Here is a 129,161-nt window from a genome sequence, read left to right on the forward strand (position 1 = left end):
AAAGGTCCCACAGTTGACAGTGCATGTCAGAGCAAAAACCAAGTATGAGGTTGAAGAAATTGTCCGTAGAGCTCCGAGCCAGGATTGTGTCGAGGCACAGATGTGAGGAAGGGTACCAAAACATTTATGTAGCATTGAAGGTCCCCAGGAACACATTGGCCTCCATCATTCTAAAAATGGAAGAAGTTTGGAACCACCATGACTCTTCCTGGAGCAATCGGAGGAGAAGGGCCTTGGTCAGGGAGGAGACCAAGAACCATATGGTCATTCTGACAAAGCTCCAGAATTCCTCTATGGAGATGGGAGAACCTTTCAGAAGGACAACCATCTCTGCAGCACTCCATCAATCAGCCCTTTATGGTAGAGTGGCCAGACGGAAGCCACTACTCAGTAAAAGGCACATGACAGCCCGCATGGAGTTTGCCAAAAGTCACCTAAAGGACTCTCAGACCATGAGAAACAAGATTATCTGGTCTGATGACACCAAGATTGAACTCTATGGCTTGAATGCCAAGCGTCATGTCTGGAGGAAACCTGTTACCATCCCTATGGTGAAGCATGGGAGTGGCAGCATCATGCCGTGGGGATGTTTTTCAGCGGCAGGGACAGGGAGACAAGTCCGAATCGAGGGACAGATGAACGAAGCAAATTACAGAGAGATCTTTGATGAAAACCTGCTCCAGAGCGCTCAGGACGTCAGACTGGGGTGAAGGTTCACCTTCCAACAGGACAACGACCCTAAGCCCACAGCCAAGACAACGCAGGAGTGGCTTTGGGACAAGTCTCTGAATGTCCTTGAGTGGCCCAGCCAGAGCCCGGACTTGAACCCGATTGAACATCTCTGGAGAGACGCTCCCCATTCAACCTGACAGAGCTTGAGAGAATCTACAGAGAAGAATTGGAGAAACTCCCCAAATACACGTGTGCCAAGCTTGTAGCATCACACCCAAGAAGACTCGAGGCTGTAATCGCTTCCAAAGATGCTTCAACAAAGTACTGAGTAAAGGCTCTGAATACTTATGTAAATGTGTGATTTAGGTTTTTAATTCTTTATAAATTTAAAAAAAAATCTGCAAACCTGTTTTTGCTTCGTCATTATGGGTTATTGTGTGTGTTTTGATGAGGGGAAAAACGATTTAATCCCTTTTATAATAAGGCTGTAACAAAATGTGGAAAAAGTCAAGGGGCTGAATACATGGAACCCAAATGCACTCGGCCATCGTTCATCCATATACTTATGTGTACATATTCTCATTCACCTCTTTAGATTTGTGTGCATTAGGTAGTTGTTGGGGAATTGTTTGATTACTTGTTAGATATTACTGCACTGTTGGAACTAGAAAAGCAAGCATTTCTCTACACTCGCATCTGCTAACGATGTGTATGTGACCAATGAAATTTGATTTGATTAGATCTGGCAAAAGATAATACAAAGAAAACAACTGCCGTTTTTAATTTAAAAAAATGTTTTACCATCACCTTTGAAATGCACGAGAAAGGCCATAATTCATTATTCCAGCCCAGGCGCAATTTAGATTTTGGCCACTAGATGGCAAAAGTGCATGTGCAACATTTTAGACTGATCCAGTGAACCATTGCATATGTGTTCAAAACGTTGTATTGGTTTATTAATACATTTTCAAATGCATAATTGTGCACTCTCCTCAACCAAAGCATGGTATTATTTCACTGTAATAGCTACTGTAAATTGCACAGCGTGGTTAGATTAACAAGAATTTAAGCTTTCTGCCCATTTCAGATATGTCAATGTCCCGTGAAATGTTTTTGTTACTTTCATCCTCATGCTAATCACATTAGCCAATGTTATCTCAACTGTCCCACGGGGGGGGGGGGGGGGGGACACCGATCCCATAGAGGATGAAACAAAAATCATGTTAAACACTATTCATGCACACAGAGTGAGTCCATGCAACTTATTATGCGACTTGTTAAGCAAATATTTACTCCTGAACTTATTTAGGCTTGCGACAACAAAGGAGTTGAATGTTTATTGACTGAAGACATTTCAACTTTTCATTTTTTTATTAATTTCTTAAAATTCTATAAACATAATTTCACTGACATTATGGGGTATTGTGTAAAACCAGTGTGTATACGACAGGTATTGTGTATAAACCATTTTTAATTCAGGCTGTAACACAACAGAATGTGGAATAAATCCAGGGGGTTGTTAAATATTTATTTGTGGTACTACTTTGAAAAATAATTGTCTCAATTAAACAATTTTTGGGGGGAATTTTCTGGTGATTTTACAGTATTTTCTGACCAAAACTACAACAAAAAAATACTTGTTGCCTTCCCCTGATGTAAACTAAATAAACAAAATCCTAAGCGGGGTCCCCACATTCAGTTTTCAGGGGTGGTTGGTGAGAATTCATTGGCGAGTGAATAACAAACTGATGCAGGCACTAAGATCGCACTCAACGAGCTGTAAAGGCCATAAGAAATCAAGAGAACGCTCACCCAGAAGCGGCACTCCTAGTGGCTGGGACTTTAATGCAGGAAAACTTAAATCAATTTTACCTCATTTCTACCCGCATGTCATGTACAACCAGAGAAAAAAAACTCTAGACCACCTTTACTACACACACAGAGACATGTTCAAAGCCTCCATTTGTCAAATCTGGCCATAATTCTATCCTCCTGATTCCTGCTTACAAGCATAAACTCAAGCAGGTAGTAACAGTGACTCGCTCAATATGGAAGTGGTCTGATGAAGCGGGTTCTAAGCTACAGAACTGTTTTGCTAGCCTGGAAAATGTGTCTGTCTGTCTGCCTGCATATTTATGCGTCAATATCATGTCTGTGGAGGCGGAAGAGAGGAGAAGAGAGAGAGGAGAGAGAGGGAGAGAGAGATGAGAACGGGGAGGGAGGGAAAGAAAGAAAGAGGGAGAGAGAGAAGGGGAAGAGTAAAGGAGGGGGAGAGAGAAAGGAAGAGAGAAGGGGAGAGGGTGAAGGAGGGAGGAGGGAGAAAGAGAGAGATGTGAGGAGAGGAGAGGAGGAGGGATGGGAGAGAGAAAGGGAGAGAATGAGGGAGAGAGAAAGGGGAGAGGGTGAAAGAAGGGGAAGGGAGAGAGAACAGAATGGGGGACAAAGAGAAGGTAAAGAGAAAGAGACAGAGGGAGGCAAGGAGAAGGAAAGAGGAGGGAGGGAGAGAGAGAGACAGGGATGAGGAGAGGGGCGATTAGAGATGACTGTGACTGTGATGTATTGACAACAAGTGTCAATTGGTTGGCATTCAACTTTTCCCATTGAATGCAATGTATTGACATAATCTTCAACAGGTGACAATAATCTTTTCCCATTAAATGCAATGGATTGACACAAGTGTCAACCCTGTGGCAATCATCTTATCTCATTGAATGCAATATATTGACATAATCATCAACTGGTTGACACTTATCTTTTACCATTGATTGCAATGTATTAGCAGAAGGGTAAATTGGTTGACACTCATTTTTTCCCCCTGAATGCAATTTATTGACAAAAGGGTCATTTGTTTGACGCTTTTCTTTTCCCATTGACTGCAATGTATTGACATAAGCTTCAACCCTGTGACACTCATCTTTACCCATTGACTGCAATTTATTGACGTAAGCATCAATTTGTTGACGCTCATCTTTTCCCATTGACACTGCAAAGCCTGCTGGGAGCATGACCTCCGAGTCACTCTTTCTGGGACAAACAGAGAGAAGAAGAGAGAATTTAAAAAACAGAGGACAGGAGGACAGGGAATAGAGAACGTAGATATAGTTTTGGGTGTGATCACACAGCGAGCTACCTCTGTGATTTTACAGGGGTTTTCTTTTCTGCTACTAACTCATAGACTGACAGAGGCCTGCCACACAAACCACACAAACCAATCATACTTTCAACCAAACAACATATCTATGTACTTATGTGCTGGAAAGAACCTGTGGAATCCCCTCAGAACACAGCTCCTCTCATTTTTCTCTGCCATTACACACACGCACGCACACACACACACACACACACACACACACACACACACACACACACACACACACACACACACACACACACACACACACACACACACACACACACACACACACACACACACACACACACACACACACACACACACACACACACACGCACTCACACACACACACACACACACACACACAAATGTTAGAATTTGGAAAATAACCCCCCTCCTTTCTCTCCACTCTGAGATAGCAGGACATGTATAATTGCATTGTGCAACAGTGCGCACCTTAGAGGAAATAATTATCTACACAAAAAGAGCAATTACTAACCTGGCAGAGAGTTGTAGCGGATTTTAATGTGTCTGCCTGTAATATCTGCTCATACACTCCTCTTTGTTTATTTGTCTGGCTGATGGTCTCTTTTGAAGGATACATAACCATAGGGGAGAGGGGGGTAAGTTGAGCCATTTTTTACATTCGCCATCACTCTGTCAAGGGAAATATAGTATTCGTTCTAACAAAGATATTTACATACATTTCAGGATGTTGTAAATAATCTGAATTCAGGTAATCATTTCAGTTTTGAAAACACAGCTTGTCCAAAAAAAGTGATCTCCTTGCACAACCCAGGGTATGGGGTAAGTTGAGCCGCGAGACAGGGTAAGTTAGGCCTCCTACAAATGTCTGTACTGAACTAAATATGACCTTTTTAAAACCATGTGTATCTTTATTTCCTAAACACAATTCAACACAGTCACAATTGCTTTTTTGCATTTGAATCATTTTACAAATCTTTTAACGGAGGCTTAACACGTAACACTTTGTACTTTTTAAAACACTTTTAACATTGGCCAGGCCCTGTTGTTACCTCATATCCCAGCGGTAATGCTCAGCTTGCCATTGGCTCAACTTACCCCAAGGCAAACATTTTGACTATAGTATATCAGCCCACACAGCTACAAGGATGCACTTTCATTTTAGGTTTAGGACCTTAAGCTTATAAAGACCCCAATTAATGTATAGAACAATCATAAATTACCTACTTTGGTTAAGATACAAGCATCATGGAACCTTGAAGACAATAAATTCATTTGACATGGTGAATATCATTTTGGGGATTTAACTTGCTTACCACTTTTTCCATGTGGATTCATTCTTCACAATGATACATTTTGTGTATGGTTTCCTAGAAACAAGGGTGGCTCAACTTACCCCACTCTCCCCTACTTACAAATATCAACCTTTATTATGCCCATATGTAATGGGGTGGTTCAGTGAACCACATTTATGTGTTGAGTAACCTTCACTGATACCTGGGGACTAACACCGTCTTAGAACCTGGTGAACACGGTCTTTGAACCTTTGAACCTGGTAAGTCAGGGTCAATTCCAATCAGTCAGTAACAAACACTTAAAGACATACGACATACTGGCATAAGTCTACAGCAACAGAGTAACTGCTGCAAACATTCATGATGAAAGGGATTGAATTAAAAACTATTGTATGAAATAGTGTTAGAGCACAATATTGGAGGGAATGTATGGTGTTTCTAACCTTACACAAAAGCTTTTTTATAATTCACAAATGACAGACGTCTGCTTCCTTTCAGTAGCTAATCTGCATTTTCTAATAGGTGATGTCATTTCAGTTCATTGAAGAGCTTGAAGAGCTTGTGAATAAACGCTCTCCGATGTAATTAATTTTCATCTGAAACGTCATGACAAAATAATCATTTGAACGATATGGACGCGAGACTCAATGGTTTAGTCATTTGCATTACAAGCGGTGGGTTCTGTGTCACAAGAAAATGAAAAGATGCATTAAGATGCTTCGGGGTGTAAACTGTATCCAAGTCTTTGCCGATTCCGGGACATTGCTCTGTCAGAGAATTAATCACAATCTGCTCCATCCCTCCTTTTGAGAATATAGCCATCTATCAAAGCCTTCACTCATCCTGATCTCTCTCATATCACTCACTATTCGCGCTCACCACTGTGCTACTCTCCTTTAAAACTTCAAAGATTTGAATTTGCTTGATTGTGTGGGGAAATGATTGAAGATCACACTTTTCCATATTCTTTGTGGATATTTACAGGGCACTGTCCAACCTATCCAGTCTAAGTAACAATGAGGAGGATGACAACTTCTTAGAACTGTCAATGTTGCCTGTGCCTCATATACAAGGAGTTCAATGAATTTAGTTTTTCCCCTCTCTGTATCACTCTCAGTTCCACGTAGTACATAGGCTAAAGGGGAATGGGAACAATACAGGCGGCATGGAAGAAGCCACTAAACCAGCGAGATCACACCAGATAGACTTCAGCATTCAACGTTTGTCCGGGTCCCCAGGACGTCGGGAGATGCCTTCAATACAGTCCACTAGAGGCAACTTGAGCATGCATTACCATCTAGTAGGCTCGAGGCTTGCTAGGGCGTTTCGGCACCGAGGATCGGGGGTTCAATCCCAGTGCTAGGCACTCATTAAAAATATTTTCTGTTTTAACCTGATCCCTTACCTTAACTCAGTGGTGCTTAACCTGGGTTTGATCGAGGGGGTTCGGTGGAGGTCAAGACACACATCCGACTCATATGATTCGTGATGACACGCCCTGCTTGGCCATCATTGGCTGCAGCTGATCACGCTACGTCGCTTGGCCTATCTGTGCTGCAGGGAATTTGGTGCGCTCAGTAGTCGACTTGTGACTGTCGTGATGGTACGTCTTGTGATTTCTTTCTAAATATTTTAATCCCTTCATACTTACTATGTCGAGCAAAAAAAGAAAGTGGTCGGATGAATATGTACAATATGGATTCACATGTATAACGGAACGTGATGGGAGTCAGCATCCTAACTGCATGATTTGCAATGCCAAGTTGAGCAATTCTAGTCTAGCACCGGCAAAACTAAGAGAACACTTCCTTAAGCTGCATGGAGATGGAAAATACAAGAACACAACGCTCGCTGAATTCAAGGTGAAGAGAGCCAGATTCGATGAAAAGGCTACTCTGCCTGTTCAAGGCTTTGTACCCATCAACAAACCGATCCTCACAGCATCGTACGAAGTTGCTTACCTGATCGCAAAGCAGGGCAAACCACACACCATTGGTGAAACACTCATAAAACCAGCTGTGTTGAAGATGGCGAAAATATAATGCTGGGAAAAGAGGCTGAAGTTAAGTTATCCCAAATTCCTCTTTCAAATGACACCATCAGCGACAGAATAGAGGACATGAGCAAAGACATCTTGGCTCAAGTAGTTGCAGATCTGATTTCAAGCCCGGCAAAATTCAGCCTTCAACTCGACGAAACCACAGACGTTTCCAATCTAAGCCAGCTTGCTGTATTCGTGCGCTATGTGAAAGACGACGTGAAAAAGGAAGATTTTTTATTTTGTAAGCCTCTTACAACAACAACTAAGGCAGCCGATGTGAAGAAACTTGTGGATGACTTCTTCAAAGACAACAATCTTTCGTGGGATATGGTTTCTGCAGTTTGTTCGGACGGAGCTCCAGTCATGCTGGGAAGAAAGTCTGGTTTTGGTGCGCTAGTGAAAGCCGATGCACCACACATCATTGTTACGCATTGTATTCTGCACAGGCATGCGTTGGCAACAAAAACCTTGCCTCCAAAACTGGCAGAAGTATTACAAATTGTAGTGGAATGCGTGAACTATGTGTGAACTAGTGCTCTGAGGCACCGCATCTTCAGTGAGCTGTGTAAAGAAATGGGCTCTAAATTCGAGGTACTTCTGTACCATTCTAACGTTCGGTGGTTATCCCGGGGACAGGTGCTGAATCGTGTTTTTGCCGTGCGTGTGGAATTAGCCCTGTTTTTGCAAGAGCACCAACATTGTCATGCAGATTGCTTCAAAAATTCTGAGTTCATTCTCATTTTAGCGTACATGGCTGATATCTTCGCAGCTCTCAATCAAAAGATGCAGGGCGGTGGAGTCAACATCATCGAAGCGGAGGAAAACCTGAAGGCTTTTCAAAAAAAGCTACCGTTATGGAAACGACGAACAGAGAACGCTAACTTCGCAAACTTTCCCCTGCTGGACGACTGTGTAAGTAAGATCGAAGATGTATCTGGAATCGGAGTCATTTCTGTACCCGCGGAACTTAAGCAAGCAATTGCCACGCACTTAGATGAGCTTGCAAAGTCTCTCGACGGATACTTCCCTACAAGAGAGTCATATCCAGCATGTGTGAGACAGCCGTTCACGTTTAATGTTGAGACAACAGATGTCAATGATGAATACCTCGATGAAATCATTGAAATTCAGCAGAGCCAGGTTCAACAGCAACTCTTCAGAACAACAACGCTTTCAACGTTTTGGTGTCAACAAATGGTAACGTACCCTGTTATTGCTAAGAAAGCTCTGGAGATTTTCATACCGTTTGCTCCAACATATCTTTGCGAGCAATCCTTTTCGAGGATGCTGGACATAAAAACGAAGAACTTTGTTGAGAAAATGACATGAGAGTGGTACTTGCCAAGGTGAAGCCGCGCATTTCTGAACTGGTCTCTGAAAGGCAACAGCAGAAGTCACACTGATTTGCAGTAAATATTCATTATTATGTTTTTGTTTTTGTGTGAAAATCATGTTTTGATGATTTTGTTCTTTGAACACACGGTGTTGATGTTGATGCACGGTTCATTTTGTGCACCAGTAAAATACACTGCTCAAAAGAATAAAGGGAACACTTAAACAACACAATGTAACTCCAAGTCAATCAAACTTCTGTGAAATCAAACTGTCCACTTAGGAAGCAACACTGATTGACAATAAATTTCACATGCTGTTGTGCAAATGGAATAGACAAAAGGTGGAAATTATAGGCAATTAGAAAGACACCCCCCAAAACAGGAGTGATTCTGCAGGTGGTGACCACAGACCACTTCTCAGTTCCTATGCTTCCTGGCTGATGTTTTGGTCACTTTTGAATGCTGGCGGTGCTCTCACTCTAGTGGTAGCATGGGACGGAGTCTACAACCCACACAAGTGGCTCAGGTAGTGCAGTTCATCCAGGATGGCACATCAATGCGAACTGTGGCAAAAAGGTTTGCTGTGTCTGTCAGCGTAGTGTCCAGAGCATGCAGGCGCTACCAGGAGACAGGCCAGTACATCAGGAGACGTGGAGGAGGCCGTAGGAGGGCAACAACCCAGCAGCAGGACCGCTACCTCCACCTTAGTGCAAGGAGGTGCACTGCCAGAGCCCTGCAAAATGACCTCCAGCAGGCCACAAATGTGCATGTGTCAGCATATGGGCTCACAAGGGGTCTGAGGATCTCATCTCGGTACCTAATGGCAGTCAGGCTACCTCTGGCGAGCACATGGAGGGCTGTGCGGCCCCACAAAGAAATGCCACCCCACACCATGACTGACCCATCGCCAAACCGGTCATGCTGGAGGATGTTGCAGGCAGCAGAACGTTCTCCACGGCGTCTCCAGACTCTGTCACGTCTGTCACATGTGCTCATGTGCTCAGTGTGAACCTGCTTTCATCTGTGAAAAGCACAGGGTGCCAGTGGCGAATTTGCCAATCTTGGTGTTCTCTGGCAAATGCCAAACGTCCTGCACGGTGTTGGGCTGTAAGCACAACCCCCACCTGTGGACGTCGAGCCCTCATACCACCCTCATGGAGTCTGTTTCTGACCGTTTGAGCATACACATGCACATTTGTGGCCTGCTGGAGGTCATTTTGCAGGGCGCTGGCAGTGCACCTCCTTGCACAAAGGCGGAGGTAGCGGTCCTGCTGCTGGGTTGTTGCCCTCCTACGGCCTCCTCCACGTCTCCTGATGTACTGGCCTGTCTCCTGGTAGCGCCTTCATGCTCTGGACACTACGCTGACAGACACAGCAAACCTTTTTGCCACAGCTCGCATTGATGTGCCATCCTGGATGAACTGCACTACCTGAGCCACTTGTGTGGGTTGTAGCCTCCGTCTCATGCTACCACTAGATTGAGAGCACCGCCAGCATTCAAAAGTGACCAAAACATCAGCCAGGAAGCATAGGAACTGAGAAGTGGTCTGTGGTCACCACCTGCAGAATCACTCCTGTTTTGGGGGGTGTCTTGCTAATTGCCTATAATTTCCACCTTTTGTCTATTCCATTTGTACAACAGCATGTGAGATTTATTGTCAATCAGTGTTGCTTCCTAAGTGGACAGTTTGATTTCACAGAAGTGTGATTGACTTGGAGTTACATTGTGTTGTTTAAGTGTTCCCTTTATTTTTTTGAGCAGTGTATATACCTATGTTTTGAATTTGAAAAAATCAGATTTTATTTTTCCAATTAAGAAGGGTTCGGTGAATGCGCAAATGAAACTGGTGGGGTTCAGTACCTCCAACAAGGTTAAGAACCACTGCCTTAACTAGTCAGACTTAATGCCTAAACTCAACCGTCAAGCTTTTTATGCTTAACTGTCAAGTTTTGTCTGTTTTAACAACCTTTCCCCTTACCTACTTTCACTTCACCCATGGACGTTTATCCCCCTGGACAAATGTTGAATTCTGAAGTGACACTGTGAAATCCTGTTGACTAAACAGGCATCTGCCTGCAGCAACGCCAACAACTGGTGCGTGCGTGGAACTGTCCATATGGCCTTGGTGCTGAATCGTATTCCGATCTTGCGGTGCTGTCCATGGTGCTGAATTGTTGTGTAGTGCACGCATGTGTTCCTAGTGCTGAATTGTGGTCCGACCTTCATATATATCACTGTGCATTGCTGTCAATGGTGCTGAAATGTTTAATGAATTTGGAGAACCTACAGGTTAGTGATAGGAACACATTGGCTACACGGAACAGCAGGCTAAGTCATGTTTCAAGACCTTGATGATTCATGGCCTGTGAAATGAAGATGAACATTTTTTATGATCTCATATTAACAGACTTGGAGTACAGTCATCCAAAAAGAACACAACAGCTGACCTCCTCTCTGTATGTCAATGTCTTTAATGCTCTGGGTTAAGTAGGGTCAATTATGTAATATGTTAGCATTGGATCATGAAATAGTCATGGATACATTGTACATGTTAAGTTTACATGTAACTCTTATCATTATCATTATTATTATTTATGATGTGAACTGGTACTTCACTAAATGATGTTGAGTGCAGTGGCAGTCAGTACCGTTTAAGATCAGGGAGGACGATCATTTTTTTATGAGCTTGGCCTTATTTCTATTACAGCATATTGGATGACTCTCATTCATATTCCATTCACTCAGCTTAATGTCACATTGATAGGTTTAGGCCACTACATGATACTCAAACTTTCCCTGTATCCACCATGAGGTTGCTACAACCTAGCCTATGAATGAAAGTTTACAACGTAGGTGCACAGGACGAGAGAAAAATATGAGTATTCAAGGTGAAAGACAGTGACATATTCAGAACTGCCTTGCACGCTCCTGCCTGCATCTAGCTGATCTAGGGTGTAATCATAAGTCCAACAGTAGCAAACGAGAGTTTCTATTGGACAAATTCAGGTATGTTCATCCCCATTTTGTTACGTTTGTTTCCGTTTAAGATTTGTTTTTCAACAGAATCGGCGGAATGAATACACCCCTGTCACACCCAACATAGTTCACTTTCACAGCAGGCACATACAAACAGCATGATCATTTTGCTCATTGTAGAATTCTTTCTCTCATCTACGCCCTCTCCTCCTCTTACCTTTTCCCTTCGCTTGTGGACTTCAGTGCACAACACATCAGCTGACTGTGACCATGCAAAAAAAACTTTCCAAGCCAAATCTTCATATCATAACCTCTAACGGCTACACACAGCCTACATTGCTGTCACCATATTAGCTAATGTCATAGTCAACATTGCTACTATGACTAACACATTAGTAAACCCGCTACAATCGTGCAGTACAGTGTACAGTCAGCAAGCAGTTTAGTAGTTACACCGGGAGGCCCCCGATGCCAATAAACTAATAAAACATTCGCTAGCTAAGTGAAAGTGAAAGAGCAAAAAAATACAATGAAATATAGCTAGCTCTCTCTCTCTCTATCTATCTCTCTCTTGCTTCTCCGTAATTTGTACAGAAATGAATTTGCTCAAAACTGTTCAACTATTGTCTTTCTCTCTCTTTGAGTCAACTACTCACCACATGTTATGTGCTGCAGTGCTAGCTAGCTGTAGCTTAAGCTTTCAGTACTAGTTTCATTCTCTGATTCTTTGATTGGGTGGACAACATGTCAGTTCATGCTGCAAGAGCTCTGATAGGTTGGAGGACGTCCTCCGGAAGTTTTGATAATTACTGTGTAAGTCTATGGAAGGGGACTGGAACCATGAGCCTCCTAGGTTTTGTATTGAAGTCCCAGAAGAGGATGGAAACTAGCTGTCCTCCGGCAACACCTTGGCGCTACCCTACAGAGTGCTGTTGAGGCTACGGTAGACCTTCATTTCAGAACAGTGTGTTTTAATCAATTATTTGGTGACGTGAATATATTTAGTAAAGTCTTACTTATAAAGGATACATTTTTTGTCTCACTATTTTTATTTTTATGAAATTCACTGAGGAGGATGGTCCTCCCCTTCCTCGGAGGAGGAGCCTCCACTGGTTGAGTACCACGTACATCCATCGCATTAAAAGTTTGACCTTTTAACAATGAAAAGCTGACTGTTTTATGGGTAATTTTTTCCATCTGAGCTATGTTCATTTCCAGACATCATTAACCAAAATATGATTTTATCCAAAATAGATATCCCAAAATCTGATTTGTTGATTGCTGAGTATATGTATGCACTGTCTGAGTGCAAATGCTATACGCCTGAGTTATTGTGTCTGTGTGTATGCCTCCATGCCTGCTCCTTCCTAACTGGGTTTGCAGAGGTAAATTGAGTGTATGACTGCATATAATTTACTCGGAGAACAGACCCATTTCCCTCTGCCTGCCTGCTTGGTCAAACTAATTCAATGCAACAGTAGCAGCACAAAATCCATACCAGTACATTTCACCTCAAGAAGGAAACTGGTTGCCTGGTAACCCAACACAGTTGGTTACCCCAACACACCTTAACCACATAACTAACCCCAACATGACTGTGGAGTCTAAGTCAAAATAACAACCAGGCTGGATAACACATAGCCAATGTGGCTAATGCCTGGGATAGCCATCTCATTTGGCCGGTAATGGCAGGACGACACACTGGCTGTCGCTGTGATGAATTCTGCTTATTTGATGTGAATCTCCAGCAGGGTCAGAGTTCACCGTTAGATCAGCCACAGCAGTTAGACCTCAATACTCTGATATGATCCATGCACCATTTCCAAAAGTAACAACCTGGCTTTAATACATAACAATCCCTTCACACACCATTAAACGGGCCTCAGTGTTCATGTCATTATCGATTCTCAAAGGCTACATGGGCTGTGAACGTTCCAGATGCCCTTCAGAGATAACAGTCCACATCAGTCTTATTATGGACTGTGATGCTTAGAGAAGGCTTTCCTCTGTACAATGGTAAATCAACCATAATCATATTCATCTCATCCTACGTTTACACTAACCAAAACGGAGTTTTGGCAATGACATACTTGTCATGTGACAACCTTCACAGCTAGTTGCTTAGGTTAAGTTTCAGTTGAGTTTATTCATGCTGTACATAATGGCAGCTAAGCACCGAATTGCTGTGCACAGTACTACCATAATGTTTTAGCTAATACAGAGATGTAATTACACTATCCTTTAGATGGGACATCAGCCAAAGATTCTGTTGAAAAAACATTGGAGATCTAAGTAGTGAGGTACTTAAAGCTTAGTGCTCCGATTCGTCCTTCCCAGATCTGGTTTGGCATTATTTCAGTATGGCATTAAAAGAGCTGTATATTTCAGCTTGGCCTTAAGAGCAGTATCAAGGTGCACATCAGGAGAGGGGAAGTGACAGAAATGCTGTGATCCTCATTAAAATTCACTGAAGAGACTAAGGTTTAGCAAAACATTATCACTGCTGATGAACTGCGGGTCACAGCAAGGCTGGGGATTTTCCATGCGTTTTGGTCCCGTGTTTGATTTTACAAGCATGTTAACTCTAGATATGGTGTCTCGCTGAGGCAGTAATTATTGGTAATGAGTCTAATTGTGCGGAGTGAGGCTAATGGTTGTGTCTGACTCTACCATATCCTAACAACACTCCCCTGAACCAGTACCATAGTATTATGGTGGTGTAGCAGATGGCTAAGTTACCATCGTTACTGACTTCCTGAGACGTGAAGTAGTGCTGCCCCTGACCGCTAACACATTGGCTTGTAAAGTATGTTCTGGCATGGTGTGGGTTCAAATCCCAGGTCCGCGGGGGCTGGGTTGGACCGTATTATACATAAAGCCATAAGAGTTCCCTACAGGGTTATCTGATTCAAGGCCACTATAACAGGATTGCCCTCTGATAAGAGGGCTGTTGTTCCAGACCATATCAGTACCTTTGAGACATCAACAAACATCTTGGGGTCAGAGACATATACAGTTGAAGTCAGAAGTTTACATACACCTAGCCAAATACATTTAAACTCAGTTTTTCACAATTCCTGACATTTAATCCTAGTAAAAAATTCCCTGTCTTAGGTCAGTTAGGATCACCACTTTATTTTAAGAATGTGAAATGTCAGAATAATAGTAGAGAGAATGATTTACTTCAGCTTTTATTTCTTTCATCACATTCCCAGTGAGTTAGAAGTTTACATACACTAAATTAGTATTTGGTAGCATTGCCTTTGAATTGTTTAATTAACTTGTGTCAAACGTTTTGGGTAGCCTTCCACAAGCTTCCCACAATAAGTTGGGTGAATTTTGGCCCATGCTTCCTGACAGAGCTGGTGTAACTGAATTAGGTTTGTAGGCCTCCTTGCTCGCACATGCTTTTTCAGTTCTGCCCACAATGTTGTATAGGATTGAGGTCAGAGCTTCGTGATGGCCACTCCAATATCTTGACTTCGTTGTCCTTAAGCCATTTTGCCACAACTTTGGAAGTATGCTTGGGGTCATTGTCCATTTGGAAGACCCACTTGCGACCAAGCTTTAAGTTCATGACTGATGTCTTGAGATGTTGCTTCAATATGTCCACATAATTTTCCTTCCTCGTGATGCCATCTATTTTGTGAAGTGCACCAGTCCCTCCTGCAGCAAAGCACCCCCACAACATGATGCTGCCACCCCCATGCTTCACGGTTAGGATGGTGTTCTTCGGCTTGCAAGCCTTCCCCTTTTTCCTCCAAACACAACAATGGCCATTATGGCCAAACAGTTCTATTTTTGTTTCATCAGACCAGAGAACATTTCTCCAAAAAGTACGATCTTTGTCCCCATGTGCAGTTGCAAACCGTAGTCTGGCTTTTTTATGGCGGTTTTGGAGCAGTGGCTACTTCCTTGCTGAGCGGCTTTTCAGGTTATGTCGACATAGGACTCGTTTTACTGTGGATATAGATACTTTTGTATCTGTTTCCTCCAGCATCTTCACAAGGTCCTTTGCTGTTGTTCTGGGATTGATTTGCATTTTTCGCACCAAAGTACAGTCATCTCTAGGAGACAGAACGTGTCTCCTTCTTGAGTGGTATGATGGCTGCGTGGTCCCTTGGTGTTTATAGTTGTGTACAATTGTATGTACAGATGAACGTGGTACCTTCAGGCGTTTGGAAATTGCTCCAAAGGATGAACCAGACTTGTGGATGTCTAAAAATTTGGCTGATTTCTTTTGATTTTCCCAGGATGTCAAGCAAAGAGGCACTGAGTTTGAAGGTAGGCCTTGAAATACATCCACAGGTACACCTCCAATTTACTCAAATTATGTCAGTTACCATATCAGAAACTTCTAAAGCCATGACATAATTTTCTGGAAATGTCCAAGCTGTTCAAAGGCACAGTCAACTTAGTGCATGTAAACTTTTGACCCACTGAAATGATGATACAATGAATTATAAATGAAATAATCTGTCTGTAAACAATTGTTGGAAAAATGATTTGTGTCACGGACAAAGTAGATGTCCTAACCGAGTTGCAAAACTATAGTTTGTTAACAAGAAATTTTTGGAGTAGTTGAAAAACTAGTTTTAATGACTCCAACCTAATTGTATGTAAACCTCGGACTTCAACTGTAGATATGTTATTATATGGCTCTACATGGGGTGTGTCAAGTTCAAAGCATGAAACGCTTGATAGATGTGGCTGGTTAGAGATTCCAGAATTGGGCCTGGTCGCTAATCGACCAATAAACAGCATAAAGGGAGACGCTCCAGCCTCTAACTAATGTTTTTCTCCTGTTCCACTGACCAGAGTGATGCTCTGTTTGCCCTCATCACGCCTCAGCTCAAGTCCTGCCTGCCCATCGACATTATGGACAATTTCCCTTATAGATGTCCCACATTACTCTTGTGGGCAATGAGCCAACTAATAGTCAATGAAGGCATGTCATACAGATAATGGCCTCTCAGGGTATCACCAATAGGCTATTAGATAATACTAATATTACCTAGAACTACAAGACAAATGTCTGCAGATAGCTTCCAAAAGCTGGCGTTTGAGTCACAGCTAGGGCCAAAAGGAATTGTAGTTCAGTCAGTCAATACACTTCTAAGTCGATGGTGTGTATGTGTGTGTGTGTGTGTGTGTGTGTGTGTGTGTGTGTGTGTGATGTAGCAAATTGTCCATTTGCGGTATATCCGATGGGCTCAGGGATATCATTAGTCACAGCGTGCTCCCTCTCATTAAATGGCCCAGTCGCCATGGCAGCCTCACAAAGGCCAGCCCCTCCCCCCAGCACATGGAGAGTGACAGGCCAATTAGAGCAGGGCGCAGTGACATGCAGTCTGCCGTGATTACAGCTCTAAGGAGAGGAGAGCCACGCAGAGGAAAACCACGCACCAGCATGCCTCTCTACAGATCCCTCTGTCTCCCTCCAAACAAGCACAGTGACTGTCGGTGTGCCGGCCAGACCCTGGAGGCTGGAGGTTATGTCTGCTGAGAGAGTAAGCAGGGCACCCTCATCCTTCTATTAACACTCCCCACCTGTCTGCTGCCATCAGGAGAGTTTAGCTAGGTTTCCTGCAGAGAGAGGGAGAGCAGTAATTAACTACAGTACTCAAAACACGCTGTGAACCAGATCCTGTAGGTAAGTGGGTAACTGTCAAATTTTGGGAGAATTGTGGCTTTTGACGATAGAGGCACCAAATTTCACACACAGATAGGGAAAGTCCTTAGAAGTGTTTTAGCTATAGAGGCATGGCAGATTGTTAATATTACCCCCCTGGTGGCCATTTTTCTTTTTCTTTTTAAGGACTTCAGGAGATGTTCCCAGTGGCTCTGTGTTTCACCTGTGAGGTGGCCATTTTGTTGTGTCCATGGAGACAGACGAGGAGAGTGAAAAGACCCCTCGAATCAGACCAATGAGGAGATGATCACAGAGAATATTTCACATAGTCATTCATACTCATGCAGATTTTTCCTCTCACACACTGGACACTATAAAAACCGAAAACAGACACACCTACGCACTGACACGCCCACACATACACAGACAGCAGAGCAGAGGGCAGCTCCTCCGGGGCTATTCTGAAGCAAGCAGCAGAGTTAAACGGCACTTGAAGTTTTTTTTGGTGGGCCACAAAAGAGAAACGAGGAGAAAAGAAAAGAACATTCTGTCGGAGTAGATGGAGCCATTGGTCTCTCTCTCTGCGTACATCTTTGTGTTTCTGGGTAAACGGATCACTGCTTTTTGATAATAAAAGACACAGAAAAATATATATCATTTTCTCCAGGCAATGCTCTGCTCACACTGACCCCAACACAAAGGATGCCGGACAAAAAGCGGGGAATTCATCTTACATTTGTACTGAGTGTTCCTTAAGAATAAAGCTGCATCCATTTGCCAATTCTTCTCTGTTACTCATAAGTAAAGAGGGGTATTATTTTCCCTTTACCCTGAGGACATGGGGGAGGGAGGGGAGATATGGAATGCAGTAACTGAGTAATGAGTTAATAGCTGGTAAATTATCTGTGCGGAGGGAGAGGGAGAAAAGAAACGGAAGTAAAGCTATAAGCAGTGTATTTATTTTCTGATAGTTATCTTTAGTCACACAACATTAACCCCAAAGAATGGGGGGGGGGGGGGGGGGCGCGTAAAAAATAATACACATAAACACTGCACACACTTGGAAATAGAAACACACTTAACCACACACACAAGCGCAAACACATCAACATAAAACAATCTGATACCAGACACAATGGCACCTGTGCTGCTTGTTGTAATTTCTGTCACGACTTGAGGAAAAACATCTTTCTCTCTTTCTCCCCCTCTGTTTGCATCTCTCTCTCTCTCTCTCTCTCTCTCTACCTCTGTATCTCTTTCGCTCTACCTCTGTAGCTCTCTCTCTGCATCTCTCTTCCTGTCTCTCTCTCGCTCTCTCTACCTCTGTATCTCTTTCGCTCTACCTCTGTAGCTCTCTCTCTGCATCTCTCTTCCTGTCTCTCTCTCTCTCTCTTTCGCCGCCTCTCTCTCTGGGCTCTATTTTAACAAACCTAACGCAATTGTAAATATTAGAGCTGGCGGTAGAGTTATAGGTTCAGGGGTGTGTCAGATTTTTTTTCCTATTTTCACAACAGAAACTGTGGGAGCAGTAGCTGGCAGTGGCGCGAAAGGGCTGGATTTTGAAGAATAAACAAGTTGGGGGTGTGTCGACTGTTGGCCCCCCATTGGCCAATCAGAACCTGCTCCATGGTTAAATATGTGGTTGCTTCAAGTTGTGTATTTACAGTCTTTTGTGTATTGCATTGTCATCAACTCCAACTCGAATGTTAGTCCGTTATAGCCTAGTTCGTTAAATAGCCTGCCCCATATTTGCTAAATACTGTATATTGACCAGTGTTCTAATTGAAAGAGAGAGGAGAAAGAGTGGGTTGAAGGGTAAGGGGTGAAGTTGTGACTGTATCAAAGCCACCAGCAGAGAAAAGCTGTTAGCGGGAGCGCACTGTGCCTTAATCGATTGTGAACCGTGCTGCAGAGCACAACCAATCACAAGGGATCCCAGAGACTTCTCTGGGTTAAAGCACTTACACGCTGTCTGCCGCCCGATCAGGGAAAGGAGAGAAGGAGAAGAGTGAAAGAGACAGAGGCAGAAAAAACAAAGAGATGGAGAGAAAGAGGGCGAAGGAGAAGATTTAGGCTCAGCTATTCTATTTGAGTGACCTTGACTTGAGAGAGTCGGTTTGGGTTCCAAGCTCAGATTGTGTGTGTGTGTGTGTGTGTGTGTGTGTGTGTGTGTGTGTGTGTGTGTGTGTGTGTGTGTGTGTGTGTGTGTGTGTGTGTGTGTGTGTGTGTGTGTGTGTGTGTGTGTGTGTGTGTGTATGCATGTTTGCGTGAGTGTGTGGGGGTTTTGTGCAGTCAGCATCAGAATAGTCCAACTCAGAGATTACCTCTGAGAAACCTCATGTCACACTGTCTAAAACCGAACTGGCTGATGAAAGTTCATTACATTGAATTCTAAACATGAAATAAGATAAAGGAGCGATCTGAAACCTACTGAGGCTATTTCTGGGTTGACAACCAATAGGCTATTAATGACAAGCAGCCAGCCTAAGAGCCAGACAGACAGCACTCAAACACAGCTGCAGAGCAGCGCCTTCAAAAACAAGACACTATCTTCTTCTGACACATGCCATTTACATTTCTCTGTCTCGTCCTCTCTATCCTGCTCCTTTCTAGTTGTAAAACCCAACATGGAGGTGGTTCTTCCTGACGGAGTAAAGTTGTGACACTGATGGGAGAAATCCCATTAGTCTTGCTCGACTGGGTTCACCTTTTAGAACCAGCCCAGTATTGTTATGAGCGGGAAAGAAAAGATGGGATGCCAGATTAACACATCAGGCTCTGTGTTGATATTAGGAGAGAAGGCAAAGAGAGAGAGAGAGCTCCATAGGGAGATAGAAGAGGGTTTGAATATCCCCCAATGGCAATGTGATATTCCTGTCATCTCAGAGAGGGTGTAGATTTCAACAAGTAATACCATGTATTGGTATACTGTCACGCACTTAAACAAACATGATTCCTGGTGAATGTAAAAAGCAATAGAGCCACAATAGGCATCTACCATCAATCATGGAGCACACTCAGACAAGTTGGTTGATGCCAACTTGACGATAACACAGGGATAACCCTACCTCTTTGGCGAAGTATGCAGGGTATTTTTTTTTACATGGAATGCCATGCTACGCTGCACCTTCCACAAGGATCTGAAGTGCCATAAAAAAAGGGCCTAATCACAGCTTCAAGTGTGAGTGTGGTTCTGGTCAAGGGTATGCGGTCAATAAGCAGAACTGCCCATTTAAAATGGTTGTCGGTTGTCTAGGAAACAGGTGCAGAAATCAAGGATCTGTATGGTGGCTGGGTAGAGCAGCCTGCGAGGGAGCATTTAGCATCAGCCCTTTAGAACAACAGCAAGGAGACAGAATGAAACATAGTCAAACACAGGAGCCCCCAACATAACAGTCTCTAGCAGAACCACTGCAGCACTGGTAACAAAATCAGACCGTTATAGAGATGTTTATGCTCCACATAAGAGACAGCACTGTAGAATGCAGTTCCTACATTTAAATATATATATCTTTTTTCAAACAAAACTACACTACATTTTATCTCTGGGACCCTGAAGATGACAAATCAGAGCAAGATTACTGAATGTAGGTACATTATTTACCTTCAGAGGTGAATGTATCAAACCAGTTGCCGTGATAAAAGTGTTTTGTTGTTGTGCACTATCCTTAAACAATGGCTTGGTATTTTTGTTGTTGTAATCGCTAGGGATCCCATAGATGTTAAAAATGTTTGATTTTAAAAGTACATTGAAAACTAGATCTCTATTGAAATTATGAGGATAACAGTTCCAGGCTAAAACCTCTTTCTACCAATTCATCTGGTATATACTTCACAACATATAGTACGAGTAACATATGGCTGATCTTTGCTTTTGGGTATTAACATCCGTTTTTGCGCCTCCCGGGTGGCGCAGTGGTCTAGGACACTGCATCGCAGTGCTAACTGCGCCACCAGAGTCTCTGGGTTCGCGCCCAGGCTCTGTCGCAGCCGGCCGCGACCGGGAGGTCCGTGGGGCGACGCACAATTGGCATAGCGTCGTCCGGGGTAGGGAGGGTTTGGCCGGTAGGGATATCCTTGTCTCATCGCGCTCCAGCGACTCCTGTGGCGGGCCGGGCGCAGTGCGCGCCAGCCAAGGGGGCCAGGTACACGGTGTTTCCTCCGACACATTGGTGCGGCTGGCTTCCGGGTTGGAGACGCGCTGTGTTAAGAAGCAGTACGGCTGGTTGGGTTGTGCTTCGGAGGACGCATGGCTTTCGACCTTCGTCTCTCCCGAGCCCGTACGGGAGTTGTAGCGATGAGACAAGGTAGTAATTACTAGCGATTGGATACCACGAAAATTGGGGAGAAAATGGGATAAAAAATAAATAAATAAATAAATAAATAAAATAAAAAATAAAAAATAAAATAAAATAAACATCCGTTTTTGCTATGGGGCCATCAACAACTGTTTTTTAAATTGGAGTCTCAACTTACTGTTGAGAGTTAGAATAGTAGAATTCATGGGTTGCATGTTTCTTCACAATATTGTTTTTTATACGTTCGTTTTGGACTGATGCCCAATTGAGAATTCTGCTCAATGCATGGTCAATGAGTGCTGATGAAGATTTCATCAAAAGTGCATTACAGTGGCTTGGAAATACTATGACATTCAAAAGGAGGCAAATAATTAGTACGGAAACCTTTTGTCATCATTTTTATGTTGCCAGATTGACTTTAGATGCAGTATAACGTTAGCTAGCTAGCTAAGATTGAGGGGAGGCCACCGTATTTTAGCTAGCTAACGTTAGCATTGCTAGCTACTGTATTTCTGGCGAACTTTGCTAGCTAATGACAGCGTTGCCATCTGTCCAAATCTTAGGGCCCCCAAAAGCTAGGGCTGGCTCTAACAGGATGAGCATCAATACTAATGCTCCGACATTGCTTATCCTAATATTTCTTTGTTTCTTAATTCCACTCTTTTACCTTTAGATTTGTGTGTATTGTTAGATACTAATGCACTGTTGGAGCTATAAACACAAGCATTTCATTACACCCGCAATAACATCTGCTAAATATGTGTACGCGACCAATAACATTTGATTTGACTTGGAAGAAGAGGAAGAATACTTTATTGTACATCTTCTTAGAAGTACAAAGACGTTTTCGGAAGTGCTTTGATCGGTCACATAAGAAGCCTTTCTGGAGGCTGTCCATTTGGACTGGCCTCCATTTTGACACTTTTGACATGATGACAAAGCCAACATTTCACAGTATTTTCTGCACAATCCACAATACAAAATAGACTCAAAAACTATATCTGAGCTCTAAATATATGAACTAAATAAAATGTATAGCAATCTTGATCCATGCGATAACATGTTGATGTATTGTGGGTATTTGAAAGACGAGGCGGCTAATAAATCACACAGCCATGACTGGCAACTAAAATGGCTGGAATAAATGTAAGTATGGACCTCGCCCAGGCAGCACTACTGAGAGAGACTATCCACCTGCAGGAAACATCAGCACCCAGTTCCACCTGTTGGGTTACATTAACTACTACTGCCCTCTGGTGTGCAAATAGGAGTGGACTGAGATGTGTACCTGCTGGGATGGTGAACCTCAAGTAAGAATATGGAGAGAGAAAAAACTTTTCAAAGTCATAAGCCTCATGTAAATTAAATAGAATGATAATCTCAGTCATCACTGATAAATTGACAGCGCTCGATATTTTTTTATGTTGAAGAATTACACATGAATACTGTAGCACCAATTCTCCGCCATTAAATTGGAGCTTGAAGCTTCAACTGAATACTAATGAAAGAACAGTTACAACAGAGCAATATTTTCATCCATCAATCACAACTTTCTGGCAGGGCTTTTGAGAGATGTTTTTTGTTTTTATTCTGACACTCACTTCCCTTCTTTAGACGTATTGGCTTCAATGGGGAGACACACGTTCACGATAACGTTTTAGAAACAATAACGTTAGGACCATAACGTTTAAATCTAAAACATGACTGTTTTATGACCCCCTAACTCGTTCATGGGAAAATAGAAAATGGCTGCTCACCCAGGAGGAACTTACATTATATTTACTGTACAGCTGAACTAACAGTTCTTCTATCTGGAAAAGGCTGACATTCCCCTGAGTTTCATGTCCCTGTAGTGACAGGGAGACATGTCAGCACTTCCAGAAATTACCCTGCTGCCTACTCCATCCTCCCCATCCTCTCCCAACCCCGCTCTCACTCACACAGGTCAGCTATCACGAGGACGACAGTGAAACATCCATACTCAGGCCATTGCTAAGACTGTGGCAACGTCCCAGAACAATGTGTACATTTCCACCGACAACCTGGTCCCTCAACCTTCAAGATGACTCTTTTAACAATCTATCACTGGGAAAGAAGTAGGCTTCTGAGAAGCCTCTAGCATTCAACCTGTCTGAGGCTACATCTACTGCTAACACCAGGATGTGTTAGCTAGGATTTATAGTAACACTAATTGCATCCTTGTAGGCTAATGTCTCCCCCTCCTTCTCTCTCACACACACAGACGTACATGAATTGGGTCTTATATTCTCAAGGCAGAAACAGTAGATGAATTGAGTGCTGACGCTGTGCGAGAGATGCAGATGCACTGGGTCCGATCAGATCCTTGTAACTTTACAGAGTGGCGTGTGGTGTGGACGGCTTGCCGTAGCGCTGGTGTTGCTGATCTGTGAAGGGGAGATAGCCCATGGGCATGACATCGACGGGCACGTTTCAAATCCAGTTGTGTCGCCATGATCCCGTCCCAGCCTGGCCTCGCTATCAGAGCAGATAACGTGCTCTAGTAAAGGTTACAATGTAACCGTGACATTTCTGTTGAGACTGAACAATAAGCATTCCTGGGATTCCTGGACTAATACTAAATGTATATAAGGATGTGTGTTCATGTGTGTATTGTGTGTGTGCAAGTGTGTGTGTTGAATTAAATTAAATAGTACATTTTGTACAATGTAAAATGTGTGTGTCAATGGTTACTGTACTCCATAAAAGTCATAATTACTATACAAGACATGTGGGGAATAGTCCATGAAAACCTAAACAGCTGTGCTCTCTGCTACTACAAAAGAAAGCTTATTTGTTCTCTAAAAATAGATTTTTCTCTCAGAGTCATGTTTGGAGGGTCTTCATGTTAATTAAAAGCACAAGGCCAGCTGAATCTCCAAGAAGGAAATCAGAAATATGATAAGACAGACAAAAGTTGACTGAATTGTGTATAGAAGAGGATAGGTATAGAATGATGCAAATATTTTTTTTCTAATCTCTCTCATCTTCTCTCTTCCTCTCTGTCCCTGGTTGGAGCTGGATCCGCTTGTGGGTTGAGATCAATGAGTTCTTTAAAAGACAGAGCATACGTATTATAGGAAGCAGTAGGGATGCTACAGAGCTGTTTACATGTTGGAAGCACATTTGGCAGCGATTATAGCTGTGAGTCCTTCTGAGTAAGCCTCTAAGAACTTTGCACACCTGGATTGTACAATATTTTCCCATTATTCTTTTCAACATTCTTCAAGCTCTGTCAAATTGGTTGTTGAACATTGCTAGACAACCATTTTCAAGTCTTGCCATAGATTTTCAAGCTGATGTAAGCCAAAACTGTAACTCGGCCACTCAGGAACATCCACTGTTTTCTTGGTAAGCAACTCCAGGGTAGATTTGGCCTTGTATTTTTGGTTATTGTCCTGCTGAAAGATGAATTCATCTGTCTGGTGGAAAGCAGTCTGAACCAGGTTTTCCTCTCTGTGCTTAGCTCCATTCCGTTTCTTTTTTATCCTGCAAAACGTCCCAGTCCTTAACAATTACAAGAATATCCATAACATGATGCAGCCACCACTATGCTTGAAAATATGGGGAGTGGTACTCAGTAATGTGTTGTATTAGATTTGCCCCAAACATAACACTTTGCATTCAAGACAAAAAGTTAATTGCTTTGCCACATTTTTTGCATTGTTACTTTAGTGCTTAATTTAGTGACTTGTTTCAAACAGGATGCATGTTTTGGAATATTTTTTATTCTGTACAGGCTTCCTTCTTTTCACTCTGTCAATTAGGTTAGTATTGTAGAGTAACTACAATGTTGTTGATCCATCCTCAGTTTTTTCCTATCACAGCCATTAAACTCTGTAACTGTTTTAAAGTCACCATTGGCCTCATGGTGAAATCCCTGAGCGGTTTCCTTCCTCTCCGGCAACTGAGTTAGGAAGGACGCCTGTATCTTTGTAGTGACTGGGTGTATTGATACACCATCCAAAGTGTAATTAATAACTTCACCATGCTACAAAAGGGATTTCAGTGTCTGCCTTTTAATTTTTGTATGGTTGTGAGGTATTGTTTGTTTTTGACTGCCCACCTGTGTTTGACCTTCTCCTGCGACCACGATTCATGCCTTCTGTGAAGGCGAAATAAACATCTGCAGCGCTCTAGGTGTGAATCTACACCTTTTTCTCCCAGAAACATATTTTTTATAGTTTCTATGTGGAATTTAACACAGTTTCAAAGTATACATAGTTTGTGATTATGTTGAAATTAGATTGATGTAACAACCTGTTAGTCAGGTTACGTCATTTTATTTAAGTTTAACCTGATGACTTTTTGCTAATCTAAATGTGTTTTCCACGTAGATTCTACGTCACAGTAGGTTGACAAATTATGTGGAAACAACATTTATTCAACCAGTGTGTGCCCAGTGGGGTAGATATTGCCATCTAAATGCTCCCAAAATGTGTCAGGTTGATAATAACGTTCAGAAACTGTTTTGAAAAAGAAACACAAAACACTTGGCAATGTCAGTCATCTGACAATTGTTTACATACGTGGCATTTTCAGGCCTATGTGACTGGATAGTGATGGTAAGATATCCACCACTCTATGCTCTTCCAACTTTGTAGTAAATCACAAGCCATTATTATTATTCTTCACTGGCTCCCATCTAAAATCCAATCAGCATTTCCTTATGGTGAGATGACCAGCATGTCAGTCGTTTATATTGTGCCGCCTCCTCTCTTTACAAAAGCATTTCTCTTCTGAGATCCACTACATTACCCAGACTAATATGGAGAAAAATGTTTATTCAAATGAGCTTAGATCAAAATGCAGCAGAAAAATGATCTGCTTACAAAAATAAATTACATTTAAATTAATTACAAAATAAATGACTCTTTGGCTGAACGGCCAAAGGGTTAAACGAAGGCTTAAACTGGAGTTATTTTTTTAAATCATTTATTTACTTATATATGTATTTATTCACGCCATCCATTACTCACCTAGTGTCATCTGTTTGTGTCCATGGAAACCGTGTAATTACATTTTATGGAGAGCAACATTATAATGAGACCTTGTGTGAGCGATTGATTGGTGGTTGCTAAGAAGAGATGGCACATTGTGATCACTTGATTGGCCACTGCTAAGAGGAAAGGCTTTCTATTAGCAATTGATTGGCTGTTGTAATTTTCCACCTGAAGGAGTACCAGCCAGACACCGTAATTGTGTGACTTTAGTTGAAGCCACCTGTGTGTGTGTGTTTCTACAGATTGACATGGACTATTGACGATGAAATAGCTGGTTCCAATCCCTATCACCTCCTCCCTCCCCGAACTAATTGATAAAGACGCCCCAGAACTAGACACAAAAGGAAATGGACACTTACCTTCAAGGCGCCGTTCGACCACGGACGGACATCTGACTCCTCGCTGCGCCTCGACCGCTGTCCCTCTCTGCTGATTGCCTGTGGGTAAACTACTCTGTTACATTGCTCTCTATAGCACTACTAAAGGAGCGTGCTTATTTCTAATGTGTGAGTGTGATTCCAAGTTGTAGAGCAGTACATGCTTTAATTGTGTATTTGTTGTCCTCTGCGTCTACAGAGGACACGGCAGACGCAGCTGTGAGCAGCTATCTACGCTACAACTTGGACTCCCGGCATGGAATCAAATTAAGTCAAATCAAATGTTACTTGTGCGGAATGCAACTGGTGTAGACTCAACCTTGACATGCTTGCAAGCCCTTCCCAACTATGCAGAGTTTAAAAATAAAATGGTAACACGAGAAATACAATATATACAGGAAGTACCAGTACCAGATCAATGTGCAGCGGTACGAGGTCATTTGAGATAGATATGTACATGAAGGCAGGGTTAAAGTGACTAGGCATCCAGATAAATAATGATAAGAGTAAAATAAAGAACAGAATAGCAGCGGCAAATGATGAGTGGAAAAGTGTGTGTAACGTGTTTGTTTTGTGTGTGTGTGCATATGTTGTGTGTATGTTTGGCGTGGGCGTGTCAATATAGTGTGTTTGAGTGTGTATATGGTGTGCATATTTAGTCTATTGAGTGTGCGTAGGGTCAGTGCAAGAGAGTCAGTGCAGATAATCAGGTACCATGCATTTACTATTTAGCAGTCTTATGGCTTGGGGTAGCTCTCGGAGCCTGTTGGTCCGACAGCCGATACTTCGGTACCATTTGCTGGAAGGTAGCAGAGTGAACAGTTTATGGCTTGGGTGGCTGGGGTCATTGGCAATTTTTCAGGCCTGGATGGCAGGGAGCTCGGCCCCTGCCGTGGGCTGTCCGCACCACCCTCTGTAGCGCTTTGCAGTCAAGTGTGGTGCATCACCAAGCGGTGATGAAGCCAGTCAAGATCCTCTTGATGGTGCAGCTGTAGAACTTTTTGAGGATCCGAGGGCCAATGCTAAATCTTTTCAGCCTCCTGAGGGGGAAGAGGCACTGCCGTGCCCTCATCACGACTCTGCGCGGGGGGGGGGGGGGGGGGGGGGGGGCTGTGTTAAGTCCTTAGTGATGTGGACACCAAGGTACTTGAAGTTCTTGACCTACGCCATCAGCCCTGTCGATGTGGATGGGGGCGTGCTCTCCCCTCTTTCTCCTATAGTCCACGATCAGCTACTTGGTCTCACTGACATTGAGGGAGAGGTTGCTGTCCTGGCACCACACTGCTAAGTCTCTGACCTCCTCTCTGTAGGCTGTCTCATCGCCGTCTGTGATAAAGCCTACTACATCATGTCGTCAACAAAACTTGATGATGGTGTTGGAATCGTGCATGGCCACATAGTCGTGGGTGAACAGGGAGTACAGGAGGGGACTAAGCACACACCCCTGAGGAGCCTCCGTGTTGACGGTCAGCGTGGCGGAGTTCTTGTTGACTACCCTCACCACCTGGGGCCGGCTTGGTGATGAGCTTGGAGGGGACTGTTATTGAACGCAGGCGGAGCTGTAGTCTATGACCAGCATTCTCACATAGTTATTTCTCCTCTTGTCCAGGTGGGGAGGGCAGTGTGAAGTGCAATTGAGATTGCATTATCTGTGGATCTGTTGGGGCGGTAAGTGAATTGGAGTGGGTCCAGGGTGTCTGGGATGATGGTGTTGATGTGAGTCATGACCAGCCTTTCAAAGCACTTCATAATTACAGATGTGTGTGCTAATAGTCATTTAGGCAGGTTACCTTGGAGCTCTTGGGAACAGGGACAATGGTGGTCAACTTGAAACATGTTGGGATTACAGACTGGGACAAGGAGAGATTGAAAATGTCTGTGAATACAATTCTCAGCCACAATACGATGAGCGTCAGGGTCGGTGTAATACGGCCCAGTACATCACTGGGGCCAAGCTTCCTGCCATCCAGGATCTCTATACTAGGCGGTGTCAGAGGAAGGCCCAAAATATTGTCAAAGACTCCAGCCACCCACGTCATAGACTGCTTTCTCTTCTACCGCACGGCAAGCGGTACAGGAGTACCAAGTCTAGGTCCAAAAGGCTCCTTAACAGCTTCTACCCCCAAGCCATAAGACTGCTGAACAATGAATCCAAAGGCTACCCGGACAATTTTAATTGACCCCCCCCCCCTCCTCCCACAGTACCCTATGTATATAGCCTCGTTATTGATATTTATGTGTTGTGTTACTTTTTTATTTTGTTTATTTAGTAAATATTTGATTAACTCTTTTCTTAACTGCATTGTTGGTTAATTAATAAGGGCTTGTAAGTAAGCATTTCACAGTAAGGTGACACATACATTTTTATTTGATTTGAATAGGATTCCACCTTCCTCCTAAATTGTCCTTTCGCATGTTTGATGTGTCGTCGGAGGTTGTAGCGGGCTTTTTTGTATCCGTCCATTTTTTTGTATCCGTCCATGTGTCACTTTCCTCGTAAGCGGTAGTATTAGCCCGGCGCGGATATTCATGGTTTTTGGTTTAGATATGTTCTTAGTCACTGGGGGGATGACATTTATGCACTTATTGATGAAGCCTATGACTGTTGGGGTAAACTCCTCAGTGCTATCAAATGAATCCTGGAACATATCCCAGTCTGTACTAAGAAAACAGTCCTGTAGACTTGTGTCTGCTTCGTCCGACCACTTGCATATTGAGCGCGTCACTGGTACTTCCTGTTTGAGCTTTTGTTTCTAAACAGGAAGCAGGAGAATGGAGTCATGGTCAGGTTTGCCAAAGGGAGGATGAGGGAGGGCCTTGTATGCGTTTTTGTGGGTAGAATAAAAGTGGTTGAGAGTTTTAGTGCCCCTAGTGGCGCAGGAGACGTGTTTGTAGAAGTGAGGTAGGACTGTTTTAAGTCTCCCCGCGTTAAAGTCTTCACCCAACAGAAACGCCGATTCTGGGTGGGCAGTTTCTTGCTTGTTTATGGCGCTATACAGTTCATTGAGTGCCAAAGTGGTGTTGGCTTGTGGAAGGATGTAGACATCAGTAATAATTACGGATGAGAACTCTGTTGGTAGATAAAAGGGTCTGCAGCTTACCATGAGATATTCTATATCAGGTGAGCAAAAGTTTGAGATTTTCTTCACTGCAAAGCAGCAAACCAGTTGTTATTTATAAAAAAAATAACAACTTGGGTTGAGCCGAGTGGGGACAGTAGAGCCCATCCATTGACTGCCAAATTAGCCATTGAGTACCATACCAGCCAGTGACTAACGAATCCCTGCTCAGGAAGTAGAGCCATATGAACCCTGCTTGGGTAGAGCTGAACGAATGAACGAACATCAACCAACGCTCTGAGTGAACTAACTGCTGTGTTTAGTTTTTTCCTGTGCTCATAGTATAGCTTATGGTCCTATAGTCCATAGTCTCCTTAAACAGTTCTAACTGGGCACTTAGTAGTTTTAAAACCCTTTACTGCATGCGAATGACCAAAGCACCCTCTGGTGGCCTCATGGGTGGAATGTTATTCTTTATAATTTCATAATCAACTTTTTCATTTTTTACACAGAAAATCCAGTGTTTCTATGTCAAATTGGAGATGAGCAAAAATTGTGGTTTGCGGGCTCAGGTGGAGGTAATGTTGCAAACACAAAGGCTTACATTACAGCACAGCAGCAGGTATACTTTATTTGTACTGTCACGCCCTGACCTTAAAGATCCTTTTTATGTCTCTATTTTGGTTTGGTCAGGGCGTGAGTTGGGGTGGGCATTCTATGTTTTGTGTTCTATGTTTTCTATTTCTGTGTGTTTGGCCGGGTGTGGTTCTCAATCAGAGGCAGCTGTCTATCGTTGTCTCTGATTGAGAACCATACTTAGGTAGCCTTTTCCCACCTGTGTTTTGTGGGTAGTTGTTTTCTGTTTTGTGTCTGCACCAGACAGAACTGTTTTGGTTTCGTTCGTTCTTGTTGTTGTTTTTGTTGTTCAGTGTTCAGTTTTATGAATAAATCATGAACACTTACCACGCTGCGCTTTGGTCCACTTCTTCATGCAACGATGGCCGTTACAGAACTACCCACCACCAAAGGACCAAGCAGCGTGGCCAGGGGGGGCACACGGGACGGTCGCCGGAGCCAAGGATGGAACCAGAGCGAGTCGGGGTGAAATTGGAGGTGAGCGAGGGGAGCGAAGCAGAGACAGTGAAGGAGTTGATGGGGAGATTGGAGGACAGAGCTATGAGAGAGCTGCTGTGTTGGTGCATGGGGCACGACATTCGCCCTACGGAGCGTGTCCTCGAGTTGATGTCACCTGAGTCAGCTCTCCATACTCGTCCTGAGGTGCGTGCTAGCCGTCTGGTGAAGACTGTGCCAGCCCAACGCACCAGGCCTCCTGTGCGCCTCCCCAGCCCTGCACGTCTTGTGCCAGCTTGGCGCTCCAGACCTCCAGTGCGCTGCCACAGCCAGGTGAGTCCTGCGCCGGCTCTAGGCACAGTTTCCCCAGTTCGCCAGGAGAACCCAGTGCGGCCTGTTCCTGCTCACCGCACGTGCCGGGCTAAGGTGGGCATGCAGCCAAGAGGAGCGGTGCAAGTGCTAAGCACCAGAGCTCCAGTGCTCCCCTACAGCCCAGTTCGACCTGTGCCTGCGCTCTGGAGGTGCCGGGCTAGAGTGGGCATTCTGCCTGGAAGAGTGGTGCCAAGGCTAAGCACCAGATCTCCAGTGCTCCCCCACAGCCCAGTGTATCCGGTGCCTCAGCCAGGGAAGAGGCCTCCTGTATGTCTCCCCAGCCTGGTGAGTCCAGCGTCGCCCTCCAGTCCGGAGCCTCCAGCGTCGCCCTCCAGTCCGGAGCCTCCAGCGTCGCCCTCCAGCCCGGAGCCTCCAGCGTCGCCCTCCAGCCCGGAGCCTCCAGCGTCGCCCTCCAGCCCGGAGCCTCCAGCGTTGCCCTCCAGCCCGGAGCCTCCAGCGTCGGCCTCCAGCCCGGAGCCTCCAGCGTCGGCCTCCAGCCCGGAGCCTCCAGAGATGGCCTCCAGCCCGGAGCCTCCAGCGACGCCCTCCAGTCCGGAGCATCCAGAGACGCCCTCCTGTCCGGAGCTGGCAGAGTCGCCCTCCTGTCCGGAGCTGGCAGAGTCGCCCTCCTGTCCGGAGCTGGCAGAATCGCCCTCCTGTCCGGAGCTGCCAGAGTCGCCCTCCTATCCGGAGCTGCCAGAGACACTTAAAATCGTGGTCGGGACCATATTTCAAGGGGGGGGGGGGGGGTGTCACAAATGACACTGACTCTTGCTAAAGTAGACTGTCATTCTGCCTTATATTTATAGCAGGTTTATTATATTACTTATCAGCATGTATTATTTCACCATCAACCCCTAATTTACAAGTGCCTTTCACTCATGTGTGCTGTGTTATGCGATTGCCTTCACTTAACTCCTTACATTCTCACGTGTGAAATTCAATTGAATTGCATGAACTATTTGCTCATTTTGGACGGTGTGCTGTGATTCTACAGATTGCCATGGACTTTGGCCCATGAGCTGGTTCCAATCCCTATCACCTCCTCCCTCCCCGAACTAATTGCTAAACACGCTCCAGAACTAGACACAAAAGGAAATGGACACTTACCTTCAAGGGCGCCGTTCGACCGGGAACCTCTGCAGAGACAGACATCTGACTCCTCGCTGCGCCTCGACCCCTGTCTCTCTCCGCTGATCGCCTGTGGGAAAAAGACTCCATTACAACGCTCTCTATAGAACTCTAAAAGGAAAGTGCTCATTTCAAACGTGTGCTTGTGACTCCCATTGTAGATCAGTACATACTGTAATTGTATGTTTGTTGTCCCCCATGGCTACAGACATGGGGGAAACGCCCAACACAGCTGCGAGAGGCTATCTCCGATACAACACAGCCGGCACGGCTTGGAGTGGGGGAGAAGAGAGCTCAGCAGCTTACCATGGACTACCAAACTAGTCATGGACTACCGTACCAGCCAGAGGTTGTTAACAAATCCCAGCTCGGGAAGAAGAGCCAAATGAACCCTCCTCGGGTAGAGCCAAATGAATGAACGAACCCTGCTGGGGTAGAGCAAAACGAACAAACATCAACCAACTCTCTGTGAGTGAAGCAGCTGCTGTGTTAGTTTTGCCCTGTGTCATAGTGTATGGTCCTAACTCCTAGTCTCCTTAAACATTTCTAACTAGGTACTTAGTAGTTTTAAACAGAACCAATCAAACAAATCATTTTAAAGATATTGTCACTATTGTAAAATCTGAACTTGTAATAAAGAGCTTTGTACCTTGCCTGTCTCTGTGGTTGCTGTGGGATCTTGGAATTCTGCTTTTGACGTGTGTGTGTGTGTGTGTGTGTGTGTGTGTGTGTGTGTGTGTGTGTGTGTGTGTGTGTGTGGTTTTCACTGTGCTCTAATGGGGTCTGGCAGGGTGGAGGGGTTGAACAGAGCTGCTCATCGGAGGATAAGTCACATGTGACAGTCTGTCAGGACACCTCTCATCAGGACACATACTGCAGAGACAGCAAATCCTCAACACACACACACACACACACACACACACACACACACACACACACACACACATATATATACACAACTACATACACAGACAGGCACACACACAAACCCATATGCACACACCTGCACGCAAAGAGATACACAGATGCCTCTCACATCAAACCCCAAAGAGGGCATTCATTTATCTTCATGAATAAAGAAAATGAATATCTTCAAACAGTCTGCATTTAGCCGTTGGGTTGATATGACATGCATAACAGCCGGATAGGATTTGTCTGCCATTCAGAGGGAGTCAGCTGTTAGAGTAACAGCTTTAGTGAAGGGAGCCCTATCTCAAAGAAATAGGACATTGTGACCTGTCCCACAACGCCTCCCCCCCCCTTCACTGTCTCTCTCGCTCTCTAGCTCTCTGTTCTGATGTCATTTACTTACATTTCATGGAGATATGAGATTGGAGTGTCTGTCAGAGAACATGTTGTGTGACAGTCTCCACAACTACCTCAGCCTGTGTCAAGGAAACGTGTATGTCACGTTCCTGACCTGTTTTCCATTGTTTTTGTATGTGTTTAGTTGGTCAGGGCGTGAGTTGGGGTGGGCATTCTATGTTATGTGTTTCTATGTTTGGTTAAATGTGTTGCCTGATATGGTTCTCAATTAGACGCAGGTGTTTGACGTTTTTTTGATTGAGAACCATATTAAGGTAGGCTGTTCTCACTGTTTGTTTGTGGGTGATTGTCTTCCGTGTCTGTGTATGTCGCACCACATGGGACTGTTTCGTTCGTGTATGTAGTCTGTTCCTGTTTGTGCGTTCTTCGTGTTATTATGTAAGTTCGTTTGTTCAGGTCTGTTGACTTCGTTTATTGTTTTGTAGTTTGCTCAAGTATATTTTCGTCTTCGTTATTATTAATAAAATCATCATGTATTCCACCTACGCTGCATTTTGGTCCAATCCTTCTCGCCTCTCCTCATCCGAGGAGGAGGAAAAACAAGATGACCGTTACAGTGTACTATATCAGTGTCCATAGGAACCGGAGTGCTCATAGGTTTTGATTTTGTAAAACAATTACAAATAGTGAATAAGCCTACTGTGCAAATATAGTATCATTTTGAATGACATTCGCACAGATCATTGGAGCCAATGTGGTCACAGTTGGTATACAGTGCAACCACATCAGACAGCTTCTGATTTCCCCTGCCCGCCCATGATGAAGATCAACAATCAATGGACAAAAACATAGACTTGCTCACTTTTATATGGGACAACAAATCTTTGCAGCGATATAGAGGAACATCAGATATCTATGGAGCCTGATCAGAGTCTTGATTCTTTTGAAAGACACGGACAGAGAGTGTGACAAACCGCTTATTATACCAAGAGCCCCCGAGACAATCTCTAGACCAAGCGGCAGTGGAGGGGAGAGGAGGAAAGGGGAGATGTGACCACAGAGAGGTGACAGAGCGAGACACCAAAATGAGCAAACGTGGAGATGAGAGTACCTCCCGGGTGGCGCAGTGGTCTAGGGCACTGCATCGCAGTGCTAGCTGCGCCACCAGAGTCTCTGGGTTCGCACCCAGGCTGGGCTGGGTTCGCGCCCAGGCTCTGTCGCAGCCGGCCGCAACCGGGAGGTCCGTGGGGCGACGCACAATTGGCATAGCGTCGTCCGGGTTAGGGAGGGTTTGGCCGGTAGGGGATATCCTTGTCTCAGTATGTAAAAAAAAAAATGTTATAAAATGTATGCACTCTACTGTAAGTCGCTCTGGATAAGAGCGTCTGCTAAATGACTTAAATGTAAATGTAATGAGAGGATAGAGAGATGGAGAGCCAGGGCCCGGCTCACTGGAACTGGCAGACGGGTTAGTCAGTGGAAGAGAGAGGGCCACTTGTTTGGGGAGCTGTTTGCAGCAGGAACCAGATAAATGTTCACAGTGGCCAGTCATTATAGCTTATCTCCCTATGGGCTGCTCTATTCAGTCTTGGAGGAAGACATGATGAGAAAATATAACAGCCGCAAGTTGCATTGGCATTGTCATTATGACTGTTATAACATGAAGTAGTTCTCGTCTGTTTACCTATTTTTGTGTAATTACACAATATAATGTGTGTTTAAAGTCAGTGGTGTCTAAAAGCACAGTCCTGACGATTCTAAAGGTTCCTAGTTCAGCACAGTATCCATATATGGGAAAGAGATTGTGTGGAATTGGCAGCCTTTGTTTATCTCTCTCCTACTTGGATAAAATACCTCATATCTGTTCCTCATTTCCCCCAATCCAGTCGGCTGTGATAAAGAGGGAAGTGGGACACAGTGGGCCTGATGGGAGTCTGTTTCTCCACTCCGCCCATCCTCCAGGGAGCAAGCCGAATTACAGCCACACCGCTTCGGAGCAGCAGCTATCCGATGAGAATGTCTTACATGTTGCGTGAAAATCAACCAAGGTCATCAGGGTCGTCACATGTTCCTAAAATGAGACTCAGACTGCGGCTGTCGGTGTCGGTTAGTTCAATACAGTGGATAAGCACAAACACGTAGCACTTTAAAACTGAGGCATGAAATTACCCAGACATTGTTGTGGGCCAATTATCTTTAGTAAAGAGCAACTTAACCCACTCTGTGCTATAGTGACCAGTACTAGCTGCAGTACATGTAAAGCCTTGTAAACTCTTGTTTTAGTTGGATTATTCCATACCACCACCTTGTGGTCACAGACCTGCAATAGAATACCCAGAGAATCCTGCCAGGACTCAACCAAACTCTTCCTTTGTTAACAGCTCACATGCTGTGTTAAATGAGAATACAAATAACAATGTTTTTCTAAATGAGAGTGTAGGCACAAGGTATCCAAAATAGATCCACTGTGATGAGAGATTGGGGTGTTACAAGCAGCTGTGCTGAATTGTTTTCAGGCCACATTCTATGGTGGTTTAGATTTAAAAATATTGTACAGATATGCATTACCACGAGAAGATGTTTTGATTTGGGGGTGCACTGGGTGTGGGAAGGGGGAGGATTGGGGTGCTGAGGAGTATTTTTCTTCGCTCATACATGAGTAATACATTTCCTAGTTTGTAAATTAAAAAATAAAACAAATTTGGTTTATTTGTTCAAATACACTGCCGGTCAAAAGTTTTAGAACACCTACTCATTCAAGGGTTTTTCTTCATTTTTACTATTTTCTACATTGTAGAATAATAGTGAAGACATATGAAAACTATGAAATAACACATATGGAATCATGTAGTGACCAAAAAAGTGTTAAACAAATCAAAATACATTTTATATTTGAGATTCTTCAAATAATCACCCTTTGCCTTGATGACAGCTTTGCACACTCTTGGCATTCTCTCAACCAGCTTCATGAGGTAGTCACCTGGAATGCATTTCAATTAACAGGTGTGCCTTGTTAAAAGTTAATTTGTGGAATTTCTTTCCTTCTTAATGCGTTTGAGCCAATCAGTTGTGTTGTTACAAGGTAGGGGGGGTATACAGAAGGCCAAGTCCATATTATGGCAAGAACAGCTCAAATAAGCAAAGAGAAACGACAATCCATTATTACTTTAAGACATGAAGGTCAGTCAATAAGGAACATTTCAAGAACTTTGAAAGTTTATTCAAGTGCAGTGATGAAACTGGCTCTCATGAGGACCGCCACAGGAGTGGAAGACCCAGAGTTACCTCTGCTGCATAGGATAAGTTCATTTGAGTTACCAGACTCAGAAATTGCAGAGGAGACTGTGTGAATCAGGCCTTGACGATCAAATTGCTGCAAAGAAACCACTACTAAAGGACAACAATAAGAAGAAGAGACTTGCTTGGGCCAAGAAACATGGGCAATGGACATTAGACCAGTGGAAATGTGTCCTTTGGTCTGATGAGTCCAAATTGGAGATTTTTGGTTCCAACCGCTGTGTCTTTGTGAGACGCAGAGTAGGTGAACGGATGATCTCTGCATGTGTGGTTCCCACCGTGAAGCATGGAGGAGGAGGTGTGATGGTGTGGGGGAACTTTGCAGGTGACACAGTCATCCCATCTGGTTTGCGCTTAGTGGGACTATCATTTGTTTTTCAACAGGACAATGACCCAACACACCTTCCGGCTGTGTAAGGGCTCTTAGTAGTGGTTTCTTTGCAGCAAGGCAATCATGAAGGCCTGATTCCCGCAGTCTCCTCTGAACGGTTGATGTTGAGATGTGTCTGTTACTGGTGTCCAAACTTTTGACTGGTACTGCATATATATTTTTTTCGATTTATCAGGAAGTGCTGCAGCACCCCTACTTCCTGCGGCTCAGCAGATGTGGCAGTTCACTGAAAATATGCATACATCTTTTATTTAACATAAAAAACATCAACAATGAGGTTAAAGTATCTGGTAGACAATACATTCACCCATAGAGTATCAATCATGAGTACATTGCATCACATTTGAGTCACGTACTGTAGACACTCACAGGGCTCTGGTAAATTGCTGAGTATAATTGTGGCACTCAACAATCACTTTGCCATTAGCTAACAGCTGAAATTGGCAGTCACTTCTCCAGTTGGTGTGGCTCTCCTTAGTTCTAATAGGCTTAACAACTTAAAGCCCCGAAATGAAGCATTATTTTAAGCTTATACACTGATTTTCTGTGAAATGTTTGAAACCAGTATGAATAATCCCAGGTCAAAAGCTGTAATTTAACAAAATGACATATCTACTTTTGTAAAATGGCTGGAAACTATTTTCTAAACAGTCGTGTTGCTTATGCTATCAGTCCATAGACTCCAGCAACATTTTTATTTTCATTGACCTGGCTTTCATCTATCTGAATAAACAGCCCTTATATTTAGCCTCACAATGAAGTGTTTTACCATTTTACTTTCAAGACAACCTGGGCTACAAGTAGAACACCAAACAATTTGACATAAACATTTGCATTCATGAGTTTTATTGACAAAAGTCTGCAGCAGCAGCAAAAAAAAAAATGGATACAAATAAATGGATACGAATGCTGTAAGGATAGAAATGGTTTGCACAGGGGGAAATCAATACCCAACTAGTCAGTGTCAACTGTGTGGAATTTGCTGTGAGCTTTTTACAGTATTATAGACACTATGTCCTGGGATTTCCTATGATATTCTATGTAGAAGAACCCCTTACCTTCTATCGACTCTTGTGTAGCTTGTGAGTGTCATAGAGCAAACCATGTTACCTGTGCGTGTTCGTGATAGCTTTTAACTGTTTCAAACCATTCGGAGTTCACAGACGTTTTTGTAAAAAGACCCGGCCCGGGCACCTTTGGGAATGCGCCCTTGTCTCACAAACACTGCTCTAGCTCAGCCCCCGTTAATCACACAGACTAACGGTGCAGAAGAAATAGATTCATCCAATGGTTAAACTCAGAAGTCTGTAGCTCAAACACAGCGGACTCATTGGGTTAAATGTCAAGGTCAACTGTGAATTATTTCTGGCTTTCACAATGATATACAAATAAACTGTTCATAATATCATATAATAATATCTCATGACCATTTGTCCAAGTTATAATAGTAAGTACTATTATCCCCCCCGGAGGACACAGGTACGGAAGTATCTATATCCACAGTAAAACGAGTCCAATATCAACTTAACCTGAAGGGCCGCTCAGCAAGGAAGAAGCCACTGCTCCAAAACCGCCATAAAAAAAGCCAGACTACGGTTTGCAACTGCACATGGGAACAAAGATCGTACCTTTTGGAGAAATGTCCTCTGGTCTGATGAAACAAACATAGAACTGTTTGGCTATAATGACCATCGTTATGTTAGGAGGAAAAAGGGGGAGGCTTGCAAGCCGAAAAACACCATCCCAACCATGAAGCACAGGGGTGGCAGCATCATGTTGTAGCGGTGCTTTGCTGCAGGAGGGACTGGTACACTTCACAAAATAGATGGCATCATGAGGTAGGAAAATGATGTGGATATATTGAAGCAACATCTCAAGACATCAGTCAGGAACTTAAAGCTTGGTCGCAAATGGGTCTTCCAAATGGACAATGACCTCAAGCATACTTCCAAAGTTGTGGCAAAATGGCTTAAGGACAACAAAGTCAAGGCATTGGAGTGGCTCTGACCTCAATCCCATAGAACATTTGTGGGCAGAACTGAAAAAGCGTGTGCGAGCAAGGAGGCCTACAAACCTGACTCAGTTACACCAGCTCTGTCTGGAGGAATGGGCCAAAATTCACCCCACTTATTGTGGGAAGCTTGTGGAAGGCTACCCGAAACGTTTGACCCAAGTTAAACAATTTAAAGGCAATGCTACCAAATACTAATTGAGTGTATGTAAACTTCTGACCCACTGGGAATGTGATGAAAGAAATAAAAGCTGAAATAAATCATTCTCTCTACTTCTGACATTTCACATTCTTAAAATAAAGTGGTGATCCTAACTGACCTAAGACAGGGAATTTTTACTAGGATTAAATGTCAGGAATTGTTAAAAACTGAGTTTAAACGCATTTGGCTAAGGTGTATGTAAACTTCTGACTTCAACTGTAGTATGTCTTACATAGCACGCACCATCCTTACCTAACAGCAGGGGCTCTCCGCGTCAGCTGGGTTAGGGGACTCCGTGCTATGGAGGTGGGAGGGTGCACATAAATAATCAGCAAATCATGCAAATCATCAAGATATTGGCAGTCTCTTTTTATGTATCCTGCTGGGTCTATGTGATGCCATTCTGTCAGGTGTTGCCTGTACCTGGTCATGTGGTCAGATGTCATGGAACCATAGAAGTTAGAATATCCTGGTAGAAATCTGGGTAGAGGAGACGTTCCACAGCCAGAACAGAGCATCGTTCCTCCTCAACTCTATCTGGGGACACTCCACTGTGTAGTTATCTGTTGTGTTTTTGTAGTCGTTATCACAGGAGGGGAAACCATAAAATAGCCGCATCCCTTTGGGCCTCTCCTGGGCCATTGGAAGTCTCTGCCGGGCATGTAGGTCTGGAGGATCTCAGCGGCAGACCTGAAATGCTCCAGCAGGTTGGCATTCTGTGGCACCCCACCGTTAACTGCCTCTGCTTGGTTGTATCCAGTTTAGTCTTGTAGAAGAAGGTGATGTTGTCCCCCATGAAGCTCCGGTTCTAATTCTTCACTATGCTGAACACTCACAGGTCCAGGTCCACTGCCCATAGCGGGTCTTACACTGGGCTGTAGGCGCATTCCACACAGTGAGGAAGGGCACCTGGGCCAGTGTGGGGAGTGCTTCTGCTTCATGCTCCCTGCCAAGAACAATACTGGCCACAATCACGCATAGAAGAAGTGCCCCCCAGGTAAAATGCACTTTATACCTTCAGAAAAAGAGAACACAAAATGTAATATAGTATTTTGGCAAATTGACATTGTCAGAACATAATGTTCCTGATTCTGGATAGGTTCTTTACTACTCTACTTTTTTTTTTTTTTGTGAAGTCATAGGACTTTGAGTGTGCTCCTCAAAAAGAGGACGACAAACGTATCTCGGAATCACCTTTGCGAATCAAATGGCTAGTGTGAAATGTCAAGCCTAGGAAAGCAAAGTTTCCTGTAGCCTAGTTACCTAGTGTAAATGAGGGGAGGCGCTGTGTATTATATAAATTACTACAAACTATTCCTCTCAGAATGGGTCTATACTTTCTAGAATAAATTCATTAATTAGATAATTAAAATATGCAGGCTGCAGCCGTGAATTTACTTTTAAGCAGACCTGGCTATCTGCAATGTGTCTGAACACATACAACACTTAGGAACTATTGCTGTAGACTTCAAAGGATCACAAATCATTTTGCCTCAAGGCAACCTATAATTATGGAAAGGAGGGCCATTAAAGTTTTATTTGACCCCAAAGCCTATAGCCCACCAATTTGGATGTAAAAACTCAAAACAGTTTTTCAAAAGATAAATACAGTGCATTCGGAAAGTATTCAGACCCCTTGACTTTTCCACAGTTTGATATGTTACAGCCTTATTCTTAAATTGATTTAAAAAAGTATAATTCTCATCAATACACACAATACCCCATTATGACAAAGCAAAAACTGTTTTTTATTTATTACAAAAAAAAAAAAAAAATACCTTCAATTGAATTCAGGTGCATCCTCTTTCCATTGATCATCCTTCAAATGTTTCTACAACTGGAGGCCACCTGTGGTAAATTCAATTGACGACATGATTTGGAAAGGCACATACCTGTCTATCTAAGTTCCCTACAGTTGACAGTACATTTCAGAGCAAAAACCAAGCCATGAGGTCGAAGGAATTGTCCGTAGAGCTCCGAGACAGGATTGTGTGGAGGCACAGATCTGGGGAAGGGTACCAAAAACTTTCTGCAGCATCGAAGGTCTCTAAGAACACAGTGACCTCCATCATTCTTATAAGGAAGAAGTTTGGAACCACCAAGACTCTTCCTAGAGCTGGCCGCCCGGCCAAACTGAGCAGGGGAGATGACCAAGAACCCGATGGTCACGCTGCAGAGCTCCAGAGCTTCCTCTGTGGAGATGGGAGAACCTTCCAGAAGGACAACCATCTCTGCAGCTCTCCACCAATCAGGCCTTTATGCCCAGATGGATGCCACTCCTCAGTAAAAGGCACACGACAGCCCACTTGGAGTTTTCCAAAAGTCACCTAAAGGACTCTCAGACCCTGAGAAACAAGATTCTCTGGTCTGATGAAACCAAGATTGAACTCTTTGGCCTGAATGCCAATCGTTACGTCTAGAGGAAACCTGACACCATCCCTATTGTGAAGCATGGTGGTGGCATCATCATGCTGTGGTGATGTTTTTCAGCAGCAGCAACTGGGAGACTAGTCAGGATCGGGGGAAAGATGAACGGAGCAAAGTACAGAGAGATCCATGATGAAAACCTGCTCCAGAGCACTCAAGACCTCAGACTGGGGAGAAGGTTCACCTTCTAAAAGAACAATGACTTTAAGTACACAGCCAAGACAACGCATGAGTGACTTTGGGACAAGTCTCTGAATGTCCTAGAGTGGCCCAGCCAGAGTCCGGACTTGAATCCGATCGAACATCTCTGGGGAGACCTGAAAATAGCTGTGCAGCAACGCTCCCCATCCAACCCGACAGCGCTTGAGAGGATCTGCAGAGAAGAATGGGAGAAACTCCCCAAATACAGGTGTGCCAAACTTAGCGTCATACCCAAGAAGGCGTGAGGCTGTAATCACTGCCAAAGGTGCTTCAACAAAGTACTGAGTAAAGGGTCTGAATACTTATGTAAATGTGATATTTCATTTTTTTTTGCTTTTTGCTTTGTCATTATGGGGTATTGTGTGTAGATAGTTTTTTTTCTTCATCAATTTAATACATTTTAGAATAAGGCTGTAACATAACAAAATGTGGAAAAAGTCAAGGGGTCTGAATACGTTCCCGAATGCACTGTACATCTGTGGAGATTTGCCCTGAGAGAGTTCCATGAGGATGCACCGTCTTTCTACAATGTTAGGTAATGTGTCTGCTTCCTGGAAACTTGTATTGCTGAAAACTTGAAATAACCTTTGGCTGGCAGCACCCAACAATTATAGGGGGGAAGGGGTAGTCCTTAAGAAACATTTTGTACCAGACAAACCTCTTAAAAGCAGCCACTCTCAAAACTCTCGGCCCACTGCCACTATGTGTACATTGCGATTGTTGAATCGATCAGGAACCGAGGAGAGACAGATAATTGTATAATTAATACAAACACTGATACACAAGTGATCATCAAACTGAGAAATCCATTTGTGGACACTGTACTGTGATAGTATTGGATGATGTTATACAACCGATGGGTCTAATCCTGGATGCTGATTGGTTAAAACCACATTCCAGCCGGTGTCTATTCGACAAGTTACCACTGGTTAAATCTATGATGTTGAAATGTCTCGTTGTTCCATCTCACTGCGCAAACCACTGTCTCATCAAATCAGCCAGGCAATTTACATACTAGGTCTACATCTACACATTATCTCCCATTTCCTTCACACTAGCATTTGGTTTTCAACAACAGAGATTTGTAGTAAACTTGCTGTCAGTCTCCGACATTTGCGACATTATTGAAATTCGATCTCCAGCTGTCCTATGGTAATTAACGTGTAGATAGTTGGGACGAGACAGGCTGGCAGCTTTTCTCAGCCAGTCGAAATCATGAATCAGCATCATTTTTATGGATATATACAAAGAAATGTCAATAGAAAACCAGGAAATACAGCTAGTTTGCTGTCATTCCAGCTTCAGTTTATCGTGATTGTGTTAACTGTGTAGTTGGCTATCTCTTCTGAACAGTGGCCTGGTGAGAGAGCAAATGTCCTATGCCAGGCGAAATCGCACATAATTAGTTCTTTGCTATGGATGTATCCCCCCAACAATCATTAGAAAACAGCTTTAACAAACGTAAATGCAGCCACTTTGCTGATATTCTGGCTACACTGTTTGATGTGACTGTTAGCCAAAGTTGGCTAGCTGGCAAGCAAGGGATAAGAATGATGCCAGAAAGAACGAACGACCAGGCGGCTTGGGAAGCAACCATAGATTTGTGTCGGGACTATATCTCGTGGAAGGATGAAATAGTATGAATAAATTTATCTAAATAACGTTTTTAATTAAAATATGTCAATCATTATTTGAATATGTTGGTAACCCGTTGTATAAAAGTGATAATGTGCTCGAAGCTGGTGTTTGGAGGATATATTGGCACGGTTTGCAGGCCCTTGATGAAACAACACCTGTGCCAATATATCCTCCAAACACCGGCTTCTCTGGCAGTATCACTTAATTACAGCTTTGATTAATTTTGAGTGATTGAAACATTGTACACAGTAAGAGAGACGCACAATTTTGGAACGAAAATAGTAGTCTTGTTTTTGCCATAAAATAACAAAAGCTTTTTAAAAACGTGAAAATACATTACTATAAATATTGAAACCTAAAGATAAAATTGTCAGAGGTCAGGCAATAAGAACTATTTTGTGCTATTCCAAGAATCAAGTGCATCGGCCCCATTTTGGCTCACACATAACACAAAACCGTACATACATCAGAAGCACATCTTGAAAACAACACACATTTCCACACAAAAACATAAACTTTGGGATCATGAGAAAATGACACCTTGAAAGAGGGGGGAAGGGTTGAGAGAGAGAAATTGTGGGAAGGAGACTGAGAAAGAGATCAATGTAAACAAAGTTATTTCCAGCGAGCCCTCCACAAACAACCACATAACTCAGTTCCACATAGATCCACCAACCTTACAGCAATCTGGACCACAGTAAATACATTTGCCCCAAAGTGTATTTATATAATGTTTGCGCATGTGTGTAGATAATGTCATGTGTATACCAGTACACGTTCAATTATTTGAAAGTAGCTGTATGCCTGTGTATGTACTGTTTGCACTCAGAGCAGGAGTGTGATGAGTAGCAGGAGCAAACAGTGCACCCATGATGCCATGATTGGAGCTGCGATGCCTCGTTGTTGTTGGGGGTCTCTCTGGCCACAGCCCTCTCCCAGGTAGCCACTATAGCACTGGCACTGGAACTCCCTCTGAAAACCCAATATGTCGTCTTCCCCAAGCTGACCTTGAACCTTGAGTTTTCCATTTTCCAGGGCCTCTATTCTGTGGGTGCGGGTGCTGAGGTGCAGGTAGGCATCAGTGTCAGGGTGTTTACGCAAGCAGCGTCCAAGGGAATCGCACAGCGTCTGGCTGCATAGCTCTGCTGCCGTGGTAACGTTGAGCAGGTACCGGCCCAGCGGACCCCGCAGGTACTCATTCAGACTAGAGCAACTGGCCTGGAGGGACACACACACACAGAGTTTAAAGGGTGGCTGAACTTCCTGTTTTGGTCTCGTTTCAGATTTAGTTCATTAAGAAATGACTGAATTCAAACGTGAGTTGGTTTCGAGGTGTGGTTTGATGTGGGTGTCTCTTGTGTGTGTTCGCAGGTGGGAAGAGTTAGCCCAATTATTTAGCCAATTAACTTCAGCCAGCTGGTGTGCAACCGTGGCAATTATGGTTTGACTTTGGATAGCCTATCTCCGGAGCTAGCTAGGGACAATATTTGAGACAATATAAATGAGACAATATTTTCATGTTGCACACCTTTTAGTTTTCTCATGAAATGCTTTCAATATTTGAATATGAATTTCTACAATTTATAGTTGTTTTGAGGTTCTGGACCTACTGGAATTTTTACATATTGTCCCATGTAAATTGTGTAATTTACCAATGGTTCCTAACTAGCCCCATAGGGATATCCAAAGTCAACCCAAATTCACCACAGGCATTACGATCGGGTCGCATGCAGCTGCAATCCAAATTGATGATTACTTATGTACCACCAGCTGTGGGCAGGATTGAAACAAACCCAAACTTAATTTACGTTGTGATGCAGTCATGACCACAAGTCCCACAAAACTGTTTTGGACGAGACTGACTTTATGACCAAAATTGTCCTATTTACCCTTTGTAGTCAATTTTGACAGTGGAATAAATGTTTCTGACTCATATCGATGCCACATAGGCTGTTTTCTAAATGAGAAGTCGTTTTTTTGGGGCAGTTGCTCTTTAAAGGTAGATTTACATCAATGTAATTCCTGCGTCTCCTCAGTTTAAATTAAGCTTAAGATCCACTACAAACACTTTCAAATCATAATAACAAATGGGATATGAAGAGGGGCTGCTACAAAAACACAACTGATAATCAAGTGAATGAATGAGTGTGACTGACTATGACTCCGTGACGTGCAGTGAGGTCCTGTGAGTTGGTCATTCAGTGATCACATGTGATTTGTTGTGATTTCATGAGACTTGTGTAATTGCGCGGACACTTGCCTTGCTGCTGGCATAAGCGTGGTCTCCCCAGAGGATGATGCCTGCGGCCCCAAGAGCCACACTCTCCCCGATGGTGGAGACCAGGTCCGTCTGCAGGGAGAATCATTCAAAATCTTGACCAAAGAAGACGTACAGATTCATCACAAAGCACACAGAGTGCACAGTCAGCACAAATCGGACAATGAAAATACAACCAAAATGACACCATGTAGAATTGTTCAGTGTTGTTCAATTGTTGTGTGTGAGTGGGAGGGGGGGGGGGCACTGGACTATATAGACTTTGTGTATGTGACCACCTCTTATCTGCTCACGCCCTCGTAAGGAAATGCACTATGGGGTGTTAGCGGGTAACATGACCAACACCCATCCTGCTCACACATATACACACAAAAGAGAGGGAGTATTTGGGGTATGTGCTGATTAGAGCAGGAAAGGGCTGCAGCCACAGATAAGGACAGAGGGTCATGGTCATGGGTAGAGAGATTGAACTTGATCTGTGAATCAGGGTCTATCAACACAGCACACACAAACACACACACACACAGAGACAGAAAAAAAGAGTGGTTATAAAACACACCCATTGATTAAACAGAGATTATTGCACTCTGATATAGAGCATTATTCTCCTAGAAATAATTCATAGAAATCTCAAAACATTAAGTGAATTGAAATCATCATTCACATCTTGATGAAGATTGTATTAGGGTAGGTTTATAGTCTAGATATCTTTCACATCAATTATTCTTACAACTCCCAGATTTCTTTGCACCATTTTCTTGTTTTAAAAATGGACGGATAGCCAGAAGCACACTCCAATAGTCACACATTGTTTACAAAAGATGTATTTGTGTTTAGTGATTCCGCATGACCATAGGCAGTAGGGATGACCACGTGTTCTCTTGGTAAGTGCATGAACTTCACAATTTTCCTGTACTTTGGGTTGTCAGATAAAATGTATGGAGTAAAAAGTACAATATTTTCTTCAGGAATGTAGTGAAGTAAAAGTAGAAGTTGTCAAAATGTAAATAGTAAGGTAAAGTACAGATACCTCAAAAAACGACTTAAGTAGTACTTTAAAGTATTTTCACTTTAGTACTTTACACCACTGTCAAATGGTCTATAAGTTCTCCTGGTTAGTACTATGTGACGGTCAGAGAAATGTCCCTTCACCTCTGTCAGCAGCTCCAGTACGTTGGCATAGGTGGGCCGGGCGTACACAAAGACAGGACGTGCCAGCCCGTCTCCCCCTGACGCCAGACGCATCCCCTCCTTCACCCGGTTCCGGACAAACTGGCGCCCCGAGGTCGAAGAGCGCAGCACCGTGCCCATGTAGACCGAAGGGAAGAGGGCTGTGCTCTCAGTCCACAGCCATTTGAGCATTTCATTCCGGGCCACCTCCACGTCAGGGCAGCGGCCCGTGTAGTTCTCCAGAGTGTTCTTGTAGTCGTGGTTGTAGCAGTCTGGGAACAAGTAGAACCCCCACAGCTGGTTGGGCCGCAGGCTCTTGGCCAGCCTCAGGGTCTCCAGCATGAACTTCCGGGCTGACATCTCAAACTCCTGCTGGGCCACCTTAGCCACACGCTCTGCGGGCCAGGCTGGGTTCTTCTGGGCCACCAGCTGCCTTGACTGGTTGCGGTACACATTCTTGACGTCCCAGTTGCGGATCCACAGTGGTCTCCACTCCTCCCAGTCAATAACTGCCAGCCCCTTGGCCCCTGCTTCGCGTATGTAATACTGAATACCCTCCGGCATCTTCTCCAGGTGCTGAGTGAGACTGGCAACCTGCGGGAGCCCACCGTTCATGACAGTACCATCATGCTCATTATAATAGGGGTACAACCCCAAGCGGTCCTTGTAAAAGATGGTGAGGTTTTGGCGGACAAAGCCCTTGCTGGGCGACGCCACAATCTGGAACTGCTCCAGCTGAAAGTGAATACCGTGCCGTGGGCTGCAGTCTTCTGTCGGAGCATTCCAGGCCATGACCAGAGGCTTTTGGAGATACAGTGGCCATCTCGTGGGCTTCAGTTCCTCAGCACAGAGGTAGTCCCATTGAAGAGTCACCAACAGCAATACTTTCCAATCAGGCAGTACAGTCCAGGACAACATGACTTTTGTGGTGAATTAATGTATTTTTACACTCTGCTCTCCTGTCCTGGAAAGAGAATTGAGCGAACATCACCATGAATATTTTGATTTCTAATCAATAGATTCAGATATGACAGTAACTTTATATACTCTGGTACTACACCTCTATGACCAGAAAAGTGTCAATATAGGGTGGGCTCACTTTCACCAAACAGGTTCCAGACATACAATAGGTTTATGAACAGTTCAGCTGGTTTAATTCATTCTATCCAGCATGAAAGCCTCTATGAAAAATGCATTAAGATCAAGCATCCTACTCTATATGACAACCCTAGAAACAATACCACTTCTCATGAAGATGATCAACTTAATATTGAGTTCAAGTTATAGGCTACTGAAAGTAATGAGTTTAGTGGGGAAACAGTTTTAGCAGCAGTATACTTGAAGCAGTAGAAGCTTGTGTTGGCACGTTTGATGTGTGTGTGTGTATAACACCCACCTTTTGCCCATGAGTAAGTTTTCATTCGTGGAAAAGGAAATATAAAAACATATCTTACCTTGTACAGCAGAATGAGGAAGCATACCCAAATACTAGAAACCCCTATATTCCAATTAAGCCACGTTTGTCTTTCAAGATGGAGAAAGGTGATTGAAACAAACTTCTCCCAATAACTACCTGGTTAAGTGATCCCTGCAACAATAGGTAAAAACACGGGTACTTCATTTGTCACTGGAATGTATTATTACTGTACTTTACAACTTGAACCGACAGTGAATGTACCGTACCCCCTGTACTGGTGTCAGTTCAGTTGCACCCAACGCCTATTCCTACCCTAGTGGGTTAATTATAAAAAAAAATCCTCCCTAGTGCGAGTCGGGACTACTTCAGGATGTTCCATTCAACATAAAAAAGGGGGGAGTGGCGAAATAAACTGTACCTTGTAGGCGCGTCAAAGTGGTTCTCAATATTGTATTACACCTAAATTATTGTATGAATCTTCGGCTATAGACTAAATATTTAAAATGTTGTTTATTTTCTGTTTTAACTGAATATGCAGTAGTTTGTTTAATTTGTCAGTTATACACTTAGAATGAGTCCGTCCAAAAAGTTTGCTACTAGTCATTGAAAACAGATGAATGTCGCAATATCTAGATGTAGGAGCCGCTGACAGCATAGGGGCAACATACATACTGGGAAATGAAAGGGGATACCTAGTCAGTTGTACAACTGAATGCATTCAACTGAAACGTGTCTTCCGCAATTAACCCAACCCCTCTGAATCAGAGAGGTGCGGGGGTCTGCCTATCGACATGAGCATGCCATGACATGCCCATCCTAAAAAGAAAAGAAAAAACAGTATAAATGAACGTTGTCTTGTCTTCTGTAGTTCAGATTATTACGATTTTTTTTTAAAGCAGTTAAATGACAAGCACAACATTTCAACCAATGTGTTAGGCATATAACTGTTGAATAGATATTTATAAACTATCTATAGACTAATAATGAACAGTTGAAACCCCTTTATAAATCATTTTAAGTAGGCTCCACCATAATGTCAAGTGTTAACAAATAGCCTATAGTTTAACTCAATGTAAGCATGGTATATCTAGGACCAGTAGCATTTCAACTTTGTCCAGACAAAGGCATCTGGCATGCAGACTTCACTGCTCAAGGTACATGATGGCAGCCATTGGCACTGGCACAATGACCCAAACAAGTACCACATGTTGTCATGTTGCCAACGTCATGGATAGATTCAGAGCATGCTGTAGTTGAAAGCTTTGAAATGAATAGTTAGAAGCAAAGGCCAACAAAACATAAGCCTAAAGGGTGCATGTGACGTGGAGGATCTGAGAGCACATAATACACAAAAATCCCTGGAAGTGAGGCCTCATCCTGTGAGGGTCACTCAGTTGACTCTGTTCTGCTGTTCGTTCTCCGAGCTCTACTGACTCACCTGCGTGTGTCTGAATGAGACAGAGATTGTGAATTCCAAGCCACCACCTCGCCCCTGCCAAATCACTCGGAGAGCCCTCCGTTATACATGTTGCTGACAAAATTCCGAAGGTGACTTCTAGAGTGGAGATGGGATCAATAAGCCCATCAACTTTGGGACACACTCCTGAAATGAATGATGCAATTCATGTTCCACTTTTAAAACTGCAATGTGTGAGTTATGTGATTTATAGATCTGTAATTCTCATTGAAAGCAATCTAAGAAGTGGTAGATCTATTCAATGTGCGCAATTTCTATGCTTCCCATTGTTACGTTTCGTTTTTGCGTCTTCCACTTTAGTTTTTTACACCAGCTTCAGACAGCTAAAAATACAATATTTTTGGTTATTGAAAATATATTTCACATCGGTTTAGATGGTACACTGATTCTCTACCACAAAATGAAATTAGGGGAACTATTAGAATTTTTGCAACCTTTAAATAATAAAACGAGCATGTAATTCAAACGAACAAATCCCACTGTCGTTTTACAATATATATACCCCAGTAACTGTTAAACATTTAATTTGGGAGGTATTTCATGTTACATTTGTCAAGTCTCGACATCAGACATAAACAAATGCACGTGTCATATAATTAGGCATGCTCTCCATTCTTTTGTATGAAATTGTGCAAATTCCAAACATATCGCAGTGCGTGTTGGGATAGCACTTCGCTCTGACTCCTGCAGCCTTGGTCGAAGTGGTTGTGGGTCTAATTAGCTCCCTACACCGTCAATAATTTTCACTCCCCCAGCTTCGAGACACGTGCAAATCGAGGGCTGAGCGAAATTGGGTGATTCAGCCAGAGTGAGGGAAGAGATGTGTGGTTTCCCTCCATCTTGTGTGCTTCCCTTTGACCCATATATCTTGGACATTACATCATTAACCTTCAGGCACCACTAGGAAACGATAACAATGTGGGGAACTGGAAACACACACCATCACCTCAATCACAATCACTTTAGAAGAGGGACCATAGGGATGTACTGTATAATTGTATCTAACCCACACAGGTTACAATTTGAATTGCAGATCGTGAGAAATTGCTTTATAAAATGATATTTAATTTCTGAGATGTATGAAAATCTATTTTTACTCAAACAAACCCATTCATTCACATACTTCACACAAACTGCCTATAGCAGTCCAAAGTGTGCCAGATCAAGATGTCACTTGGGAAAGCGTTCTTCTGAACTCAATAGGACTTCCTGGTTAAATAAAATGTAATGACGTAACAGCGCATATTATATGTACATATTTACATCCACACACCTTTTTCCATCACACATTGTACAATACTTACAGTTGTCTATTCTGCTCTAATACTTCCCTATATTGTTATGCACACTTATCTCCCTCACTAGCTTTAAGCCCCAGCTGTCAGAGCAGCTCACAGATTACTGCACCTGTACATAGCCCATCTATAATTTAGCCCAAACAACTACCTCTTCCCCTACTGTATTTATTTATTTTGCTCCTTTGGACCCCATTATTTCTATTTCTACTTTGCACATACTTCCACTGCAAATCTACCATTCCAGTGTTTTGCTATACTTTACCTTGCCGCCATGGCCTTTTTTTTGCCTTTACCTCCCTTATCTCACCTCATTTGCTCACATTGTGTATAGACTTATTTTTCTACTGTATTATTGACTGTATGTTTTGTTTATTTCATGTGTAACTCTGTGTTGTTGTATGTGTCGAATTGCTATGCTTCATCTTGGCCAGGTCGCAGTTGCAAATGAGAACTTGTTCTCAACTAGCCTACCTGGTTAAATAAAAAAAATATTTAAAAAATCGGTGAAGCCTAAACACAAAAACACGCCGTATGCATTTATGGTCATATACAAGCCTCACCCATTTTAGAGTAACTTATCTTCAGATGAAGTCGCTCAGCAGAACAAAGGAAGCAAGGAGGAAATACATACAAAGTGTCTGACCTCTAGCCCAGAAACACATCAAACCACATCCCACACAATTACAGGGGCCAGACATGCCTGTTGCCTACCGTATGCTATTGGAGAGCAATAAAACAACACTGAAACTGACCATATAATCATGCTCGTGGACCATTAGATACTGTCCAAATGGATTACCATTAGAACATTGTCACTGGACCTTCAAAATATGTCTATAAATAAATGACTGGATCATAAAAAAACTAGACATGTCATAATGATTCAAAGTAAATTGGCAACATTGATGATTGACCCAAAAATATTAAGAGAATCAAACATATAAGCCCCACATGTACAAGAGCATTGCACCCTGGTGATAAAACGGAGGTACAGCAGAAAAACACGATCCACCAAAAACAGCTTCCCAGGATTGTGATACCTACAAATGGAAAAAGGCTTTTGAATGGACCAGTAAATGATGTTAGTCTGAGTCATGAAAACCTCATTACTGTGACCACATTGTTATGGAACAACACTCTTCATCAGAATGTGAAACATATGTGGACTGGATAATAAAGGGGAATGCCTCAATACAATCTTTCAGCCTGATAAACCATTTATTCAAGTATTTCCAACTCAGACAGCTTTTGTATATATATATTTTTTTACATTAAAAAAGTTGACTAGTGCAGGTCTGGCCTCCAATCATAGAGGCAGACTTAGATATGATAACATTACAACATGAAAATGGTCAACATATACAGTACAGTGGGAATTCCTAAACCTTCCCCTGATCTTGCTACCTTTCTTTCACACACACACTTCTCTACATCACAGAAGGCAGAACGTTTAACTCTATCTACTCCTCCTATCTACTCCTCCCTTCCCTTTCGTCCGCAACATAGCTCCGGTGGTCTGTCCCCAGCTTCTGAGTGTAGTCAGACATCCCACCCATTTTCTCAGAGGAACACTAGCATTCAGGATGAAGCGGTTGTAGTGATGGTCAGACTGACATGTGTCTTTTCCACGTTGGACCCCCCCCCCCAGTGGGATTCACACCTCAAAGAGGATGACAGGGAAATCTACATGGATCCGGGGGTGGTTTAGCTTCACAATTCCCTGCAAACAGATAACAATATCCACTCTATTAATTATAAACAACACCCATGGGTAACTGGAAACATTTCCAACACTGTCAGTCTGAGACTTTCACAAGTGTACATCCAATCAGCTCACCTGAGGTATGAGGTTCTTCTGAATCCTCTTCAGCTTGGACCTCTTCCGGCCATTTTTTGTCACTACAGTCTCTTCATAGAACTCATGAGCCAGGTCCCCATCCTCATCATAGTAGAGAGAGCTATCAACACAAATAAAAAATGAGCGGAATGGAAAGCATTTGACTCATTTAAGGATCTACACACATATTTTACCTTTATTTAACTAGGCAAGTCAGTTAAGAACAAATTCTTATTTTCAATGACGGTCTAGGAACAGTGGGTTAACTGCCTTGTTCGGGGGCAGAACGACAGATGTTACCTTGTCGGCTCGGGGATTCGATCTTGCAAACATTCGGTTACTAGTCCAACGCTCTAACCACTAGGCGTACATTTTATTGCATTTACCACACATTATTACCTCCTCCTTGTGAAAATAAATGGGGTTTTTCTGGTCCCTTTGAGTCGGGCAACAGAGTGATCTTCTTGCCCCTCACTGCCTGAATCCCCTCCAGCTCCCGAACCAGCAAATGGCCAAGCACCTTTCACCTTGGATCCACTGCCTCCCATCTTCAGTGGTGGGACATTATCCCTTGTCACAGAAAACTCCTAGGCAACGATTATATGAGCTGGCCAACCAGTCAGTTTTCTACTGGTTTGGATCTGAAAGCAAGAAGCCATAGGTACTGTTGCTTTAGCTAGCCTAATAACGCTACCATACTGACCAAACGTTGCAAACAATATCTAGTTACTAAGCAAGCTAAATAGATAGGTTACATAGCTAGCTCCAAAAGGTAACTTAGCTAACTACGTTAGCAAACGAGGTTGCCCTAGATGGCTAACGTCAAGTAGCTTGCTAGCTAACACTGTTCACTGCAGTTAGCCAGTTTGATAAATATTGCAAATATATTTAGTAGAGCTTTCAAACTGCTAACGTTATCAACCACAGCTAGCTAGCTGTCCCTATAGTCCACTGGCTGTTAGCTAAACTTCGCGCGCATAATAAACTGTTAGCTAGCAAGCTAAACTAGCTTACGTTAGCTAACTCAATTTTCCAGCTAACCATTTATAGTGACAGCATTTACAGAAACAGATTTCTTCTTTTAGCGACGTGACTTCTATCCACGATTCAGTGCTCACTTGGATTCCTCCCTCCTTTGCGTGACGTTACGGTAGTGTTTTATCAAATATAGCCAATATAACTAGCTAGCCACAGACCCCAAACAACAAGTACACACTGTGACTCTGGTCCGAAAGAACGGAAACGGTTGGTCAGCTCACCTTGCACATGAGTCACAGCAATAATGTAGCTAGCAGTACAGAGAGGAATATGATGTAGCTAGTTGTTTGCTTGACCGAGCATAGGTATTTCTGTCTTTCACACAGCATCCTTTACTGCACACCACTGTGATTTATATATATATATATCAGTAGCACACCATCCCAAGGACATTAATAGGGACTTTCTCTGTGTTAACTCCTCCTATCCACAGTGCTTGACTTGGACTGAAATAGGTGCCTGCATCCATTTTGGGTGCCGGTACTTTATACATTTAAGTGCAGGAGCACCACAATACCTTTGATCTAATATTCTAAAAGAGGAACAGGAGCTCAAGTAGTAGAACATTTTAGATGCTGGTACTCAGCTCCAGTCAGCTCCTGCCCAATTCATTCACTCCCCATCCATTACTGCCAAGTGGGGAAATAATTCCCATAAATATCATTGTTTAGCTAATGAATATCATCCCAATAGCATACCCCCACTATCAAGAGACATACTTTTGTGAAGGAACTTGTTTAATGTTGACAGTGCAAATCTATTATTATTTAAACAAATATTTGACACTGGACATATGTAACATAAAAATGTTGAAATTGAAAAGGGGATAGTCAAGGACAGTCAAATTATTATTTCAAGAGATATAGACATATGCTGATAATATGAAACAAATTCTCAGTTGTATTATTTTGTTGTTTTAACAGAGTTTTAGAACATCACAAAGAACATACAAATATAGACAATACAAACGTTCCATAAAAAGCAACAGCTTCCTGTTCAAAGTTTCAGGACAATTCCCCTATCAATTAAATCGACCTGGGGATTGTCCTCTCAATTGACAATCACAGTGCTCCCAACACACGGGGCACTCCCACTCAGCCTCATAAAGGGAAAGCAAAAAAGAGTAACATCCATCATAGTATGGATGTGCAGGAGGTATATGGCAGACATTGGGGTCAAATGGAAACCTGGAGTACCTGGCCCATAATGTCCATTACTTATTATTCTGACTAGCATTAAGGCCTGGAGATACTGAAGCAGACGGTATCTGAATTTGTTCAACATTTGTCTGAGCTAATAGGTTGACTTCCCTTGTATTGCTTGCCAGTAAGCGAGAGAAACAGGCCTATTGATTTGTTACCCAAAAGCTATAAATAATAGAATCTATGGACCCCGCTGCCAGCATGAATAACAGGTAATGAACATTACGAGTCAGGTAGCTTACCCAGGATAGTCAAATGGCACCTCCATAATGAGAGGAAGTACTGGACAAAGCCAGTCTCTCATCATCCACAGTTTCACATACTCTCTCTCAACTCTCATTCTCTCTCAGGCACAACAGACTCTCTCCAGTTGTATGGCACTTCTGATTCTCTCACACTCACACGCGCTTGCCGCTCGCTCTCATGCGCCCGCTCGCTCTCATTCGCTCTTTCATTCTCCTCCTTTGAGGGAGGTGTCGAGTTGTGTTCTCTGGGATCTTTGGATGCAGTGACTGGTCATCTTCTGATGATTGTCAGTCAGAGGTGCAGGTAGTCCCGTAGGGAAGCAGTTTCTCAGCCAGGGGTGGAACCACCAGTGGTGGGACTAGCAGCTTGGGCCTCCTGCATCCTGGTGCGGGCTAGTGCGTAGCGCTGCACTATCTGCTTGACATGCTCCTCCTCCTCACGCTGTAACATGCGGACAAAGTTCTTGAGCTCTGGCATAGAGAAGGCATCCCACTGGACAGAGAGAGGAGGGAGATGGAACATTAGTGTAAGCTGCACAATGTGAAATGACCATGTTGGTTTGAGAATGAATGCCCGACGAATGCTCACTCACGTTGACCTCTCCAGTCTCATTCTCTTTCAAGACCAAACTGAGGGCTTTGTCATTGGGTCCAGCACACAGACGCAGGTGGAGTGGACGCTCGTCGTCAGGCAGCTTACGCAGGAATACTGAAATACAGGAAGAGGAAGGGAGACACTGGAATTAAAACAACAGTATGGCACCTCTTAATATTTCTCAATGAGATGTCAGTGCAGAAAAAGATAAGTTGTGCTGCTGCAAAACCACAGACAAGAGGTTACAGAGGCGGGCTTACCTTGGTCATGGCGCTTTGTGCGCTCAAACAAAGCAAACTTTCCAGGGTTGTCCACCACGGTGAACTTCTTCAACAAGGCTTCGATGACCTCACGAGCACATGTGCGGGAGCTGATATGTAGGTGTTTGGACGTATCCTTGGGCAGGTAAAAAGAGGTGCGACGCTTAACTCCCCCAGTCTTCTTGCCTGCACCATCCTGTGTTGCAGTACCCTTTCTTGGTGGGGGAACTGACACGGGTCGTAGCAGCTTGAACTGGACCTTTATGAAGCCAGTGTAGGAGCCATCTTTGTTCTGTTGAAAAGAATGAAAACATTTAGGAATTCATACTCACGAAACGTATTCACATGAACACAATTCAACATGTTGAATTGTGCAGTTATGGAGTTGAACAATAACAACATGGTAATGCAGACAGTGTTAGAGTAATTGCAATGTTACTACTTACTGCAATGGTATAAGAGCAATTGTTACTACTCACCAGGTTCATGAACAAGTTGCTGTTGATTTGAGCATTGTACTCCTTCACCTTCTGCTGGATCTCTGTGACTGACAGATCCTGCTGCTTTCCCCATTCAACCTGTTCATCCTGAGCAGAGAGAAAGTCAGTATTTCAATTAGCCACTCATTGTTTACTCATTCGTCTTCTTAAACTGACAGTGCAAGACAAAAAAGGGAAACATTGGTGTTCTACCACCGTGTGTCAGCAGAGAGCCAAGGTTTAACGTTTTGCATGTCAAATTATGACTGTAAGAAATGTGTGATGTGGGCCTATCTAAACAAACAATCCACAACATTTTGGGTCACGGAGGGGAAATTAGATATCAGGAGTCTTGGGGAGTCAGGTTCACAGGGGTCAGAGTTCAATAGAGCAGAGGACTCGATTGGGTTTGGTGAGAAAAGGAAGCACTAGACTGGTGTAAATCAAAATTGTCTTGAATGAGAAACAGCATTCCTACTTGTTGCTGCTTATAATAAATGTGCTAAAAATAAATTACTTATATTATTTTGCAGACTGTAGCAGCCTATGCTTCACAGTGCTAACTTCCTGTAAGCTCCACCCCTTCTTTCACAAAGTTATCGCTGGTTGCATCAGATTCCAAACTTCCTGTCAACGTAGCCATAGCCTATGATAGGGAAGCAGTGGACCACAATGATGTCAGCACTGACCAATCCCAGTTCCTCAATTCCTCCTATCTCTGTAGAGGGAGGCATCATGGGTGAACTTGCAGCTGTTTGTAATGTCTGCAAAGGCTTTGGACTGCATTCCTTAAAGCTGTGTTCATGTAAAAATAGCTGCCCCCCTCAGGCAACACCCCCCCCCCCCCCACCCCCCACACACACCCTGAGAGTCAGACACAAAGCCTTCCTCTGTTTTACAGGCATATCCTGTGGAGTCATCTGCCTAATCCTCACAGAATCTCAGTCATCTTTTAGCAATTCACATTTAGCCTCCAGCATCTACAAGATATTTAAATGTCTCCTATGGACACAGTAACCACCACAACTATGCAGTTCCTGTGTCTAATGGTCTGTCCTCGCTTCCTGTGTGAGAATATCATTCAAGACATGTGATGCACATAACTCTTCTTCCTGTATCAATTAGAGGACCAGCTAGCCCAAAATGGTTCTGTTGACAGTAGCTGCTTTTCAAATCAAATCCAATTTTATTGGTCACATACACATGGTTAGCAGATGTTATTGCGAATTTAGCGAAATGCTTGTCGTGGGGGGGAAGGATCCATATATCAATACTCATAAATCCTCCTGGCAGGCATTAGCATCAGCACCAACATGATCTGTCCTCTGGGACAAAGTCTCCAACTCTCATTCTACCCACAACTACATAAATCAATGTTAAGTTGTGCAAAATCAGATCAATAACCTGGATCCCAATGCAGATAGAAAGGGTGTTAAAGAGATTCTCCTGTACTTTTGTATACTTTTTAGTCCGTAGTTCTGAAAGTAGTGCTCACAGACCAAAAGTGGTCCCCAAAAATTGCGTACTACGTCACGTGCAGATACTGTATGTGCACCACGTCATCGCTCTTTCTCTGCTGTGTGTGCATGATGTGCCTCTTGCTAGCTGTCACTCATATGGTTGAACTTGCTAGGGGGCTGGCCCATGTAGGGGACATTCGAGGGAAAATGGCGCAGCACAGCCAGGCACATCAGCTGGGTATGCGCAAGCCCAAAAATGTGAAAGTGGGCTAAAATAATTACAATCCCGATTAAAATGCCACAGCTGTTTAGCATACTGGTTGGCTGACTTTAGAACCATGCAGAGCATCACTTCAGAGAGAGAAGCTGCCAGCCTGAACACCTTTCTCTCAGAGAGCAGAAACAGTGCCAGGCCGTTCATATTATACACTATATACAAAGGTATATGGACAGCCCTTCAAATTAGTGGATTCGGCTATTTCAGCCACACCCGTTACTAACAGGTGTATAAAATCAAGCACACAGCCATGCAATCTCCATAGACAAACATTGGCAGTAGAATGGCCTTACTGAAGAACTCAGTGACTTTCAATGTGGCACCATGATGGGATGCCACCTTTCCAACAAGTCAGTTCGGCAAATTTCTGCCCTGATAAAGCTGCCCTGGTCAACTGTAAGTGCCGTTATTGTGAAGTGGAAACGTCTAGGAGCAACAATGGCTCAGCCACGAAGTGGTAGACCACACAAGTTCACAGAATGGGACTGACGGGTGCTGAAGCGCATAGTGCGTAAAAATCGCCTGTCTTCAGATGCAACACTCACTACGGAGTTCCATACTGCCCTTGGAAGCAATATCAGCACAATAACTGTTCGTCGGGAGCTACTTGAAATGGGTTTCCATGGCCGAGCAGCCAAACACGAGCCTAAGATCACCATGCACAATGCCAAGCATCGGCAGAGTGGTATAAAGCTCGCCACTATTGGACTCTGGAGCAGTGGAAACGCGTTTTCTGGAGTGATAAATCACGCTTCACCATCTGGCAGTCCGCCGATTTGGTGAATGCCATTAGAACGCTACCTGCCTGAATGCATAGTGCCAACTGTAAAGTTTGGTGGAGGAGAAATAATTGGACAATCAAAAGCTTCCCCCTAAAGTAAATTTAATACAATTTGCCAAAATGTGCTTTATAATTACTCATGCCTATACATAAATAAATACAAATCATTCAAAACACTACACCAGAGAGCATGATTTGGCCAGAGAGGATCGTTGAATTCTTTTAAAAATGTGCTGTGGATTGTTTGAAGCGCGCAATTTGGTCAGCACGTGGCGAATAGACTACCAGATAGCTGACTGTTGAGTTGCATCGGTTAGTGAAAAGCAGTTAAATAGGCCTATTGCAACATTTCAAAATACAATTGTAGGAAAAACATAGTTTAGAACGCGAATGACTATTGCGGAAAAGATAAGACAAAGAAAAGATTGATCTGTCTAGTCTATTCTCAACTCCCAATGGAGCGAACAGTAGCCTATCTTATTGGCACCTGTGGAGAACATCCCCATATTCCTGGTGAGTGCGCACATATTCACTGGCTTTATCATTGGATCAGTACCACTGGAAAGTTTTTTGGGGATAAGTAATTTGATTATAAAAGGCCACATTTTTCCAGTGAAAAGAAAGGATTAGGCCTACTCTGTCACTACACACTCAGTACTGTGCATTGTTCAGTACTGTCTGTTTTGCTAACAGTGATTGAGTTATATTATTAGCCTAAATTATGACTATGCAATCTATTTGTCACAGGAATTTTAGCCTCTTTTACATTAGTCTGCAGAGTTGTGGACTTGAGTCACATGACTTAAGTTACAAACTTGATGACTTGAAACTCAACTTGATAGAAAATAAAATAACTTGAGATTTGACTTTGACTTGAGACTGATGACTTTAAATTATCTGGCCATGTTTTGTAACGTTTTGTCACTCATTTTGTGGCGCCGAGTCCATTGTATTACTCTCCACGCAGCCAGCGACAGTAGCCGCAACATTGTGCCTTGCAACAACTAGTGAAATGTACACTCGGCCCTCTGATTGGACCAGCAAACCTACAATCAACACAGGTCGGGTGAGCTAACGAAAAGTTTGCTGATTTTCTTTACAGCTATAGGATCGGGTGCAGCGCAAATGTCAAATTCTAGGGAGAGTGGGTTGCCATAATAAGTAAATTTGCAGCTCCAAATAACAGTGGAGATCAAGAATATTAACTGTTTACTTAGCAAGCTCACCGGCAATGGGGCATCAAGGAAAATTAGCATAGGCCTACCGGTCTTTTGGTATGTCAAAATTGCTTGAAATTTATAATTTACTTATGAGGTTTGCATTTGGAATTTGTTTTAAAAAGATTATTATTACTGTGGCGAAAACCCACCAGAGGCGTGTCTCTCCACTTGTACTCGCCATACTCCCGACAGTGGAGAGAGCTTGTTCTCTTGTTGAAATTCTCTTGTTGCTTTCTTTCACACATTCAAATGCACATGTGGTAAATCTATATTCCATCTAACGCTACAATAATTGCTAACGTTTCATCATTCCATCCCCGTAATGTTATTTCAACACTTAGACATTTCTTTTTCATGTTTGATAAGATACATTTTCATTTAGCCTACCATTTCTTAACCTCGGAGTGGGCGCGATGTTTATTGTGCACATAAACGTTCAAGACTCGAGGTACGAGGTAGAGGTACAGTACGAGGTAGAAGTACTGTTTGTTTAATTCAATGTATGGTTTGCATTGTTCATATTTCCCGGGTTATGTCGGAGTTCCGTGTGTCTGTGTCCAATGTCTCTGTCTGTCTGGTTGTGCGTATTAGGAGCTTGCAAGCTTCAGTATGCACAGAAATAGGCTGTGGCTTACACGCCACGCTTTTGAGTCAGTACGTCGAATAAGAGAAAATGATTGTTCCATGTACAAATGGTGATGAAATATCATTAAGTGTAATTAAGACAAATGTATGTACCAATGTAACAATGGATGTGGAAATTGCCTTTTAAATTGTAGAACCAATTTATTGGTTCAGGGTTCGTACAGACAGTTGCAAAATTCAGGGACTTAAGTACTTTTCCCAAGCACTAATATTTATTTTCAAGGACCGTCAATTTGTAATAGTTCATATTATGCAATTGTTTCTAGTTGCCACCGGGTGGCAGTATATCACCACAACCCGTGAAAAAAAACAAGGCAAATCCAGGGGAGCAGGCGGACATAACAAGCATACATGAATCATTCATGCTTCCACTTGTTCGCAGAAGTAAGCATGATTAGAACTCAGATCAAGAAGCCTTCAGAGTGTTGATCAACGCTGGGAACGCAATAATAAGTGGGTAAATATAATTCATCAAATAAAAAGGTGCGCAAACAGCGTTTACCCTCTACTATATACCCGGTTGGGTCTGGCAAAACCCATTCATAAACATCAATATGCTGCCAGGCAGTATTGGATCTACATTTGCCCAGCATTTAAGCTATCGATGTGACATTTGGCGGCGCCTAATCAGTCAGTTCTGTACCTGCCTGGCTGAGTGGCAGTGTGGGTGGAATGAGCGAGCTAGCCTGGCAACCAGAGCGTGAGACACGTGAGGAAATAAAACTCGGTAGTCTGCCTGGAAATTAATTTGCAAGACCAATACATTTTTCAAATATTTTTCATATGAACATATTTGATCATTTTCTGTTCTCCTCTCTTTTGAAGTACCAACTTGAGAAAATGTCAGACTTTCAAGGTATTCCAGTAGTTGAATTTCAGAGCGCCAAATTCAAGTACTTTAAGCACCTTGTGCAAACCCTGTTGGTTGTAATTGCCAATTGGGTAATCATATGGTCCTGGGTGGGGCCGAGTGCTTACACGTACCAGTTTGAGGTCCTGTTAGACAGATTTCATTTGGTTTCTCAAGGGGAGGCTGTGCAGTCTTGCCATCTACCTGTGTCCATTCAGATAGCCACTTTATTAAGCCTAACATGTCCTATTTCTTTTGGCCAATTGCCGTGTACATTTGGTAAATGTTATATGATATGGCAATTTCAACATTGAATCACAAAGACCAGTAAATAAATCTACACTGAGCATATCAACCTGCCTTGTCTTCTGCTGATGTCATGCCCTTACCACTGCTACAAGGTCCCTATTTTACAATGGCACCATCAAAATGCGTTGTAGACAAAATAATGAAAGGGGTTGTCTGGTCGCCTCAATAAACAGACAAAGATTTGTAGTTGAACAAGTCATTGTATGTATAGATTTTACTTAACTTGAGACTTAACGTGAAAAAACATGCGACTCGACTTGCTCTTAGAATGCACAACTTGGACTTATTTTGAGACTTGGAAAGTGTGACTTGCTTGTGATTGGAATAATAGTGACTTGGTCCCACCTCTGTTAGTCTGCAAATGCGATGCATTGTAAAAAGGTGCAATATTTTTTTTTTTTTTAATTCTTCCCCAAACTTGAATCAGCCATGTTGTGACTTAATAGCGTGTATTATGCATCCTTCCACACCCCCTTTAGGTTTAACTGAACTCATACCACTGCTTCCAGAAAAACAATTGCTTTCAAACTGGGATTTCGTGGCTAATTGAGGTTAAACAAGAATTAGTCTGCTCATAGATTATGCATGTATGAACTACACATTCACACATCCAGCCCAAAGCGGGAGGTTTGAAAAACGTAGTATTCGCCAACGTTCCAGAGCATCTAATGTCCTGCAACTAGTAAATAGGCAATCACAAAATGGAAGCCAGAGCAGTCAACTAAGGAGTCACCCATTTTTTACTGTGCTGTTATTACTGTTTTTACTCAACTGTGTATAACATTATCTAATGTATTCATTCAAGATGCTGTAGAAATATGAGTTAATGAAACATGATCAAATGTTGCCATTCCCCTTATGTCTAGTAGGCTACTCATTCAAACCCTCCAGAGATGTCTGTGCAGGCTTGTGTGTGCAAGCTTTGCAAGTGTGAAGCAATGTGAGTGAAGTAATTTGTTTCTGAATGGTCCAGAGAAGATGACTTGTGTGAGTTGTGAAACTTGAGGGGTTATCGTGGGTGTGTCACTAAACTCTTGAGCGGTTCTCAGCATCGGGATATGAGTCATTGTAATTTGAGAAACACAGTAGATTCCAATTAACGTTTTAATAAGAGTGGTCATCATAGTTACTACTACATCAAATATGACAAACTTCAGATGACAATTTTCGTGGATACTCTATATAAAGGAAGCTACACACAAGATAGTCTAACCTATTATGCATGAACATCAGTGAAGGCGAAGGAATGAATAGCCAACATCTTATTCAATAACTCTTATTCAACTGCTTGACAAATTGTTCTCCTCTCACCTTCTCCTTCTTGGGTTTGTGAAGGAATGATGTGCGAGCAGTGAAGTACTGCTCGAACTCTGAATCGGAGTCCCCACTGTAGTATCCGCTGCTAGTGGAGCTGCCCCACGTCTTCTCGAAGGACAGGCTTTTATCCGAACCGCTGACCGTGTCTGTCATTATCAAACTGTTTCAATGTAACCAACCGTCTAGAGCGATGTTGTGTTTAAATTCGCCAAAATGTGTCAGGTTTTTATCTAATTCGGCTTGGATATGAGCGCTGATAGGTGTCGTTTCCTGTTTAATAAGACAAGTTCTATCTACAATTGTAGTATCCCACTGCAATCAACGTGTAACTACAGAAACGTTAAAGCAGATAGAGTGGAAAGTAATACGGACTGCTAGTATAGTTAGTATATCTCTGTAAACTTCGACAATGTTGTTCTAAAGCGCGTTTCTGTCGGTTTCCTGTTCAATCTGGCCACGTTTCGGCTTCTCACAACTAGCTGAGAACTGGATGATGGACCAGCCCCCGCGTTTCCATCTCTCTCCTGGTTTTGACTAGATGGGATACAGTTTTTGTCAAATTTCACTTTTCGTAGCAGGCTAGGACAATTTACGCAGCAGGTTATGATAATTTACGCAGCAGATTAGGATAATTAGGTTAAGGTTGGAAAATGGGTTGGGTTATTGGGTTAGCTAAAATGCTAAAAACAACAACTTTTGACGTAAATTTGACAAAAACTGTATCCCTTCTAGCCCCTACCTTCCCTCCCCCGGCCCGCAGAGGCTCCACCCAGGCGGTTGAGATTAGAAAATACACAAAACCAGCGCAACAGGCTATGATTGGGCGCTGAGGGGAAATTCCAACTCCCTAATGACATCATACCACTCCCTACCCTGTCTGCCAACAATAAGGCGATTTGAGAAGATGAAAATCATGTGATGATTCACATGTTAACAGAGCGTAGAGTACTCATATGACAACAGAGTTTAGAATATTCACAAGGCAAATGCATGACATAAGTAGACATGTAGGCTCAGGGGTTTACAAAGAACCCCACCACTTTAGAGAAAAATATATACACTACCCTATGTATTTCATTGGACCGTGTTGCTAACACTTTTTATTTGGCTCTATACTCCAGCATTTTTGGATTTGAGATCAAATGTTTCATATGAGGCGACAGACAGTAAAGAACGTCAACTTCTATTTGAGGGTATTTTCATAGATATCTGTACGGTGTATTTGGAGAAATACACTTAAATGTGTAGTAAAGTAGTCAAATGTTTAGTATTTGGTCCCATATTCTTAGCACGCAATGACTACATCAAGGTTTTGACTTTACAAATTTATTGGATGCTTTTGCAGTTTGTCTTGGTTGTGTTTCAGATTACATTGTGCCCAATAGAAATGACTGGTAGATTTTATATTGTGTAATTTGGAGACACTTTTACTGTAAACAAGAATAGAATATCTTTTCCGAACACTCCTGCATTAATATGGATGCTACCATGATTACAGATAATCATGAATAATGATAAGTGAGAAAGTTACCGAGGCATAAAATCATACCCACAACACATGCTAACTTCTCACCAGTACCAATAAAAGGGGAGGTTAGCATTTTTGGGGGGGTATGATCTTTAAGCCTCCAACTTTCTTGCTCATCATTATTCAAGATTCATTCATTAGCCATAATCATGGCAGCATTCACATTAATGTAGAAGTGTTCAGAAACATGTACTCTTATTTACAATAAAAGTGACTCCAAAAATGACACAATACATTATTCACCATTCAGTTCCTATTGGGCAAAACATAATCCAAAACACAATCAAAACAAACTGCAATTGCACAATCTTGAAGTAGTCATTGTGTGCTAGGAATATGGGGCCAAATACTACACTTTTGACTACTTTAATACACCATATGGGAATTTGTCCAAAAACGTATGAAAAATGAACTTTTTCAAAATGGGTGGACAAGATAAAGTGCTTTAACAATAAAACATACCCTCAAATAAAAGGTGATATTCTGTACTGTCTCATAGACAACATTTGATCGCAAATCCAAAATGCTGGAGAATAGGGACAAATTGACTCATTTTAGCATCACTGTCCAAATAAATACGGAGGATAGTGTAGATCCAACAAGAACAACTAAAAGTAATGCCCATGCTACTGTATCTAAAGGAAATGGTGAGAGAGGACCTGAACTGAAAGGACCTAATGCATTATTTCCAGGGGGATGTGGTAGAAAGGAAGAGGAGTGTTTACAAGTGAGTATGTAGACACCATGTCACCACAGTGTGGTCTAGAAGATAGTAGATAGATAGTGGTCATGAAACATGACATGGACGGTGAATTATTTTTAAATATTTTTTTTAGGCCGTCATTGTAAATAAGAATTTGTTCTTAACTGACTCGCCTAGTTAAATAAAGGTGAAATAAAATGGCCGGTGAATGAGGGTTTGAGTACAGAGAACACATAATGACATGCATATACAGTCTGTATCAGATCATGAGGTTCTTACCACATTTGTATCGGTCTTCATAGTGTGTTCCATAACACATGTTTGTCCAACTATGGAGCTACCATCCAAACGGCAATCTAATTGGATAAGAGCTCGACATCTGTAGTGACACGTGAATCTGCAATCTGTGAGAAAAGAGAAGTGAATGAAAAACAGGAATTAATAGAATAGATCATGGGTTGCAATTAAAGCTGGGCCTCGTCCACCAGGGCTCTACGTTTTGTAAGGCCACGGTCTACGAATAGATCAGCCATGATGACACACAGATGTAAGGAAAGATTGACTATTTAAAAAAGTGTCACCCACTGGCTCAGAAACCTCCATTTCGTAGTTTTGGGTCATCCCTCCCGTTCCATCCCTCCACCTTTGGATTTCTAAATTGTCTGCTGTCCTCCACTGGCCAGAGTGAGTCATTACACGTTTGTCAGAGAACAAAACTTGTCACTGACGTATTTGACTTCAATTTGGTCACTAACAGGACATTATTAGAAAAGTATTGCTAGAACGTAGAGTGATTATTGTACAAATAAAACAGCTGTATATTAATGTAAGGAGATTCATGTAAAGGAGAGATTTTACCAGCATATTCCAATACGCTTCAGACATTTATCTCCCCACAAATCTAATGGTCACACATTACAATACAAAGGATGGAGGACTGGTTGTGATGAAATGCTTGGTAGTGAAGCATTGACATCCTGCCTGAATGTAATTGGTGTCATATAGCCAACTGCAGGTGTGAGTTGTTGCCCAAGGGCTCTTATAGCTTAGCTCTAGTTAGATCCATGTATGACCAGAGGAAAGGAAGCTCATAGTGAAACTTTGAAGACTATGCAAGAGGAAAGCGGTGCAGGATACCAACAAACCGACAGCACCTATACAAAAAGACAACAAACCACTAGAACCATCTCAACGTCCTCATAAATAGACCGCCGCCAACTGCTGATTGAATCTGGGAGTCTTGTTTTGACAAATACCCCAGAGCTAAAACTGGGTCTGGGATTTCCAGGCAAGCGCTTTGGTTCTCAGCTGGTTCTTTGCTGCTGGAAATGGTAATGTACCTATTTGCAATGACTCCTCATTAAAGCCTATTCAGGTCTAATGAATACTGTGTCCTGTGAATGGAGCCAGTCTCACAAAAAGCCCATTTAGTTCAGCTGAGAAACAATGAACCAAAGCTATACAGCCTGGCACATACATAAACAAACACAAATATGGCCTATGCACAAACAGGCTATATAATACCTTGAAAGACATTCTCATAGCACTAGTTAAACCTTACAACAGTCACACACATACACTTTCAGAAAAAAAGGGTACGGTTAGGGTTGTTCCCTGCATTACACAAATATCAAAATACACATTATATACCTTCAGAGGTATACATTGGATCTCACTTGGTACTGTTTTGGTACTTTTTAGGAGAAAATGTGCAGATAATCTAGTATAATGGTAAACATTTTTACATAATATTTGGAAATAAAGGTACGATCATAAGCTTAGTGGGGGCATAACATTCAGTTAATTGTTTTTGGCCACCCGTGAGTTGAAGTTTTGTACCAGTTTAAGTGAGCTGTGGTTATGTTAGTTAAAGGTTGAGTATGTCCATTGCCACTTCTAAAGTCTTAATAAAAGGCTTACATAAGAGCATGTGACAATAAAGATCTGTAATTAATATTTTAGAAATCTTAAAGATACATTCCGGAGTATCGAAAACAACCTCTTTATTTTCTTAAAATGTCCCATTTTGGACTCGACGAGTCAGTGTATGGCTCATACATGCATAGTAAACCATCTGCAGTTGTTACATTCTAACCTGCCATTATCTAGTCCACAAGATACGTGCTCGTTCATGTCATGTAGTGAGTGCACGATCTGAAGCGAGTAGGATTGCCTGGCTACTTATGAAAATAACTCATGGTAATGTCTAAGGGAAAATACATAGAATACATCAATCAAATCTTTGCATCCTAAATTAGAAAACATTTTAAAAAATAGATCTATTAGATGCCGGTTGTAGTTTCATTTCTCAATAACCTACATTTCTCTGGTAGCCAAACAAATACATTAGAAGACAATTGTCAACCTGATCAGAAACTCTATGCTCACCACATGAATCTCCTAAATTATATCCCTTGTGTATTTTCTTAGTCTTTTGAGCGATATATAAAAACGTTCTAAGGTTTTAACCAGGCGCGAATCACGGACACAACACACAGTTTATACGCTAGAGAAATGTATACGGAAACTTTCACCCATTTCCTTTTTAGTTAAGAAAATGTAGCCAGAACTTTCTGTTGTTTCAACCATCCATCCAAATCAAATAGTTTCATATGTCTGTCCACTGTTTGTCCTTATATGTGCACACAGCAGGTATTCCATGATATGGGGTAAATCTAAAACTGCAGTTGATTGCCAGCTATCATTATTCATCACGTAGACAAATACTGGCTTATATATAATCATTACATGACTTTAAAGGTGTAGGTCATTTGATGCAAACATATACTGTAAGTAGGTTATAACTTTTCCATTGTATAAATTACATTATCACAATCGCTTGCTTGTCATACTAGTCTGTACAACAATAGGAACTAGCCACAGCCAAGCTCGAGGGACACTGTTGATTGGCAGGTGGAATTATGTCCAATGAGGTTTAAAGTAGGAGGTGGGATCAGATCGGCACAGCATTGTGCAATGAGGTTGTGGGGTGAGGCCAAGAATGTGCACAGCTCCTGAACACCCATAGTTGTTTTTTTAAATTCTCTTTGTGCATGCTACAGAGGCTCGAGGACAATGACGTGGTAATGAAGTATACAACTTTCGGGGACCAATTTTGGCTTGTGAGCGCTAATTTCAGAACTACTGGCTAAAAAGTATACAAAAGTATCGGAGAATCTCTTTAACCCAACACTGAGCGGCCTTGTCAAGAAGTGCGGACCTCTTGACGTAATGGTTAAGGCGTTGGCTTGACAGTTACTGGACCCAGGTTCAAGACTTGGTTGGGGCTACCCCCAAATTTGCTACATTGGTGTCAGAAGTGGGAATGGCGGAGAGAAGTGAACACATGAGGCACTTGGTATAGAGAAGAGGTACATTTTGGCCACTTAAAAGGAACAAATGGCTTTGTCACTGTGGTGGTACCCTAAAAAAAGTGTATGTTTACCTTTTGGCTCTTTTAAAGGTACAAACTGCAACTGTACAATTATGTACCTATAACTAATGGTACAATCAATGGACGTACCTTACAGGGTGCCACTACATTGACAAGAGTTTGTACCCCTTTAAGTACAATTCTGTACCTTTATTCCGAGAGTATAGGCCTACAGACATGTATGCAGACATGCAACTGTAAAGCACATCAAGTTGCTTGCTTAGTGAGTACCACTTTCTCCCGATTCGGTCCATTCCTGGTGTGAACTCGAGACATCTGCCTCATAAACACACGTGACCGTCCTCCCTCAAACGTCTTAGCCGATCGTGCCACCTCAAAAGCTAGCTAATGAGTCAAGCAGATTAAGGCTGAGGAGTACAGTAAATTGCACGTGCTACACAATCACAATCACGACATGCACTCACACATACATACATGTCAGTGGAGGCTCCTCAGAGGAGGAAGGGGAGGACCATCCTTCTCAGTGAATTTCATAAAAATAGTCAACAATTAAAAAACGTTATCCTTTTTAGATAAAACTATACTAAATATATTTACGTCACCATATAATTGATTAAAACACACTGTTTTGCAATGAAGGTCTACAGTAGCCTCAACATCACTCTGTAGGGTAGCGCCAAGGTGTTGCCGGAGTACAGCTAGCTTCTGTTCTCCTCTGGGTACATTGACTTCAATACAAAACATTGGAGGCTCATGGTTCTCACCCCCTTCCATAGAATTACAAAGTAATTATGACAACTTCCGGAGAGCGTCCTCCAACCTATCAGAGCTCTTGCAGCATGAACTGACATGTTGTCAACCCAATCAAAATATCAGAGAATTAATCTAGTACTGAATGCATAAGCTACAGCTAGCTAGCACTGCAGTGCATAAAATGTGGTGAGTAGTTGACTCAGAGAGAGAGAAACACAATAGTTGAACGGTTTTGAACAAATTAATTTCTTCCAAAATTAAGGAGAAGCAAGAGAGATAGTTATATATTTTTTACTTTCACTTAGCTAGCAAATGCAGCTAGCTAGTTTAGCCTACTCAAACACCTGGCTCAAACAGAGCGGGATGCTATGTTAGCTAGCTGGCTATGGCTAACACTGAAACTCTTCCAAGTCAAGGTAAGTTTTTCGTATAAATTTATTGCCACCGGGGCCACCGGTGTAACTGCTAAACTGCTGTACACTGTATTGTATGACTGTAGCGGGTTTACAAATGCGTTAGTTCTAGTAGCTATGTTGACTATGACGTGAAAACGACGTAGGCTGTGTGTAGTGGTTAGCGGTCATGATATGAAGGTTTGGCTTGTAAAGTTTTTTTTTGCCTGGTCACAGACAGCTGTTGTGTTGTGCACTAGCGCAGGGAAAAGGTGAGAGGAGCAGAGCGTGTAGATAGTTGCGAGAAGGAACTATTTATACAACGACAAAGTGATCATGCTGTTTTTATGTGGCTGCTATGAAAGTTAACTGTGTTTGCATGTGATCAGGGGTGTTTTCATTCCACCAATTCTGATTACACCCTAGATCAGCTAGATGTTGTAAACGTTCATTCATAGGCTAGGTTGTAGCAAACCTCATGAGGGGAACAGGGGAACATTTTAGTATCATGTAGTAGCCTAAACCTAAATCGATGTTACATTGAGCTGGGTGAATGGAATATGAATGGCAGTCATCCAATACTCTGTAATAGAAATAAGGCCATGCTCATTAAACAAATTATCCTCCTCCCTCATCTTAGAAGTCACCGACCGCCACTAATACATGCAATCATAATCATGCACTCACACACAAGTAAATCCTGTGCAGCAGGCAGACTCACTGGCACAGCGCAGGCTCTGTTTGTACAGTCCCCAGATGAAGTCTCCACACAGGTCACACCAGGTGGGCTGGGCATGGCTGCAGGGCTGGAAGTCATGTCCCTTTCCCCTCTTATCTGTGAGCAGTGGGTCCAGGCTATCCCCCACCAGTCTGATGATGCCCACCCGGCTGAGCAGCTCTGGGACCTTCCCTGTGCTGATCCGCAGAGCATTGGCCCGCTCCAAGCGAGGTGGTGAGCGAGGCACCTCGCAGCTTGTCAGCTCTATCGGGTCATGTAGCCTCAGCTCACGGAGCTCAATGAACTCACCCCAAGACATTCTGTCAGTCACAGCTTCAGTTCCTTCTTCACACAAAGGCAATCACACCTGTGACCAAAACATTTTTTTATTTTTACCTTTATTTAACCAGGTAGGCCAGTGGAGAACAAGTTCTCATTTACAACTGCGACCTGGCCAAGATAAAGCAAAGCAGTGCGACACAAACTACACAGAGTTACACATGGGATAAACAAACGTACAGTCAATAACACAATAGAAAAGTCTATATACAGTGTGTGCAAAAGTAGTAAGATTAGGGAGGTAAAGCAATTAATAGGCCATAGTGGCGAAATGCACAACCTCAATCCAAGATCACCCATAATGAAGCACCAACTCACGGACATAGGCCTACACTACAGTAGTTTTATCCGTAAATTGTGGAGAGAACTTCTCATACAGCTATGTATTCCTTCACTATTATTAAAACCATGGTTTGAACAAAATACTTTAGCTTATTGTGTACTGAGTATGAATGATGAAGTCTGTTTCTCGACATCAATTGTGAGTTTTCCTCAAAATACACCAATAAAGTGGTCTACTCGGCAATAAAAATAGAACTTTGAGTTTATTAAACCAATCTGTGCTTCAGAATAAATTTCCTTCATTTTCTAAACGGGACGTTTAATTTTTTTGTTGAAGAAGCCCCTTTGCCATTTACTATCTCCAAGGTAATTAAAAGTAAACTTTCATCCCATCAAATGTAAAATTACATGGTTTTAAAGTCTATGATTGGAATAAGTCACCAACATTCAAGGCTTTAAACATATCGTAAATAATAATTGTAAACTGCAGGCAGGTTGTTGAGCATCCCAGAATGATTGATGACGCGAGTTAACATAGAAACACGAGAATTGCACCGACTCGAGCCTATTTCATAATTATGACTGGTTAAGTTTATGTTAATAATAATTCGATAAAAAGTGCTATATGTTATTTTGAAAGTATAACAACTTACCAAAACATGGATCCACCCCTGCAGGAGCCGATGCTTCATCTCCAACGTTCTTCTATTTTACAACATTTCCATAGAAGTTATTACGAATAACGGAGCGGAGGTGTACAGCTTCGCATCTGGAAACAATGCATCATCGGCTACATAACGGAAATACCACTCTTCCGAAAAACACGACTTTCAGCAGCATGTTTACTTTGTAACCATCCCGTCACCCAATTCTGACACTCCAACATACGATGCAGCAGTAACAATTTAATAACAGAAAGAAAAGAAAGTGAAGAGCAGCCCACTGTTCTTGACATGCGGAATTTTTTCACATAGGGGGTGCTTCTGAGTCTTGAACAGTAGAGCAGGAGTGATGGGTGTGTGAAAGCCCCACCCCAGTGACATTCAAATAAAAACGACCTTATGGATATTAATTTGCTAATCAGCCATTAACAGCTTATGTAATTAACGGTTTGTGAACAACAGTACGAGTTAAAGACATGGCAGGCACACCTTTTTAAAAGTGGTGTGCAAAGTCTAAACAATCTAGTGGATAAAGTTACTTTGAAACACAACCCTGTGAAATGGATACCTTGCTGTTACCCGGACAATAGGCAGATTCTGATCCCAGGATCACTGACCAAGATGATGAGACAAAACACCCGCAGCCAAAAACTTGTACTTACACATTTTTCTCTCTCAATATAACAGAAGCATAGACCTATTTAATTGTTATAACTGTCTAAAAAAATAATAATAAAAAGCTACAAGATAGGAGAGCTGATTATTAAAAGTCTTGAGTTCTGCCCCCTCCCAAATTCAACCTGTGAGTTCCACTCAGTATCAGGTCTGAGATCAAAGGGATAGCAAAGGCTTAGCAGTTCATTACCTAAATTAACCATTCTAATCACGAGTTAGATTATCATTGTAATTCATCAAATCTAGAAGTTGGAATTGAATCTAGACAAATCTCAAAAGGTTGACATTAAACAGTCCAAAAACAACTGCATTCGAATCCCATCCCAAATGGCATTTAGGTAGAGAACTGTCCATTGACTTGTCACCTTGTTAGCCCTTTCTCTCTCCCGTCACTCAGTCCAATATGTCAGTTATGTCTGCCTCTCTCTCTGTAGGCGTTACGGCCAGGTCCTTCTGGAGCTTCTCTGTGCCTTCGGCCATCAGCTGGCAGGCAACCTTGTGTTTGGACCAATGCTTCACCTGGCATTCCCTACAAGGACAGAGCAACAACACGTATAATCTCATTCAGCTGTACAATGTAGAACCTCCTGAACCAAGGGGTGCTAATAAAACCAATGGCTTTTTCATTGTCTTTTGAGTACATCTTTTGTTGCAAAATGAAAGTGGCAGCACCATTCTCTTGATATTTATTTAAGGAGGTGCATTTCCCTGTCTAGTGTTTCACTGTAACCAGTCTTACCTCTGGCAATACCATTCTCCCTGGCAGCGGGAGCATCTCTTAGAAGCCTCGGCCCCACAGGCTCCACACTTGGGCTTCTCAGGGATCAAACTCTCCATCACATCCAGGTTATAGGTCTGGGCCAGTCTAGACAAAGATGATTCAAAAACAGTATAGATTGTAACAGAGACAGAAAGGTCCACATTTGTACGTCTCAACCCCATCCAATGTTAAATTCTCCCTTAAAGACTTTGGTCTCATTCAGTCTCTTTACTAATAACACCAGGCTGAGTATTACCTGAGTGCTTGCTGTCTCAGGTCCTTCTCCGAGGGGTTGAACGTTTCCTTCACTTGGTACTTGGCAATGGCCTTCCACTTCCCCGTATTGTCCCGCATAATGTTGTTCCACATCTCTGGAATCTACCAGTAAAAGTACGGTATTTATTTGTATGACAGCAATTCATTGTGTTCCTGTATGCACATGTTCCTGTGTGTGCGCGTGCGCGTGCGTGTTTCTTGTGTGTGTGTTCCTCACCTGTTCCAAGATGAGGTCTTTCTTTGGAGGGGCAGGGTCTGTGACAGTGAGGTGACTGAGGAAGCGCTGGAGCTCCACCAGGTTGGGCAGCTGGTCAATTAACACCTCCGTCAGGAAACCTCGTAACTACACACAAAATATAATGGGTGATTTTCTGACATTTCATTGCTTAAGTATCAGTTTGAGTTGGACTTTTATTGTACTCGGGTCTGCATGGTGGTCTGCTTGATAGACCACCTACGCTATCCTGCACAGAGTTCTCAGAGATCACAATGCTATCCTCACATACAGTCAAGGAGATACAATCATGGTAATAACAGTAATAGGAAACACCTGAGTCAAAACAGCAGCTGGATACCTCATCTATCTCCTAATCGGAGGGGAGATCAGATACGATTTGAGTCACTGACGTGATCCTCCTGTCCGGGTTGGCGCTCCCATTGGGTTCGTGCCGTGGGGGAGATCTTCATGGGCTATACTCAGCCTTGTCTCAGGGTTGTAAGTTGGTGGTCTGTTGATATCCCTCTAGTGGTGTGGGGGCTGTGCTTTGGCAAAGGGTTATATCCTGCCTGGTTGGCCCTGTCCTGGGGTATCGTTGGACGGAGCCACAGTGTCTTCCGACCTCTCTTGTCTCAGCCTCCAGTATTTATGCTGCAATAGTTTGTGTCAGGGGGCTAGGGTCAGTCTGTTATATCTGGAGTATTTCTCCTGTCTTATCCGGTGTCCTGTGTGAATTTAAGCATGCTCCCTCTAATTCTCTCCCTTTCCCTCTCCCTCCCAGAGGACCTGAGCCCTGGGACCATGCTTCAGGACTACTTGGCCTGATGACTCCTTGTTGTCCCCAGTCCACCTGGTCGTGCTGCTGCTCCAGTTTCAACTGTTCTGCCTGCTGCTATGGAACTCTCACTCTCTCTACTGCAACGGCTGTCTCTAACTCTGAATGTTCGGCTATGAAAAGCCAACGGACATTTACTCCTGAGGTGCTGACCTGTTGAACCCTCTACAACCACTGTGATTATTATTATTTGACCCTGCTGGTCATCTATGAACGTTTGAACATCTTGGCCATGTACTGTTATAATCTCCACCCGGCACAGTCAGAAGAGGACTGGCCAGCCCTCAGAGCCGGGTTCCTGTCTAGGTTTCTTCCGAGGTTCCTGCCTTTCTAGGGAGTTTTTCCTAGCCACTGTGCTTCTACATCTGGATTGCTTGCTATTTGAGGTTTTAGGCTGCGTTTCTGTATAGCACTTGGCTGATGTAAAAAGGGCTTTATAAATACATTTGATTAATTGATTAAAGGATAATGATCTGGCACAGACATTTTTCCTGAGCTATAGATTTGACCATTAGGTTTTAGAAGCCACTATAGTCAGAAGTGCCAGTACTGGCTGAGGCTACTGTACCTTTAAGAGCTGGTTCTTGTTGAAGTTATTGAAGTCATATTTCCTTTGGCAGTCTTCCTTCAGCACCAGGTTGTACAGAGCAATCCAGACTTGGCCGTCCAATTTAGTCATCTTTAGACGGTCTTCAGATGGAACTTTCTGCCATTTTCCATTCATGTACTTCTCCATCGCGCCTGTAGAGGGAGACAAAGGACAGGTAATGAGGGATAGGTTGGGCTACTTACTACATTTTACATTTTAGTAGACACTTATCCAGACCAACTTACAGTAGTGAGTGCATACAGTTTCATACTTTTTCGTACTGGTCACCAGTGGGAATCAAACACACAACCCTGGCATTGCAAGCGCCATGCTCTACCAACTGAGCCACACAGGACCTAGCAATGGTCATCATAGTGGTTAAAAGGTTTTACTTAAAAAAAAAAAATTATGCAACAGTTGGACAATGAATGAAGACATTCCAAACGTTTAAAATGTTTATAATCCGCAGATATTGACTGAATTATAGAGCATAAAACATTATACTTATATACTTATACATTATGCCAGCAGCATACCACCCTGCATACCACTACTGGCTTGCTTCTGAAGCTAAGCAGGGTTGGTCCTGGTCAGGCCCTGGATGGGAGACCAGATGCTGCTGGAAGTGGTGTTGGAGGGCCAGTAGGAGGCACTCTTTCCTCTGGTCTAAAAAATATCCCAATGCCCTAGGGCAGTGATTGGGGACACTGCCCTGTGTAGGGTGCCGTCTTTCGGATGGGACGTTAAACGGGTGTCCTGACTCTCTGAGGTCATTAAAGATCCCATGGCACTTATCGTAAGAGTAGGGGTGTTAACCCCGGTGTCCTGGCTAAATTCCCAATCTGGCCCTCAAACCATCATGGTCACCTAATAATCCCCAGTTTACAATTGGCTCATTCATCCCCCTCCTCTCCCCTGTAACTATTCCCCAGGTCGTTGCTGCAAATGAGAACGTGTTCTCAGTCAACTTACCTGGTAAAATAAATAAATAAATAAAAAATACTGGCACGGACAAATAATGAAATGGAGTTCAGTGATTTTGGTGGGAATTATTTCTTAGAATGCACTCATATACACAGTACCAATGAGTAGGTGTGTCCAAACTTTTGACTGGTACTGTACATTTAATTATTGTATTAGCTATTTTTATTTTATTTTGTGTTAAAATAAATGAAAGTATATGTGCCTCATTTGCATGAACACATGGTGTGAACTTAGCATATATGAATAAATTAACATAACGGGGAGGGCCAGAGCTGCAACCACCAAACACTTGCTCTGTCTACCCTACCAGCACTCACCTGCTCCGTCTACCCTACCCTACCAGCACTCACCTGCTCTGTCTACCCTACCAGCACAGCACTCACCTGCTCTGTCTACCCTACCAGCACATCACTCACCTGCTCTGTCTACCCTACCAGCACAGCACTCACCTGCTCTGTCTACCCTACCAGCACTCACCTGCTCTGTCTACCCTACCAGCACTCACCTGCTCTGTCTACCCTTCCCGGGCACTCACCTGCTCTGTCTACCCTTCCCGGGCACTCACCTGCTCTGTCTACCCTACCAGCACTCACCTGCTCTGTCTACCCTTCCCGGGCACTCACCTGCTCTGTCTACCCTACCAGCACTCACCTGCTCTGTCTACCCTTCCCGGGCACTCACCTGCTCTGTCTACCCTTCCAGCACTCACCTGCTCCGTCTACCCTACCAGCACTCACCTGCTCTGTCTAACCTACCAGCACTCACCTGATCTGTCTACTCTACCAGCACTCACCTGCTCTGTCTACCCTACCAACACTCACCTGCTCTGTCTACCCTACCAGCACTCACCTGCTCCGTCTACCCTACCCTACCAGCACTCACCTGCTCTGTCTACCCTACCAGCACAGCACTCACCTGCTCTGTCTACCCTACCAGCACAGCACTCACCTGCTCTTCCTACCCTACCAGCACAGCACTCACCTGCTCTGTCTACCCTACCAGCACTCACCTGCTCTGTCTACCCTACCAGCACTCACCTGCTCTGTCTACCCTACCAGCACTCACCTGCTCTGTCTACCCTACCAGCACTCACCTGCTCTGTCTACCCTACCAGCACTCACCTGCTCTGTCTACCCTTCCCGGGCACTCACCTGCTCTGTCTACCCTACCAGCACTCACCTGCTCTGTCTACCCTTCCCGGGCACTCACCTGCTCTGTCTACCCTTCCCGGGCACTCACCTGCTCTGTCTACCCTTCCCGGGCACTCACCTGCTCTGTCTACCCTTCCAGCACTCACCTGCTCCGTCTACCCTACCAGCACTCACCTGCTCTGTCTACCCTACCAGCACTCACCTGATCTGTCTACTCTACCAGCACTCACCTGCTCTGTCTACCCTACCAGCACTCACCTGCTCTGTCTACCCTACCAGCACTCACCTGCTCCATCTACCCTACCAGCACTGACCTGCTCTGTCTACCCTATCAGCACTCACCTGCTCTGTCTACCCTTCCCGGGCACTCACCTGCTCTGTCTACCCTACCAGCACTCACCTGCTCTGTCTACCCTACCAGCACTCACCTGCTCTGTCTACCCTACCAGCACAGCACTCACCTGCTCTGTCTACCCTACCAGCACAGCACTCACCTGCTCTGTCTACCCTACCAGCACAGCACTCACCTGCTCTGTCAACCCTACCAGCACAGCACTGAATTATAGAGCATAAAACATTATACTGGCACGGACAAATAATGAAATGGAGTTCAGTGATTTTGGTGGGAATTATTTCTTAGAATGCACTCATATACACAGTACCAATGAGTAGGTGTGTCCAAACTTTTGACTGGTACTGTACATTTAATTATTGTATTAGCTATTTTTATTTTATTTTGTGTTAAAATAAATGAAAGTATACGTGCCTCATTTGCATGAACACATGGTGTGAACTTAGCATATATGAATAAATTAACATAACGGGGAGGGCCAGAGCTGCAACCACCAAACACTTGCTCTGTCTACCCTACCAGCACTCACCTGCTCCGTCTACCCTACCCTACCAGCACTCACCTGCTCTGTCTACCCTACCAGCACAGCACTCACCTGCTCTGTCTACCCTACCAGCACATCACTCACCTGCTCTGTCTACCCTACCAGCACTCACCTGCTCTGTCTACCCTACCAGCACTCACCTGCTCTGTCTACCCTTCCCGGGCACTCACCTGCTCTGTCTACCCTACCAGCACTCACCTGCTCTGTCTACCCTTCCCGGGCACTCACCTGCTCTGTCTACCCTACCAGCACTCACCTGCTCTGTCTACCCTTCCCGGGCACTCACCTGCTCTGTCTACCCTTCCAGCACTCACCTGCTCCGTCTACCCTACCAGCACTCACCTGCTCTGTCTACCCTACCAGCACTCACCTGATCTGTCTACTCTACCAGCACTCACCTGCTCTGTCTACCCTACCAACACTCACCTGCTCTGTCTACCCTACCAGCACTCACCTGCTCCGTCTACCCTACCCTACCAGCACTCACCTGCTCTGTCTACCCTACCAGCACAGCACTCACCTTCTCTGTCTACCCTACCAGCACTCACCTGCTCTGTCTACCCTTCCCGGGCACTCACCTGCTCTGTCTACCCTACCAGCACTCACCTGCTCTGTCTACCCTTCCCGGGCACTCACCTGCTATGTCTACCCTACCAGCACTCACCTGCTCTGTCTACCCTTCCCGGGCACTCACCTGCTCTGTCTACCCTTCCAGCACTCACCTGCTCCGTCTACCCTACCAGCACTCACCCGCTCTGTCTACCCTACCAGCACTCACCTGATCTGTCTACTCTACCAGCACTCACCTGCTCTGTCTACCCTACCAACACTCACCTGCTCTGTCTACCCTACCAGCACTCACCTGCTCCGTCTACCCTACCCTACCAGCACTCACCTGCTCTGTCTACCCTACCAGCACAGCACTCACCTGCTCTGTCTACCCTACCAGCACAGCACTCACCTGCTCTGTCTACCCTACCAGCACATCACTCACCTGCTCTGTCTACCCTACCAGCACAGCACTCACCTGCTCTGTCTACCCTACCAGCACTCACCTGCTCTGTCTACCCTACCAGCACTCACCTGCTCTGTCTACCCTTCCCGGGCACTCACCTGCTCTGTCTACCCTTCCCGGGCACTCACCTGCTCTGTCTACCCTACCAGCACTCACCTGCTCTGTCTACCCTTCCCGGGCACTCACCTGCTCTGTCTACCCTACCAGCACTCACCTGCTCTGTCTACCCTTCCCGGGCACTCACCTGCTCTGTCTACCCTTCCAGCACTCACCTGCTCCGTCTACCCTACCAGCACTCACCTGCTCTGTCTAACCTACCAGCACTCACCTGATCTGTCTACTCTACCAGCACTCACCTGCTCTGTCTACCCTACCAACACTCACCTGCTCTGTCTACCCTACCAGCACTCACCTGCTCCGTCTACCCTACCCTACCAGCACTCACCTGCTCTGTCTACCCTACCAGCACAGCACTCACCTGCTCTGTCTACCCTACCAGCACAGCACTCACCTGCTCTTCCTACCCTACCAGCACAGCACTCACCTGCTCTTCCTACCCTACCAGCACAGCACTCACCTGCTCTGTCTACCCTACCAGCACTCACCTGCTCTGTCTACCCTACCAGCACTCACCTGCTCTGTCTACCCTACCAGCACTCACCTGCTCTGTCTACCCTACCAGCACTCACCTGCTCTGTCTACCCTACCAGCACTCACCTGCTCTGTCTACCCTACCAGCACTCACCTGCTCTGTCTACCCTTCCCGGTTACTCACCTGCTCTGTCTACCCTACCAGCACTCACCTGCTCTGTCTACCCTTCCCGGGCACTCACCTGCTCTGTCTACCCTTCCCGGGCACTCACCTGCTCTGTCTACCCTTCCCGGGCACTCACCTGCTCTGTCTACCCTTCCAGCACTCACCTGCTCCGTCTACCCTACCAGCACTCACCTGCTCTGTCTACCCTACCAGCACTCACCTGATCTGTCTACTCTACCAGCACTCACCTGCTCTGTCTACCCTACCAGCACTCACCTGCTCTGTCTACCCTACCAGCACTCACCTGCTCCATCTACCCTACCAGCACTGACCTGCTCTGTCTACCCTATCAGCACTCACCTGCTCTGTCTACCCTTCCCGGGCACTCACCTGCTCTGTCTACCCTACCAGCACTCACCTGCTCTGTCTACCCTACCAGCACTCACCTGCTCTGTCTACCCTACCAGCACAGCACTCACCTGCTCTGTCTACCCTACCAGCACAGCACTCACCTGCTCTGTCTACCCTACCAGCACAGCACTCACCTGCTCTGTCAACCCTACCAGCACAGCACTGAATTATAGAGCATAAAACATTATACTGGCACGGACAAATAATGAAATGGAGTTCAGTGATTTTGGTGGGAATTATTTCTTAGAATGCACTCATATACACAGTACCAATGAGTAGGTGTGTCCAAACTTTTGACTGGTGCTGTACATTTAATTATTGTATTAGCTATTTTTATTTTATTTTGTGTTAAAATAAATGAAAGTATACGTGCCTCATTTGCATGAACACATGGTGTGAACTTAGCATATATGAATAAATTAACATAACGGGGAGGGCCAGAGCTGCAACCACCAAACACTTGCTCTGTCTACCCTACCAGCACTCACCTGCTCCATCTACCCTACCCTACCAGCACTCACCTGCTCTGTCTACCCTACCAGCACAGCACTCACCTGCTCTGTCTACCCTACCAGCACATCACTCACCTGCTCTGTCTACCCTACCAGCACTCACCTGCTCTGTCTACCCTACCAGCACTCACCTGCTCTGTCTACCCTTCCCGGGCACTCACCTGCTCTGTCTACCCTACCAGCACTCACCTGCTCTGTCTACCCTTCCCGGGCACTCACCTGCTCTGTCTACCCTACCAGCACTCACCTGCTCTGTCTACCATTCCCGGGCACTCACCTGCTCTGTCTACCCTTCCAGCACTCACCTGCTCCGTCTACCCTACCAGCACTCACCTGCTCTGTCTACCCTACCAGCACTCACCTGATCTGTCTACTCTACCAGCACTCACCTGCTCTGTCTACCCTACCAACACTCACCTGCTCTGTCTACCCTACCAGCACTCACCTGCTCCGTCTACCCTACCCTACCAGCACTCACCTGCTCTGTCTACCCTACCAGCACAGCACTCACCTTCTCTGTCTACCCTACCAGCACTCACCTGCTCTGTCTACCCTTCCCGGGCACTCACCTGCTCTGTCTACCCTACCAGCACTCACCTGCTCTGTCTACCCTTCCCGGGCACTCACCTGCTATGTCTACCCTACCAGCACTCACCTGCTCTGTCTACCCTTCCCGGGCACTCACCTGCTCTGTCTACCCTTCCAGCACTCACCTGCTCCGTCTACCCTACCAGCACTCACCCGCTCTGTCTACCCTACCAGCACTCACCTGATCTGTCTACTCTACCAGCACTCACCTGCTCTGTCTACCCTACCAACACTCACCTGCTCTGTCTACCCTACCAGCACTCACCTGCTCCGTCTACCCTACCCTACCAGCACTCACCTGCTCTGTCTACCCTACCAGCACAGCACTCACCTGCTCTGTCTACCCTACCAGCACAGCACTCACCTGCTCTGTCTACCCTACCAGCACAGCACTCATCTGCTCTGTCTACCCTACCAGCACAGCACTCACCTGCTCTGTCTACCCTACCAGCACTCACCTGCTCTGTCTACCCTACCAGTACTCACCTGCTCTGTCTACCCTACCAGCACTCACCTGCTCTGTCTACCCTACCAGCACTCACCTGCTCTGTCTACCCTACCAGCACTCACCTGCGCTGTCTACCCTACCAGCACTCACCTGCTCTGTCTACCCTTCCCGGGCACTCACCTGCTCTGTCTACCCTACCAGCACTCACCTGCTCTGTCTACCCTTCCCGGGCACTCACCTGCTCTGTCTACCCTTCCAGCACTCACCTGCTCCATCTACCCTACCACCACTGACCTGCTCTGTCTACCCTATCAGCACTCACCTGCTCTGTCTACCCTTCCCGGGCACTCACCTCCTCTGTCTACCCTACCAGCACTCACCTGCTCTGTCTACCCTACCAGCACTCACCTGCTCTGTCTACCCTACCAGCACAGCACTCACCTGCTCTGTCTACCCTACCAGCACAGCACTCACCTGCTCTGTCTACCATACCAGCACAGCACTCACCTGCTCTGTCAACCCTACCAGCACAGCACTGAATTATAGAGCATAAAACATTATACTGGCACGGACAAATAATGAAATGGAGTTCAGTGATTTTGGTGGGAATTATTTCTTAGAATGCACTCATATACACAGTACCAATGAGTAGGTGTGTCCAAACTTTTGACTGGTACTGTACATTTAATTATTGTATTAGCTATTTTTATTTTATTTTGTGTTAAAATAAATGAAAGTATACGTGCCTCATTTGCATGAACACATGGTGTGAACTTAGCATATATGAATAAATTAACATAACGGGGAGGGCCAGAGCTGCAACCACCAAACACTTGCTCTGTCTACCCTACCAGCACTCACCTGCTCCGTCTACCCTACCCTACCAGCACTCACCTGCTCTGTCTACCCTACCCTACCAGCACTCACCTGCTCTGTCTACCCTACCAGCACATCACTCACCTGCTCTGTCTACCCTACCAGCACAGCACTCACCTTCTCTGTCTACCCTACCAGCACTCACCTGCTCTGTCTACCCTACCAGCACTCACCTGCTCTGTCTACCCTTCCCGGGCACTCACCTGCTCTGTCTACCCTACCAGCACTCACCTGCTCTGTCTACCCTTCCCGGGCACTCACCTGCTCTGTCTACCCTTCCAGCACTCACCTGCTCCGTCTACCCTACCAGCACTCACCTGCTCTGTCTACCCTACCAGCACTCACCTGATCTGTCTACTCTACCAGCACTCACCTGCTCAGTCTACCCTACCAACACTCACCTGCTCTGTCTACCCTACCAGCACTCACCTGCTCCGTCTACCCTACCCTACCAGCACTCACCTGCTCTGTCTACCCTACCAGCACAGCACTCACCTTCTCTGTCTACCCTACCAGCACAGCACTCACCTGCTCTGTCTACCCTACCAGCACAGCACTCACCTGCTCTGTCTACCCTACCAGCACAGCACTCACCTGCTCTGTCTACCCTACCAGCACTCACCTGCTCTGTCTACCCTACCAGCACTCACCTGCTCTGTCTACCCTACCAGCACTCACCTGCTCTGTCTACCCTACCAGCACTCACCTGCTCTGTCTACCCTACCAGCACTCACCTGCTCTGTCTACCCTTCCCGGGCACTCACCTGCTCTGTCTACCCTACCAGCACTCACCTGCTCTGTCTACCCTTCCCGGGCACTCACCTGCTCTGTCTACCCTACCAGCACTCACCTGCTCTGTCTACCCTTCCCGGGCACTCACCTGCTCTGTCTACCCTTCCAGCACTCACCTGCTCCGTCTACCCTACCAGCACTCACCTGCTCTGTCTACCCTACCAGCACTCACCTGATCTGTCTACTCTACCAGCACTCACCTGCTCTGTCTACCCTACCAACACTCACCTGCTCTGTCTACCCTACCAGCACTCACCTGCTCCGTCTACCCTACCCTACCAGCACTCACCTGCTCTGTCTACCCTACCAGCACAGCACTCACCTGCTCTGTCTACCCTACCAGCACAGCACTCACCTGCTCTGTCTACCCTACCAGCACAGCACTCACCTGCTCTGTCTACCCTACCAGCACTCACCTGCTCTGTCTACCCTACCAGCACTCACCTGCTCTGTCTACCCTACCAGCACTCACCTGCTCTGTCTACCCTACCAGCACTCACCTGCTCTGTCTACCCTTCCCGGGCACTCACCTGCTCTGTCTACCCTACCAGCACTCACCTGCTCTGTCTACCCTTCCCGGGCACTCACCTGCTCTGTCTACCCTTCCCGGGCACTCACCTGCTCTGTCTACCCTTCCAGCACTCACCTGCTCCGTCTACCCTACCAGCACTCACCTGCTCCGTCTACCCTACCAGCACTCACCTGATCTGTCTACTCTACCAGCACTCACCTGCTCTGTCTACCCTACCAACACTCACCTGCTCTGTCTACCCTACCAGCACTCACCTGCTCCGTCTACCCTACCCTACCAGCACTCACCTGCTCTGTCTACCCTACCAGCACAGCACTCACCTGCTCTGTCTACCCTACCAGCACAGCACTCACCTGCTCTGTCTACCCTACCAGCACAGCACTCACCTGCTCTGTCTACCCTACCAGCACTCACCTGCTCTGTCTACCCTACCAGCACTCACCTGCTCTGTCTACCCTACCAGCACTCACCTGCTCTGTCTACCCTACCAGCACTCACCTGCTCTGTCTACCCTTCCCGGGCACTCACCTGCTCTGTCTACCCTACCAGCACTCACCTGCTCTGTCTACCCTTCCCGGGCACTCACCTGCTCTGTCTACCCTTCCCGGGCACTCACCTGCTCTGTCTACCCTTCCAGCACTCACCTGCTCCGTCTACCCTACCAGCACTCACCTGCTCCGTCTACCCTACCAGCACTCACCTGATCTGTCTACTCTACCAGCACTCACCTGCTCTGTCTACCCTACCAGCACTCACCTGCTCTGTCTACCCTACCAGCACTCACCTGCTCCGTCTACCCTACCCTACCAGCACTCACCTGCTCTGTCTACCCTACCAGCACAGCACTCACCTTCTCTGTCTACCCTACCAGCACAGCACTCACCTGCTCTGTCTACCCTACCAGCACAGCACTCACCTGCTCTGTCTACCCTACCAGCACAGCACTCACCTGCTCTGTCTACCCTACCAGCACTCACCTGCTCTGTCTACCCTACCAGCACTCACCTGCTCTGTCTACCCTACCAGCACAGCACTCACCTGCTCTGTCTACCCTACCAGCACAGCACTCACCTGCTCTGTCTACCCTACCAGCACTCACCTGCTCTGTCTACCCTACCAGCACTCACCTGCTCTGTCTACCCTACCAGCACTCACCTGCTCTGTCTACCCTTCCCGGGCACTCACCTGCTCTGTCTACCCTACCAGCACTCACCTGCTCTGTCTACCCTTCCCGGGCACTCACCTGCTCTGTCTACCCTTCCAGCACTCACCTGCTCCATCTACCCTACCAGCACTCACCTGCTCTGTCTACCCTACCAGCACTCACCTGCTCTGTCTACCCTTCCCGGGCACTCACCTGCTCTGTCTACCCTACCAGCACTCACCTGCTCTGTCTACCCTTCCCGGGCACTCACCTGCTCTGTCTATCCTTCCCGGGCACTCACCTGCTCTCTCTACCCTTCCAGCACTCACCTGCTCCATCTACCCTACCAGCACTGACCTGCTCTGTCTACCCTATCAGCACTCACCTGCTCTGTCTACCCTTCCCGGGCACTCACCTGCTCTGTCTACCCTACCAGCACTCACCTGCTCTGTCTACCCTACCAGCACTCACCTGCTCTGTCTACCCTACCAGCACAGCACTCACCTGCTCTGTCTACCCTACCAGCACAGCACTCACCTGCTCTGTCTACCCTACCAGCACAGCACTCACCTGCTCTGTCAACCCTACCAGCACAGCACTGAATTATAGAGCATAAAACATTATACTGGCACGGACAAATAATGAAATGGAGTTCAGTGATTTTGGTGGGAATTATTTCTTAGAATGCACTCATATACACAGTACCAATGAGTAGGTGTGTCCAAACTTTTGACTGGTACTGTACATTTAATTATTGTATTAGCTATTTTTATTTTATTTTGTGTTAAAATAAATGAAAGTATACGTGCCTCATTTGCATGAACACATGGTGTGAACTTAGCATATATGAATAAATTAACATAACGGGGAGGGCCAGAGCTGCAACCACCAAACACTTGCTCTGTCTACCCTACCAGCACTCACCTGCTCCGTCTACCCTACCCTACCAGCACTCACCTGCTCTGTCTACCCTACCAGCACAGCACTCACCTGCTCTGTCTACCCTACCAGCACATCACTCACCTGCTCTGTCTACACTACCAGCACAGCACTCACCTTCTCTGTCTACCCTACCAGCACTCACCTGCTCTGTCTACCCTACCAGCACTCACCTGCTCTGTCTACCCTTCCCGGGCACTCACCTGCTCTGTCTACCCTACCAGCACTCACCTGCTCTGTCTACCCTTCCCGGGCACTCACCTGCTCTGTCTACCCCACCAGCACTCACCTGCTCTGTCTACCCTTCCCGGGCACTCACCTGCTCTGTCTACCCTTCCAGCACTCACCTGCTCCGTCTACCCTACCAGCACTCACCTGCTCTGTCTACCCTACCAGCACTCACCTGATCTGTCTACTCTACCAGCACTCACCTGCTCTGTCTACCCTACCAACACTCACCTGCTCTGTCTACCCTACCAGCACTCACCTGCTCCGTCTACCCTACCCTACCAGCACTCACCTGCTCTGTCTACCCTACCAGCACAGCACTCACCTGCTCTGTCTACCCTACCAGCACAGCACTCACCTGCTCTGTCTACCCTACCAGCACAGCACTCACCTGCTCTGTCTACCCTACCAGCACAGCACTCACCTGCTCTGTCTACCCTACCAGCACTCACCTGCTCTGTCTACCCTACCAGTACTCACCTGCTCTGTCTACCCTACCAGCACTCACCTGCTCTGTCTACCCTACCAGCACTCACCTGCTCTGTCTACCCTACCAGCACTCACCTGCGCTGTCTACCCTACCAGCACTCACCTGCTCTGTCTACCCTTCCCGGGCACTCACCTGCTCTGTCTACCCTACCAGCACTCACCTGCTCTGTCTACCCTTCCCGGGCACTCACCTGCTCTGTCTACCCTTCCAGCACTCACCTGCTCCATCTACCCTACCAGCACTCACCTGCTCTGTCTACCCTACCAGCACTCACCTGCTCTGTCTACCCTTCCCGGGCACTCACCTGCTCTGTCTACCCTTCCAGCACTCACCTGCTCCATCTACCCTACCACCACTGACCTGCTCTGTCTACCCTATCAGCACTCACCTGCTCTGTCTACCCTTCCCGGGCACTCACCTGCTCTGTCTACCCTACCAGCACTCACCTGCTCTGTCTACCCTACCAGCACTCACCTGCTCTGTCTACCCTACCAGCACAGCACTCACCTGCTCTGTCTACCCTACCAGCACAGCACTCACCTGCTCTGTCTACCATACCAGCACAGCACTCACCTGCTCTGTCAACCCTACCAGCACAGCACTGAATTATAGAGCATAAAACATTATACTGGCACGGACAAATAATGAAATGGAGTTCAGTGATTTTGGTGGGAATTATTTCTTAGAATGCACTCATATACACAGTACCAATGAGTAGGTGTGTCCAAACTTTTGACTGGTACTGTACATTTAATTATTGTATTAGCTATTTTTATTTTATTTTGTGTTAAAATAAATGAAAGTATACGTGCCTCATTTGCATGAACACATGGTGTGAACTTAGCATATATGAATAAATTAACATAACGGGGAGGGCCAGAGCTGCAACCACCAAACACTTGCTCTGTCTACCCTACCAGCACTCACCTGCTCCGTCTACCCTACCCTACCAGCACTCACCTGCTCTGTCTACCCTACCAGCACAGCACTCACCTGCTCTGTCTACCCTACCAGCACATCACTCACCTGCTCTGTCTACCCTACCAGCACAGCACTCACCTTCTCTGTCTACCCTACCAGCACTCACCTGCTCTGTCTACCCTACCAGCACTCACCTGCTCTGTCTACCCTTCCCGGGCACTCACCTGCTCTGTCTACCCTACCAGCACTCACCTGCTCTGTCTACCCTTCCCGGGCACTCACCTGCTCTGTCTACCCTACCAGCACTCACCTGCTCTGTCTACCCTTCCCGGGCACTCACCTGCTCTGTCTACCCTTCCAGCACTCACCTGCTCCGTCTACCCTACCAGCACTCACCTGCTCCGTCTACCCTACCAGCACTCACCTGATCTGTCTACTCTACCAGCACTCACCTGCTCTGTCTACCCTACCAACACTCACCTGCTCTGTCTACCCTACCAGCACTCACCTGCTCCGTCTACCCTACCCTACCAGCACTCACCTGCTCTGTCTACCCTACCAGCACAGCACTCACCTGCTCTGTCTACCCTACCAGCACAGCACTCGCCTGCTCTGTCTACCCTACCAGCACAGCACTCGCCTGCTCTGTCTACCCTACCAGCACAGCACTCACCTGCTCTGTCTACCCTACCAGCACTCACCTGCTCTGTCTACCCTACCAGCACTCACCTGCTCTGTCTACCCTACCAGCACTCACCTGCTCTGTCTACCCTACCAGCACTCACCTGCTCTGTCTACCCAACCAGCACTCACCTGCTCTGTCTACCCTTCCCGGGTACTCACCTGCTCTGTCTACCCTACCAGCACTCACCTGCTCTGTCTACCCTTCCCGGGCACTCACCTGCTCTGTCTACCCTTCCAGCACTCACCTGCTCCATCTACCCTACCAGCACTCACCTGCTCTGTCTACCCTACCAGCACTCACCTGCTCTGTCTACCCTTCCCGGGCACTCACCTGCTCTGTCTACCCTACCAGCACTCACCTGCTCTGTCTACCCTACCAGCACTCACCTGCTCTGTCTACCCTACCAGCACAGTACTCACCTGCTCTGTCTACCCTACCAGCACAGCACTCACCTGCTCTGTCAACCCTACCAGCACAGCACTGAATTATAGAGCATAAAACATTATACTGGCACGGACAAATAATGAAATGGAGTTCAGTGATTTTGGTGGGAATTATTTCTTAGAATGCACTCATATACACAGTACCAATGAGTAGGTGTGTCCAAACTTTTGACTGGTACTGTACATTTAATTATTGTATTAGCTATTTTTATTTTATTTTGTGTTAAAATAAATGAAAGTATACGTGCCTCATTTGCATGAACACATGGTGTGAACTTAGCATATATGAATAAATTAACATAACGGGGAGGGCCAGAGCTGCAACCACCAAACACTTGCTCTGTCTACCCTACCAGCACTCACCTGCTCTGTCTACCCTACCAGCACAGCACTCACCTGCTCTGTCTACCCTACCAGCACAGCACTCACCTGCTCTGTCTACCCTACCAGCACTCACCTGCTCTGTCTACCCTACCAGCACTCACCTGCTCTGTCTACCCTACCAGCACTCACCTGCTCTGTCTACCCTACCAGCACTCACCTGCTCTGTCTACCCTTCCCGGGCACTCACCTGCTCTGTCTACCCTACCAGCACTCACCTGCTCTGTCTACCCTTCCCGGGCACTCACCTGCTCCGTCTACCCTTCCAGCACTCACCTGCTCCGTCTACCCTACCAGCACTCACCTGCTCTGTCTACCGTACCAGCACTCACCTGCTCTGTCTACCCTACCAGCACTCACCTGATCTGTCTACTCTACCAGCACTCACCTGCTCTGTCTACCCTACCAGCACTCACCTGCTCTGTCTACCCTACCAGCACTCACCTGCTCTGTCTACCCTTCCCGGGCACTCACCTGCTCTGTCTACCCTTCCCGGGCACTCACCTGCTCTGTCTACCCTACCAGCACTCACCTGCTCTGTCTACCCTTCCCGGGCACTCACCTGCTCTGTCTACCCTACCAGCACTCACCTGCTCTGTCTACCCTTCCCGGGCACTCACCTGCTCTGTCTACCCTTCCAGCACTCACCTGCTCCGTCTACCCTACCAGCACTCACCTGCTCTGTCTAACCTACCAGCACTCACCTGATCTGTCTACTCTACCAGCACTCACCTGCTCTGTCTACCCTACCAACACTCACCTGCTCTGTCTACCCTACCAGCACTCACCTGCTCCGTCTACCCTACCCTACCAGCACTCACCTGCTCTGTCTACCCTACCAGCACAGCACTCACCTGCTCTGTCTACCCTACCAGCACAGCACTCACCTGCTCTTCCTACCCTACCAGCACAGCACTCACCTGCTCTGTCTACCCTACCAGCACTCACCTGCTCTGTCTACCCTACCAGCACTCACCTGCTCTGTCTACCCTACCAGCACTCACCTGCTCTGTCTACCCTACCAGCACTCACCTGCTCTGTCTACCCTACCAGCACTCACCTGCTCTGTCTACCCTACCAGCACTCACCTGCTCTGTCTACCCTTCCCGGGCACTCACCTGCTCTGTCTACCCTACCAGCACTCACCTGCTCTGTCTACCCTTCCCGGGCACTCACCTGCTCTGTCTACCCTTCCCGGGCACTCACCTGCTCTGTCTACCCTTCCCGGGCACTCACCTGCTCTGTCTACCCTTCCAGCACTCACCTGCTCCGTCTACCCTACCAGCACTCACCTGCTCTGTCTACCCTACCAGCACTCACCTGATCTGTCTACTCTACCAGCACTCACCTGCTCTGTCTACCCTACCAGCACTCACCTGCTCTGTCTACCCTACCAGCACTCACCTGCTCCATCTACCCTACCAGCACTGACCTGCTCTGTCTACCCTATCAGCACTCACCTGCTCTGTCTACCCTACCAGCACTCACCTGCTCTGTCTACCCTACCAGCACTCACCTGCTCTGTCTACCCTACCAGCACAGCACTCACCTGCTCTGTCTACCCTACCAGCACAGCACTCACCTGCTCTGTCTACCCTACCAGCACAGCACTCACCTGCTCTGTCAACCCTACCAGCACAGCACTGAATTATAGAGCATAAAACATTATACTGGCACGGACAAATAATGAAATGGAGTTCAGTGATTTTGGTGGGAATTATTTCTTAGAATGCACTCATATACACAGTACCAATGAGTAGGTGTGTCCAAACTTTTGACTGGTACTGTACATTTAATTATTGTATTAGCTATTTTTATTTTATTTTGTGTTAAAATAAATGAAAGTATACGTGCCTCATTTGCATGAACACATGGTGTGAACTTAGCATATATGAATAAATTAACATAACGGGGAGGGCCAGAGCTGCAACCACCAAACACTTGCTCTGTCTACCCTACCAGCACTCACCTGCTCCGTCTACCCTACCCTACCAGCACTCACCTGCTCTGTCTACCCTACCAGCACAGCACTCACCTGCTCTGTCTACCCTACCAGCACATCACTCACCTGCTCTGTCTACCCTACCAGCACTCACCTGCTCTGTCTACCCTACCAGCACTCACCTGCTCTGTCTACCCTTCCCGGGCACTCACCTGCTCTGTCTACCCTACCAGCACTCACCTGCTCTGTCTACCCTTCCCGGGCACTCACCTGCTCTGTCTACCCTACCAGCACTCACCTGCTCTGTCTACCCTTCCCGGGCACTCACCTGCTCTGTCTACCCTTCCAGCACTCACCTGCTCTGTCTACCCTACCAGCACAGTACTCACCTGCTCTGTCTACCCTACCAGCACAGCACTCACCTGCTCTGTCAACCCTACCAGCACAGCACTGAATTATAGAGCATAAAACATTATACTGGCACGGACAAATAATGAAATGGAGTTCAGTGATTTTGGTGGGAATTATTTCTTAGAATGCACTCATATACACAGTACCAATGAGTAGGTGTGTCCAAACTTTTGACTGGTACTGTACATTTAATTATTGTATTAGCTATTTTTATTTTATTTTGTGTTAAAATAAATGAAAGTATATGTGCCTCATTTGCATGAACACATGGTGTGAACTTAGCATATATGAATAAATTAACATAACGGGGAGGGCCAGAGCTGCAACCACCAAACACTTGCTCTGTCTACCCTACCAGCACTCACCTGCTCTGTCTACCCTACCAGCACAGCACTCACCTGCTCTGTCTACCCTACCAGCACAGCACTCACCTGCTCTGTCTACCCTACCAGCACTCACCTGCTCTGTCTACCCTACCAGCACTCACCTGCTCTGTCTACCCTACCAGCACTCACCTGCTCTGTCTACCCTACCAGCACTCACCTGCTCTGTCTACCCTTCCCGGGCACTCACCTGCTCTGTCTACCCTACCAGCACTCACCTGCTCTGTCTACCCTTCCCGGGCACTCACCTGCTCCGTCTACCCTTCCAGCACTCACCTGCTCCGTCTACCCTACCAGCACTCACCTGCTCTGTCTACCGTACCAGCACTCACCTGCTCTGTCTACCCTACCAGCACTCACCTGATCTGTCTACTCTACCAGCACTCACCTGCTCTGTCTACCCTACCAGCACTCACCTGCTCTGTCTACCCTACCAGCACTCACCTGCTCTGTCTACCCTTCCCGGGCACTCACCTGCTCTGTCTACCCTTCCCGGGCACTCACCTGCTCTGTCTACCCTACCAGCACTCACCTGCTCTGTCTACCCTTCCCGGGCACTCACCTGCTCTGTCTACCCTACCAGCACTCACCTGCTCTGTCTACCCTTCCCGGGCACTCACCTGCTCTGTCTACCCTTCCAGCACTCACCTGCTCCGTCTACCCTACCAGCACTCACCTGCTCTGTCTAACCTACCAGCACTCACCTGATCTGTCTACTCTACCAGCACTCACCTGCTCTGTCTACCCTACCAACACTCACCTGCTCTGTCTACCCTACCAGCACTCACCTGCTCCGTCTACCCTACCCTACCAGCACTCACCTGCTCTGTCTACCCTACCAGCACAGCACTCACCTGCTCTGTCTACCCTACCAGCACAGCACTCACCTGCTCTTCCTACCCTACCAGCACAGCACTCACCTGCTCTGTCTACCCTACCAGCACTCACCTGCTCTGTCTACCCTACCAGCACTCACCTGCTCTGTCTACCCTACCAGCACTCACCTGCTCTGTCTACCCTACCAGCACTCACCTGCTCTGTCTACCCTACCAGCACTCACCTGCTCTGTCTACCCTACCAGCACTCACCTGCTCTGTCTACCCTTCCCGGGCACTCACCTGCTCTGTCTACCCTACCAGCACTCACCTGCTCTGTCTACCCTTCCCGGGCACTCACCTGCTCTGTCTACCCTTCCCGGGCACTCACCTGCTCTGTCTACCCTTCCCGGGCACTCACCTGCTCTGTCTACCCTTCCAGCACTCACCTGCTCCGTCTACCCTACCAGCACTCACCTGCTCTGTCTACCCTACCAGCACTCACCTGATCTGTCTACTCTACCAGCACTCACCTGCTCTGTCTACCCTACCAGCACTCACCTGCTCTGTCTACCCTACCAGCACTCACCTGCTCCATCTACCCTACCAGCACTGACCTGCTCTGTCTACCCTATCAGCACTCACCTGCTCTGTCTACCCTTCCCGGGCACTCACCTGCTCTGTCTACCCTACCAGCACTCACCTGCTCTGTCTACCCTACCAGCACTCACCTGCTCTGTCTACCCTACCAGCACAGCACTCACCTGCTCTGTCTACCCTACCAGCACAGCACTCACCTGCTCTGTCTACCCTACCAGCACAGCACTCACCTGCTCTGTCAACCCTACCAGCACAGCACTGAATTATAGAGCATAAAACATTATACTGGCACGGACAAATAATGAAATGGAGTTCAGTGATTTTGGTGGGAATTATTTCTTAGAATGCACTCATATACACAGTACCAATGAGTAGGTGTGTCCAAACTTTTGACTGGTACTGTACATTTAATTATTGTATTAGCTATTTTTATTTTATTTTGTGTTAAAATAAATGAAAGTATACGTGCCTCATTTGCATGAACACATGGTGTGAACTTAGCATATATGAATAAATTAACATAACGGGGAGGGCCAGAGCTGCAACCACCAAACACTTGCTCTGTCTACCCTACCAGCACTCACCTGCTCCGTCTACCCTACCCTACCAGCACTCACCTGCTCTGTCTACCCTACCAGCACAGCACTCACCTGCTCTGTCTACCCTACCAGCACATCACTCACCTGCTCTGTCTACCCTACCAGCACTCACCTGCTCTGTCTACCCTACCAGCACTCACCTGCTCTGTCTACCCTTCCCGGGCACTCACCTGCTCTGTCTACCCTACCAGCACTCACCTGCTCTGTCTACCCTTCCCGGGCACTCACCTGCTCTGTCTACCCTACCAGCACTCACCTGCTCTGTCTACCCTTCCCGGGCACTCACCTGCTCTGTCTACCCTTCCAGCACTCACCTGCTCCGTCTACCCTACCAGCACTCACCTGCTCTGTCTACCCTACCAGCACTCACCTGATCTGTCTACTCTACCAGCACTCACCTGCTCTGTCTACCCTACCAACACTCACCTGCTCTGTCTACCCTACCAGCACTCACCTGCTCCGTCTACCCTACCCTACCAGCACTCACCTGCTCTGTCTACCCTACCAGCACAGCACTCACCTTCTCTGTCTACCCTACCAGCACTCACCTGCTCTGTCTACCCTTCCCGGGCACTCACCTGCTCTGTCTACCCTACCAGCACTCACCTGCTCTGTCTACCCTTCCCGGGCACTCACCTGCTATGTCTACCCTACCAGCACTCACCTGCTCTGTCTACCCTTCCCGGGCACTCACCTGCTCTGTCTACCCTTCCAGCACTCACCTGCTCCGTCTACCCTACCAGCACTCACCCGCTCTGTCTACCCTACCAGCACTCACCTGATCTGTCTACTCTACCAGCACTCACCTGCTCTGTCTACCCTACCAACACTCACCTGCTCTGTCTACCCTACCAGCACTCACCTGCTCCGTCTACCCTACCCTACCAGCACTCACCTGCTCTGTCTACCCTACCAGCACAGCACTCACCTGCTCTGTCTACCCTACCAGCACAGCACTCACCTGCTCTGTCTACCCTACCAGCACATCACTCACCTGCTCTGTCTACCCTACCAGCACAGCACTCACCTGCTCTGTCTACCCTACCAGCACTCACCTGCTCTGTCTACCCTACCAGCACTCACCTGCTCTGTCTACCCTTCCCGGGCACTCACCTGCTCTGTCTACCCTTCCCGGGCACTCACCTGCTCTGTCTACCCTACCAGCACTCACCTGCTCTGTCTACCCTTCCCGGGCACTCACCTGCTCTGTCTACCCTACCAGCACTCACCTGCTCTGTCTACCCTTCCCGGGCACTCACCTGCTCTGTCTACCCTTCCAGCACTCACCTGCTCCGTCTACCCTACCAGCACTCACCTGCTCTGTCTAACCTACCAGCACTCACCTGATCTGTCTACTCTACCAGCACTCACCTGCTCTGTCTACCCTACCAACACTCACCTGCTCTGTCTACCCTACCAGCACTCACCTGCTCCGTCTACCCTACCCTACCAGCACTCACCTGCTCTGTCTACCCTACCAGCACAGCACTCACCTGCTCTGTCTACCCTACCAGCACAGCACTCACCTGCTCTTCCTACCCTACCAGCACAGCACTCACCTGCTCTTCCTACCCTACCAGCACAGCACTCACCTGCTCTGTCTACCCTACCAGCACTCACCTGCTCTGTCTACCCTACCAGCACTCACCTGCTCTGTCTACCCTACCAGCACTCACCTGCTCTGTCTACCCTACCAGCACTCACCTGCTCTGTCTACCCTACCAGCACTCACCTGCTCTGTCTACCCTACCAGCACTCACCTGCTCTGTCTACCCTTCCCGGTTACTCACCTGCTCTGTCTACCCTACCAGCACTCACCTGCTCTGTCTACCCTTCCCGGGCACTCACCTGCTCTGTCTACCCTTCCCGGGCACTCACCTGCTCTGTCTACCCTTCCCGGGCACTCACCTGCTCTGTCTACCCTTCCAGCACTCACCTGCTCCGTCTACCCTACCAGCACTCACCTGCTCTGTCTACCCTACCAGCACTCACCTGATCTGTCTACTCTACCAGCACTCACCTGCTCTGTCTACCCTACCAGCACTCACCTGCTCTGTCTACCCTACCAGCACTCACCTGCTCCATCTACCCTACCAGCACTGACCTGCTCTGTCTACCCTATCAGCACTCACCTGCTCTGTCTACCCTTCCCGGGCACTCACCTGCTCTGTCTACCCTACCAGCACTCACCTGCTCTGTCTACCCTACCAGCACTCACCTGCTCTGTCTACCCTACCAGCACAGCACTCACCTGCTCTGTCTACCCTACCAGCACAGCACTCACCTGCTCTGTCTACCCTACCAGCACAGCACTCACCTGCTCTGTCAACCCTACCAGCACAGCACTGAATTATAGAGCATAAAACATTATACTGGCACGGACAAATAATGAAATGGAGTTCAGTGATTTTGGTGGGAATTATTTCTTAGAATGCACTCATATACACAGTACCAATGAGTAGGTGTGTCCAAACTTTTGACTGGTGCTGTACATTTAATTATTGTATTAGCTATTTTTATTTTATTTTGTGTTAAAATAAATGAAAGTATACGTGCCTCATTTGCATGAACACATGGTGTGAACTTAGCATATATGAATAAATTAACATAACGGGGAGGGCCAGAGCTGCAACCACCAAACACTTGCTCTGTCTACCCTACCAGCACTCACCTGCTCCGTCTACCCTACCCTACCAGCACTCACCTGCTCTGTCTACCCTACCAGCACAGCACTCACCTGCTCTGTCTACCCTACCAGCACATCACTCACCTGCTCTGTCTACCCTACCAGCACTCACCTGCTCTGTCTACCCTACCAGCACTCACCTGCTCTGTCTACCCTTCCCGGGCACTCACCTGCTCTGTCTACCCTACCAGCACTCACCTGCTCTGTCTACCCTTCCCGGGCACTCACCTGCTCTGTCTACCCTACCAGCACTCACCTGCTCTGTCTACCCTTCCCGGGCACTCACCTGCTCTGTCTACCCTTCCAGCACTCACCTGCTCCGTCTACCCTACCAGCACTCACCTGCTCCGTCTACCCTACCAGCACTCACCTGATCTGTCTACTCTACCAGCACTCACCTGATCTGTCTACTCTACCAGCACTCACCTGCTCTGTCTACCCTACCAACACTCACCTGCTCTGTCTACCCTACCAGCACTCACCTGCTCCGTCTACCCTACCCTACCAGCACTCACCTGCTCTGTCTACCCTACCAGCACAGCACTCACCTTCTCTGTCTACCCTACCAGCACTCACCTGCTCTGTCTACCCTTCCCGGGCACTCACCTGCTCTGTCTACCCTACCAGCACTCACCTGCTCTGTCTACCCTTCCCGGGCACTCACCTGCTATGTCTACCCTACCAGCACTCACCTGCTCTGTCTACCCTTCCCGGGCACTCACCTGCTCTGTCTACCCTTCCAGCACTCACCTGCTCCGTCTACCCTACCAGCACTCACCCGCTCTGTCTACCCTACCAGCACTCACCTGATCTGTCTACTCTACCAGCACTCACCTGCTCTGTCTACCCTACCAACACTCACCTGCTCTGTCTACCCTACCAGCACTCACCTGCTCCGTCTACCCTACCCTACCAGCACTCACCTGCTCTGTCTACCCTACCAGCACAGCACTCACCTGCTCTGTCTACCCTACCAGCACAGCACTCACCTGCTCTGTCTACCCTACCAGCACAGCACTCATCTGCTCTGTCTACCCTACCAGCACAGCACTCACCTGCTCTGTCTACCCTACCAGCACTCACCTGCTCTGTCTACCCTACCAGTACTCACCTGCTCTGTCTACCCTACCAGCACTCACCTGCTCTGTCTACCCTACCAGCACTCACCTGCTCTGTCTACCCTACCAGCACTCACCTGCGCTGTCTACCCTACCAGCACTCACCTGCTCTGTCTACCCTTCCCGGGCACTCACCTGCTCTGTCTACCCTACCAGCACTCACCTGCTCTGTCTACCCTTCCCGGGCACTCACCTGCTCTGTCTACCCTTCCAGCACTCACCTGCTCCATCTACCCTACCACCACTGACCTGCTCTGTCTACCCTATCAGCACTCACCTGCTCTGTCTACCCTTCCCGGGCACTCACCTGCTCTGTCTACCCTACCAGCACTCACCTGCTCTGTCTACCCTACCAGCACTCACCTGCTCTGTCTACCCTACCAGCACAGCACTCACCTGCTCTGTCTACCCTACCAGCACAGCACTCACCTGCTCTGTCTACCATACCAGCACAGCACTCACCTGCTCTGTCAACCCTACCAGCACAGCACTGAATTATAGAGCATAAAACATTATACTGGCACGGACAAATAATGAAATGGAGTTCAGTGATTTTGGTGGGAATTATTTCTTAGAATGCACTCATATACACAGTACCAATGAGTAGGTGTGTCCAAACTTTTGACTGGTACTGTACATTTAATTATTGTATTAGCTATTTTTATTTTATTTTGTGTTAAAATAAATGAAAGTATACGTGCCTCATTTGCATGAACACATGGTGTGAACTTAGCATATATGAATAAATTAACATAACGGGGAGGGCCAGAGCTGCAACCACCAAACACTTGCTCTGTCTACCCTACCAGCACTCACCTGCTCCGTCTACCCTACCCTACCAGCACTCACCTGCTCTGTCTACCCTACCCTACCAGCACTCACCTGCTCTGTCTACCCTACCAGCACATCACTCACCTGCTCTGTCTACCCTACCAGCACAGCACTCACCTTCTCTGTCTACCCTACCAGCACTCACCTGCTCTGTCTACCCTACCAGCACTCACCTGCTCTGTCTACCCTTCCCGGGCACTCACCTGCTCTGTCTACCCTACCAGCACTCACCTGCTCTGTCTACCCTTCCCGGGCACTCACCTGCTCTGTCTACCCTTCCAGCACTCACCTGCTCCGTCTACCCTACCAGCACTCACCTGCTCTGTCTACCCTACCAGCACTCACCTGATCTGTCTACTCTACCAGCACTCACCTGCTCAGTCTACCCTACCAACACTCACCTGCTCTGTCTACCCTACCAGCACTCACCTGCTCCGTCTACCCTACCCTACCAGCACTCACCTGCTCTGTCTACCCTACCAGCACAGCACTCACCTTCTCTGTCTACCCTACCAGCACAGCACTCACCTGCTCTGTCTACCCTACCAGCACAGCACTCACCTGCTCTGTCTACCCTACCAGCACAGCACTCACCTGCTCTGTCTACCCTACCAGCACTCACCTGCTCTGTCTACCCTACCAGCACTCACCTGCTCTGTCTACCCTACCAGCACTCACCTGCTCTGTCTACCCTACCAGCACTCACCTGCTCTGTCTACCCTACCAGCACTCACCTGCTCTGTCTACCCTTCCCGGGCACTCACCTGCTCTGTCTACCCTACCAGCACTCACCTGCTCTGTCTACCCTTCCCGGGCACTCACCTGCTCTGTCTACCCTACCAGCACTCACCTGCTCTGTCTACCCTTCCCGGGCACTCACCTGCTCTGTCTACCCTTCCAGCACTCACCTGCTCCGTCTACCCTACCAGCACTCACCTGCTCTGTCTACCCTACCAGCACTCACCTGATCTGTCTACTCTACCAGCACTCACCTGCTCTGTCTACCCTACCAACACTCACCTGCTCTGTCTACCCTACCAGCACTCACCTGCTCCGTCTACCCTACCCTACCAGCACTCACCTGCTCTGTCTACCCTACCAGCACAGCACTCACCTGCTCTGTCTACCCTACCAGCACAGCACTCACCTGCTCTGTCTACCCTACCAGCACAGCACTCACCTGCTCTGTCTACCCTACCAGCACTCACCTGCTCTGTCTACCCTACCAGCACTCACCTGCTCTGTCTACCCTACCAGCACTCACCTGCTCTGTCTACCCTACCAGCACTCACCTGCTCTGTCTACCCTTCCCGGGCACTCACCTGCTCTGTCTACCCTACCAGCACTCACCTGCTCTGTCTACCCTTCCCGGGCACTCACCTGCTCTGTCTACCCTTCCCGGGCACTCACCTGCTCTGTCTACCCTTCCAGCACTCACCTGCTCCGTCTACCCTACCAGCACTCACCTGCTCCGTCTACCCTACCAGCACTCACCTGATCTGTCTACTCTACCAGCACTCACCTGCTCTGTCTACCCTACCAACACTCACCTGCTCTGTCTACCCTACCAGCACTCACCTGCTCCGTCTACCCTACCCTACCAGCACTCACCTGCTCTGTCTACCCTACCAGCACAGCACTCACCTGCTCTGTCTACCCTACCAGCACAGCACTCACCTGCTCTGTCTACCCTACCAGCACTCACCTGCTCTGTCTACCCTACCAGCACTCACCTGCTCTGTCTACCCTACCAGCACTCACCTGCTCTGTCTACCCTACCAGCACTCACCTGCTCTGTCTACCCTACCAGCACTCACCTGCTCTGTCTACCCTTCCCGGGCACTCACCTGCTCTGTCTACCCTACCAGCACTCACCTGCTCTGTCTACCCTTCCCGGGCACTCACCTGCTCTGTCTACCCTTCCCGGGCACTCACCTGCTCTGTCTACCCTTCCAGCACTCACCTGCTCCGTCTACCCTACCAGCACTCACCTGCTCCGTCTACCCTACCAGCACTCACCTGATCTGTCTACTCTACCAGCACTCACCTGCTCTGTCTACCCTACCAGCACTCACCTGCTCTGTCTACCCTACCAGCACTCACCTGCTCCGTCTACCCTACCCTACCAGCACTCACCTGCTCTGTCTACCCTACCAGCACAGCACTCACCTTCTCTGTCTACCCTACCAGCACAGCACTCACCTGCTCTGTCTACCCTACCAGCACAGCACTCACCTGCTCTGTCTACCCTACCAGCACAGCACTCACCTGCTCTGTCTACCCTACCAGCACTCACCTGCTCTGTCTACCCTACCAGCACTCACCTGCTCTGTCTACCCTACCAGCACAGCACTCACCTGCTCTGTCTACCCTACCAGCACAGCACTCACCTGCTCTGTCTACCCTACCAGCACTCACCTGCTCTGTCTACCCTACCAGCACTCACCTGCTCTGTCTACCCTACCAGCACTCACCTGCTCTGTCTACCCTTCCCGGGCACTCACCTGCTCTGTCTACCCTACCAGCACTCACCTGCTCTGTCTACCCTTCCCGGGCACTCACCTGCTCTGTCTACCCTTCCAGCACTCACCTGCTCCATCTACCCTACCAGCACTCACCTGCTCTGTCTACCCTACCAGCACTCACCTGCTCTGTCTACCCTTCCCGGGCACTCACCTGCTCTGTCTACCCTACCAGCACTCACCTGCTCTGTCTACCCTTCCCGGGCACTCACCTGCTCTGTCTATCCTTCCCGGGCACTCACCTGCTCTCTCTACCCTTCCAGCACTCACCTGCTCCATCTACCCTACCAGCACTGACCTGCTCTGTCTACCCTATCAGCACTCACCTGCTCTGTCTACCCTTCCCGGGCACTCACCTGCTCTGTCTACCCTACCAGCACTCACCTGCTCTGTCTACCCTACCAGCACTCACCTGCTCTGTCTACCCTACCAGCACAGCACTCACCTGCTCTGTCTACCCTACCAGCACAGCACTCACCTGCTCTGTCTACCCTACCAGCACAGCACTCACCTGCTCTGTCAACCCTACCAGCACAGCACTGAATTATAGAGCATAAAACATTATACTGGCACGGACAAATAATGAAATGGAGTTCAGTGATTTTGGTGGGAATTATTTCTTAGAATGCACTCATATACACAGTACCAATGAGTAGGTGTGTCCAAACTTTTGACTGGTACTGTACATTTAATTATTGTATTAGCTATTTTTATTTTATTTTGTGTTAAAATAAATGAAAGTATACGTGCCTCATTTGCATGAACACATGGTGTGAACTTAGCATATATGAATAAATTAACATAACGGGGAGGGCCAGAGCTGCAACCACCAAACACTTGCTCTGTCTACCCTACCAGCACTCACCTGCTCCGTCTACCCTACCCTACCAGCACTCACCTGCTCTGTCTACCCTACCAGCACAGCACTCACCTGCTCTGTCTACCCTACCAGCACATCACTCACCTGCTCTGTCTACACTACCAGCACAGCACTCACCTTCTCTGTCTACCCTACCAGCACTCACCTGCTCTGTCTACCCTACCAGCACTCACCTGCTCTGTCTACCCTTCCCGGGCACTCACCTGCTCTGTCTACCCTACCAGCACTCACCTGCTCTGTCTACCCTTCCCGGGCACTCACCTGCTCTGTCTACCCTACCAGCACTCACCTGCTCTGTCTACCCTTCCCGGGCACTCACCTGCTCTGTCTACCCTTCCAGCACTCACCTGCTCCGTCTACCCTACCAGCACTCACCTGCTCTGTCTACCCTACCAGCACTCACCTGATCTGTCTACTCTACCAGCACTCACCTGCTCTGTCTACCCTACCAACACTCACCTGCTCTGTCTACCCTACCAGCACTCACCTGCTCCGTCTACCCTACCCTACCAGCACTCACCTGCTCTGTCTACCCTACCAGCACAGCACTCACCTGCTCTGTCTACCCTACCAGCACAGCACTCACCTGCTCTGTCTACCCTACCAGCACAGCACTCACCTGCTCTGTCTACCCTACCAGCACAGCACTCACCTGCTCTGTCTACCCTACCAGCACTCACCTGCTCTGTCTACCCTACCAGTACTCACCTGCTCTGTCTACCCTACCAGCACTCACCTGCTCTGTCTACCCTACCAGCACTCACCTGCTCTGTCTACCCTACCAGCACTCACCTGCGCTGTCTACCCTACCAGCACTCACCTGCTCTGTCTACCCTTCCCGGGCACTCACCTGCTCTGTCTACCCTACCAGCACTCACCTGCTCTGTCTACCCTTCCCGGGCACTCACCTGCTCTGTCTACCCTTCCAGCACTCACCTGCTCCATCTACCCTACCAGCACTCACCTGCTCTGTCTACCCTACCAGCACTCACCTGCTCTGTCTACCCTTCCCGGGCACTCACCTGCTCTGTCTACCCTTCCAGCACTCACCTGCTCCATCTACCCTACCACCACTGACCTGCTCTGTCTACCCTATCAGCACTCACCTGCTCTGTCTACCCTTCCCGGGCACTCACCTGCTCTGTCTACCCTACCAGCACTCACCTGCTCTGTCTACCCTACCAGCACTCACCTGCTCTGTCTACCCTACCAGCACAGCACTCACCTGCTCTGTCTACCCTACCAGCACAGCACTCACCTGCTCTGTCTACCATACCAGCACAGCACTCACCTGCTCTGTCAACCCTACCAGCACAGCACTGAATTATAGAGCATAAAACATTATACTGGCACGGACAAATAATGAAATGGAGTTCAGTGATTTTGGTGGGAATTATTTCTTAGAATGCACTCATATACACAGTACCAATGAGTAGGTGTGTCCAAACTTTTGACTGGTACTGTACATTTAATTATTGTATTAGCTATTTTTATTTTATTTTGTGTTAAAATAAATGAAAGTATACGTGCCTCATTTGCATGAACACATGGTGTGAACTTAGCATATATGAATAAATTAACATAACGGGGAGGGCCAGAGCTGCAACCACCAAACACTTGCTCTGTCTACCCTACCAGCACTCACCTGCTCCGTCTACCCTACCCTACCAGCACTCACCTGCTCTGTCTACCCTACCAGCACAGCACTCACCTGCTCTGTCTACCCTACCAGCACATCACTCACCTGCTCTGTCTACCCTACCAGCACAGCACTCACCTTCTCTGTCTACCCTACCAGCACTCACCTGCTCTGTCTACCCTACCAGCACTCACCTGCTCTGTCTACCCTTCCCGGGCACTCACCTGCTCTGTCTACCCTACCAGCACTCACCTGCTCTGTCTACCCTTCCCGGGCACTCACCTGCTCTGTCTACCCTACCAGCACTCACCTGCTCTGTCTACCCTTCCCGGGCACTCACCTGCTCTGTCTACCCTTCCAGCACTCACCTGCTCCGTCTACCCTACCAGCACTCACCTGCTCCGTCTACCCTACCAGCACTCACCTGATCTGTCTACTCTACCAGCACTCACCTGCTCTGTCTACCCTACCAACACTCACCTGCTCTGTCTACCCTACCAGCACTCACCTGCTCCGTCTACCCTACCCTACCAGCACTCACCTGCTCTGTCTACCCTACCAGCACAGCACTCACCTGCTCTGTCTACCCTACCAGCACAGCACTCGCCTGCTCTGTCTACCCTACCAGCACAGCACTCGCCTGCTCTGTCTACCCTACCAGCACAGCACTCACCTGCTCTGTCTACCCTACCAGCACTCACCTGCTCTGTCTACCCTACCAGCACTCACCTGCTCTGTCTACCCTACCAGCACTCACCTGCTCTGTCTACCCTACCAGCACTCACCTGCTCTGTCTACCCAACCAGCACTCACCTGCTCTGTCTACCCTTCCCGGGTACTCACCTGCTCTGTCTACCCTACCAGCACTCACCTGCTCTGTCTACCCTTCCCGGGCACTCACCTGCTCTGTCTACCCTTCCAGCACTCACCTGCTCCATCTACCCTACCAGCACTCACCTGCTCTGTCTACCCTACCAGCACTCACCTGCTCTGTCTACCCTTCCCGGGCACTCACCTGCTCTGTCTACCCTACCAGCACTCACCTGCTCTGTCTACCCTACCAGCACTCACCTGCTCTGTCTACCCTACCAGCACAGTACTCACCTGCTCTGTCTACCCTACCAGCACAGCACTCACCTGCTCTGTCAACCCTACCAGCACAGCACTGAATTATAGAGCATAAAACATTATACTGGCACGGACAAATAATGAAATGGAGTTCAGTGATTTTGGTGGGAATTATTTCTTAGAATGCACTCATATACACAGTACCAATGAGTAGGTGTGTCCAAACTTTTGACTGGTACTGTACATTTAATTATTGTATTAGCTATTTTTATTTTATTTTGTGTTAAAATAAATGAAAGTATATGTGCCTCATTTGCATGAACACATGGTGTGAACTTAGCATATATGAATAAATTAACATAACGGGGAGGGCCAGAGCTGCAACCACCAAACACTTGCTCTGTCTACCCTACCAGCACTCACCTGCTCTGTCTACCCTACCAGCACAGCACTCACCTGCTCTGTCTACCCTACCAGCACAGCACTCACCTGCTCTGTCTACCCTACCAGCACTCACCTGCTCTGTCTACCCTACCAGCACTCACCTGCTCTGTCTACCCTACCAGCACTCACCTGCTCTGTCTACCCTACCAGCACTCACCTGCTCTGTCTACCCTTCCCGGGCACTCACCTGCTCTGTCTACCCTACCAGCACTCACCTGCTCTGTCTACCCTTCCCGGGCACTCACCTGCTCCGTCTACCCTTCCAGCACTCACCTGCTCCGTCTACCCTACCAGCACTCACCTGCTCTGTCTACCGTACCAGCACTCACCTGCTCTGTCTACCCTACCAGCACTCACCTGATCTGTCTACTCTACCAGCACTCACCTGCTCTGTCTACCCTACCAGCACTCACCTGCTCTGTCTACCCTACCAGCACTCACCTGCTCCGTCTACCCTTCCCGGGCACTCACCTGCTCTGTCTACCCTACCAGCACTCACCTGCTCTGTCTACCCTTCCCGGATACTCACCTGCTCTGTCTACCCTTCCAGCACTCACCTGCTCTGTCTACCCTACCAGCACTCACCTGCTCTGTCTACCCTTCCCGGGCACTCACCTGCTCTGTCTACCCTTCCCGGGCACTCACCTGCTCTGTCTACCCTTCCCGGGCACTCACCTGCTCTGTCTACCCTACCAGCACTCACCTGCTCTGTCTACCCTACCAGCACTCACCTGCTCTGTCTACCCTACCAGCACTCACCTGCTCTGTCTACCCTACCAGCACTCACCTGCTCTGTCTACCCTACCAGCACTCACCTGCTCTGTCTACCCTACCAGCACTCACCTGCTCTGTCTACCCTACCAGCACTCACCTGCTCTGTCTACCATTCCCGGGCACTCACCTGCTCTGTCTACCCTACCAGCACTCACCTGCTCTGTCTAGACTGCTTCATTGTTGTCAAGTTCTCTTGCATAATTCAACAAGTGTGTCAATAGCAAGATACACTCAAGATTAAAAATCAACATACTTGGCTCTAGATTATACAAAACATACACTATTTGCAAAATCAGACATAATATCACTATAATCCAAGTGTTCATTTTCTGAAGTTGCTTTCATTTCAACGCATCTATTTTGTAAAAATGTCAACTGTATTCAATTATTATTCAACTCCACAAAAAATGAACACTCATCAAAATAAAGTGATCTTTCTTCTCTTTCTTGTGATGTAAGTGTGGAGACGGTGTGTTAAAACCCAGACTAAGCTTTAGCCTTCTTATAGATTCAACAGAAATCCAATGTCTCCCATTGAGCCCATTTCAGCCATTACCAGGGTGTGCTTGACAGGTCTTTACAAACATTTAAGAGACAAGGGGATTTTGCACCCCTCAAACACAGGAAATATATGGCTGAAAAATACAGATCCTCAGGTGGGCGTGGCACGTACATTACTACTACTACACTGTAACAACTAGGCTATGTAGGTAAAAAGATGGCCATTGTTTTGATATAATCATATTATCCCATAGAGGGAGTTACGTGGAAATTGTATGATCCATTTTGTCCATTTGCATGAATACACGTTCAGTGACCAACCTGCAGAATAGCGACTCCAGGGACTGTGCTGTACCAGCTGTACCAGCACGCAGGGCAGGTTATGGGTGCGCAGCATCCTATTGATCACACTGATACTGTGTGTGAGAGAAAAATCACAAACAATACATTTCACCACATGACAGAATTGCTTATTTTTTGATAGCATGTAAGGTATTTGAAAAATGATATGTGAATGCTAAATGTCCCACCTGTCAGTATGGTCAGTGATGTAGCGCAGGACAGACAGAGCCTTGAGGGAAATTTCAAACTCTAATGCTGCATTCTGACCCTGCAAATCCTGCATCAGACACACATCACAACAGAACATTTACAATCCACACCACTGACCAAAGTAAATCCACCATCCTGACTTGCAATGGCCTGACTCTAATGTTGTAGCTGGAACCCAGACAGCTCCTGTAAAGAGGAATCCACCCTGTACCTGTATAGAGGATGAGTCTCCACTCTCTGTGTGACTGAGTCGGTCTTGGGTTGGGGTGTCATCCCTGGATGCTCTGCTGGCCAGAAGGGTTAGTTTGCGGTGGCAGTAGTCCACCAGGTCCAGGATTGAGTCGTCTGCTGCCTCACAGGAGTCCTGTAACCAACACATAGACACTAAATGTATTTAGGACATACTGTAGCCTATGTGATGTCTGAAACTGACATCGCATACATTGTGCTGGTACTGAGGCAAGTGTTCAAATAAGTTCTCACCTTGTGAAACATGATTGTCTCAAGCAGGTTGATGATTGTAGCCTCATGGTGAATCTGTAGATGAGAAGGGAGAGGCTGAAATGAGATGGAAACTTCTAGGGGGTGTACAGTAGGGTGCCCATTGTGCAGGACAGTCCCACATGTTGGCCCTTTGCCCCGCGACCAAACAAATATGTCCCACATTTTATTAACAACTTAAAACACCACTAAATTCATCCCGTATTTCAGTCAGACTTCCTATTCATTTGATGAGAATTGACACGTCTTTTGCAGTCACATTGTAAAACAGTTAGGAAGGGAGATTTATCTCAGGATTGTTTGAAGCAGCAGTGAAAATGTTGAATGAGCAACTAATGAGCATGGAGTCTCATAATTTTAATGAAATGACCTTATATATTTCAGTCTAATAAGGCTATTTACTTACTTTTATAAGACTTCGTTAGAAGCACCCTTTTTGTAAGTAGTTAAACTTGAAGAAGAGGACAGTTAGCTGGAATTTAGCCAGAAAGAATGACAAATGTGATTGGTTGAGGATATAACATTGGCCTACATCAAGATATAGGCTATGTGATGTGGTAAACACTACTCCAATGGTTGTTGAGATCTGATATTCTTCACAGCTCAAGATGAGACGTAGGCCAATGTCATATCGTCAACCAATCACATGTCAATTCCTTTCGGCCAAAATTCTAGCTAAACTTGAAGAGACTGCTCGGTGCAGTGGGATTTTGGTGCTGCACATTTTTTTTATTCTTCTAGGTTACACTGTTCTGCAAAATCCTCCCATTGTCCAGATTTTGGTATTTTAAATATGGTCAACCTTGTGTATATGCACTGCTGTTGTACCTTTTACATGTTGTACCTGTACAGTGCATTCGGAAAGTATTCAGATCCCTTGACTTTTTCCACATTTTGTTACGTTACAGCCTTATTCTAAAATTGATTAAATAATTTTTCCCCTCATCAATCTACACACAATACCCCGTAATGACAAAGGGAAAACAGGTTATTAGGCATTTTTACAAATTTATAAAAAATAAATAAAAAAACAGAAACACCTTACTTACATAAGTATTCAGACCATTTACTCAGTACTTTGTTGAAAAATCTTTGGCAGTAATGGGGTCTGAATATTTTTGTCAGAGCGGATGGTCGGGGGACGGAACATAATTATAATAATTTGTACACTGAAAATTGACCACAACTAAGTCCAAACAGAGATTGTATTTTAAAATAAATAATTTCATACCTTATTTACTGTACATTGAGACAGGATCACATCTCTTTTTTATTCGTCGGAATACTTGAGAACAGATTTCCTAAATTAAACAAATGTTTTGCTGAATTCCTGGACATTTTTGTATTATTATTTTTATTAGCCCAAAACGAAATATCTCCCCTCTTTACATCCCCCATGGTATTTGCACTCACCACCATGTACAGAGGAAAGGTGCTCTTCGGATTGAAGTCTTGGAGTTGACAGAAAATAGGAAACACCTTCTGTTTCCAAAGCTCTACTAGAATCATCTCATGGACCAGGGTGGGAATCTAGTGTGAAAAAAGGTGTTCAATCAATTACCTGTTTACATGTTCAGTAACCTGTGCAGTATCTTTTGGTCCATAAAAAAAAACAGAGACGACATAACACACCTGTACAGGTGACATCTAACCTAGCATTATAGAAGACGGTTATAACCTTTCCCAGTGACACAAGGAGCTCCTTGACGTACTCGTCCTGAGTGGCTGAAGCGTTCAATATCGCCTGCATGTTGAGTTTCTCTATGTACTCATGTTGTCTGAACCACCTGGCAATGAAATAAAAAGCAATGAATGGAATACCGCAGCCACGAATCTGAAAAAGCGCGAGATAGACTGCAACTTTTGTCTAGCTGGCATTATCATCAGAGATGGTCTTTGCTATTAGCTAGCTAGCTAGTACAGTAAGTTATCTAACGTAGCTCCTACTAGTAAGACATACTGCACCTTGGAGAGCCAATGTCCCTGAGTGAGAATGTTTCCAGATTTTGGACATATCCTTCTGCCTCTCCGGGAAAAATAACAGAGGTTTCCATATCCTCGACAATAAATGTTTGTACCAAAAAAAGGCCGAGTTGAGAGAAAGTGTGGAGACTGAGGCAGCTTGACGCGCTAACTCACTTTACATGCCGATACCAAAAGGTTGGCGTGGTTACTGGATACATACGCATGCGCATTACAGACAACATGACCACAACAGACAGAGCGGTACAAAAAGATCCCCGAAGTAAGCCTAGGCAGAGAGGAAGAGGCGAAGGTGGGCAATAATAATCTTTAGACTAGGTGGTAAGGTGTGCAAGATAAACAGTCAGACAGTGGGTGACGACGAAATTGCATCTTTATTATTGCAAGGAGTGGGTATATACAGTAGTTTTTGCACAATTAATAAATAAGTATACTGTTCTTAATTTTGTGGTCTTTATGACTTCTTCCATTCATTGTTCTGAATGAAACTATCCCACAACAATGAGTCTGGATGGAAAAACCTGAAGATAAGTGAGCTTGGTGACATACTGGTAGTATAAAAATATCTACATGTCTTAGCCTTTGAATACACATATATTTTCCAGAAGATTTCCAGTGATAGGAAGAAGTCACTTTATGGCATCTTTGGCCGCGGTTGCTTCACTTGGTCTCTCCTGGACAGCAGGCTTTTGTGTGCATCAGATGGGAGACGAGCAAGAGGCTCATGTTTTCGTACAATGGGACCTCATGTGGCTCTGTCTGTCTTTGAGAGGGGGCTTGCTCTATCTGCATCAAAGTCTGTGTAGTTGGGTATCACTTCCAGCACACAATGATGTTTGGGTCATTCTCCAAACGCTCATCCAGCTCTTTGTAGCTTATTCCTGCAGAGACATTAAAGGCTCCTGCCATGAGAGACCACTGAGTATAGACATATTTATCAAAATACTTATCCAGTCCCCTGTAATGATTCATCCTCCTGGACACACTCGTCATCACTATAAAACCATTCATCTTGTGTCCAGCCATCAGAAATGCCTTCAAAATGTACCTGTCTTGCAGCAGATTTTGTCATAACTATGGCAACCAGTGTAAAGGCGTGGTGGGCAGCTCCTTTCGTCTCGGGTCACCTTAACAGGATACTTCTGCAGCCGGCGAATTAGAGCCCTCATCAACCCATACTGAATCAGCCTCCTGTTGAGCATCACATGATATCAACAACAACACTATTCTGTGCACTTCTCTGCATAAATATGCATACAATACTTCGTGGTCCATGTCACCCACATAAACATCATGAGATAACATGGAGGATTGATGGCTCACCACTCATCTACCCTCTGCACCTGCTGAGAGTAGCGGGGGCAAAGATCGCAAACTGTGGTGCATGGAGTCAGACAGCAGTACAGCTGGAACACATCCCTTAAACAGGCTCTCTTCTGTCCTGAAACATAAACAGCATAAGTTATCATACACTGACTGTAACAAATTCAAACTCTTTCTGACTACAACTTCCCAAACTGATTGTTACCTTGCTTGGTGACATAGCTGAGACACTCCGCCTGAATGGACCTGTCATCTATCAGGCTCTGGACTTAGGGGTTGTGCAGTACACGTTGGAGTACTGGAAAGAAAGCATACTATGAGTCAACAGGACTGTACACACAAACACATTTCACATGAAGAAGACACATTATGTAAAGAAGGTATCATTGCGGAGGGTTTTAATACCTGAAATATTGACACCAAGGTTACAACACCATAATACCTGTAAAAAGAAAACTTGTAGAATCTATTACATGGTTTCATAAGGAAATGTTTCATTTTCTGTTGCATCATATTACCAGTTTCAAACTACTCACAGTAAATTCTGTACGGCGAACCGCACAAGATTAAGTTCAACATCCGCTTCTGCAGATATCATCTGGATATGGAAGAACCTACCAACGTAGGCCAGGATCTACAATAAAATTCAACACATTTTTAACCAAATCTTCATCTGTGCTTTAATCGGAGACAGTTTCATGATGACATTACACGAAGTATAGACAGACCATTGTTTCTCTGAAACCCTTGATGTGATGTCAGCCACACTCGTTACTGTAGGTATGCTCTCAGGTTAGACCATGACTCTCAGTTCCATTACATTACACATAAAAGTTATTGGACGAAGGCGTCGACTGTAGGGGGGAGTTTTGTTAAGAGCGCGATGCTCGGTCTGAACATTAGCATAAGCATGAGGGCCTTATCTTTCATATCAGCGTGAAATAATTGTAAAATAACAAAATGTTAAATTGATACACACCTTTATAAGGAAAGGGTTCCCACACGGCCATATTTCCATTTTACAGCCCTCGTTTACAGAAAAAAAGCGGAAGAAAGAGTAGACTACCTGTGCTAATTAGCCATCTGCATCTCCTAACACCTGTGTGTAAACGGAAAACAGACGCCGCAAACATGATGTCACTGAAAAATACTGTTGGCTACAAATGTGTTAAAAACAGTTAAAACAGTGTACAGTAAGTGTGTATTTTGCATTTGTGAAATTATTTAGAAGTGATATGAAAGTAGAGGGATTTATGTTTCTTGAACAGTACCTCAATTGAGAATGGATTCACGTTTTGATGGATTATTTGGCTGTTTTGGCTTCCAGAGCCAATTCGCCCTTCAAACAGAGCCTGTAAGGTCCTTGGACTAAGAAGTAACGTTAGGCTCCTTTAGTCCAATATTGGGCTAGCTTTCACTATGGATGGGTGTATCTGTGTGAGCTGCTATCAGTGTGGTGGTAGGCCTACCTGTTGAGTGGTGAGATCCCACTGGGATTTGATGAAGTGGTCTTTGCACTGAGTGAAGACAGGCACATCCTACCCCTGCGCTGCTCAATCAGCTTCAGGTTGATTGTATTGGACTCACCTGAATAAGAGGGAGGGAAGAAGCATGTGTGAGACTGAGATATCGGGGTTTGACCTTTAAACGATTGCCTCACAAATTGCAAATGCAAACACATACCGATGGGTAAGGTGTAGGCTCCGGTAGCATTGAGCTCCTCTAACAACGTGGACATAATGGGTAGCAGTTTCTGTTAGCTCTCCTCATTCGATATGAACCCACTCTCCAGCTGCAAAATAAATAGAAACATCAATACTTTGTTCTGTATATATCCTATATGACATTCAGACCTAATAATGTTTTAGATAATAGCACTAGCCTCCCGGGAGACACTAACCTCCAGTGTTGTGAGGTACCCAGAGAGCTTCTTGACAATCGGCTCAAGGGCACAGGTCTTGGTCCGTGCGTCACACACATGTCTGAGGTTAAAGAGTAGAGCATTGCGGCTGTACTTCTTGTGCTCAATGCACACTGGACAACCAATTAACTTCTCCGTGGATGTTCTACACCAATCAACGAGGAGAGATAAGAGACCTTAATCATAAAAGTGCAGTGCAGGAACAACAAGCATACAAAATAAGACGTGTGCTTAAAACGGGTCCATTTATGAGGAAATCCTGTAATTGTCCAAGTGTACATACACAGTTATAAGTTTGTTCTGCAGTTCTGGTTTGGTAATGATGTACACCTGTTCTGTGTCAAAGTACTCCTCTGGAACCTGGGGAGGATAGAACACAGCACAAAGATGTGACTGAGGTCAAAGTGGCTGGACACTCATTGCAAAACCTGTCCACAAAACATACTGTACAGTGTACACCCACCCACCTGGTAGGTCATCTTTGGTCCCAGTGTCGGGTGAAACTCCCCAAAAAATATACACTCTATTCGACTCATCCCCATGAAGACGTGGTTGCTAACAGCACTTTAAACTTTAGCTATCTAGCTGCAGTAGTAATCAAAGAAGGAAAGCAACTCCAACTGCTTGAATCTCTCGGAAACCCGGAACATGTGAATGCTCAAGTGAAGATAAGGGTTGTTGTTGTTTGCAGTCTACAGTACTCTAGCCAGCTATCTCTAGCTGACTTAACACTTGATGAAATGTAAAGCCTACAACTGAGTCATCTTGTATTTCCTTGCAAATGACGACCCATCTGTTCAAATGTCATTCCAAAAATATATCAACGCGTAGAAAGTACCAACTACATATAATTGAACAAATGGTATGCTAGCTATGTGGCTAGTCGGAACTAGGAAACTCGGAAATGTCTGACTTGGTAACAACAACCTTAACCAGAGAGGACGAGAGAGACTGAACTCGATGGAAAATCTGTCTCTCTCCAGCAGGTGGCGTTTTTTCCATTGTTTCAACCACCAAGCAAGGAGTTTTTGTATTTTATTAACAACAAATAAATACAGAAAATACATGGGGGAATAAGTATATGTAAATAATATACAAAGGACAATTGGGCTAGGGGATACAATATCACATTACACAAGGACCTTAAGGGACATACATACACGTATAATTCCAACAGCTTTTTTGTTAGTAAAGTATTTTATTGTCTTAAAATATAGTTCAATTTCTTTTTGTAAGGTAAGAACGTGGTGTTTTGTTTGTAAATTTACATTTGTGAATATGAAATTTGGCCAAAAGAATAATGAAATTAATTACATAAAATTGTTTCAACTTATTTCTATCATAGGTAAAGAATCCAAGTAGTACATCTCTCCACAATAGTGTAAAATCTTCATAAATGTGTTAAATTATAAATCTACCACTGTTTCCTTACATGAATGCAATGCCAAAAAACACCGTTTCTGGGTGGTCATTGCAAAAGGTACAATTTGAGTTTGTTTTTCTTAAACTTCTTCATATAGTGGTTCCAGGATAATATTTATGAATAATTTTAAAGGAAACTTCCTTAATTTTGTTAACAAGTAGGTATGTGTATGGCAACATTCAAACTTTTTTCCAACAGATATTATCAATAAAACCGTTCCAATAAGGCATGAAATAAGGTTTGTATCGCTCAGTTGTTGAATGGACCAAAAGAGAAACAAATCTTTCCTACTGATGAGTCAACATGGTTAATGGAAGGTAGGTTCTGAGGGTCAGGTCTTTACATGTTCCTGAATAATAAAGCAACACCTGAGGGAATGGCATCTAAAACAATTGCAAAATCTTTAGGTGTTACAGGGATCTTGTAAAGTGATAATGATTCCTCATAACTAAGTAAAAAACCTTCTGCATTTACAAGTTGGCTCCCCAAAAGGATATTATTTCGGAACCAATATTCTAAAAACAAAAAAGTATTCTTATACAATATATCCCGATTATTCCATATATAATATCTGTGTGGAGAAAAATTATGCTTATAAATTAAGAACCATGACAAGAAAACCTGCCGATGAAAAGCAGAGTTTCACTGGAACTTTGTCAATATTATAATTGCAAACCAACATGCAGTAAAGGCCACCAAAAGTAGAGCAGACATGATGAGGAATAAAATTCCACATAGAAGTGGGTCTTCTTAGGAATTGTTTTATCAAATTGATCATAAAAGTATTATTTAAGGTAGTAAAGTCCAGAAAATTCAGCCCACCATACTCATAAGTGTTCATTACTATAACGTTTCAGGTAAGACCCAAATGCAGACTGTGTTGAAGTAAAATGTTTTTTAAAGCATCATGGGCAGGCAAATGACAGGTCAAGGCAGGCAGGGGTCAATAATCCAGAGTGGTGGAGCAAAGGTACAGGACGGCAAGCAGGCTCAGGGTCAGGTCAGGCAGAGGTTGGTAATCCAGAGTAGGGACAAAGTAACAGGACGGAAGGCAGGCACAGGGGCAAGCAGAGTGGTCAGGCAGGCGGGCTCAGAGTCGGGACAGGCAAGGGTCAAAACCAGGGGGGGGCGAGAAAAAGAGAGACTAGGGAAAAGCAGGAGCTGAGACAAAACGCTGATTGACTTGACAAATAAGACGAACTTGCAACAAACAGAGAACACAGGTATAAATACACAGGGGATAATGGGGAAGATGGGCGACACCTGGAGGGAGGTGAAGACAATCTCAAGGACAGGTGAAACAGATCAGGGCGTGACAATTACAACAGTTTTCCTAATGTAATGGGTACGGTTTCTCAACAGAAAGTTGAAAAGCATCTGGTCTATCTGCTTGCATATTTTACCGTCAAAACTAAAAGATTGAGCAACACATATTAGTCAAGAGATACATTTAGCCTTAGTTACATTAGGACTCTTCCTTTTAAAGATAAGTCCCTCTGTAGCCATTGATTTAGCTTCTTCTGGGGTTTTTTAATAAGAGGGTTAATTGAATAAGCCTCTAGACTTCTGATCCTTAGTAATGGTTATACCTAAATATGTTAAGTCCTTCTTTCACTGGAATACCATAATATGAAGGTGTCACACAATATTTGACAGCCATGAGTTCACATTTATTCATGTTAAGATATAGACCAGATGCTTTGGAAAAGGATTGTATCACATTGATTGATATGGGACTTTGGTTAACGTCTTTCAGAAAAAGTGTAGTATTGTCAGCCAGCTGGCTTATAATAATTTCTTTACCAACTATGGAAATACCTTGTACAAGACAATTATTTAAATAATTTGTAAGAAGTTGGGTGATTAATAAAAACAGATACGGAGAGATAGGACGACCTTGCCTAATTCCTCTCTTTAACTCAAATGTAGGTGAGGTGCCATGTTTCAGTTTGATAGACTTGTTACCATTTGTATAGAGAGTCTTAATTAATAGCCGTACAGAAAAAAATCCCCAAAGCCAAATTTCTCAAGGGGGTGGAAGAGGAACTGATGCTAAACTGTTTCAAATGCTTTATAAAAATCAAAAAATAAAATTACGCTCTCCTCGGTTATTAGGTCTGAGTAGTCAAGTATGTCTAATACTAGTCTGATATTGTTAGAAATATGTTTGTTCCACATAAAGCCAAACTGTGTTTAATCAACAGTTCATCAACAGCTCTTCAACCAATCGCTGCCCGCACCCGCCCGCCTGACTAGCATCACTACTCTGGATGGTTCTGACTTAGAATATGTGTACAAGTACAAATACCTAGGTGTCTGGTTAGACTGTAAACTCTCCTTCCAGACTCACATTAAGCATCTCCATTCTAAAATTAAATCTAGAACCGGCTTCCTATTTCACAACAAAGCCTCCTTCACTCATGCTGCCAAACATACCCTCGTAAAACTGACTATCCTACTGATCCTTGACTTCGGCGATGTCATTTACAAAATAGCCTCTAACACTCTACTCAGCAAATTGGATGTAGTCTATCACAGTGCCATCCGATTTGTCACCGAAGCCCCATATACTACCCACCACTGCGACCTGTATGCTCTCATTGGCTGGCCCTTGCTACATATCCGTCGCCAAACCCACTGGCTCCAGGTCATCTATAAGTCTTTCCTAAGTAAATCCCCGTCTTATCTCAGCTCACTGGTCACCATAGCAACACCCACCCGTAGCACACGCTCCAGCAGGTATATTTCACTGGTCATCCCCAAAGCCAACACCTATTTTGGCCGCCTTTCCTTCCAGTTCTCTGCTGCCAATGACTGGAACAAACTGCAAAAGTCACTAAAGCTGGAGACATATCTCCCTCACTATCTATAAGCATCAGCTGTCAGAGCAGCTTACCGATCACAGCCCATCTGTAAATAGCCCACTAAACTACCTCATCCCCATATTGTTATTTTTTCGCTCTTTTGCACCCCAGAATCTCTACTTGTACATCATCATCTGCACATCTATCACTCCAGAGTTAATGCTAAATTGTAATTATTTCACGACTATGGCCTATTTATTGCCTTACCTCCCTAATCTTACTACATTTGCACACACTGTATATATATTTTTCTATTGTGTTATTGACTGTATGTTTTTGAATGCCTGTAAGGGGTGCATACTGGCGGCAGAGAAGTCAGACGCAGGAGAGCAAAAACTGTGTTTCCAACAGCGCAGTTCAATACTAAAAACCACCGGAAAACAGAACAATCAATAAATGGGTACATAACCCGACACACACCAGAACTAACGTGCACAAGCACTTACAATAAACAATACCGGACAAGGACATGGGGGGAACAGAGGGTTAAATACACAACATATAATTGTTGGAATTGAAACCAGGTGTGTGGGAAGATGGCTAGAAGACCGGAGGAAGTCGTGACAATCCCATGTGTAACTCTGTGTTGTTGTTTTTGTCGCACTGCTTTGCTTTATCTTGGCCAGGTCGCAGTTGTAAATGAAAACTTGTTCTCAACTGGCCTACATTGCGGATACTTTTTGGAATTTTTGTTGAACGGAACGAGGCTTTGGTTTTCTGAACATAACGCGCAACCCAAATGGCGTTTTTTTGTTATAAAAGTAATAGTTATCGAACAAAAATAACATTTATTGTGTAACTGGGAGTCTCGTGAGTGCAAACATCCGAAGATTATCAAAGGTAAGCGATTAATTTTATTGCTTTTCTGACTTTCGTGACCATGCTATGTTTGGGCTAGCTGTTCTAGCATTGATTGATACACTCACAAAAGCTTGGATTGCTTTCGCTGCAAAGCATATTTTCAAAATCTGACACGATAGGTGGATTAACAACAAGCTAAGCTGTGTTTTGATATATTTCACTTGTGATTGCATAATTATAAATATTTTTTAATAATATTTTGCGCCCTGGTTTAGGAAAATGATCCCGCTAAAGGGATCCGTAGCGCAGAGAAGTTAACTTGGCTTTCGAAGATTTTAGATAGGCAGGGCAGGATGGATATAGGTCTGTAACAGTTTGGGTCTAGGGTGTCACCCCCTTCGAAGAGGGGGATGACCGCGGCAGCTTTCCAATCTTTAGGGATCTCGGACGATACGAAAGAGAGGTTGAACAGGCTGGTAATAGGGGTTGCAACAATGGCGGAGGATAGTTTTAGAAAGAGAGGGTCCATACTGTCTAGCCCAGCTGATCTGTACGGGTCCAGGTTTTGCAGCTCTTTCAGAACATCTGCTATCTGGATTTGGGTGAAGGAGAAGCTGGGGAGGCTTGGGCGAGTAGCTGCGGGGGGCGGGGGGGGGGGGGGGGGGTGTTTCCCGGGGTTGGAGTAGCCAGGAGGAAGGCATGGTGCCAGCCGTAGAGAAATGCTTATTGAAATGTTTGATTATCATGGATTTATCGGTGGTGACCATGTTACCTAGCCTCAGTGCAGTGGGCAGCTGGGAGGAGGTGCTCTTGTTCTCCATGGACATTACAGTGTCCCAAAACTTTTTGGAGTTAGATTTACAGGATGCAAATTTCTGCTTGAAAAAGCTAACCTTTGCTTTCCTGACTGACTGCGTGTATTGGTTCCTGACTTCCCTGAACAGTTGCATATCGCGGGGACTATTCGATGCTAGTGCAGTCCGCCACAGGATGTTTTTGTGCTGGTCAAGGGCAGTCAGGCCTGGAGTAAACCAAGGGCTATATCTGTTCTTAGTTCTGCATTTTTTTAAAGGGGCACGCTTATCTAAGATGGTGAGGAAATTACTTTTAAAGCACGACCAGGCATCCTCGACTGACGGGATGAGGTCAATATCTTTCCAGGATACCCGGGCCAGGTCGATTAGAAAGGCCTGCTCGCAGAAGTGTTTTAGGGAGCGTTTGACAGTGATGAGGGGTGGTCGTTTGATCGCGGACCCATAGGGGATACAGGCAATGAGGCAGTGATCGCTGAGATCCTGATTGAAAACAGCAGAGGTGTATTTGGAGGGCAAGTTGGTTAGGATAATGTCTATGAGGGTGCCCATGTTTACAGATTTAGGTTTGTACCTAGTGGGTTCATTGATGATTTGTGTGAGATTGAGTGCATCTAGCTTAGATTGTAGAACTGCCGGGGTGTTAAGCATATCCCAGTTTAGGTCACCTAACAGAACGAACTCTGAACCTAGATGGGGGAGATCAATTCACATATGGTGTCCAGGGCACAGCTGGGAGCGGAGGGGGGTCGATAGAAGGCGGCAACAGTGAGAGACTTATTTCTGGAGAGATTCATTTTTAAAATTAGAAGTTCGAACTGTTTGGGTATAGACCTGGAAATTATGACAGAACTTTGCAAGCTATCTCTGCAGTAGATTTCAACTTCTCCCCCTTTGGCAGTTCTATCTTGACGGAAAATGCTGTAATTTTTGGTGGCCTTCCTAAGCCAGGATTCAGACACGGCAAGGACATCAGGGTTGGCGGAGTGTGCTAAAGCATTGAGTGAAACAAACTTAGGGAGGAGGCTTCTGATGTTAACATGTTCGTCGTAGTGAGGAGACCAAGGCGCAGCGTGATTTGAATACATTCTTCCTTTATTAACGAAGAACACTTAAACAAACTAACAAAATAACAAAACGATCGTGAAGCTAATCAAACGAGTGCTGACATGCAACTACACATAGACAATAACCTACAAAACCTAAATGGAAAATGGCAACCTAAATAGGATCCCCAATCAGAGACAACAATAAACAGCTGCCTCTGATTGGGAACCAATTTAGGCCACAGACCTACAATAACCTAGACTTACAAAAAAAACATAGATCTACAAAAAACCCTAGACAACACAAAATACGCATACCCACCCACGTCACACCCTGACCTGACCAAAATAATACAGAAAACATATATAACTAAGGTCAGGGAGTGACAACATGCATGAAACCAAGGCTTTTCGATCACAGAAGTCGACAAACGAGGGTGCCTCAGACGTAAAGGCCGCTAGTAGTGGCTAACAATGACCAAATAGCTTGTAGCTAATTAGCAAGTTAGCTTCTGATGACTAGGTGGTTCTGGATATAAGGTCTAAAAAGAAAAAATAATAGCGGTTCCGTATCACATTGGGTGAGGCAGGTTACCGGAAGGTATAATTGAATTAAAATGGAAAAGAGATTGAAAATAAAATTGAAATATATACAAAAAAGGACGAAAAAATACAAAAGTACACGAGAGGACGAACAAAACACGTCTGGACTGCTACGCCATCTTGGACAACAAAAGCTCAAAATAAAGATGAAATAAAAATAAAAATACATTTTTTTAAGTGATTGCATCCAGGAATTCTTTAATTATTTTTGCAAGTAGTAAGGCTAATATCTTATAGTAATTATTAAGAAGACAAATTGGACGCCAGTTATCGATGAGCAGCACTTATTTTTTAGGCTTAGGTATCAGTGTTATTAACCCCCGATTCATTGTAGGAGGGAGAACATTGTTTTTAATACTCTCTAAAAAAAACTTCAAGTAGGAAGGGAGCTACTGTTCAGAAAATAATTTGTAAAATTCTGACGTAATTCCATCAACACCTTGGGATTTATTGTTCTTTAGATGTTTGATAGACTAATCTCTTCAACTTTGATGGGTTCATCACACTGTTTAGATTCTCTATCACTGATAGATGGAAACATTCTACAGTGAGTCAAAAATCATATCTGTGGATTCCTGAGAGTACGTAGAGCTATACAATTTCCTGTAAATTTCCTACAGTATTTAGCGATGAATTTCTGTTCATCTGTAATAACACCATCAGTGTTTAACTTATGGATAGTGTTATTTGTAGAGTGACATTTCTCAAGTCTAAAGAAGTAGGATGAATTCTGTTCGCCCTCCTCGAGCCATTTTTTACTAGATCTAATTAAGGCTCTTTCTGCTTATAATCTATATATAATTTATTATCCCGTTTATTTAATCTATACATATTATCCAGTTTATTTCATCTATATATTATCCAGTTTATTTCATCTATGTATACAGTTGAAGTCGGAAGTTTACATACACTTAGGTTGGAGTCATTAAAACTCGTTTTTCAACCACTCCACAAATTTCTTGTTAACAAACTATAGTTTTGGCAAGTCGGTTACGACATCTACATTGTGCATGACACAAGTCATTTTTCCAACAATTGTTTACAGACAGATTATTTCCTTATAATTCACTGTATCACAATTCCAGTGGTCAGAAGTTTACATACACTAAGTTGACTGTGCCTTTAAACAGCTTGGAAAATTCCAGAAAATGATGTCATTGTCACGCCCTGGCCATAGAGAGGCTTTTATTCTCTATTTTGGTTAGGCCAGGGTGTGACTAGGGTGGGCATTCTTGTTTCTTTATTTCTATGTTTTTCTATTTCTTTGTGTTTGGCCGGGTGTGGTTCTCAATCAGAGGCGGCTGTCTATCGTTGTCTCTGATTGGGAATCATACTTAGGCAGCCTTTTGTGTTTTGTGGGTAGTTGTTTTCTGTATAGTTTAGTATCCTTACAGAACTGTTCGTTTTTCTCTTTGTTATTTTTGTTCTTGTCACGGCCGTCGTTAAAGGAAGACCAAAGTGCAGCGTGGTGAGCGTACATTTTCCTTTTATTTAAATGACGCCAACAAAACAATAAACAATACAAAACGACCGTGAAGCTTAAGGGCTATAGTGCCACAAACAAAGACAAATACCCACCACGAAAGGAGGGAAAAAGGGATACCTAAGTATGGTTCCCAATCAGAGACAACGATAGACAGCTGTCCCTGATTGGGAACCATACCCGGCCAAAACATAGAAACACAAAATCATAGAAAACAAAACATAGAATGCCCACCCCACATCACACCCTGACCTAGGCAAATAGAGAAATAAAACAGCTCTCTAAGGTCAGGGCGTGACAGTTCTAGTGTTCTGATTTAATAAAATATCATGAACACGTACCACGCTGAGCTTTGGTCCACTTCTTCTTCATCAGACGAGTGTGACAGAACTACCCACCACAAATGGACCAAGCAGTGTGGTAAGGAGGAGCAGCGTTTTTTGGACTCATGGACTTGGGAGGAAATCCTGGACGGTAAGGGACCCTGGAGGCAGGCTGGGGAATATCGCCGTCCTAAGGAGGAATTAAATGCAACGAAGGAGGAGCGGCGACGGTATGAGGAGGCAAGTCATCGAAGCAGGCACGTGAGGCAGCCCCCCCAAAACAGGCACACGGGGAGATAGGCGGATTCAGGTTATAGACTTGAGCCAACTCCCCGTGCTTACCGCGGGGAGCGAGTGACCGGGCAGGCACCGTGTTATGTGGGAAAGCGCACAGTGTCTCCGGTGCGCATGCACAGCCTGGTGTGCTCGGAGCCAGCTCTCCGTAAGTACCACACTAGAGTGGGCATCCAGCGAGGGCGGATTGTGCCAGCTCAGCGCTCTTGGTCTCCGGTGTGCCGTTTTGGCCCAGGGTATCCTGCGCCATCTCTGCGCACTGTGTCTTGGGTGCGCTGTGACTGCTCAGTACGTCCTATGCCTGTGTTCCGCCCGTGCTGGGCTAAAGTGGGCATTCAGCCAAGAGGAGAGGTGGAAGTGGTTAGCACCAGATCTCCAGTGCTCCCCCACAGCCCGGTTCGACCTGTGCCTGCGCTCTGGAGGTGCCGGGCTAAAGTGGGCATTCAGCCGGGAAGAGTGGTGCCAGGGATACACACCAGATCTCCAGTGCTTCCCTATAGCCCGGTCCATCCAGTGCCTCCTCCAAGGACCAATACGCTCCTAAATGTGGTGTGGTTCAATGATAACCCTGACATTTTGCGAAGGCGGAGCTGAATCAAATCAAATGTTATTTGTCACATGCAGCGAATACAAGTGTGGACCTTACAGTGAAATGCTTACTTACAAGCCCTTAACCAACAATGCAGTTTAGAGAAAAATACCTAAAAAATAAATAAATAAAAGAAACAAATAATTAAAGAGCAGTAGTAAAATAACAATAGTGAGGCTATATACAATGGGTACCGGTACAGAGTCATTGTGCGGCCACACCGGCTAGTCGGGGTTATTGAGGTAATATGTACATGTAGGTAGAGTTATTAAAGTGACTATGCATAGATAATAACAGGGGGGGGGGGGGGCAATGCAAATAGACTGGGCAGCCATTTGATTAGATGTTCAGGAGTCTTATGGCTTGGGGGTAGAAACAGTTTAGAAGCCTCTTGGAACTAGACTTGGCACTCCGGTACCGCTTGCCGTGCGGTAGCAGAGAGAATAGTCTATGACTAGGGTGGCTTGAGTCTTTAACAATTTTTAGGGCCTTCCTCTGACACCGCCTGGTGTAGAGGTCCTGGATGGCAGGAAGCTTGGCCCCAGTGATGTACTGGACTGTACGCATTACCCTCTGTAGTGCCTTGCGTTCGGAGGCCGAGCAGTTGCCATACCAGGCAGCGATGCAACCCGTCCAGATGCTCTCGATGGTGCAGCTGTAGAACCTTTTGAGGATCTGAGGACCTATGCCAAATCTATTCAGTCTCCTGAGGGGGAATAGGTTTTGTCGTGCCCTCTTCACGACTGTCTTGGTGTGCTTGCACCATGTTAGTTTGTTGGTGATGTGGACGCCAAGGAACTTGAAGCTCTCAACCTGCTCGACTACAGCCACGTCTATGAGGATGGGGGCGTGCTCGGTCCTCCTTTTCCTGTAGTCCACAATCATTTCCTTTGTCTTGATCACGTTGAGGGAGAGGTTGTTCTCCTTGCACCATATGGCCAGGTCTCTGACCTCCTCCCTATAGGCTGTCTTGTCGTAGTTGGTGATCAGGCCTACCACTGTTGTGTCATCAGCAAACTTAATGATGGTGTTGGAAGAAAACTTAATGTCGTGCCTGGCCGTGCAGTCATGAGTGAACAGGGAGTACAGGAGGGGACTGAGCACGCACCCCCGTGTTGAGGATCAGCGTGGGGGATGTGTTGTTACCTACCCTTACCACCTGGGAGCGGCCGTCAGAAAGTCCAGGATCCATTTGCAGAGGAAGGTGTTTAGTCCCAGGGTCCTTAGCTAAGTGATGAGCTTTGAGGGCACTATGGTGTTGAACACTGAGCTTTTGTCACGAATATCACCGAAGGTGGCTCCCATTCCCGTTCGGGTCTACTAGCTGCCACCGATCCCTCTTTTCCCTTTTCGTTTGGTTTTGTCTAATTGTTTTCACCTGTTCCTTGTTGGGGTTTTTGGGTTGGGGTTATTTAAGTTAGGTTAGCCCGCTTGTGTTTGTGCGGGCTTGTTAATGTTTATGTTAGAGGTGTACTCTGATTATTGTTGGGTTTTTGCTGTCCGGATTTACCAGTTGCACTTGGGTTTGGTATGTTACGCCTGTATTCGGCGTCACCCATTGTACGTGTTCCTGTTTTGGACATTAAAGCGTTTTTTCCCAGATAGTTCTGCTCTCTGCGCCTGACTCCACACCCATCCTCTTCGAGCGTTACAGCTTTGTCAATGAATAGCATTCTCACATAGGTGTTCCTTTTGTCCAGGTGTGAAAGTGCAGTGTGGAGTGCAATAGTGATTGAATCATCTGTGGATCTGTTGGGCGGTATGCAAATTAGAGTGGATCTAGGGTTTCTGGGATAATGGTGTTGATGTGAGCCATAACAAGCCTTTCAAAGCAATTCATGGCTACAGACGTGAGTGCTACGGGTCGGTAGTCATTTAGGCAGGTTACCTTAGTGTTCTTGAGTGGCCAAGACTGATACAGGCGTGAACAGCTGTGTTGGCTATGCATCAATTCAGGTTACTAGACTTTTCAGGTCATAACACTTTTTGATGTTTCATAAGTGATGTCTCTTTGCATTTAACAAATGACACTGTTAGGATGCCGGAATTGTTTTAGTAGTAATTGGAAAAGGAATAGTAACTGAAGTCTGGACACTGACTATAGGTCTCACATGTAGCCTATTATAATAATAACTCTGAATTGTGTTCCTCGCAGTAAAATTATAGACCAATTGTTAATTTTGTCTTGGGAACAGGAGTGGAGAAATATTATGCCTTTCAGTATTTTGAGAATGCGAATGTGCGCTTTTTGTCCTGTTGTGTAGCATAAACTTGCAATTTCTTTCAAGCTGAGAGTATTCCATTTTCAACCAGAAAATATGCATCCAACACCAACTGAAATACTATCAGAAACATGTTGGATCGTTTTCACAGCTTTTCATTTCCTTTAAACCAGTCACTGACATCATTTGGAAATCTCCCTGGTCCTTAAACGTCCTCGCTCCATGAGAGAAGCAGAAATGAAAGAGAAAACTTTACCGATGTCAACTAGATTGTTGATGATGCGTTGATCGTTCTATCGATTTATGACATATTCTGGTGAGCAAGGCTTTACTTAGTGTTCAAGGCGAACATCAAGTAATGACAAAAGAGAAGCTGCATGCATCTAATTATAGACATGTTTTCTAACAAATAGCCAACCAAATGTCGGAAATAATAAGCAGAGAAATATCTAAATGAGGCTTAAAACTTTTACCATACCCCCTGTCGTTGAGCCGGCCTTGAGTATTGTGTGCAGGTAGCCTACATGAGGCTTTTGAAGTAATTGTTTGGAGGCATCATCATGACTGATTGTGTTTATACCCCATTGAAAGGTAGACCCACACATAAATCAAATCAAACTTTATTTGTCACATGCGCCGAATGGAATAAATGGGAGGTCCTACACTGGGAATAAATTACATCTACTTTGACCACTGGTTATGGTTAAGGTGAGGGCAAAGGTTAAGGGTTTAAATGGAATGGAATGGAGTCAAACATGTGGTTTCCATTTTTGAGTTTGACACCGTTCCATGAATTCCATTCCAGCCATTACAATGAGCCCATCCTCCTATACCTCCTCCCACCAGCCTCCTGTGGGTTGGAGAGCAACCGTACTGTCGGTTTTCACTATACACTAATCTAGCACACCAGATTCTAATAATTAGCTGGTTGATAAATTGAATCAGGTTAGTTACAACTGGGATTGGAGCGAAAACCTACAGGAGGGTAGTTCTCCAGGAACAGGGTTGGCAACCCATGCTTTAGCCTTACTGCAAATGTCCCCATTGAAATGAGCAGGATGCAAGACAGCCAAATACAGTATCTACGCATGTGCACAGGTTTGGTTCATGCTGTTCACAGTGTGGTAACCAGGGCACCAAAACAGTGGAGAAGTTGAGCCTCGTGCTTCAATGCACTTAGTTGCAGCGGAAATTGACCCAACATGCTTACGTTCTGCATCTACGTCATATCACTGACCAGTGGCACCTGTTTTGCATGTTATTTTAGCATTAATACGTGTCACATATCAGTTTGCAAACAATGTAAAAAAATAAATAATCGTTGAGTTAATAAAGCTGCATGCATTGGTCTCTTTTTTGCTTTCTTGAGAAAGGCTTCTCCAAAATGTAGTTGTTTCAGCCTAGCCACAGATAAAATGACATCAAATTATGCTATATATACAGTAGCTTTGATTGGACTGATCATGTCAACATCATACTTTCAAAATCTTATCTAGCACGCTAGCAGTCATCAACATGAATTAAGTAGACAATCTACTGGCAAATCCTTTTCAATCCTTGTCATATGAAGATAAATAATGAAGAGAAATTATAAATAAAACATTACACAACAAGTTGGAAATCGCAAATTCAACAATGAGTGATTTGGAAGAAATCAGTGGCTAACTGCAAGCATTGCAAAGTAATCATCTTGGCCATGTTCTGTTATAATCTCCACCCGGCACAGCCAGAAGAGGACTGGCCACCCCTCATAGCCTGGTTCCTCTCTAGGTTTCTTCCTAGGTTTTGGCCTTTCTAGGGAGTTTTTCCAAGCCACCGTGCTTCTACACCTGCATTGCTTGCTGTTTGGCGTTTTAGGCTGGGTTTCTGTACAGCACTTTGAGATATCAGCTGATGTAAGAAGGGCTATATAAATAAATTTGATTTGATTAATCACTAGCCTGCTATTCAGTGGAGTGTGTGTGTGGTCCCAAGTCTGGGTTTAAGGGTCTCTTTTCCTAGCTTAAAAGGAAAAACATTCAACATTGGCCATGCTGTCAATCCAGCATGACTTCTGCCACGCTCAAAACAACTGGAAACTCTGAACTGGCAAATCTGACTTCAGTGAATGCAAGACAACTGGGAACTCTGAAAAAAACGAGCTCCGACTGGGAAAATGCGTTTTGAAAGGTCATCCAACTCGGAATTGCAAGTCAGGAACTCAGGCCTCTTTCTAGAGCTCTGACGTGAAGATCACTGATATCATCATGATTCGACCTTGTTTGTCTTGAAAGCACCATACATCCAGAGGATGCCAGACTTTGATGACAAAGTTTGATGACAGAATTTGCCCACGAAGGAACGCCACGCCACCTTCCTGTCCAAGTGAGCACAGCACAACAAGGGGAGTCCAAAAATGTCCTATATGCTGCTGCATAAATTATGCAATATGCCAGGAAGATATGTATACTGTCTGCAGCTAAGAAAGTAATATTAAGTGTATGTTGTGTAGTAAGCTGTTAGTAGCCCATGTGCCTCACCCTATAATTTGGTCACATTTCACCTCATAATTTCATCTACTGTTCTGACTTGGTGGTGCACATGTAGTGTGCACATATATCCTGTAGCCTGTTTTAGAGAAATGTAATCATTGAATGTTGTAAGAGCTTTCATTGTCTGCTTATATGCCCTTTTTATTTATCCTATGGTTCTGGCTTGGTTTACAGAGAGAACACTGTAAGAATTCAGTATTCGTGTTCTGAATTCTGTCGCTGTACATTTCAAAAGTGCTGAACAAATAGTTATATTGATTACGTCCGTCCTAGCTCCCTCATTAATGTCTTAATCGAAATTACGGATTGCCTCTTATCCGCTTGTCCCTCCCTTATGCCATAGTTTGTACATCTCAATTGTCAGTAGAAACCACA

The 129,161-nt window shown here is 45.4% G+C and overlaps 4 protein-coding genes and 1 pseudogene across 5 annotated transcripts; all 5 read right to left on the reverse strand.

Moving 5' to 3' along the window:
- Positions 1-36,963: 36,963 nt before the first annotated feature.
- Positions 36,964-50,264, reverse strand: LOC129814957 (hyaluronidase-2-like). Its single transcript, XM_055868138.1, has 4 exons — positions 48,734-50,264; positions 47,262-48,243; positions 46,092-46,181; positions 36,964-45,049 (listed from the first exon to the last, which is right to left on the reverse strand). Exons 2-4 carry the CDS (start codon positions 48,195-48,197, stop codon positions 44,657-44,659), a joined length of 1,419 nt encoding a protein of 472 aa, XP_055724113.1. The 5' UTR covers positions 48,198-48,243; positions 48,734-50,264; the 3' UTR covers positions 36,964-44,656.
- Positions 50,265-52,670: 2,406 nt separating this feature from the next.
- On the reverse strand, positions 52,671-54,556 carry LOC129814961 (tumor suppressor candidate 2-like). Its single transcript, XM_055868143.1, has 3 exons — positions 53,708-54,556; positions 53,309-53,429; positions 52,671-53,191 (listed from the first exon to the last, which is right to left on the reverse strand). The coding sequence occupies exons 1-3, from the start codon at positions 53,854-53,856 to the stop codon at positions 53,126-53,128; spliced, it is 336 nt and encodes a 111-aa protein (XP_055724118.1). The 5' UTR covers positions 53,857-54,556; the 3' UTR covers positions 52,671-53,125.
- LOC129814959 (ras association domain-containing protein 1-like) lies at positions 53,861-72,895 on the reverse strand. 2 transcript variants are annotated; one of them, XM_055868141.1, is made up of 8 exons: positions 72,749-72,895; positions 71,478-71,841; positions 66,497-66,621; positions 57,128-57,235; positions 56,649-56,940; positions 56,387-56,502; positions 54,568-56,286; positions 53,861-53,949 (listed from the first exon to the last, which is right to left on the reverse strand). In XM_055868141.1, the coding sequence occupies exons 2-7, from the start codon at positions 71,791-71,793 to the stop codon at positions 56,122-56,124; spliced, it is 1,122 nt and encodes a 373-aa protein (XP_055724116.1). In that variant the 5' UTR covers positions 71,794-71,841; positions 72,749-72,895; the 3' UTR covers positions 53,861-53,949; positions 54,568-56,121. The 2 variants fall into 2 exon arrangements, with proteins under 2 accessions (XP_055724116.1, XP_055724115.1); XM_055868140.1 differs by lacking the exons at positions 53,861-53,949; positions 66,497-66,621; positions 71,478-71,841; positions 72,749-72,895 and adding an exon at positions 63,981-64,742 and having other exon boundaries at positions 55,048-56,286.
- Positions 72,896-72,980: 85 nt separating this feature from the next.
- On the reverse strand, positions 72,981-110,763 carry zmynd10 (zinc finger, MYND-type containing 10). Its single transcript, XM_055868139.1, has 12 exons — positions 110,534-110,763; positions 110,247-110,355; positions 109,982-110,098; positions 108,551-108,604; positions 108,279-108,431; positions 108,046-108,134; positions 107,837-107,931; positions 76,089-76,261; positions 74,686-74,811; positions 74,449-74,570; positions 74,172-74,297; positions 72,981-73,961 (listed from the first exon to the last, which is right to left on the reverse strand). Exons 1-12 carry the CDS (start codon positions 110,620-110,622, stop codon positions 73,826-73,828), a joined length of 1,389 nt encoding a protein of 462 aa, XP_055724114.1. The 5' UTR covers positions 110,623-110,763; the 3' UTR covers positions 72,981-73,825.
- A 143-nt stretch (positions 110,764-110,906) lies between these two features.
- Positions 110,907-114,756, reverse strand: LOC129814960 (GATOR complex protein NPRL2-like; annotated as a pseudogene).
- Between the last annotated feature and the right edge of the window lie 14,405 nt (positions 114,757-129,161).

Source organism: Salvelinus fontinalis, chromosome 18 (genome assembly GCF_029448725.1).
Source record: "Salvelinus fontinalis isolate EN_2023a chromosome 18, ASM2944872v1, whole genome shotgun sequence".
Classification (NCBI taxonomy): domain Eukaryota; kingdom Metazoa; phylum Chordata; class Actinopteri; order Salmoniformes; family Salmonidae; genus Salvelinus; species Salvelinus fontinalis.

Bases quoted from the DNA above. Each gene is read 5' to 3' on its own strand.
- LOC129814957 (XM_055868138.1), bottom strand. From the start codon at position 48,197: ATGTTGTCCTGGACTGTACTGCCTGATTGGAAAGTATTGCTGTTGGTG. The intron at 46,182-47,261 runs GTGAAGGGACAT...TTCTCCCTGCAG, and splicing joins TACTGGAGCTGCTGACAGAG to ACGGACCTGGTCTCCACCAT. The intron at 45,050-46,091 runs GCAAGTGTCCGC...GTGTCCCTCCAG, and splicing joins ACGCTTATGCCAGCAGCAAG to GCCAGTTGCTCTAGTCTGAA.
- LOC129814961 (XM_055868143.1), bottom strand. From the start codon at position 53,856: ATGGGAGGCAGTGGATCCAAGGTGAAAGGTGCTTGGCCATTTGCTGGT. The intron at 53,430-53,707 runs GTAATAATGTGT...TTGTGTTGATAG, and splicing joins TTTATTTTCACAAGGAGGAG to CTCTCTCTACTATGATGAGG. The intron at 53,192-53,308 runs GTGAGCTGATTG...ATCTGTTTGCAG, and splicing joins AGAAGAACCTCATACCTCAG to GGAATTGTGAAGCTAAACCA.
- LOC129814959 (XM_055868141.1), bottom strand. From the start codon at position 71,793: ATGTCTTGGGGTGAGTTCATTGAGCTCCGTGAGCTGAGGCTACATGAC. The intron at 56,941-57,127 runs GTGAGTAGTAAC...TCTTTTCAACAG, and splicing joins GCAACTTGTTCATGAACCTG to AACAAAGATGGCTCCTACAC. The intron at 56,503-56,648 runs GTAAGCCCGCCT...CCTGTATTTCAG, and splicing joins CACAAAGCGCCATGACCAAG to TATTCCTGCGTAAGCTGCCT.
- zmynd10 (XM_055868139.1), bottom strand. From the start codon at position 110,622: ATGGAAACCTCTGTTATTTTTCCCGGAGAGGCAGAAGGATATGTCCAA. The intron at 108,605-109,981 runs GTGAGTGCAAAT...TCTCATCTACAG, and splicing joins CCTTTCCTCTGTACATGGTG to ATTCACCATGAGGCTACAAT. The intron at 108,135-108,278 runs GTACAGGGTGGA...TGTCTGATGCAG, and splicing joins GAGACTCATCCTCTATACAG to GATTTGCAGGGTCAGAATGC.